This window comes from Uloborus diversus, chromosome 2 (genome assembly GCF_026930045.1).
Source record: "Uloborus diversus isolate 005 chromosome 2, Udiv.v.3.1, whole genome shotgun sequence".
NCBI classification, from domain to species: Eukaryota; Metazoa; Arthropoda; class Arachnida; order Araneae; family Uloboridae; genus Uloborus; species Uloborus diversus.
This window is the reverse complement of record NC_072732.1, coordinates 189,078,570-189,222,748: the sequence shown is the minus strand read 5'-3', so window position 1 is coordinate 189,222,748 and position 144,179 is coordinate 189,078,570. Positions and strand designations below refer to the sequence as shown.

General features: G+C 34.7%; 2 protein-coding genes across 6 annotated transcripts; both read right to left on the bottom strand.

The window, feature by feature from the left end:
* Window positions 1-40,064: 40,064 nt before the first annotated feature.
* Window positions 40,065-65,585, bottom strand: LOC129216215 (monocarboxylate transporter 9-like). 5 transcript variants are annotated; one of them, XM_054850406.1, is made up of 7 exons: window positions 65,442-65,585; window positions 54,957-55,041; window positions 51,792-51,935; window positions 49,966-50,162; window positions 46,060-46,203; window positions 42,237-43,715; window positions 40,065-40,434 (listed from the first exon to the last, which is right to left on the bottom strand). In XM_054850406.1, exons 2-7 carry the CDS (start codon window positions 54,971-54,973, stop codon window positions 40,271-40,273), a joined length of 2,145 nt encoding a protein of 714 aa, XP_054706381.1. In that variant the 5' UTR covers window positions 54,974-55,041; window positions 65,442-65,585; the 3' UTR covers window positions 40,065-40,270. The 5 variants fall into 5 exon arrangements, with proteins under 5 accessions (XP_054706381.1, XP_054706385.1, XP_054706383.1 ...); XM_054850410.1 differs by having other exon boundaries at window positions 51,792-51,902; XM_054850408.1 differs by having other exon boundaries at window positions 54,966-55,041.
* A 5,284-nt stretch (window positions 65,586-70,869) lies between these two features.
* LOC129216723 (uncharacterized) lies at window positions 70,870-108,976 on the bottom strand. Its single transcript, XM_054850940.1, has 10 exons — window positions 108,891-108,976; window positions 107,849-108,088; window positions 105,048-106,288; window positions 93,035-93,176; window positions 87,265-87,414; window positions 77,762-77,954; window positions 76,275-76,426; window positions 74,415-74,567; window positions 74,127-74,253; window positions 70,870-70,947 (listed from the first exon to the last, which is right to left on the bottom strand). Exons 1-10 carry the CDS (start codon window positions 108,974-108,976, stop codon window positions 70,870-70,872), a joined length of 2,562 nt encoding a protein of 853 aa, XP_054706915.1.
* Between the last annotated feature and the right edge of the window lie 35,203 nt (window positions 108,977-144,179).

The following is a 144,179-nucleotide window of genomic DNA, read 5'->3' as shown; positions in this document are numbered from 1 at the left end:
TTTAAATGACAAAATTGTTTATTAAAAATATAATTGTGTCAGGAGTATCTTTGTATCAAACATAAAGATTAAAAAAAAAATTGCTTACCCCATGTGTCATTAAAATATTAAGAGATATAACGAAATGTTAATAAAATTTGAGCGTATTTTTGTCCCGCACGTGACGGTGGAATGGCCCAGATACATTTGCTGTAGATATGTGCATTGCATTGGATGAAAACTGTTAATAATATCCATATGAAACACTTATCTTCGAAATTTGAAGAAAAATTCATGAAAAATGTTCATTGTTGCTTTCACGAATACATGATTGAAAGCAAAAGGCATTTTCTTACTAAACATTTTGCAAACCCACTGCATGTTGATTTTCATTCCTGGAGATAGTTTTGAGCTATGTGAGCAGATACTTTATACTTTTATCTTACTATGGGTCCATTGTTTTTGTAAAAACTACGTACACAATTTTTAGATTTTTTTTCCTACTCAGAAAGCAATGATGTGACTTCGAGTCCGAATGAAATGAAACATTTTTCCCTCATTCGATAAAATACTCTAGATTTCTACCTGTTCCTTTCCTAACTCTTGTTTGCTTAAAGCCAAGTCCTGCCCTGGGAATACCGAACATTTAAAAGCCCTAAGGGACGAAACAGGTCAAGGGCATGAAGTGTATTTTGATTACGGGTTTTCTAGAGATTTTTGATCGCCGGGGGGACTTTGCTGTTGTTTTCACAACCGTTTTCTCAAGTTTCTTTTGTACTTTTTATATCGTAATTGCTAAACCCTTGCGTGGCCCCCTGATGGAATTCAGCTGTATTAACTCGATTTGCTTCCTTGAATGGAGTTATGACAAGAAAATTTTAAGGTTTGCCGGAACTTGCCAATGTTTCCTCCTTTACTTGTCCCAAACGTCCTTTTTTTTTAACCTGATATGGGTACACGTTTTTCGTTATCTAGTGAGATAAAAAATATTCTTAGAAAGTATCATTATTGTTAACCTTTATGAACTTTGTAGTTCGGCAGAAGGATAATACGGATGTGGTGGGGGTTTTAATTGCCAATTAAGAGAAATAAATTATCATCAGAGTATTCAATTTTACAGATATATTAAAATGAAGCTCTGTTGAATCATCTACATTAGTTGTATCAAAACTCTTAGCCAAATTGCAGTTCTAGAGCTTCAATACGTCACCTTGCGGTGATTTAAGATGTTACCCGAAGAGATAAAGCGTTTAAATTTTGCACCGACATGGCAGATGTGTGATTTGACAAGTCATATTTCCCGACGGTGGTTTGGTCAAGGTTTTACCTTTTTCTGCCGCCATTAGCCATAGACTTCAGTACTCTATCAGGTCGATATCCACCAGTGCACTCATTATTTAGATTATTTAGAGTATAACGCGTTATGCATTTCATTTCTTATCAATCTTAGTAATCTGGAAATTTTGTATTTAGATAACTCTGCTTTTTAAGTTCATCTATATTGATGTTTTTCCTGAAAAAACCTAATTTTACCCCCTCTCTCTCTTTTTATTTCCTTTCACATAGTAAAGGAAGTTTTGTATTCGCGAAGTTATGTATCGTATTTGTATTTAAATTTTTCACTCAAAAATCAGTTTTAATTTTCGTTTTGCTCACCCCCAAATGAATGTTGAGTTTTTTTTCCAACCCGACCACACATGCATATCGTCGCCTCAGAGCAACAGTAAGATATATTAGTGTTATTTCTGGGATTAGATGTCTTACTGCTGCTCTGAAAGGCGACGATATATATTTTTTTACCCAAGAACGTATAGACTCCCGAAATATCCATTTTGACGATCCCCGATTTAATTACAACGAGTTTTCAAAAGACGTCCGTATATATGTATGTATGTATGTGCGTATGTATGTATGTGCGTATGTATCTCGTATAACTCAAAGGTGTGCCGTAGAAAGTTGAAATTCGGTACGTAGACTCCTATTGTTGTTTAGTTGTGCACCTCGCGTTTTGGTTGCAAAAGGGGTGTTTTACTCCTTTTAGGGGAAAAATCATTGTTTATTTCAATGCAAACTCAAGTGGTGCTAAAATTTGATTGACACTTTACGATATATCGCCAAGCTTTTGGTCGCCAAGTTTGGCGGTTTTTTTTTTCTTTTTTGAGCAATCACGATTGCTTATTGCTTTTATTTGACTGTTTTTGGCGTGCTATCATTTTATTCTCCCACCGCCACTCTCTGCATCATCACCATCGACCGGCTCCTCACGATGCTGCTCCTATAGCGAAAGAAGCCGTCTTCAGGTTGCATCCATGTCCTACACACACGCGCATACATACACAACTACACACACACGCACACATACACAAACACATACACCTACGCACACAAACACACACACCTACACACACAAACACATACACCTACACACACAAACACATACACCTACACACACATACACAAACGCATACACACATACAAACACATATACACACGCATACATACAGACACCTACACACACATACACATACCCCCCACACACACATTCATACACACAACTACCCACACACTTATGCCAGCTCACAGACACAAACACACATGCCTACACACACATACACATACCCCCACACACAAACACACACGCCTACATACACACACTCGTGATTGCGAAAAACATAATTTGAATTCAAGATGTCAAAATTCAAATTAATTTTTCTTTTTTTCCCTTTTTTTTTTCCTTTTTTTCTGGTTTTAATTTGGCCATCATTGGCGATATTAAGAGAGGAACCATTGATTCATATTAAAACTGCATATATTGGGAAATTTAATCTGTGTAATACTTTTTTTTTGCTTCGGTTCGCAGCAAACTAGGGGTGAAAATATTGAAAGTGTTATCTTGCTTACTCTAAGGCAATATTATCATTAAATTGGCGTAAAAGGAAGTCATGTGATGCACACATCAGCTCGTTAAAAATAAAATCTGCTGAAGTTAAGTCTTGAATGAACGCAAACAATTTGTAATAAGGACAATGAAAATTTGTTTTCTTAACAAATAATAAATCAGCCAGTTGACTTATTATCGTCGTCGTGGCTCGTGACAATCTAAAATATCAGACCAACAATATTTTTGAATGAATGAGAATAAAAAGGAATACTTGGTTGCTCAATAAATCAGTCACATATTATGTGCTGGCGAATTTGAGGGGAAACGTTTGAGTAAGAAAAATTCTAACGCACGAGTTTTCTGGTTTCCAGGCATCCCAGTTGAGCTTGTGAAAAAAAAGTCCGGGACGTCGGAAAAAATTGAACAAAATTGAACGAAATGGGCGAAATGAAAAATCAACTGATTATCCACACAAATTTATTGTTATGGAGTAATAAAATTAATATATAATTCAAAACATTATGTATTATGAATTAATCACTTAATTAAAATAGAATGATTGTTAACTTCAGAATTTAATAAATCCAGAAAAAAATTTAACTACACATTGGTGCAACTAATTTTAGATCATAATTTATTTAAAAGTAATAAAATTTAACTATGTGAATAAGCTATTGGGCGTGCTTGGGAAGTTACATACAAAACAAAGATTTATAGACTAAACACAGTTTACTGTTATATTTTTCGATTTTTTATTTATGTCACCCCATAGTAAAATATTAATGTACTCTGTATGTTTTTATGGATATATTAATGTCATACAAATTACTACTTTAGTAGGGTTGTGGGTACTTAGAACAGTGTATCGAAAGACACCATAATGAGCAAAGGGGTAGATCGCTTCAAAATGGCCATTAATCTTCATTGGGGACTAATAAATTGACATGGAATAGCCTAGCTGGGTTCAGAGCCTGTTGCTGATCATCACATTTGTGTTTGTATTACAAGATGTCAACATTTCCTTTATTAATATCGAGTAGTTTTTTTTACTTTTAAATATGATTTTTAATTTTTTAGGAGGCTCCAACCTTTAAAAACTTTTTATTTCTACTTTTTAATTTTATAAATGCATCTTTTTAGGAAGAATCTATGTAATTATTTATTATTTTCAAACTTCAAATTTTTAACTAAAACCTTTCAATTTACACCGAAAAAGTGAACAAAATGGACGAAATAGACAAAATGACATTTTGTCCATGACGGTTTTTTCCAGGTTTTTTCCTGCGGTTTTTTCCGGGGTGGACAAAATATTATAACCGAGGGCTTCAGTCTATAAATATCCGTCACTGAGGCGAATCTGTCTTCAAGCATGTCCTTGATGGTCAGAAACTCTCACGAGAACTCAGGAAATTCAGATTGTAGCTAAAATGAACATGTATCAAGTTCAGGTCTGATTTCGTGATCTTGTTTCCTTCACCGGCATCACAGATGTCATAAAACTATTGACCGTGGAAGCAAAGATTGTTGAAACTCATGCTCCATAAAAAAGATTTTAATGCTAAGATAAATGCAATGAAACATTAATTTTTTTATAAAGTCTCTTTTTGGTTCTTCCTATAAAGAGTGATTAGTTATTAAAGAAAGCTGAAAAGAAGGCACAAAACCGTGCTAGAGAAGACAGTTGTATAAAAAAATTCAAAAATGTGTGGCCGTTTTACAGTCGGTTTTTTAAAACCAATATTCTCAGATTTTGATAAACTTGTTGTGATTATTACATCTATGCTGGGAATAAACCATATGCTTTTTTTTTCTTTCCTGTGTCGCTGGGTGTGGTTTTTACAGCCATCAAACTTTTGAAAAATTTTCATTTTCTGTCATTCACTAAGCCTAATCTGTATGCATATGTGTATATATCTTTAATAAATAGAAATCATTCGATCTCACCGGAATTTCACATATTTGTTAATAAATGCATAAAACTATAAAAAAAATTTGAAAGTTATATTGTTTAATGTTATTTTGATAAAACATATATGAAGGACAAAGTTTTTTTTTTTTTTTTTTTTGAAAAACTATGACTTGACAAAAGTGGATTTTTCAGTAAGAAGCACAACTGTGCTGTTTAATAATGTAGAATTTAAATTAAAGCTAAAGTTATGTTTTACCATTGCGAAGAAGAAAATTCATGCTTTTTTTTGGTTGATAATGCAGTATCTACCTTTTTTAAACGTAATTTTTGAAAAATGTTACCAAAAGATTGTGCATTTAATTGTACATCAAATAAACTACATTAGGTCTAAAGCGTATTTTAAACATTCTTGTACAACTGCTAAATACTTACATTTATTTTTACCGAAACATAATTTTTGGAGAATATGCAAAGGAAGAGACACTTTGAATGAATATAACTTGTGTAACACATCTGTGTTTTGCAACTGATCTATGAAAGGTACATCTTTTGGTTTGTTATTGTCCAAAAAAAGTAATTTGTTGCAGTCATTGAGGTTTATTGAGGAGAGTTTCCAGGAAAAGCAAATTCCAAGAGATGCACTTCTCTCTGCTTCAAGTCGTGAAATATTAAACGTACTAACATTAAGCATCTTTAACTTCCATTTCTAAGACACTCTTTGTCAGAGGTAGGTGGACCGGGGCACGTTTACGCGGCTTTTTTTCAATGAATTTTCTCATTTTTATGTTTTAACTTAGGAAATTTTAGACATTGCGGTTTTACGAAGCAGTTAATGGAGTCAAAATTGGTATACTCAGTTATTGCTCAGCTTGTGTTTTTAACCTTCAAAAAACAATTTTTGAGTCCAAGTCGGTTGCGTAAACTTGCTCCGGACACGGGGCACGTTTACGCGTATTTATTTTGACACCTAACGTGGTTCTGTCAGTGTTTTGAAAATTATGTCTTACCATCGCTAAAATAAAGCAAATTTATTGCAGACTGAATAGTGTACAAACTTGAAGCTGGAGGGGCATGAAGACAGACTATATGATTGTAAGCTATAAGATTCGAATGTGTAACTCAATTAAAAAATAAATGGTAATTTTCAAAACTAAATAGCCGGATAATACTAAAAATGTTTGAGACAGTTTGGAGTGAAAAAAGTGTCAGAGGCACGTTTCAGAAAGACACAGTAAGAACGTGCGTAAATGTGCCCCGATGAAAAGGTGTAAACGTGCCCCGTCGCCAAGTTTGGATTTATTTTTGACATGCAAAAAAAATTAATAAAATTTCAGTTCATACAAATACAATTCTCAAAAAAGGATATAATTCTTCTAATTTTTTTTCTCAACAAAGTATTATATTTATTTACAATAATCTTCAAAACATTCAACACAAAATTTACTCATCTTGGTAGAAAACAGATCATTCTTTCTGCATAATGGAACGAAGCCCGACTAATGCTCAAAAATTTGTGAGAATATTTGCTAGGGAGTAGCTTCAATCTGTTATGACTGTTGGCTCTCCAGTTATTAGTTTTGAAAAAATTGCACTGCGTAAACGTGCCCCGTCTACCCTACTGTTAGGGTTTTCAAGGTGTAAAAGTGCTTTTTGACTTTTTTTTTAATTGTGTGAAATATTATTTTCAAAGAAAAATATACATAAAAGCAATAAACACCATAAAATTCAATTTAAGAAAAAAAACTATTTTTTTAACGAAATGGGTTGAGAGACGATGCTATTTTGTATTTAAATATTTAAAATACTTGAAATTTTATAAGATTGAAGGCAAGAAAACGCTCAAATCTAACATTTCAAAAATTCCAATAGCTTTCTTTTTTCCTTTTTTATTTCATTTTCGAAAAGGCTAAATACTGTCTTAAATACAAAGCGTGACATACACTTGTAGAAGCATTGAAATTATTTCTGCTCTATCAAATTATCACCAAACAGGCAGTTGCTTCGTTCAAATGTGGAAACAACTTTCACCCGTCATACCATGACGGGCGTGACTTTCCAGTTGATAATAACAATAACCATGTTTTCAGAAGAGCAGGCCAAAATTCTTTTTCACATCAAGGACTATAAAATAATAGTTATGAGTTATAATGCTTTTATCATTGTCAAAAAATATGAATACAAGAAGTATTACTTCGAAAGAGAGAGCGTTCCTCAGTATACGCATCTATTTTTTGAGTTATTAGAAATACACCAAATATTTAACTGGGGTGAAGTTACGTAATGTGCACAACAAATGTTTTATTCATTTAATGGATGTGTCACATTTTACATTTGATCATATTGACGCTTTTAAAGTAGCATCTTCTCATTTAAATAACCTATTGTAACTGAAAAAAAAATAGAATATTCAACTAGCTACGTCGCCCGGCTTTGCACGGTCCACCTGACGCGGGTTCAACAATCAGGCTTAAACCAAAAAAATGATAAAAATAATTTGAACTTTGACATCTTGAATTCAAATTATATTTTTCGCAATGACGAGTATGTGTGTGTATGTTGGCGTATTTGTGTGTGTGGGGGATATGTTTGTTTGTGTGGGGGGGGGGTATGGGTTACTGTGTGTGTATCTGTAGGCATGTGTGTTCGTGTGTGTGTGGGTAGTTGTCTGCATGTGTGTTTGTGGGGGAGGAGGGGTATGTGTATGTGTGGGTAGTTGTGTGTATGAGTAGGTGTCTGTGTATGCGTGTGTGTGTGTGTGTGTGTGTGTGTGTGTGTGTGTGTGTGTGTGTGTATGTATGTATGCATGCATGCATGCATGCGTGTAGGATATGGAGACGGTTTTCGCTAGAGAAGCAGCATCGTGAGGCGGTCGGCCGACGGTGGTGCTGCAGAGGGAGGCGGGGGGGATAAAATCATAGGACATCAAAACTGCCAAGTGAGAACAATAAGCAATCGTGATTGCTCAAAAAAAATCAGTAAAATTTTGCGGCAGATTTGGAAAAATAACCGAAAATTAAGCATTTTAAATCCCCGATTACAGGAGAAACTATTAAAACAAAATCCAGAATTTTATTTGCCCATATATGAGACAAAAAGTGGCAACAGATCTTTCGTCTCCATGATTTTTTTCACGCTATAAATTTTAATAAAAACATTGTTGCGGAAAGTTGAGATGAAGAACTGAATAATAATTTGAATGGAGGAAAGCCTTCGAAAAATAGGGATTTTATGCCGAAATCCAAGCATCATAATTAATAGTTTTTAATTAATATCTCCGCTAATTATTATCGGAGAATTATGTTAAATAGCCAAACATAAAGACGGGAAGAATATGAATCCATCGATACCTGGTTCGATGGTCAGTTCACTGTCGTTCGGGAGAAGAAATTTGGACATAGATGACTACATAGATACATAGGTACATACATAGATACATAAGCTCAGTTTTTAATTATATAAGATGAAATCGAATTTTTCAGATCATATAGATTTCACGAGAAATGTGTTGGTAAAGCCCTCCCCAAAACAAAAGTCTGGTTACGATCCTGCCTTTCACGGAAGGAAATATAGTTTAGATTTCTCAAACTAATGCACTTACTTAAATTTCAAAAAATGCTGATTCAATCACGAAGCAAAGTTTAAAGGACGCAAATATGACTTTCTTAGTTACTTTAGTCTACTGGTTCACTTGGGTACCCTGCCATTTTTCTCTTCGCGATGTTGTCTGCAGCTGTCATAATCCGACAATGTTATTCAATAAACATAGAGCATTCAGCCTTATATTATTATTTTCATTTTTCTGTAAATGTAAATGAAACTTAAGTATTAAAAAAATAATAATAAATAAAACGCAAACGATTGTTTTATCTGCAAAAGTGACAGAGAATTTAAGAGCAGTATTAAGCATTTTTCATTTGTGATTAAAAATCCTGATGTACCATACAAAATACTATAGTGTGTTATCAACACTTACTTTTGTAATATTTAACTTGTTTCACATTTGTTTGTGCGTTTAAACCCTATTGACAATAAAAAGTTTTGAAGGATATTACTTGTTAAATCTTTTGAACCACAAGCCTACTAATAACAATTACATTAACATGGGTGCCTTGTGTTATTTAATAAACATTCACCATTCAGTCTTCTTTTTTTATAATTATTTTCTTTTTACTGTAAATGTAAATAAAACTTTAACATGTAAATGTAAGTAAAGCTTAAAATAGCTTTTATGTGCATGAGTAATTGTGTACTTAATAACAGTGTTTAGTGTTTTTTTTTTTTTTTTTTAATTTAAAGGTATGTTGTACCTCATAAAATAACTAATGTATGTTAGCAAGGCTTTGAAGCAGAAAAGTTTTTTTATTTATTTTTAACTTTTATGTTTTGAGACATTTAAAAAAACTAATTATCTATTGTAATGCTTTTATTGCTTTTATAATTTTTTTAATATATGCACAACTTTCACATTCTTATCATTGAAATAAGATTGGTATGAAACCATGTTGGGATCAGCATTTGTGTGTAACTGGAGAAAGCTCTGTTTGTCAGGTGATATACGGCTTGTGTGCCATGCAGTTGCGGTTTGTCTATTCATCAAAGAATGTGTAGCATGAATATATTATAATACTAATACTATTAAAAAAATAATGAGCGACTACTTTCCTTGTTTGACAACTATTTTCAGACTATTTTTTAGTTAAGAGGCTACATATACAACTATTTTTAAGACCCTAACTCAGTGTCAACCCTGTATTAGTTTGAGAGTATGGATAACAATTTGTGGGTAACACTCAAGTTCCAAGCTATCAACCAAAGTAACTACTAGTGACACATTTTGCCTGAGAAATGCCTCTGCTTTATTAATCCTGTCAAATGCCTGAGAACGGAAAGACCACATTAGTTTACTTGCACTCATATCGGGCATAAATTTGCTGTTTTGAACTAGTTCTTAAGAGAGATGTGGTATTGAAAGGCATTTTGAATTCCAAAACATATTTCTCAATATAAATTATAACTTGAAAAGTCAAACGCAAACAAATTATTTCCGTCGCTTTAATATTTTGAAATGCAGTGATTGTAGGATAGAGAACCGTTTATAAATGCCCCGAGTGAAACTGTTTTCAATTAGAACACATTTTGGGAGCGCAGCGTGGAAAAGAAATTCGGAGTGACACGCAAGCGAAGATTAGTCACGACATTTTTCGTTTGGCTTGGCACTTTTACAGAAAAATGGTTCTAGAAATTTCTCAATTTCGAGGAAATGGGAATTACCAACCGGAGGAATACGAATATTGATGAAAGGAAATGTGTATGTAGGCATAATATCAGTCTTACTTCAGAAAGGATTCAGTTAGGTCATAAAAAATATTCGACTTATTTGGTGCACTGTTTTAACAGAAGTAATAAGAAAATTTATTACCAAAAAATTTATAAGAACGCGAAAGGGTTTTTTAACTTTCGAACTAACGATTTTTAAATGTTGCCACAACTGATTTAGAGAAATTATGCTGATTAAAATAAAATAAAAACACGGAAGTAAAACAATCTGCTGTAATTTAAAGGATAATTTTAAGAATTTCACATTCATAAGATGAACATACTATATAAATTTTAAAATGTGCAATAGAACGACGCCATTTTCTTTTCTTCTTTTTTTCTCACTTTTGTTTTTTTAATAATGCAATCGAAAGAGGGATAAATGTCTAGAATTATATGATATGTAGTCTAGTATTTTTCCCCACATCACACCACCTATTAGCGAAGCGCCTAAGGTAGGTTACCCTTAGAGCCGAAATCAAAATGGAGGGAGCAAGTCCAATCATTGGCTTAGTAATAGCTGACATAAAGATCCTAAGTCACGTTACTCAACATCGACGAATGATTGGCACGTGTTCCGTGAAACAGGCGAAAGAAATCTGATTTCTACTGATGCTTTGCTTTAAAATCAATCACGTGAGTTGGGGTCTTGGTTTCATGAATGAAAGTCCTCACTCCCCAGGGACGGATACAGGACTTCATTTCAGGGGGGGGAGGGGTCATGCTCAAGAACGTAGTCTTACGTACAAAAATTTTCTTCTACGAGCAACCCCCTCCCCCTCGTAAAAACTTTTCAAATATACAAACAGAAATCACTGAAATCATAAAAGCTCTTCAAATATGCTTCCAAAATTATCATCGAAATCATCAATAAAAATCATCTAAAAAGTTTTCTTTAAAAATAATTTTTCAGTTTTAGAATGTAAACGGAAAATTTCCGGAAACGACAGCTCAAAGTTTTCGGATCACAAAACCCGTGATTGATTCAATATTTGCATAATACTCGACACATACCCATCATAGATTATAACTTAGCATGATGCTCGACACATCCATCTTCTATGCAGAAAAATAACATCACTTTAAATAATAGTAAAACATCACTTAAAATAATAGTAAAAAATGCGACGAAAATCTAATTAAAAATTAAATGTTTCATAAATATGATGCGGACTTGATTAATTACTCACCGACATATTAATCTCTGAAGTAGAAAATTGGAGATTGACGAAGACGTCGCAGTCTCAGAGTCTGATACAGGAACTTTAGATATGTTTCCATCGGGGTTTTGGGTTCATCAGCTTTTTCAACACTCCAAAAAAAGAGACTACACTGCTTTGTCAATAAATAATTTATTTGGTGCAAAAGTTTTTACAGAACTTGAATGGCTGGAGATTTTTTTTTCTTTACTGTTTTCGCTAAGTTGACTGCAACTTCTATCCCATTTAGTTCTTGGTAAATTGTTCCGAAGTCAGTTCCGGACTTGCAGGTAAATACATGTTGTTGGCATACCCCGTTTGGCATTCCCCGGTTGTTGGAGGTAACTTTGACGGATCAAAATTTGATTGCAAGGTTTACTTTTTGGGTATTCTCAACGAGCTTCATGCAAGTCCATATCTGCTCATTCCGAAAAGTCCAAGAGTAAAATATTTCCTTCAATTAGCAGTTGGCCTTGTGAAATATTTTCTAACAAAAATGTTGATGCTTACCGTTAAGTTTCCGTTCAGGATTTTATCCTTTCAATGACTCTTATCTTTCCCAAACCATAAAAGCATGATGTTGTGTCACATCCAGTGATTGCAAGAGCAGTCAAGAGACTTCTAACTTCCCTATGTTACTGGATTAAACTGCCAATGTTGAAGCAGACTTGGCTCCTTGCCATCTATAATCTTGTAAAAAATACATTTCTTTCTTTTCTGGAGTAAGAAAGTGTCACAAATAAAGACAACGAGAAGACTTTCGACTCAGAGACAACTTTCAAGCATTTTTTAAACTTCTGAACAGTAAATTTTACTATATGTACACAAACATTATCTTCTGCTGTCAATTCTGGTATTCTTCTTTTGCCTATTGTTTGCAGCAGTCTTTTTTTTTTCTTTTTGTTTCTCGTATTTTCTAAAAAAAAAAAATCCTTTCGTGTCGTGCGTACTGTGATGTCCTCAAAATGCAAAGTACTTGAAGTTTTCTTAGATGCTCTTCGTTTTTAGTAGTTAAATGATTTGGATATCCTTCAAAGATTACAGTAACCTTTTTATCCATAATTAGAAACAATATAGTTGCAATAGTTATTCACAACTGCTCTATAAGTGGTGCTATGTGGCTATCTTACATAATAGATTAAAGCTCCTACGTTAACCACAAAAGCTAAAAAATATAATGTGGAACGTTGAAATAAATTATAATCAATGCAAGTGAATTTCACAATTTTATCGATAAGCTTGCAAAAATATCTTTTTGACAGTGTCAGCAACACTCTTAATTATCAATAAAAAAAGTATATGGAAACTTGGCCAGTTCTAATATTCCTCTTATGAATCTTAAGTTTTCAACAAGCGAAGTTCCTAACGAAAATTAGTCACATTTAAGTACACATTGCACTGCAATGTAAAAACTTTGAGTAGTTCCAATGTTTGGATCTACCCAAAAGGTATAACCAGAGATTTCTTCTAACCAAAAGATTAAAACATGTGTTACTACTTTTCTTCAACTGTCTTGAGATATTATCGAAAAATTTAGGTCTTATTTTCTAAAACCAATATAAAATACACATTTGAAATAAAAACTATTTCATAATTTGACAATTAATTTAACTAACTTGAGGGGGAGAGGCTGGTTGGAGGGCCAAAAGTGGAGGAGGACTTTTGAGATAATACTCCTCTTTGGTACAAACTACGGACAAAAATACAGCCTGCCCCTAATTTCTACCAACAGAAACATTTTATTGACTGGGGTAAGAAGAAGGTTTCTAGTGCTTCAGCAAGTTAGTGCTTACCGTCCTCTCGTGCGTTCTATGCGTAAAGTTGACTGTATAATTCTATACATGTGAGAGTGTTGTGAAGGTTTATAACAACACCCTAATTTTGTATAAGAATTTGACTCCATTATTTTATAAAAATCGACAAAACTTTATTTACATCACATATACTTCAAGAAGTCGTCATCTTTATTTTTTTCAAGACCAAATTCGTGGAACACGATCTCGTGCGTCTTTTTCACTTTTTTTAATTACGTGTTGCCATTCGGCAGTTTGTGTTAAATAGAAATAAAATAATTAAATTTAAGAATTAAAAGACATTAAAAATATGGATGAAAATATAATACTAGAGAATTATCGTTACGTGGTAATAATTTTGACTGAGAAGGGCACTTCAGTACCCCCTTCCCAGTAATGATGATAATAAATGCGTTGCCGAAAGTCACGCATTAACCACGAATGACATGTCCATGATTCTTTGGGAAGTGAACTGTTCGTCCATATTTTGTCCTATATGAAGTTTCTTCATCTTTTTTACGCATTTCTTCTTCTGGTTGGTTAACATTGTCCTTGTCAGCAGACAGAAATGCTGGTTTTAGCCTGTCTACAGACACAGTGACATTTTTGCCTTTTATCATTACTTTGAACACTTTCGCGCCGCGCTTGATGACTGCATAAGGTCCGTTGTAAGGCGGCTGAAGACTTTTCCGCACCTCATCATTTCTGATAAAAACATGGGTGCAAGTTTTTAAGTCTTGTGATACGAAAGGCTTAATATTAGAATGTGATTTTGTCGGTAAAGGAGCAAAATCGTGAAATATATCTCTTAGCTTCTGTATCATAGTTTCAGGGCTTTTTATAACCGAATGTTCATCGAAAAAATCTCCTGGAAGTCGAAGTGAAGTTCCATAAACAAGTTCGGCTGGTGAAACATTCAGATCCGTTTTAATTGCTGCACGGAATCCTAGGAGTATGGTGGGAAGAACTTCGGTCCATTTTTCATTTCGTCGAGCTTTTAAAGCGCATTTTAATGGTCGATGCCAGTTCTCAATAAGACCATTTGATTGAGGATGGTATGGTGAAGTTCTTATCTTTTCGGCACCAATGAATCGAGTTAATTGTCGAAATAGCTCAGACTCAAATTGACGACCTTGATCTGATGTAATTTTTTCTGGACAACCAAATCTTGAAATCCATTCAGACATCAACGTCTTAGCGACAGTTGGTGCTGTCATATCACAAATAGGATATGCTTCTGGCCATCGCGTTGCCCTATCAATTGAATCGTTTATTTCAGAAACCACCTAAGTGCGCTTTATTCAACTTTCGGAAAACTAAAAAAAACTGTTTTGCAGCTTAAGTATAGGTCTATTCTCATTCATATATTTTTTTACGAAATCAAAAACGTTCTATTGGGATAATCTATTTTTAATTTTTTTTTCATTAAAGTTTTTGAGTTATAATTTTTTGAAAAAATTGCACTTAGGTGGTTTCTGCAATAAATGAGTGTATCCAAAGTGATTTTTTAAAATTTATTATTGAAATTAAGTCAAACCATTAATTTTTATTTGTTTTGGTATTAAAGGTAAGTAACAGACACACTTAAGTATAAAAAAGAGTTTTTTTACTAGGCCTAAATCGAAAGATACAAGTAGACTACACGCTACAATATGTTTATATACAAAGATCTGGCCTTATTCACTTATTCAGCTTCTGGCAAGTCTTCTGGTAACTCCTTGTCAGTTGTTGGCCATTGGATGATAGTGTCATAGAAGGCTTCATATCCAACAGTGTATTCCATCAACTTTTTTATATCGTCTATCTTTTTTTTGTTGATTGGGACCTAAATCCAAAAATATCACTTTGCAAAACCCGATAAATTTTAAAATTTGTTATAGCCTACAAAAACGTTTAGCTAAAAGTAAAATATAAACGTTTAAAATAACCTTGGTAAAATAAAAGTAAACATACCTTCCCCAAAGGATAAGCTTTCTCTGTTTGTAGTTCCGGAGGGCTGGCAGTTTTTAGCAATGTGAAGGTAGATGTTGTTATTCCTCCAATGAATTCGCTTGCGACCACTTTTCCCGGAGTATCCTTGTTGTAGAAAAACTGCTTGTACTTGGACACTTTGAATGGCTGCTTATTTTCTTTGGGTACTTTCCTGCCTGATGTTTCGTCTGAATTTGGCATTTTCTTATATGATTTGGGCCACCACTTTTTGAAACTGAGAACATCGTCTGATTTAAGGTGATATACACTAAATCGGCCAGACTTACTAGCTTTTAACATTAGCTCTGCATATTCATCAAGCGTATAAATCCTGTCCATCTTTCTCAAAAGACGCTTTATACTTCCAAAATCTCGGTCACATGGGGAAAATGAGTGGCCTCGTACAGGGTAGTAGTGAGTTATGGTTTTAAACCGACCTGAGTCACAGAGGTTTAGTAAAAAACGCACAACTGTGTGATTCTTATTTTGGCCTGATGGTCCATCACAAAACATTGTGAGATGCTTCACATTAACTGGAATGTCATTGAAATAGTTCAGTAGCATTGAACATACTTCGTCTGGGCCTTTGTTTGCTTCGCCCTCATGATAAACATACAGTTTGGAAGAATTAGTTTTCAAATCGTGTAACGAAAACACATTTACCCAGAGCTGCCTCATATAAAAAACCTCCTGTACAGGTATGTGCGGCAAGGGTAAGTTTTGCATATAGTCGAAGGCTAGTGCGACCGTGTTGTCATCTTTGTTTTTGCATGCCTCATCCATAGCTTTGTAAAACTTTTTTGCTCGCCTTAAGTGTATCATTTTCTCAGCAGCTACATTTCTTTTAGCATTGTCACTCAAACCCTTGTCTTTCAGTTTGGCCGACAGTCTTTCGCAAGTTGAACACACATCAACTTGGGGTCTTCCAAAACAGTAAGCAAAGTTCTCTTTAAAGTATTTGTTGTAGAAACTATATTTTACTTTATTTTTTAGATCAGGGTTGTCTAAAATAAACATTGCATGCATTTTTGTGACATCAAGCCTAGCGTCAAGATATTTTTTAGGTTTTCCCCCATAATGGGTTTCCTTGACATCAAACTTCTCAATGTGCTGCTGTATTCTCACACAAACGTTACCTGGAAGAGCGTTTCCACTTCTAGATTTTCCCCTCATATCTACAGGGTTTTTGTGAAGGGCAGAACATTTATTTATTCTTTTGATTCTATTGTCAGAAATTCCAAACACTTTCAAGAAAACACCTCTACAAACTTGAGTAAGAACACCATTTATTTTCAAGTTATACTTGTATGAATGGGATTTTTTGTTTGGGAAGTCATCAGTAGTCACGTCAGGGTTTTCTTGAGCTTGCTCATTATTTACATTAGACCTGCGGTTTTTGCGTCTACGTTTCACAGGCATAACCTCTACTAAAGCTTGGAGGTACGTGTCTTGGGTGTTTTTATTTTCCAAAGAGTAAAATGTTTCCCATAGTTCTCTATTTATTTCATCCGTAAGTTTCAAATAACATTTCAAATTGCACTTACAGTTAACATCATTCAGCGGGGCTTTGCTGGGAACTTCTTTTCCTTTGTACGAGACGTACTGCAGTCCTTTGAGCCTAGCATTCCGAATAATGTTCCGTTTGTATTTTTCTTCTTGCACAACTCCACGCCTACGCTTGAGATTAGGTTCATCATCTGAACTATCCGACATGGCTTAAGAACTATATAATGTAATGATAAACAACAAAATAACACCTATATTTCACCGAAAACTCACGAAAACTAAACTAACTACTCAGTGTTAGGTAACCAATGAATCATACAAAACAGCGAGACACAACAATGCTGACGTCAACAAGGCCGCCAACCGTCACGAGTGAAATTTACCGCAGAAAGAACCTAAGCGACGGCGCTTGGGTTCTTTCTGGAATAAACGGATTATTTTCAAGGCTGCCAAATAGCATTGCTGACATGGAACATAGGTTATTTCTGCACTAAAAGATGTAATTACCTTTAAATTGTACAGTACTATCAAAAACACATTTTGTAATATTTTGTCGCTTAGGTGTTTCTGAAATAAATGATTCAATTACCGTTAAACAGTAATTCTTTCCTTCAGATTCTGGTAGTGGTCCTATTAGATCAATGTGTATATGGGCAAACCTAGATGTGTTAATATCAAATTTTCCTTCTTCAGTTTTAGTGTGCCTGAAAACCTTTGATCTTTGGCAGTTTAAACACTCTTTAACCCATACTTTGATATCCGTAGCCATTGAAGGCCAAACAAATCTCTGCTTAATAAGCTTAGTCGAACCTTTTATACCTGGGTGTGTTAAATTATGTAGGTTTAAAAAAACTTGTTTACGAAAACTTTTTATTAGAAAAGGTCGTGCTTTTCCTGTAGAAATATCACAAAATATTTCAGTTTTTGAATCAGGCATAGTAAGTAATTTTAATACTAAATTAGATTCCTTATTTTCTAAAGCAGATTTAAGTTCTAAGTAAGATTTTTGTTCAACACCTAACTTAGCGTAATCTAGCGAAGTAGGAAATTTAATTGTACTTATTCGAGAAAGGGCATCGGCTGCTTCATTTGAGCTACCTTGCAAATATTCAATGTCAGTTGTAAACTCAGAGATAAAGGATAACCATCTACTTTGCCTATTTGTGTAGGTATCTCGTTTCTTTTGAAAAGCAAATTTTATTGGTTTGTGATCAGTGTATATTATACATTCTTACGCCTCGATGAAATGTCGAAAATATTTTACTGATTCATAAATGGCTAATAATTCCCTATCAAAAACCGAGTATTTTAACTGAGCAGTATTCAGTTTTTTTGAAAAAAATGCTATTGGTTTCAACCTTTCTTCAGTCTGCAGACTTAAGGTTGAACCAATGGAGAAATCACTAGCATCAGTGTGTAATGCTAACTGCCCATCCTGCGAGGGATAGACCAATGCAGCGCCAATCAAACTTTGTTTAGCTTTCTCAAATGCTTCATTCAAAATTGGAGACCATTCAATAGGTGTGCTATCATTCTTTTTACATCCTCTTATTTGATCTGTTAAAGGGGTAAGCAGTCTTGCTGCATGTTTAACAAATCTTCTAAAATAATTTATTAATCCAATGAATCGTCGAAGCTCTGATATTGTTTTTGGCTTAGGATAATTTTGAATGGCTTCAACTTTTGATTTTAAAGGTTTAATTCCTTCAAAAGAAATATCATGTCCTAAAAATGATACTTCAGTTTGAGCAAAAACACTTTTGGAAATATTCACATTTAAACCATATTTGGCAAGCCTACCTAATACAATTTTCATGTGTTCTAAGTGTTCCGTTTCATTTTCGGAAAAAATTAGTATGTCGTCTAAATAAGCAACAGCGAAGTCTACATTTGAAAGTGCCTCGTTAATAAATCTTTGGAACGTATTTGCTGCACATTTTAAACCGAAATTTAAATATAAGAACTCAAAACTACCAAACGGTGTGGTAACTGCAGTTTTTTGAATATCATCTTTGAAAACTGGAATGTGAAAATATGCCCTAACAATATCGAGTTTAGAGAAAATTTTCTTGCCGTGTAAAATGTTCGTTACATCGTGTATGTGTGGCACAGGGTAACGGTCAGGCACAGTGACCGAATTTAACCTTCGATAATCACCACAAATACGGTAAGATCCATCCGCTTTTGGTACCACGTGAATAGGAGAAGCCCAAGGAGATTTTGAAGGACGGCATATTCCTTGATCCATAAGGTATTGAAATTCTTTTTTAACTTCGATTAATACCTTTGGATGTAAACGTCGGGGCTTAGAAAATAAAGGCGGTCCTTTTGTTTCTATATAATGGACAGTATCGAGACTGACTGGTTTTTTGAAATTTGGGATAGGATTCAATAACTCGGGAAAATCTTTAAATAATTCTTTGTACACCATATTATCCGAGACTAATTTAATTCCACTATATTGAGTTTTAGTTCTCTCCCTTCGTTGTCAAACCAGTGACTGAATCAATTAATCTCGACTTCTTTAAATCTACTAGTAGTGAAAAATTTTGTAAAAAATCTGCTCCTAGAATTGGGCAAGAAACATTTGCTACAACAAATGGCCACTGATATATTCTACGCAATCCCATGTTGATATTTAACACCTTGTGGTCGTACACAGCTATTTTTGAATCGTTCGCAGCATACACGTAAGTGATGGGAGTTTTTGCTTTGAATGAAAAATGGGCAGGAATGCAAGAAATATCACTGCCACTATCAACCAAAAAATTTAATCCCGTACTTTTATCCATTATGTGTAATCTACACTGTTTATGTGCTGCTATGTCAGGGTAAATATCGTTATTAGACATAGCAGCTATGGCAAGTTTTTTTGAACTGCATCATAACTGCATGGTTGGCGACATTTAAATGCTTTATCGCCGAATTTTTCATGATAAAAACAAAACTCAGATGTATTTTGATTATCTGAGGGTGTTGGAACTCGTCTACTCCTAGATTGGGACCTATATCTATGATTACTACGACCTCTTGAAAATGAACGTTTTGATACCATTTTAGTTAATTCAGAAACTCGCATGGTTAAATGCTCAATTTGATTTTGCAAATTTGATATTTGCGTCGTTCGTTCACTATGTTTTAGTGTTTCTGAAATTTTGCAAACTGATGGCTCCATTTTTATTTCATGAATTTTATCAGCTAAAATGGACAGTTCAGTCAACTCTGAAGTTGATGCTGATAAAATGGCTTGAATATGTGTTGGCAAACGCTCTAACCAAATGGTTTTTAAAAATTCGTCAGTAATTGAATTTCGTGAAAGTTCTTTCATTTGCCGAAGTAAAACAGATGGTTTTTTATCACCTAATGTAAGTTCACACAAAAGTTTCCGTATTTGGCTTGATTGTGAATCGGAAAACTCTTTAACTAATCTATCTTTTAAAGCTTGATATTTATTTCCCTCTGGAGGAGCTATAATTAAATCCGAAACAGCGCTAAGTGTATCTGCGTCAATGGCGGATAACAAGTAGTTATACTTCGTCTCATCATTTGTTATACGTGAAACATTGAAACTAGCCTCCACTTGAATAAACCAAACTGTTATATTACTTTTCCATAGTGGAGGTAATCTGGTTGCAACTCTCAAAACTGAGTCACTTTGTACAGTATTATTGGTGAATTCAACATTATCTAAACTTTCTACCGACATTTTAAAATTTAACTGAGAATTTACAAGTAAAATAAACAAATGCAATTAAATTAAAACAAAGAAAAATTAGTCAAAGATAAAATTTATCTTTACACGAAAATAAAATTTAGGCCAGAGCATTTCCCTTCAAGTGAATGACTTTAAGTGAAGAGCATACCATAGAATAAAGCATTGTCCGTCTTCTTTTCTTTTCCTTTTTTTCTTGTCCAAAACGTGGGTCACCACTGAGAGTGTTGTGAAGGTTTATAACAACACCCTAATTTTGTATAAGAATTTGACTCCATTATTTTATAAAAATCGACAAACTTTATTTACATCACATATACTTCAAGAAGTCGTCATCTTTATTTTTTTCAAGACCAAATTCGTGGAACACGATCTCGTGCGTCTTTTTCACTTTTTTTAATTACGTGTTGCCATTCGGCAGTTTGTGTTAAATAGAAATAAAATAATTAAATTTAAGAATTAAAAGACATTAAAAATATGGATGAAAATATAATACTAGAGAATTATCATTACGTGGTAATAATTTTGACTGAGAAGGGCACTTCACATGTTTATATCTTTGGAAAACTTGAACGCTGCTCCAAAAACTACGCTTCATGTTTTTTTTTTCTTTTACAAATTATAAATATTAAACGTGAAAAGCATCCAATACTACATCTTTGAAAAAGAAAATGAAGAAAAATGACGTAATTGCTCAAATTACACAAAACGTATTAATTGTATAAAACATTTAAAGGTTATTTCTTATTTATCATGCTTTAAGTATCCAAAATATGTTCAGTTTGAGAAATTTGAATAATATTTAACGGAGACATAGGCGTTTGTTTAAAAACCTATAATTTATACTTAAGAGTGGCTAGGGGGGGGGGACTCAAGGGGGAGAGGCGGGAACTTTTGGGAAAATACTACCCTCCATGGGTACTAACAAACTGCCAAAAATTCAACTTGTACCTAATTTGTTCCAACATATACCCTTTATTGACTGGGGTACTATAAGAGGTAAAACAGAAAAACATGAGAAAATTCAGATTTTTTTTTCTATTTTTCTTTTAAATATCTGGCTTAAACCGACCGAGTTCAAAGAAATAGCATACATTTTACGGTTGTATATTTCACTCACGTGACTCAAAATTCATAAAACAAACATATCTGACATCAATGTCTCGTTAAAGTAGAGAGTTATAAACCATCTTGATTGCTAGGAATCAAAATGCCACATCTCTACAGAAAAAAGAATTTTATTAAGAGTCGCATCAACACTTACGAAGGAACGGCATTAACTTATTTTTCCAAAAAAAGTTTCAAACATGGTCCGTATAGCGTCGTGTTCTCATAGGCTACGTCTGTCTGTATATTGAGGGCCCACAGAGGCGGCGATTGGGACTGAAAAGTGGGGGGGGGGACAGAAAAAAACGACAACTAAAAGCCATGGTATTTTTTTCGGCAGCAAAAAAATAAAAGGAGAAAAAGAGGAAAAAAAAAGTAAAAAAAATTTCTAATGCTGGTTTTTAGAGCATATGAGTGGTAATTGATGCTAATTTAACAGCTTAACCTACGTTTTTCTTAAGATTTTGATGAATTATGTACACAATAACGTTCCCCCAAAAAAATACTTAGATATGATTTAGACTTGAATATTTACTTGAAAGTACTTTGAGATGTCACAAATATTTGGTAATAATTTCATTTAGCAAGTACGGCCGGCTTGTTTAAGTACAGCAAGTGATTTACTAATATCTAAACAATCTATACTAATATTATAAAGAGAGAGGGCGGTTTTTTGTGTGTTTATATGTTCGAGGTAATCTCTGGAACCACTGCACCTATTTGAAAAGTTCCTTCACTATATGAAAGGTGCTTTCTTATTGAGTAACATAGGCTATAATTCGAAAGAAATCCCATAAATAGTTCTTTTTTTATTCCAATTTAGGCCCAAATTTCACGTAAATTACCTATTATTGGCTATTAAAGGGGTGAGAAAATTACTTGCACATATTAATATTCCGTATCGTTGAAAAGGATAGAATGTGCAGCGTTCTAAACAATTTGTTTCAATGCTCTAACTTAATTACGGCGGTACTAATTCGCGTTTTTAGCACGAACTTTTTTAGGCTTAGAATTTAGGCCCTACTTTCTTCATTAAACCAATCAATAAAAAGTGAAAGAATTGTCCCATAGTTTTCTTTTTGACACCATTGGAAAAAACGACATTTATTACTCCAGATCTCTTTCGAACAAAGGTCGAAAAAACTAGCTTCTATCTTTAAAGGAAAAAAAGTTACAAGCGTTTTTAAATCAATTTCGAAATATGTCATTTTGATTCAAGTTGTTAGCCATTTAATTTTCGCGTTTCTACTGTTACGCTTTTTGCATCCATTGTTTATTTTCTTATTTTGTATTTAATTTTTCAAACTTATTTTATTTCATGTTTCCATGGTTACGCTTTTAAAATCCATCTTTCGCATTTTAATTTCTTAAAAGTATTTTAATATCTGTCGTCATTGTTTGGAAGGGTAATTTTGCATGGTGTTTTTTTTTCCTTTTATTTAAGCCTGATTGTTGAATATATGTCACTTGACACAATTTTTATTCTCAAGGTAGACCGGGCAAAGCCGGGCAATGCAGCTTTTAATATTTAAAGATTTGAAAGCTACTGTTAATGTGATTTCATACCTTTTTGTTTGTTTGGTGAAACATTTATTATTGCTAAAAAAAAAACATCCGCTTCAATCTCAAAAGAGCTGGGTTCGGGTAGCGTGGTCGCTTGGCGCGTTAGGCGCTGAGCAGGTTCAATCTAGGATTATTGTTTTAAGGCAACCGTTAATGCAATTCATTGTTTTGGCTTTGGCGACTTTATTTGAAAGAAAAGGAACTTTTGGTTTGTTTTTATCCGAATGAAATATACGACATTTTTTTTTTCTGACGACGATTTTTGAATGTTCCACGGGATGTTTTTTTTTTTTTTTTTCGTTAGACGGATCGATTATGATAGCGTGGTTGCTGGGCAAGTTTTGCGATAAACAATAGAGTTGTGGAATTATTTTTACATATAAAAGATATTATTTGATGTTTTTTTTTTTTTTTGTTTCGTTTATTGGGCGGAAATATTTTAAATTGCAGTAAAAACCGCTTCACTCGCTAAATAGAGTTTTAAAGCAACTGTAAATCTAATTTAATGATTGGACGAAAAGTTTTAAATTTCAAAGAAACTTAAATAGGTTTTTTCTTTTTTTTTTGAAAAGGTGTGTACGCATTTTATACAGAAAAACGATCATTGTACATTAGAGGGGGAGAGGGCGTCAATTTTTTTTATTCAACGGACTTCCATTAAATTTTTAGCACGGGCATCGCTGTGCGGGTACTGCTAGTAAATACATAAACTAAAAGTTATTGCTTGTACTAAATAATGTTTCGTAAACAGATAAATAATTATGATAATTATGATCTGAAAATTTTGACAATTCGGCTTTTCTTTTAATATAATTTCTAGTTTTGATTCCCAAATTGGAAAATAAAATAAATAAATAAACCATACCCCCCCCCCCCCCCTGAATCGCCGCCGCTGAGGACGCAGAATCCAATACTTTGAATGCACGTACTATTTTTAAACGTTCGAAATTTTCCCGTTTTGGAGATAATACGCGAGCTGAAGAATGTAACGAATAGTAGTGGCGCCATCTGTACTATGAATAATAAGTTTCCAAACGAATTACACTTTTCTTTATGCAATTTTTATTTTTCCCATGCAGAATATTTTTCTTTGTATAGAGGATACTAAATAAAAATGTTAAAAAATTTTGGTTTAAACCAATAAAAGAGCATTTATATCAAAATTAAATATTACATTTCCTTTTTAAAGCAATGCTTTGAAACTTTAGATAGTGTTTTGGTGCGCTGTGCCCTTGTTGCTACGCACGTGAGTATGCCTTAATCGGACCCTGATTATGGTATGTTTCAATGTCTGGGAATGTAATATATTTTATTAACGAGGAAATGAGTGAAAATACTTTTGGAGTTTTGGAGAAAATCAATTAGAATGTTATAAAAAGTTAAAGACATACAAATAACCATGGAACAAGCTGTAGTGGCGCCATCTGTAGGATGAATGAAGAAATTTCATTTTTTTATGGGATGTGTTATGCGGTTCTTTCTATGCAGAATATTTTCCTTTGTCTGCTTAAGTAAACCCCCAAACTAGGGATGCACGATACACCGATTTATCAGCAATAATCGATAATCGCCCATAATAGGCCGATGTTCGCCGAATAAAAAGCGTTTTCATCAAAATTAAGTAATATGCCCAGAACAAGAAATTATGCTGTTTGAGTCAATTAACAATTTCAGTTTTTTTTTTTTCCGTTGCATCAAAAGATAAAACATGAGGTAACAAAACCAAAAAAGACTAATATGCATTGTATATGAATAAGATTTATCATTATAAATCAGAATGTTAAAAAGGTTATTTATTAATTTTAAAATATATTTATTGAATTAATTCGTTTATATACTTATTTTGTAATAACAAAGCATAAAATGTTTACTAATATGCGATATGTGTGTCTATTAGTTCTCCCTCCTAATATATCAAAGGAACCTCAGGAGAACTTTTTTCTATGCATAAAAAATTGCAAGGTGAGAGACACTTTTATCTTTTTCGGTGCACCTCACAAAAACTGTTTTAATACACTCCGGGTGACGGCGGCACCTCGTAAAAGGAAAGTATTACGAAAAACCATTTGTAGTTACATATGGATTATTATAGATGGTAGGTAGGGGTTGCAATACCGGACCGAAAGTTCAATACCGGTATTCCGTAATTTTAAAACGTGCTACCGGAATACCGGTATTAGTATCGGTATTTGAAATTATTTAAAACAAAATGCTTGAAAACGTAGTGTTTCGAAGCCACATTTCATAATTTTGTACAAAAATTGTATTATTTATTACACTGTATTGTAAAAAAATATATAATGAAGGAACAAATGTTGTAAAATAAAATAATAGTTTAAAATACTATAAAAACACGCTTTAGTAGCAAAATGAACTAAAAAGTTTAAAATATACTTTGGATGACAAGTATATAAAGTAATTGACCAAACACTTAATTTTACTGTAATAGAAAAAAAAGCGTTGGGGGTTGCCTATTTATATTTTTAGATGGAAAACAAGTGGAAGAAATTTATGACAACTGATAAGAAGCCCACCACGCTTTTTCTTTATTAAAGTAAAATTGAATGTTTGGTCAATTACTTTATATACTTGTCATCCAAAGATTATTTTTAACTTTTTAGTTAATTTTGCTACAAAAGCGTGTTTTTTTAGTTTTTTAAACTAAATTTAAATTTAGTTTAAATTAAGTCAAAATTTAAAAGTATACTAGAATTTAAAAAGTATACTAGCTATGTCGCCCGGTTTTCCACGGTCCACCTCGAAAAATAAAGGTAAATCAAGTGACGCGTGTTCAACAATCATGCTTGAACAAAAAAAAAAAAAAAAAATCTAAAATTTTGCGGCAGATTTCGGAAAAATAACCAAAAAGTAAACACTTTAAATCCTCCGATTACACTGTTAAAAAAATTTCCTGAAAATAACGGAGAAAGTACCGGCAGCAAAGTTGCCGTAAATATTACGTTTACGTTCAATGACTTTCCGTGATTTAACAGAAGTTCCATTTCTTATTTCTCCGTAGTTGTAGTTTTCCGTTTATAAATTTCTCGTACTGAACGAAAATTCCATTTCTTATTTTTCCGTTCATTTACGATCTTTCTGTGTTTTAACAGAATTTACGTTCCTTATTTTTTCATTGCGATATTTTTTCCATTTCTCACTTTCCCGTATTTAAGTAAAAAGATTTTATTTTCAAAAAATATTTAAAGAGTTATGTCAAGTATTGACTTTTCGTTTCATTAAAAATTTAGTTCTTTAAAATGATATATAATACAGATATAGTTAACTGTTCTAAAATTATTACTTTTTTTTATTTGCATTTGTTACTCAAAGATTTTTTAAATTAACATCTGGAGAAAGAACTTACCTAACATACCGAGCATCCATTTGCTGACCAAAACTTTTTATATCAACTTCAGATGAGTCAAATTAATCAAATAGTACTAGCAGAAAAATTGATGGATTTGAATTGGACACCAATTATCCCTGCTGATACTGTTCGATATTCCCTTCGTCGTACATTGTCTGGGGTGGCATGGAAAAACATACATGAAAAATATGATATTTTTATTCGCAGAATATGTCAAATAAAATGCTATTAAAAACAGGTTGACGTTATCAAATAATAATATACCTGATAGAGAGTATCGCATATCTATTGTGTTTAAAAACAGAATCATTGACATGCACGTGAAGAATTTTTGGTTCCAGGTGCTACATCCCCCCCCCCCCAATGATATCCAAATTTTTCACTCATTGGAATCGCAACATAGATTTTTAGTACATAATCATTATTACTTAAGCATATATCAATATCAATCAGTTCGTTTTACCCGCACTGTTTTTCCAAGAAACTTGCAATAATCTCAAACAAGTTGTCGGATAAGATCTTAATAAATTAAATTAAGTACTTATTGTTGCCAAAACTTTCATTGCATATATCAAAGATCAACAATACACCTTTATTTAGAAATTTAAAATAGTTACTTTCAGTATTCCAAACTGTGAAGTGAATCCCCCCCCCCAAAAAAAAAACTGAGTGATTTTTCCTATCTTGCTCGCACACCACGATAATCTCCGGTATAGATACGAAATGGCATTTAGTGTATTAACTTTCAAGAATGCGTAAGAGCAATAAAAAATAACTCTATAATAGTTGTATAAATTCTAAATAAACTATCAGCGGAATTCTCTCAAATGCATATTAACAAGGAAAATACATTAGTATATTAACATGTACAAAGATATTCAACAACACTTACATATGACCAGCGGTGCTAAATGCATCTGGATACAGTTAATCCAATAGGCTTTATTTTAAATTGATAACACGAGATCCTTAAACTGTTCTCACTGCTAGAGCACACAATATGACTAACGAATAGAATTGTTCAAAGTATTGAGCAAAATATTAAAACCACAAAAATATTCTAATACTGACTCAGTAAAACCCACATCAAATCACCAGGGCGATCACAACACATCTGCCAGTCTAAAAATGGCGCGAACATTTTTCCAAACCTACAAAGCTCAAAGGCGTATAAACAATTTCGACATACGAGTATATTACTCTCCAGACATGAAAAAGAAAGCTATCTATTTTGTCTACAGCATCTGAGTTGTTATTCTAAATATGCTTTTAATTAGCAAAATGTAGCAGTGCGATAAATAAGCACTATCAATAAACGATGTTTATCATGACTTGAAGACTAATCGGAGCAAAGTACAGCACAGCGGCAACCCTAGAAATGGAAAAATTCCGTTTTCGTGGGGATGTTTACGTTTTTGTAAGGAAAAAATACATTTTGAAGCATTACAGAAATATTCTGTTAAAATCAGTCAGAAAACTACCTGAATTTTCAGTTTTTTTTTAACAGTGTACAGGAGAAGCCTTTAAAACAAAACTCAGAATTTTATTTGCTCATATTCGAGACAAAAAATGGCTACAGATCTTTCGTCTAAATGATTTTTTTAACGCTAAAAATTTTAATAAAAGCATTGTTGCGGAAAGTTGAGATAAAGCACTGAATAATAATTTGAATGGAGGAAAACCTTCGAAAAATAGGTATTTTATGTAGAAATCTAAGTGTCACAATGAATAGTTTTTAAGTGATATCTCCGCAAATTAATATCGGAGGTATATGTTGAATAGCAAAACATAAAGACGGGAAGATTACGAATTCATCGATATCTGGTTCGATGGTCAGTTCACTGTCGTTCGGGAGAAGAAACTTGTACATAGATGCATAGGTACATACATAGATACATACGCTCAGTTTTTAATTATATAAGATGGATAAATTAATTGACCTAAGCCCCCTATATATACGAGCCGACGTATCAGCTTAAGATCGGCCATTTTGGATCCGAGCGCATGTTTTGGTGGTTGTTTTTTCTAGTAAGTTATCGCGTTAGGTGATTTTTCACTGTGAGCAATTATTGGCGGCACGTGAATTGTTCATTGAGTAAAATATTATTTTTGGCCAATATGGCAAAACCCAAAACTTTGCTCTGGTAACCCTAGCTCCGCAACAATGAAAAATCAGATCCAAAATAGTTGAACTTAAGCTGATGCGTCGACCTGTTTATAGAGGATGTCACCCTTAAAATGGACCAATAGCTAATTCCTAAACCGTTAGAGATAAGCGTATTGTTCCATTTTGAAAATAATCTTTAAATTGCGCAAAGACTCGAAATTCATGAAATTTTTGTCAAAAAATCAAATTTTGAAAAAGTTACAAAATTTAACTTTTTAAACAGTCCCGCAGTCCTAGCGATGATATTTATTAAAACATTTCGGACACACTAACATTTACAACTAAAAAAAATCACTCTTCTACGACCAAAATTGACCAAGTTATGAAATTTTCAAAAAGGGTCATTCCGATGAACATGGTACATTTCAGTTTTCAAAACTTTTTTTTTTCAAAGTCATCTAATCCAACAAAAATTAATGTCAAATAATGGTAAAAGGTAACGTTGTTTTGTCTTACTTTACTGTTTAGCACAAAGGTATTTATTTATCTTATGGTAAAAGGGTTTAATTTATCTGAACTATAAAAATTAAATAGCTCAACTTGGTATTAATATCCAATTTTCTCAGTTCTTTTATCAGAAACGAAAGATTTTGTCCACTCTGTTACACATTTAAAAACAACAACAAATTCAAAATTTGCAATTATTTTTTGATTTTTTTTGTTTAATATAAACAAATGGAACATATCTTTCATACAAATTCTTAGAATGTCATTGTAAAAGGAACATTTTAGTTTTATTGCTAATTATCTAACTCAAAAATACAAAATTTTAAAAAATCATTTGCAAAAGTTAGATTATTTTATGAAACAAACTTGAAAAAAGATTGAAGTTGGATTATTCTAGTTAGTAATTGTGTAGTTCTATGCAAATTAACCTTTAAATTAAACATTAAAAAAAATTACAATCAAATCAGTTAAAATATTCCTGTAACAGAGTGGACACTATTATTGAAGATAGAAGTAATCTCTATGTTTAAGCAGAGAAAATAGATAGACAATGTTTCATTTTTTAAAATTTTGTATTTAATTCAATTTTTCTCTAAATTTGTTAAGCTAAGCTTTTTGAAAAACATCAATAGCATATGGGACTTGTTTACTATTTCCATAAATATTGTCCACTCGATTACACAAGAAGTGTAACAGAATGGACATGTAACAGAGTGGACAAATAAGTAGTTAAATTTTTTTTTCTAAACCTACATAAAGTAACAGTTAAAATAGTGATACAAATGCAAAAAACAACTCAAAAATTACTACTTTATATGTAATTTAGATTTTTTTTTTTTTTTAAATTTTGATTAGTAAAATTAATGTAACATAGTGGACATTTTGTTACTCAAATTCACTATCAGAGACAAAGAATGAATCATACCTTTCTTGTGTTGACTGTTGAATTCACTATGGTTAGCTAAACATAAAGTTTTTACCATCTGGTCATCTCAAAAGTATTGCTAGTTTTTTGTAAAATTATTTTTTATTCTTTAGCGACTGTAACAGAGTAGACATTTCGAATTTTGCAAACTGTAGGGACAATTGTAAATTCCCTGCACTTTCATTAAAAAAATATTTTTCTAAAAAAATTTTATTATTTAAATTGTTACAATAAAGGTGTTGCAATATAATTGGATTTTTTTTTTTTTTTTTTTTTGTTATTGCATCTAAGCAATTACTTAAATCACTTTTTAACTGTCACTGTTTTGAAGCTGGGCATCAAGATTTTGCCTTTTTGACTGACATAATTTTTTTAAAAAAATACTTAAATCAAAATATTAAAAACAAAAAAAACCCTCATGATACAAAATTGCATGAAGAATAAAAAACAAATATGATTAATTCATATTAACTATCAAATTTTCTGTAAAAAATCCAAAAGTGCCGGACATGAAATGTACCATTTTCGTCGGCTAGACCCAAAATCACTATTTTTGAAGATATTATGACGTCAGCGAGTGAGCTCTTAAGGGCACGTATGCGAATTGACAAAGTGTATTAATAGGTTTAAATTAATTTTGATTCTTGTCATTAGGAATTCTTATTTTTTTATTAGTAAGCATTATCAATGATTGAAAATGTTTTTCAGGGACTATTTATTAGCTCAAAGATCTATTTTTGATTAAAAGGATTTTTTAAAAATCTTTATTTGTTTGTCATTTTGTTTCAATAATATCGAATTTCCATATGAGAATTTGATTTAAATAAAAGTGTTGAATCTCAAATTTATGCAAAAGGTTATCACCTGCATTTCAAGTTACTGTGTTCTGATAAAAGAAAAAAAAAGTATAGTGGCTCCCAAAAGTGTTCGTACATCTACGACTTTCAATGAAATAGGGTCCTATCCATTGGTTAGAATTAATATTTCGGAATAGGTATTTAATTATGAGATGTATGATCAATTTTCAACAAAACAACATGAAATTTTTGAAAAAAATATTAAAACTTTTTTTTTTTAATCAAAAACCAAAAAGTTCCGGAAATTTTATGTCACAAAAGTCTTCGTACACTTTATAAAATGACTATATATTATTGAAGAACAATAAGTTTTTATTTAGTAGAATATCACACAGTATTCATAACACCTTTCAAACGTCCTGGGAATAGATTTCATTCTTTCTTCTTTCCTTTTTTTGCGTAATTTCTGAGTAGGTGTTCAACCACACTTCGAGTCTCATTGTTTCTAGCTCTATTTTCGTTTCAAAGACGAATTTTCGTAATTCATCCCACAGATATCTCTAAATATGTTACATTAAGTTCAAGACTGGAGATTAAATGCGTTTTTTCTAAATTTTAGGACCATTTTTGAGACACTAGACGCAAACGTTGAAAACCGTGTGCTTCTTATCGTTCTCTTGATAAAAAAAAACAAAGTTCTTTCCAATAATCAAATTTTTGGCTGATAGTTTAAAATTGGTTTTTTAAATATTTAAATGAACGCCATGATTCATTATTTCATCAAAAAATTCCAAACTACCAAGTCCTGATGCTGTTATGCACTCTTACGCAAGAACGCCTTCACCGTCCTGATTAATTGGTTCAACTAAGCTCTTAAGATTAAGTTCCAAATTTTTTCTTCCATTTACAATTATACAAAAATTTAACCAAAAATGTTGAATTCATTTTCATCTGTAAGTAGGACGTAATTTCAAAACGTTTTGAGCTTATTTATCATTGATTTTGCGACGAAAAGCATAAGCTTTCTGTTTTTCGCACGACCAAGAAAATTTCTGCGGGAAGAGGTCCCATTTAATCCAGCTAATCAGAGAACTTGGCGAACAATTTTAGGCGAAAATTAAATGTGAAATTTTTTATTTAACTTTTCAGAATCTTTTACAGCACTCAAATGTGCCTTTTTTATAATTTTTTTAACTGTAAATCTCCGATCACGCTTTGTCAACTTTGCCGGTTGACCTTTTCTTACCTTGTTTTCGGTCCGATTCTTTTCTTGAAAGCATTTTATCAAGCACTTTACTATAGAATGGAATAAAAAAACTAATTCAAATTTCGAATGGTGTTTGTGGTTTTTCAAGTATACCAGTCATTTTAAAGTAATAAGCACAGTATTAAGGAATAAATAAACAAAAAAATAAAGCCGAATGACTTTTAAGGGTCAACACAGTGCAAAAATAATAAAAAAAAACGACACATGATAGCTTTAATCATGAATTTATTCGAAAATATTTGAGTGTAAGGTGACTTTTGTGGCATGTTATTTCTCTGTGTCTTCATTTTTTGACCCATTTCAAAAAGAAGATCCATCAATATTTTTAAAAGAATGCAGGTTTTTATTTAGAATGACATAGGAATGAAGTGAAAAAAAAAAAGTACTTCTAATTCGAATTCAGTTTTGCGTTATTTTGGTTTTACTAAAAAATTTCAAAGTGTACGAACACTTTTGGGAGCCACTGTATGTTTAAAAGAAAGGGAAAATCGTAAAAATTTGAATTATTTAGAACTTCTGTTATGGTATTTCAGACGGCAGACGAAATTTTGTAGTACTTAATTTTTTTTTTTTTTTTTTTTTTTTTTTTTTTTTTAATTGTTGTAACGGAAGTTTCCGGCCAAGAAAGAAAAAAAAGTTGTGCACACGATATAAGCGGTGGCTTGAATCTTTCGTTACAATTTAAATTCTTTTTCTGAAACAATACTAGACTTTAAGTGCTCTTAAACTTAAATATTCTCTTTAGTCTTGTTTTCATTATTCTTTTTAAAAAACTGATTTGCTGGCTTGCCGTGTTTCATAAATTAATTGACGGGTGCGAATTTTTTTCTCATTTCCATTTCGTTTGTAGAAACAGGAAACTCAACAAGTAGGGTTCGATCGCAATTCGTGGTTGCGAGGAACATAATTTGAATTGAAGATGTTAAAAAAAAAAATCATTTAAAATATCTTGAATTTAAATTATGTTTTTCGCAATCACGAATTGCGAAAGCCTATTCGTTGAGTTTCTTGTTTCCACAAATGGAATGGAATAGAAATGACTAAGAAATTTGCACCCGTTATAAAATTTTTACATAATTTTCTAGGATAGGTAATATAACGTGTATCTGTAAAAAAGTAGTGATTAGGATGCGGTGATCAAGATTTTATGGTCGATACACTTATCATAAAGATTATTTATAGCATATACCGTCATGTATTTTTATTTCTAATCAATCTTAAATTATGGGAATTAGTAATCTCAAAATTTTGTATGAAGATGAAGTTTTGCTGCTTAAGTTCATCTACATAGGTGGTTTTTTCTGAAAAACGTAAATTTACACACAGAAACCTTTTTTCTTTTTTTTTTTTAATGTAAAGTCTGCCTGTGTTCAGCCCTGAAAAAGATATGAATAAAATAAAACCACACATCATTTGTAACTATGACGACGGCATTTTTTCTTCCTAAATAAATATTAAAAACAACCGTCGTCATGGCAATCTGAAAAATCAGAGCAACATCAAATTTGGTCAAATGAGTATAATAAACAATTCGTGATTGCCTAAAAAATCCCCTGACATTAAACATAAACATGTTTTGAAACAAAAAAAAAAGTCCATTTACTTAACGATATTCGGGGGATGGAAATTAGAGGTTCTTAAAACAAAACGACAAACCACTTCGATACCCCCCCCACCCCTCTTTTTAAAAATAAAAACTTTGAACTTATAAATAGCACTTGCTTAATCTTTTCAACCGTTAATATTGCCCCTTGATAACAAGAACCAAAATGAATTTAAACCTATAAACACACTTTGTCAATTCACATACATCCCCTTAAGAGCTATCTCGCTGACGTCATAAAATCTCCGAAAATCTTGATTTTTCAAAACTTCATAACTCAGTCAATTTTGGTCGTAGAAAAGTGTTTTTTTTTTTTTGGTTGTAAATGTTAGTGTGTCCTGAATGTTTTACTGAATATCATTGCTAGGACTGGGGGACTGTATACAAAGTTAAATCTTGTAACTTTTTCAAAATTTGATTTTTTGATAAAAATTTCATGAATTTCGAGTCTTTGCGCAATTTAAAGAATTTTTCAAAATGGAACTATTCGCTTATCTCTAATGGTTTAGAAATTAGCTATTGGTTCACTTTAAGGGTGGACACCCTGTATAGCGGCTCCAGGTTGACCGTTCAAAGCACAAAACGTCGTTACATTGAGTATAATGGATACTATTTTGAATAAATATCAGTTTTGAAACATATTACCACGCTTATTTTATTTTGTCTCTAAAAGGTTCGTTTTTATTTTTAAAACACAGGGTACATTCCTTTGCTTCTCACTACCTCAATAATTGTAAGCTACAAGAGCAAAAAAAAAAAAAAACTTTTTTTTTTCCATAAGAATCAATGTAAGAAATTTCAAATAATAAAGTGGAAAACGGAAATAAACTTAAAAAGTTTTTTTTTTTAAATTCAACTGAATGTGATTATTAAATTTCAAGTAATAAAACATAAATTAGAATCAACTTAGAACGTTTTTAATAAGCAAGTGAACAGTGGGAATTATTTTAATGTTTTAAAAATCAAATTTTTTTTCTGAAAATTGCAATCGATTTTTTAAAACTCTTTTATCAATTCTCATTTTATTATTTGTTTAAAAAGTTCCAATATGATTCTCAGTTCCCAATTTGCATTTAAAATTTTATAATTAGAGTATCAGTTTCAGAAGATTTACTTTTGCTTTTATTAATAATGATTCAGTGAGACAATATGTCAGTTTAGAACAAGCACTGAAATTTCTAATTGTTTGCCATATGAAACTAAAATCCGGTCACAACTCCATATTCATCCCAAAAAGCCATTTGCAGATTGGTTTCGGTAAGAAGAATCCTTACGTTGAAAGAACTCATTTCCCCCCGAGAAGGTCAGAACGAACGGGGATCTTTACTGGCGATGAATTGAGTTCAATTTTCTCAAAGTCAGGACAGTTTTTGCAGGAACATTTAAGATACAGGGTGTTTCAAAAAGCATGACCCAATTTTAAATGCGTATATGATGAAAACTATTGAAAATAGACACTTTAGATTAATTTTATATTACATGGATAATAATAAAGTTTTTTAACATACAAAATTAAAGGTGCTCAATATGTCCATTTTTGGATGCACGGCATATGTCTACACGGTAGTGAAATTCGTCCCAAACTTTTGCAAGCATGTCTGCATCGACTACTTCCGCTGCTTACAAACAACCTGTGTCTTTGAACTGTTCTTAGGGTGGGCCGAAATAAGCCAAAAAAAATTTTTTTTCGAAATCAATTTTTGGATAGCGCGCAAAAGTTACGTAGTGAGCTAGTTAGCACTCACAAAAAATTTATTGAATATTAAAAAATATCTAGCCGGCGCTATTTGACACTGAAAAAACGAAAAAAAGAGAGAAAAATGAATTTTTGTCGAAATTTTTTTTAAAAACTAAATTTCAAATATTTTGCTGGAATTCACCGAAAATATTATATAATGAGCCAGTTCGAACCCATAAAATGTCATCATCAAAAATTGGAGAAAAATGAAAAAATATTGAATTTCTTTAAAAACCAATGTGAAAATTATTTTTCAAAATTAAATCATAGAAATTAATTAAATAGCACTAATAATCATAGTAATTATTATCACGCAATAGTATCATAAATTTTCTAGAATTACATACAGAGATAATAAAATTTTGAAAAAGAAATCTTCAAATTTGATTTATAATACCTCATGCATAATGAATATTATTTTTTGGAATAATATTGCCCCTTGTTATCAAAAATGGAAGTTCTTTCCTAGCTTGAAGTTTGGTACGAATATATCCTTCTCGTGTAGTTTTCAACAGGGACTTTTATTGTAGTTTCGGTTATTAGTTTCACACAACGTTCCACAGCTTGCGTGTGACAGGGAAATTTCTCGAAAGTGAACTCTGTAGGCTGTTCTTTGCACATTTCTTTCAATTGTTGGTCTTTTAGATGCATTGTAAGAGGTGGCTCTGTTACAACACAGTTTGCCCAATCAACTAATTCAACATAATCAACGGCTTCAAAATTGAGTTTAGGACGCTTACAAAATCGTACACCATCCGAGCTCTTCGTCTTCTTATTTCTAGAGTTCAGAATGCGCCTAACAGCTAATTCCCGAATGTATTTTCTTGAGTCAAACAACCCTGTCAACAGTAGCTGTTCAGGGTGAGTAAAATATGCATTATTTGAGAGAACTTTTAAAATTATCTCCTTAACGTTGTCTGAAAACTGCCTTGCAAGAGAAATCATTTTCCATAAATATTGGGCACCATAAGTACTGGCAGTTCGGTTTCATTTTTATTTCAAACCACATTGGAGCATAAACTAAGATAACATACTCTACTAGCATTGTAAGATTTTCTGATGGAGTTGGAGTGCCTATATACAAGCGTATAACAAACAGTTTGCAGTTGTCAGCCATCACGCATGACTGAGTTTGCCTGGGTTACTGTCAGCCACGCTAGAAGGACAACTACCATCTTTTATGGCAAGACAGATTCTATACAAATGTTGTTGTTCAGTATTTAAATTTTTTATATCTTCTATGTCCAAAACCAGAAGATTGCAGTCAATTTTATCAAATTTGACCACCGGATTTTTTTCACAATCTCTAAGATGTTGTCCGTAGCTCCAGAATATGAATGTGGCCCCTTTGTGCAACCGTCCAATACCAGAATAAGATGCCTCAGTGGCAACTCATTAGTATGCAGCAGACATATGTTCCACTGTAAAGGTCTTTTGAGATATGTCTCAAGTAAACAAATTACTCCACCTTTCCATCCCGTATTTACATTTGTTCCGTCGCATCCAATAACCGATAAGTTAAGTAAGCTCATATTATACTTTTTTTGCAAAGCCTCTAATACCTTGCGAAATTTCTTTTGCACTTTCACCAACTGTTAGTGATAACTGACCGATGTACTTGCTACCTGGTTCTTCTATCAGTGCTACATGTGCTTCAGATGCTAATTTTTGATGGCCAATTGTCTTTTGAAGACATTTGGCCATCAAAAATGTCCAAAGATGGACATTGGACACAAGAGAGAACCCCTTTAATTGCTTAACTCCCAGCTGTGGAGGTGTAGAATAACAGCATTTCCTGTCAGGGGGTTTCGTCTCTTAAGTAGGTCGTCAAGTCGAGAGGAAGAATATTTGAAAAAGAATATTTGCTTGAGAAAAAGAATATTTGCGTTTAATTCATTGGTCAGTTTAAAGGACTTCAGAGGATTCACATTTTTTTAATACTCAAGGGCTCTATTTGTCAAACATATATAAAATAGTTATAAAATAATCTTAGGAATAATAGAAGCAGTTGAGCGCCGTTTATTATCCAGGAGAAACAATTGGAACCGAAGATTAAAAAATTAGCATCTTATGTAACTATTTTTTATTTGACTGTGTGCATTTTTAAAAATTGGCATACAAATGTCGCATAAAATTGATTGAATTTTCATTGTTTTTTCTAAGTAACGTATTGCGTAACATTTCAGTATTTACTTATTTCAAAACTACTTTAATTTTTTTTTTTTTTTTTTCATTTTTCCCATGTTTTAGTCTTAAAGGAGCGTAGCTAAATATTCTACGAAATGTATAAAAGTCTTTGTTGATTTCAACTAATTCTCTGACAGATACTTCTAATGTTTGCTGAAACTAGCTTCAAACTTTTACTTTTGACCCCCCCCCCCCCTTTTGAAAAAAAAAGTGCATTTCTGAACTTTTTTTCAGTTTTTCAAGGTCAAATAGCGCCGGCTAAATATTAAACAAATTTAGCGAAATTTTTTATGGGTAATAACGGGCCCATATAGCAACTTTTCTGCACTATCCAAAAACAGATTTCCAAAAAAAGTTTTTTCGGCCCACCCTACTTCATACCATTTTCTAAATGCTCTTCGGGACAGGAGGTTCAACACCAGGGGAATCTCGACGAAAATCATGCTAAACAGTTGTTGTGGTTTCGCACTTCGTGAAACGTAGAACACAATACGATTTTTGTCGTGCAATCGCTATTTTCACAAACACTGAAATGGCGGGCGAAGAAAGAGAGCACTACCTGTCGGACACCCCATGAAATTCGAGATTTTCCCCCATTCTAACGATACTTTTATCTAATGAAACGGATGAAAATCTGAATAGTCATGAGATTTTTGAAATCGGGTCTTTATTTTTGAAACACCCTGTACTGCAAATACAGTCCTTTTTTTTTTTTTTTTTTTTTGAAGGTCCGATCAGTTCCGAAATTAAAATTATTTTACGTGGAATATTTGGAGATATTATGTATATACACCCAAAAATTTTTACAAAACGAGCGGAAATTATTTATAAAAAGAGTGCGAGGGTAGTATCTTCAAGTGACGACAGGGGTATCACGATGGGAAGTCACTGTGTACTCCCAAAAATTTTCTTATTCGGGAAATTTTTTCGGAAGTGGGCAAAATTATCATCACTTGGTTTATTTTGGATTCGTTTAAAGATAATGTTTTGGGTTATTTTCTACGTGAGATTTTTTTCATGCAGTTCCTATCCACCTCATAAAAACAGGCTTGGGTGTACTTTGAAACACTTTTCGTTGCGTGGCACAAGCTTTTCCAGTCGTCGCCATGGAAAGTAAGGGGTGTCCCAGAATTAACGCAAGATTTGAATTTGCCGCCATTTTTGCAGTAAATTGTTGGCAACCCTGAAAAAAGAACAATTTGGCTGCAGAGAGTTTAGGGTTATTAAAAACGGAGCGTTATACGATACACACACACACAATAACGCGTTTTCATTGTTGAACAGTTATTTCAAGAATAATGAAAGTTGAGGCTGGTCCAGCAGTTACTGTTTTTGGCGCTCAATATCGCAACATGGTAATGCACGAGCGGTGTGGACTTGTTGACATAGACCTTTTGACTTCAAATAACCCTATAAGAAGAAATCTAATGATGTTAAATCACACGATCTAGGGTGCCAAGTCTGATTACCGAAACGAGAGAGTACACGACCAGGAAATACATTATGCAGTAATTGAATTGTTTCACTCACTGTATTGTAGCATAACACTCCATTTTTACTAACAGTAAACTCTCAGCTGTCAAATAGTTCTTTTTTAGTGGCTGCCAACAATTTACGGCAAAATGTTGGCGAATTCAAATCTTGCTTTCATTTTGGGACACTATTTGTTTAGCTTTCACAATTAATGCTTAAACGTTTCCTTAAAGCGTTTTGAAATGGCTGTCACAACGTTAACAACCATTTCAAAACGCTAATGAAGCGAACTTTGGTACGTGGGGCAGTTCTTTTACGCTAGCCTCAGCCAAACTTTCATCCTCCAAGTCAAGTGTGGACTGTGATCCAGAGAGCATGATGCATCGTGAACAATTGTGCGACCTTTCTTCAAAATTTCAACGATATTTCTACGCTTTCCTGTTACCTCAAGAAAGTTTTATAATACACATTACGAATTCATCGTTGACTTTCTGCTGTTCACGCTACGTGGGTGATTCTACTGAGTAGTGTATTTTGTCCGTTGTCCACGAGAAGTCACTTGACTCCTCCTTCGTCACGTGGTATCCGAAGATTCTTTTTTGCTGTTTTCGGCTGAAGGTATATTCGGATGATAGCATTTTGTTGAAAAAGCAGGGAATTATTAAAATGTAAGAATAACTAAAATGACAACAGACAAGCGAAGCAATTGATGTAAAGGACACTAAAACTTTTTTCCAAATTAAAATGCACGCCCAAGTTGAGAATGTCTGGTTGTCTCATTTAGAAGCGCGTGAATTGTTTACCGATCACCCCCGCTTAAAATGGAACTCCGCGTTCGAGGAAGCGGGGCGAAGTGCCTTCTCGTGAAAAACGGACTATATTTACAGTGGCACTTTATTTGTACATTTGGAACTGACAACTGCGACCGGAAGCTTATACTTTAGACATTGCGCGTGCGCAACATATCTGCAAGCCGGGCGATCTTGATTTTCGCGGTAGTTTTTCTTTCGCTAACTTTTGGACCTTTGCAAAAAAATAGCCTTCATGTACACTCTAATTCCAACTCCAACGAAATAAATATCACTGCAAGCTATGAAATCCTGTCCTGATGGGTTCAGAAAGAAAAGCAATGAAGCAAATTTCAATAGTAGATGTAATAAAAATTGGCAAAGAAAATTTTAGGTTTATTAACAACACTTTGGACAGCGAAATTAAAAGTTGACAGTAAATGTTGATCAAATAATTCGGAGAAAAGAATCCGTGATACGTTGAGACAAATTCCCACGTCTTGAAGCAGTTTATGAATATCTGGGAGTATTCTTGCGTTTTGCTGAAATTAATCTGTTGCAGTAATGTTACACACTCATTTCTTCCTTGGATAAATGAATCCGTCGTAAGGCGAACTCTCTGGAGGCAGGAATTTAATAAACAGCGGCTCTAGGATCCACATGAATCCCACCCCACAACAAATGGCGCCATTCAAATAAAACATCTGATCGTACGATCCAAGATGATCTCTGAAGTATCCTGCAAAAAGAAAAAAAAAGTACATAAATAAAAATAGGAGCAATTATTAGCGAAGTTTGAAATATAAATACACTGGTTGAAAACATTGAATTCCTCGTAACTTATGCAAAGCAGAAGATGAATATGAATGATTTGTGCACTATTTTAAAACTTTTGCGTCTTACGATTTGTCCTAACTGTTTAAAGTAAGATTTGCTTCTTATCTGTCATTAGTGGAGGTAGTATGTATTTCAATTCAGAGAATACTCCATTTGGAATAGCGAGAAAAAATTCAGCCTCTTTCACCATTGTCACGTGACAGATCTTCACTTGTTTTCTCCTTGGCGCGATAGTTCATTAGCAATCATTGGTTAAATTATGCCAACTGAAACTGGGCATAACATTTCTCTCCAAAAACAGCGACAAATGGCGTTCTAGCTCCCTTGAATTTCGGGAGAATGTCATGCGACACTCAACCAAAATCCTTTCTCATGTTGACGCCAGGTGTTGCTTGGCTCCTGGTCTGATCAAAAAACAGAGTTGTATTCAAAGTTCCATCCAACTGATTAAACCACGTATAGGGACCCTGGAGTGTAATGTAATGCTATGTTTATTAAGTTACTGCTGTAAGTATCTTCTGCTCAGAAAAAAAGTCTGTACAGAAATAATCAATCATCTTACAAAAAAAAAAAAAAAAAATCTCCTGCTCAAAACTAATTGTTTGTGTTTTAAGATTTGAGAATAAAATCGAAATCAAATTGATAACTGTTTTATTCAAATTTAAAAAATATTTTTGAGTTATTATGTGACACAACGTGATTAAGATGGTTGTAGGACCTAAGTAAGACCTAGGTAAGAAAATGACACTTTGTCCAAATTCGACTTTGCAATGTGAATAATACACTCACAAGTAAATTATAGTTTATAGCAAATGTTAGAAACATTGCTTTAGGATGCTCCGGACTAGAAGCGTGGAGAGCGATGGATTGAATTCCATCGCTTGTAGTCACCACGGCCAACAACGCAGGCCGTTGGCAGGACTCGTCTTTTATTTTTATCGGAAAGCTTCAATGAAATGGGATTTTACGGTAAAAAGTACTGGCGAAATGGATGCCAAAACTTTTAACTATAAATTCCCATTAAATGTTTTGACGGTGCACCTAAGCCTTTATTTCCAAGAATTTTAAAGTCAACATTTGAAGATTCAAGTTTTTATAATACATTAGCGTGTTCAAACAGTAACAACAAAAAAGCTTGTTTATCGCAATATTTTTAGCATAATAACTTACAATGTATTACAATTGGTTATGGGATTCATTCAGAGTTCTAAATTGAAACTTCTTTTAAAGATATTTTTAAATTGCTTATTTCATCAAAACATCTTGATTTTAGGTCCTTTTTGTTTGAAGAATTGTTAGAAAAATATCCTAGTAACAATAAATAAAAGTTTAAAAAGAGTATGATAATGTTGCTATTATTACCTAATAGCAACACTTACTATTTCTGTTACTTTTAATTACCTCTTAGAGGTAATTAAAAGTAACCGAAAAAGTGCTCAAAATCGACGGGAGTTAAGTATTAATTATCTAGTCAACTAACAGTTAAAATAAGTTCAATGAAAATTGTTTTAAGTATTGACATTTTCTATTATGAAAAAACAGAATTTTATAAATTGAAATTAAAAAAAAATAATACTTGTTCATTCTTTAAGATATAAAACAATGTTTAAAATATCAATAAAGCAGAAACAACATGCATGGAAGTTTAGATATTTTAGCAAATTTTTGAAACGGATTATGGGAAAAATATTTTTAAATCCCTACCTATGAATGCTGGTAACGCCAATCCGAGGAATCCAGAAAGGAAGTTTATAAAACCCATGGCAATTACTTTCTCGTGACTTTTCATGTACTTCGAGACCAAAAGGGGATGGTGGACGAACAGAGAACCGTTCAAAATGCCGAATAACAAGATCGCCATCATCATAGTCGCCCGGGAATCAGTGTGGGGTAACGAAGCCGTGCTGCCCCCCAACAGCATCATCATCACCAGCATGTACCTGGGAAGACTCAAGCATCCGGTGTCCGTGATCCACCCCAAGCACAACCTTCCCAAAAAATCACCGATGGATAACAGAGCTATCATGTATTTGCCGTCAGCTTGGGGCAAACCTTTGTCCATAGCAAAGTCAACAACCACCGTAACCAAAGGGATGAAGGTCAGCATGAAGACACCACGGCATAGACATATCAGCAGAAATATGGGGTTGGCATGTAATTTTAGAGCTGTCATCAGGTAACCCTGTAGAGCTTCTGGATCTCCTTTATTTATGTTCTTCTTTTTCCTGCTGAGGTACCTCTTCATGGGGTACTTCCCTTCTTCGGAGTCGTAACATTCAAAGCTTACGGAACTGTCGCCGGAAGATTCGAATATATCTTTGTTGCTCAGGACTTCGTTGAGTTTCTTCAGCTCTTGGAGTACTCTGAGGATTTGCGATTGATTTTCTTCCTGAAAATACGAATTGAATCTCAAGTCGTCTTTTGCACACAGCTCTTTTAGTTTATTCTTAATAAACTGCTTTCTTGGGGTTTCGTAAAATTTCTTCGAGCCACGCTTACTGGACAGACGTTTCTTGACAAGATCCAAACTGGAATAACTGCTGTTGTTCTGCAAATTATCTTGGGTGTTTTCTGCACTAGATTCAGTCAAAGACGAGGAACGGGGCAACGATCTTTGCCGATTTTCTGCAGCAGCATACACTTCTTCCAACTCATCCAGCATACGAATTTTGTCCACAAGCAGCAGTGTGTTTTCTCTGCTGTCTTTAGAAAATGCTTTTTCGAGTGGATCTAAAGACAGAAGCCTCAACACAAAGCCATTATTTTCACGTAATACACAAAAATTAATGCTTTCTTCAGTACTAGGTTTCGTGTTTTTCAAGCCAGTCTCCGGATCTTTTACACCGCTAACGTCAATTGTATTGGATGCAACAGTCGTTTCCAGCGATCCATACTTTGTTTTTGCAGCGGTTTGGTCTGTCGTATCATCCTTTTCATTTATGTCGGGCTTGGGTTCACCAAGGAGCATGGAGGCCGGTATCACGTTGAGGATGATTCCACCCATGACTAGAAAAGTTCCAGTTATTCCATAAAGAGACATCAGAAGTTCTATTACTGCTGGAAAGAGGAAAGCTCCGACGCATCCCCCGGAGAATGCAAGACCACCTGCTGTAGCTCGATGCTTATCAAAATGCTGATCTATTGAAACTTGATTCAAAGTCGTAGTAAATGCAGTGCTGATACCTGTATGTAAAAAAAATGTAAACGCTGAGTAAAATAAGAGTAAAATATTGGTAAAAGAATGCACATTGCAAAAAATATTCTCAAGAAAAAATTTCTTTTTTTTTAAATGAAAGATTTATAAACATTTATTTTTGCAAGCAATGAATTATCGATTTCAGAAAAATTTCATGCCATAAAAATATTTATATGCGTTAGACAAAATTATACTTTTAATTGTGATTACAATTTAGGTTAAAATGAGAGCAAAAATGCAATTCTTACGTTGAATAATTTTACTTGCGTAGTCGAACTGATTCTTACAGATTCCTTATACAATGTAACACTGAAAATGATTGCAATCTCAGTACAAATTATCGTTTAACTGAGAAAATACTCTAGTTGCAAACCACACATCACTCACCACCGACATAAGTGACAGATCTAAAAATATTTTAAAAACCATATGGAGTAACGGCACCAGTCAATACTCAATTTTGAAAAAAATGTCCGATCCCCAGTAACAGACACCGAAAAATCTGATAAAACCCAGCAACAGACAGGATGAGGAAAGGATGAGTAATAGACCGAATTTTCTTTTTTTCTTCAAAATGTGCAAAAGTTCTTTATTTTTAGAATTAATGTCTTATTAAATTCAAATAAAAATGAAACACCAGCTGACCTCGGAACCTTCTACCACTGCCTTGTAAGTGTACCAACTGTCTCATAAAATTCACTCCGAAAACACTAGATAGTTACACCATATTCATGTGTAGCAGCAACATCAGTTTTACCCGTCTAAAATACATATTATTTAAATCCAAACTTTCGACTGTCAGTTACTGGACCCTTACCAGTTACTGGTGCCGTTACCCTAATAGTAAAATTTATTCGCCACATAATTTAAAACAGCCTTTTTTTCAATTTGACTGCAGTTAATATCATTAAAATCATGGTAAATTTCAATAATTTGGCTTCGTGAAAGCTAAAATTTCAACACTTTAAAAAAATATTGTTAATGCTGACATACAAAGAAACGTATATAGGTTATAGTGTGACTCTGATCAGTTGAGGTATAACCTTGATAATGTTTACCTCTTTTTTATGGAGTTCAAGTTATAGAGGAACGTGTTATTGGAGCGTTTTTGAATTGGAAAAATTTAGTAATACTGCGAAAGTAACGTAACTCAACTCAGCGCAAATTACCCTTCCTTATCACCCGCAAAAGAGGCACACATTGTCAAAGTCATATAGCTCAATAGGTTTTGCTATACTCAGAAACAAGAAGGAAATTTGAAAATATTTTTAACGGCCTTGCTTATGCACTAAAATTATTTATAAGTATTATTTTATTTGTCAACAAATAAAAAAACGGCAATAAATTAAAGTTTTGAATCAATAAGTTTTCTTTGATCGTCTTCCAGCAATAAATTAACAGCTACCAATCGCTTGAAAGATTTAGAACTGTACTTAATTTTTTTTATGAAAAAGAGTTAAAATTCTAGATCTATATAACTTGGAATTTCGAAACAATTCCATCATACGAAAAACAAAGTGTGTATCGTAAAGACACACAATAGAAGTGAAATTTTATCTTCTCTCTCTCTCTCTCTCTCTTTTAACACTCTGAACTGTCATTTTGCCCGCACGTTTTCTCTTACGCCACGCTTTTATTATTTCTGCGTCTGAAGGCATATTCACAGAAATATTGCATAATTTGATGAAGAAAATGGATTATAAGCAGCGAGAAAACTAAACAACACTCGAAATTCGTTCTTTAAATCTTGCTAGAACAATGAAAAATAATAGTAATTATAAGCAATAAATACCTTTGTGCCGAGGAATGACAGGCAATATCCAACGTTGTTTATGTGTTACTTGTATTTAATCTGTTTATTAGTGCGGAACAACGTTGGACATTTCCTGTTAATAGTAAATATAGTTAATTTGCTGACATAGTTAACAAACTAATTTAAAGACTGAGTTTAAGCAATGTAGATTACGCTTTTAAACTGATCACTTGTCTGAAATCAAAGAAATCTTTGAAAGTCTGCATTATTTGAAAAGTTGTTCCTAAAATCCACAAACGCATACTTGCATAAGTTTAGCCTTGAAATTTATTTGTTCAGTTATCAAAACTAACCTTATAACTACTATTATTTTTCATTGTTACAATTAAAAAATAACTACTTCACTTGAAACATACCAAAAGCTTATGGATCAAAATTTCAAACCTTCGTAAAAAAAGGTTGACTTCAAAAGAAAAAAGAACAAAATCGTTTTTTTTTTTTCATTTGAAAGAAATAATGTAGATGTGCTGGTAAGTTTTCAACACAAAAACTGAAAGAAATAGGTCAGAAATACTCACCAAAAAACAACCCCCACATAATGGTAATCCAAAGCATATCTGCTATGAAGAAGCAAGTAATAGCACTGACAGCGCCGATGATGCCTCCAACTAGAGTAACCACACGTACACCATACTTCTGACCTAAAACTCCGGCTAAAGGACCTGTAAAAGGAATAATTTCTATTAACTCACATGGAAGTGTTAAAATTGTAGTGGTGTGCGTCGAAAATTTAACAATTTGAGCTGAGCTTTCATTTGGTTCCGCATTAGTTCCTCTATTCAAGTACACCAATTTCCCCAAAAAATACTAAATATATTGGCCACGAGGAGCTTTGAAACATTGCCCACTATCCTGAACTACTGTCGTCAAAGGTGAGAAAGAAAGCGATGAACGTCAGTTTCCATGCCGCTGATACGACCCATTCTTTCAGCCCCTTGCATGTATTAGACATCACCATCATAATTGACTCGATAGTCCGTTGTGAACCTTGGCCTTCTTTAGTTGATCCCGCCGAGATGTCCTCCTCTTTGCCGTTGACCTCTAGTTGTTGGCTTTAATGATATCAAAATCAGTGTCGACACAGTCCACCCATCTCTTTTTTGGTCTACCCCTTGGTCAAGGGCGCCCATATGGGGGGTGGGGCAAGTGGTGGCTCAAGTCCCCCCCCCCCTCCTTCGGAACTTAGAACTTCCTTGCTTTTAGTACTTTTTTTTTGCAAAAATGTAAAAACATTTCTTCTCCAGCCGTTAATGAATAAGTTATTAAAAATGTCAAATTTTGATAACTCTAATCTGCATTGAAATTAGTTTCCATGGGGAAAATATCCTACTAAACCATGGGGAAAATATCTGAGCCTCCCCCCCCCCTTTTATAATTTTGCATATGGACGCCCTTGACCTTGGTCGCTGTCCAAATCAGACTGCATTGAAGACCTTCAACGCAGCTCTATTATTCTTCATTCTCAAAAGATGACTAGTCCAACGTAGTCTGTTTAGTTTGGTAAATTTTAAAATATCAATGTCTCTAAAAAGTTTATAAAGCTCAAAATTGTATCTCCGTCCCCAATTTCCACTGTCATTGATACCACCAAAAATAGTTCGTAGCTCTTCTTTCGAAGATTGTCAACATTTTCTCTTCCCTTGCTGTTAATGACCATGTTTTAGAAGCATATGTTAAAACTGGTCTCATGCGAATTTTGTTAAGTAGAATTTTTGTACTTCTTCTAATTGGGTGGGATTTTAACTGGATTCTAAGGACCAAAAAAGCAGCGATTGGCAGCAAACATTCTCTCTCGTCCTGTATTAGACATTCTTTCAGAATTTAATCGGACTCTCGTGTGAGAATGAATCCTTTAAAGTTTCTGTAGATCATGTCATGTAAGAAATTATATGCTCCACGCGATTACATTGCGTAACACTTGACAGGGATCCCAAGATTAATAACTTGGGATCTCCATAATTGCGTAATGGGAATTTCCGCGATTGCCTACTGCGCAGATACATGAGAGCGCTTGGGTTATATGGCTATAGACAGTCATGAAGGCATGACTGGAAAAAACCTCCTGACCGAATAGCGGGATAACTTTATGGCTTATCTTTTGACCAATTTTCGGGAAAAAGGGCAAATTGGCTGCCCATCATGTATACTGTGTCAGTGAGTAGAAAAATAAATTATTTTGTGTGTGTTGTGAACATGGTCTCTTCAATTCGCTCCCTCTCCAAAAGTTGATTTATGAAAAATGTGAAAAAGAAGAAGTGGCGAAAATCCTCTTCATGTCACGAGTAACTTGTGATAAAAGTTGATTCATGGTTAAAAAAAGTATCTATCTTTAAATACAAATCCTGTTCTTAAACTTTAAATGCTTGCTGTTTTTTTTTTTTTTTTTTTTTTTAGTAACTGTTTTTACAAAACCCTCATTTATCTGAAACTTATGACTTTCACTACTCTTAAATTACGACCATAACGTGTATCAACTGCTAAGAAGGTAAATATCATGTAACTGAAGTATATGTGCTATGAATGTCCAATTAATATATATTGCACATTCTTGTGTCTTGAAAATCAAACCCATATAATAGACACACATTATCTCAGCCAATCCAATTCAGCCGACTACAGCCAGGCCATACTTCAGCCATTCCAATTAACATATATTGCACATTCTTGTGTCTTGAAAATCAAACCCATATAATAGACACACATTATCTCAGCCAATCCAATTCAGCCGACTACTTTCTGAAGCGATTGTATACGAAGGAGTCCGAAGTGGTCGTACCCCGATCGATTTTCAACATCATGTAAGTTGCGATTTAATGTTTGTTATACACAGGAGTCTTAGGAATCATAACATCGGTAGAACACCTTCACGCACGTAGCATAACACAGCTGAATTCTGCGCCATATTCTAGTACATGTCTTGCAAAATTTTGGAGATTCGGAGATGTTTTGCCCGAAAATATCTGCAAGAATGTGTACATCCATGTGTTCTACCGATGTTAAAGAATCATAAACAACACCTGAACACATCGGAGGTTAATGACTCTGAAGGTAACTGCGTATCACAAACATTCAACCATAACTGGAATAATGTTGAAAATATTTTTGTTAGTCGCCAGTTTTTTAGTTACCTCGTGTTGAATAAAGACCGCTAATTTTTATCTTTGCTCTATTTTTTTTTAAACTAAAATCTGCAATTTTCCTTTTTTTCAGTTTGAAAGACCACTTTTAATACGAAGGATTTATTCGTTTCAACTGCTCCTTGAAAGGCTTGCTTACATATGAAAGTAGCTTTTTGTAACTGCTTAGCTTGATGCTTGCTTTACAACCAGCGAGCATCAACCGTCTGGTAAGTCACAATTTATCGATTTCTTCCTTGTTCTTCTTCTTATTATTTAATGTGAGGTAGTTTCTTTACAATTCAGTTCAAATTCAGGAAGACTTTCGGGTATTAGGCATCGATGTTCGAGAAGTACACATTTTACTTTTTCAAAATCATTTTTAAGATTTTTTATTTAATCCACGCTACTTATTTTCCCCATTTACGGTTTATTCTTCTTCTTCTTCTTATTATTTTTTTTTGTCTTACATAAAAAATAAATGTAAGGAAGACTTTCGGGTATTAGGAATCGATGTTCGAGCAGTACACCTTTTACTTTTTAAAAATCATTAAGATTTTTTATTTTATCCACACTACTTATTTTTCGCATCATTTACGTTTTCTTCAAATTCTTTTTTACTGTCTTACATAAAAAATAAATGTAACTACAAAGAAATAAATACAATGGGCAATGTCAACTAATCCCATTATGAAAAGCTAGTATTTTTTAAAAATACGATCAAAAATAAATCAATTGCTAGATAAATTTCATAATCTAAAAGCATGCTATAAACCACGTCATGAACTAGTTACATCACCATTAACCAAATATGTTTTACCTGCTTATTAATTACAATTTGTTATATATGTGCTGATAATTTATATAAATAAAAATGCTATTTCTTTAGTTTTTACACATTCTCTTACTCCGCAGAGTTTTACGGTAGTTTTAAAGCTGCAGAGATTATCAACGTTTAAAAATGACTCCCTTAAACGACTAACTCTTATAAATTCAGAGTAATTTTTCTTAGAAGATTCGGGAAAATGTATATATACTACTATGTGCTACTGTGATAGAATCAGAGCCGTGCACGGGGGGGGGGGGACCTGTTGCCCCGGGCCTGAGTCTGAAGAGGACCCAATATTTTTCAAACTAGGCGTGAAATACAGGGGTAAACAACATGGAAGGGAGCCTGGAAAAGTCATTTAGGACGGGCCCCCCAAATTTCCTTTTACACGCATGTATAGAATCAGATTTAGCACTAAATCGTCCTGCTTCTAAAAGAAGCAGCAATATCAACAGCACAAAAAGAAATTCGAAAACTACCAAAGAGATTCCTGGCCGCCTGTTGTATGCTGAAGGGCATAGATGCAGACTTCCTGCCGATGTGGAAAATGTTCATGAAGTCCACGTAGAGGACGCCAGACATTCTTCCGAGGCCAACGATGATGAAACAGACGGAGAAATTAGCAATGGCCACCACCCAGGACCACACACTGTCGGTTCCGTGGAGGCGGCACCTCCTGCAAAAAAGGAAAAAGATGTTAAAAAAAATTACTCATCTGCAAATAATAACAGCAATATAATAATAATCTTTTTTATTAAAAACTGAGCGTATGTACCTATGTATGCAACTATGTATGTCCAAGTTTCTTCTCCCGAGCGACCGTGAACTGACCAGCGAACCAGGTATCGATGGATTCGTAATCTTTTTGTCTTCATGTTTGGCTATTTAACATAATACTCTGATAATAATTAGCGGAGATACTAATTACAAACTATATATTAATTATGACACTTAGATTTCGACATATAGTCCCTATTTTTCGAAGGATTTCCTCCATTCAAATTATTATATTCAGTGCTTCATCTCAACTTTCTGCAGCAGTACTTTAATTAAAATTTATAGCGTGAAGAAAATCATTGAGACAAAGATCTGTTGCCAGTTTTCGTCTCGAATATGAACAAGTAAAACTTCTTTTGTTTTGGTTGCTTTTCCTGTAATCGGGGGATTTAAAATGTTTACTTTTTGATTATTTTTCCGCAATCTGCCGCAAAATTTTACTGATTTTTTTTTTTTTTTTTTTCAAGCCTGAGTGTTGAACACGCATCACTTGACATAACTTTTATTTTCAAAGTAGACCGAGCAAAGCCGGGCGACGCAGATCGTAATAATAATAATAATAGAGTCGAACTCGCTTTCAACGAGCCCTGATGTAACGAGAACCCGAATTTAGTGAGGAAATCAGGAATACCTGGTTGGTATAAAATGTTTAGTCTGTAGGAGCGTAACTCGCTTTTAGCGAGCAAACCCCACTTAAAGCGAGCGATGTTTTTGCGATTCATAAAATTTCTATTGACCTTGAGCTCATCTTATCCTTTTTTGGTACATTTTCGTTAACATTCGAAAGTTAACCAAAGTTAGTGGTGAATCATAAATCCTGAGAGGAAGCGATGAAAGCATCCCTTTTTTTAAAGTGTGAAGTAGAGAAATATTTAAATATTACATATGAGGCAGTGAAAAAAGTAAAGGGACGTAAGTGAACATTTTCAAATTTTGAGTAAAACACGTTTAACGATAAGGTCCTGGGTAGGCTTTCATTGATTTATTTTTCTAAATCATGCTGTACTGCAGCATGATCCAAGGCTACTAGTACTATCGCTTACCCCAAGGCAGAGGAGAGGTGTCCCAATACTATTTGAACTGGTTATCTCCAAATTTTTAATTTTGTCACTTATATCCCTTTGCTTCTCACTGTTTCATAGGTGTGTAGAAAAATATTCCTCAAAAACAATGACGTAAGAAAGAGACATCCAGACAGTTCAAGGCAAAGTAACCAACTTCTTTGAACACTGATTAAAAAGAAGAAAAAAAGCAATTGTGGTGTATTTTTATGATCGCTTTTTTACGTACTCGCTTTTTACGAGCACTCGGTTATAACGAGTAAATATTGCGATCCTTGTGCGCACGTTATAAGCAAGTTTGACAGTAATAATAAAAACGAAAAAAAAAAAAGAGTCAGCACAATTAAGTACAATTTCATTTACTGTGTTATTGCATTGTATGATATCAATTATCTAGCCTTAAAACCTGAACAAAAATGCGCGAGGAATGAAATTGTAGAAACATTTAAAATATGAAAACAGTTCACCTTCTTCTTGGCGATGGACTAGGTGGCTCCATCAAAGGTTTATCTTCCGATGTTTCATGGAGGGCGGCTTGTCTTGCTGGCCCCATCGTCCTGTTGAGGTTTTGCCTTATTCTATCGATTGAAGCAGATCTCTTGTGGGCAAGACTGAAAAGAAAAAAAAAGGAAGCGTCATTTGCTATGTAAGCATACAGATATCTTAGGTCCGTAACTAAACTTTTGTTTCGGGAAGGGTTTAATCAAACACATTTCTGGAGAAATCTATCTCATTCGTATACTCAAGTGGTTTTTATATACAAGGGTAATGCAAATATGGGGTGCTGGTTTAAGGGCATTAACATCAGCAAGTATAAAAGATGACGTGTCTCAGGTCCGTAAACAGAGTTTTGTTTCGAGAAGGGTTTAATCAAATACATTTCTCGAGAAATCTATCTCATTCGTATACTCCACTGTTTTTTGTATACAAGGGTAATGCTAATATGGGGTGCTGCTTTAAGGGCATTAACATCAGCAAGTATAAAAGATGACGTGTCCCAGGGTCGTAAACAGACTTTTCTTTCGGAAGGGGTTTTACCAAACACATTTTTTAAAACATTTATATGGTCTATCATATTTGGTTTCATGTGTATTTTATTGATTTTTTTTACAATAAATTATCTAAATGAAGGAAGGGGATGTTCTTACAAAATGCCATATTGTTATATAGTAAATAAATTTCTCAATAACTACCATAAACTACCATAAACAAAAAATGAGTTTGTACAATTTTTCAATCATACTAATATTATTCACAAATAAAATTGAAATAATAATGATAACAACAATATTACTTTTTGTCATCAAAATATGAATAAATAAATAAATAAAATAAATAAATAATGGAAAGCATTTCTTTGGATGAAAAATTTCGGAGGGAGTTTGAACCTTATAAACCACCCCTTTGCGTACAGCCCTGACGTGTCTATTGTATGAAAAAAAAATTGATCTGCGTACTCATGTACGCGCGTTCGCAGAACTACTTTCTAAATTCATATTTTTTGACAAGTACAGAATGTGTTAAATATTGAATTAATTACTTTCAAATTAAAGAACTTCAATGTTTTTCATGTCCTCAGGTATTCAAAATTTGAACGAAAACGCTCTATTCTTTTGTAAGAAATTATTTCTCAATAACCAATTCAACAATTAAAATTAGCCAAAGTGGTAAAGCATTTAAATTTTGCGCGGACTATATTGGACAGGTCGTATTCTACGTAAGTGGTTTTACCTCTACTTTCAGCAATCATATAGCCTCCTATACTTTATTTGAATTTCAACAACCTTAAAAGCTTTTATCTCGTTGCAAAATGATTAATGAACTGTAAATCTCAAACTTCATTCCAAATTCCGAAAGTAAATTTTTTTTTGTACCAATGACTAAAAAAAATCGTCTTATTGAAGGAAAGGTACAATGGTTAAAGTGGAGATTCAGACAATTCAATCTTCAATTATTGTCTATTTTAGGTACCTTTCTACTATTTTGTGCACAAAAAAATAAACCTGTTTGTTCACTTCTATTTTCCCGTACGTTGTTTTAAAATAATGCATTTGAGGGGATTTTTTAAAAAGATATCGGGTCCTGCTCCCAATGCATTTAATTTATGGAGCTGCCTTTGAAATTTGATTTATATGTAATTTAAAATAGACGCATTCTTCATTTAAATTTCGACATCATTTAAGTTCGACTTCGACACTTCCACTCAGGGGGCTTTCCGATGGGAGGTCACTGAAGGTCAATGTGACCTCCGAAAAACTTTTTATTCGGTAAATTTTATCTGACGATTGGCAGATGTAGAGAATGTATTGCAACATTGCATTTTTTAATTATTCCTTTTACGTATTTTCAAACAATGCCAAATAGCCTTTCTAAATAACTCTAGATTGTGCGTATATGCTCGTGTATTGTTATTTGGTGAAATTTGGAGCTCAGCGAATTGAGAATTTCGCTCTACTAATAACTTGATTTCGGGGTGCCCCTGTTTCTATTACTGAGCAAGGGTTCCCACCCCCAAGGGCGATAGGAGCCCTCAACGAAAATGTAACCCCCATAAAAAGAAAGTCCCCCCCTCCAAATGAGACCAAAACCCTCCTATATTACGCCTCTTCCCTAAAATGTTCTATGGCGCAGTGTGCGCCATTTACCTGTCTGTTGGGCATCCCTGTATTGAATGTGCCAAAAATGCATGAATTTATCAACTTTCCGCTTTACATATGCGATAAAGAATAATTTACACGTAATAAACAAACCTTATGTGTGTAACATTCCATTAATTTTGATTACTTTTTTCATATTCCGGTCACCGGACATTGTTGAGTTTTTTCGATCTCAACCTTGAGTACCTACGAGAAAACTTCATTCACTTCACGTTCTCTTACGTAATCGGCATTAGAGATGCTTTGAAGGACGTCGGCGAGCTTGAAAAACAAACTTGCTGCTCCTAAAACTTGTTTCAGAAAAATAGAATAGAAAAAGTATTTGAAATTGAATCTTCTGGAGAAGAGAGGTTTTTTAATTTTATATGGAGAAAAGAACGCGACCAATGGATACTCTTCGAAAGCAGCTGAAGAGCCTACCCCACAAGTTGTCCCGGTGGTACTCAAGTGGTGGGGATGTGAGCATTCTTAGGGAGGCATTGAATAATAGAATAACACAATCCATACATTTTGAGCCACAACACAGAAAAAAAATGCTAACAGAAAAAATTGGCTTATGACGCGTGAATTAATTTTTCAACGTGTATTATGGCAAATTTGCGACTTTGTTGGTAGTAATATAATTACACTGAGAACTATGATGATGAAAATGCAAACCACAGGTATGTGTGTAGTGTAGACATATCACTAAAAAAAAAAGCTGAAAATGACATAGGACCAAACAAATGGTATATATCGGTCCTATGTCATTTTCAGCTTTATTTTCAGTGATACAACCATACTAAAACCTGCCTGTAGTTTGCATCTTTATCATCATAGTTCTCAGCGTTGCCATTTACTTCTAGAAGAGCCTCAAATTTACGATATTTACGTTGAAAAGTTAATTCAAGAGTCAAAAGCAAATTTTTTATGTTTGCTTTTGTTCTGACACCACTTTCCCCTATATCTACAAGAAAATAAGTAAAATGAGCATACCATCCGTACCATTTCATTGTGCTCTATCAGCATAAATCAAGAGAATGAGAGTGCTCCTTTCTTCTCATTTCATCTCTTCCAAGTTCTGAAAGAATGGAAATAAATGTTTTTAAATAGAGATAAAAATTACGAACTTAAAAATGCAAAACAATAAAAATAAAATAAAGTATCTATATTTTGTACAAAAACAGTTGTACAAAAATCTAAAAGGTGCTTAAGCCAGGGGTTTCCAAAGTTTTCCAAGTCATGGCACCGTTTGAAGATAGAAAATTTTCTAACGGCATCCCTGTCATTACATTATCTCTTAGACAGAGAGAAAGAGAGAGATCAACATCTTGTTTTTTTCTTTCTTTTCCTTTTCCTTTTGCTGTTTGGTTTTGTGAAAAAATCCGAGAAAGTACGTAGAAATACGATTCCCACACCTCGTTTGCTTATTGAAAGCAAAAAACTGAATTTTGCGCACTGAGCAAGTATAATTGCTTCATTCTGCAAAAAAATAAATAAATAATTAAAGATTTAAAAAGGCAGAAAAATGTAGGTATGTAAACGAATAAAGGTGCACAAACAAACATTATAAGAGCAAACAAGCTAGCTTACAAGCTGCTTCTTCCTCAGTGGGTGAGAGCAGCATACCCTAAGCAGAGACTCACAGGTTTCGGAACGAGTTGCGAGTCAGCAAGTAAACCAGCAATATCATTATAAACCAATGGTTGTAGTAGATACAAAACTAATAGTTGTCTTTTTTTCAAATTGTATTATTAATTGTTTTAAAGAACATTTGTTCTATATTTACAACAACTTTTGCATTATACTTTAACAAATTAGTTTTGTATCTATTGCAACCTTTGGTTTATAATGATATTGCTGGTTTACTTGCTGACTCGCGACGCTTTCCGAAACCTGTGAGTCTCTGCGTAGGGTATGCTGCCCCCCCCCCCCCCACTGACGAAGAAGCAGATTGTTTGTTCTTATAATGTTTGTTTGTTTGTGATCCTTTATTCGTTTACATACCTACACTTTTTTGCCTTTTTAAATCTTAAATATTTGATATAATTCTAAGTGCTGCAGTTTGCGCCTTGTTTATATTGATCTTTCGTTCAATTCAAGTTCTATAAATAAATAATTAAATATATAACAAAATAAAATAAAATAAAAATTACAGGATGCCTGTGACTCGAGTGGTTTATGTGTGTGTGTTTGAATCCAGATATACCTTAGTACTCAAACTTAAATATCTGGTGATAGTCACTTATACTGAATTCTAAAAATATTAAAAAGCTCTTTTTAAAACCTTTTCGGAATCAACCTTAATTTCTAAATTATTGAACGATATGTAAGTAGGGGAATGTGGGGCAAAATGAAACGGTTAAGATGACTGAGTTTTTTCAAAATGAACAAATCGGATATTTGTTTTAAAAATCACAGTACATAAAGAAAGAACATTATATTTTATAATAAAACTTGCGTTGAAACAATATTTTTAATTTTTGGCAGTAAATTTGAGTCTTCAAACAAAGGTGGAAAATTTTCATTTTTCCCCCATGAGGCAAAGTGAAAAATAAAATATTTTTCTAATGAAATATTTTCTATTTGATTATAAAATAAAGTTTTGATCAAAAGAATCATGCAATAAAAGGTTGAATGCAAAAATGAAAATATCATGAAACAAAAAATGAATAATTAAATGAATGAATCAATTAATATATGAAGAAAAATAAATGAGCGAGTAAAAGAATGAATGAATAAGAAAATAAGTGAATGAATGACTAAATAAGTGAATTGCTAAATGAATGAATGTGAATGATTTATTTTATAAATGAAAACATAAGTGGTTTATATTAAATGATTGAGTGAGTAAATGAAACAAACTATTTCATTTTGCCCCATCCACTTTGCCCAGCATGTATTTGACTAATTGTATAATTTATTTAAAATACAAATAAGCTCAATATTAACTAAATTTTTGCTGCATTGAATATTAGAAGGTCTCAATTCATATTTGAAATGTTAATAACATGTACTTTATAATTTTATGGTTCCAAAAATAATTTTTGACTTACAACAAAATATTACAACATGAATATCAATTTAACAAAGTTGCCTGTGTTACCAAATGCTTTAATCTTCGGCGGTATTTTTTTCTTGAGTGGAATAGACTACATATGATACAACATAGTTAACATAATACCAGATAGGTGGAGCTAAAAGCAGAGTTAATATTTCACCATTTCCCCTACTAGAAAAAATATGAGTCAAGATTTATTCTTGGTGACTAACTTACTTCCATCGAGCTAGAGACTCTTTTGAAGTCTCTAACAAATAGAGAAATGGGGAAACTCTCTTTTGTTATTTTTTTTTATCAGAGCAAAATATTTGAACAGGGTGATATTGTAAACTTGTTTGTTGAATTAACAAAAAAAAATCATACCATGAAAACTTTGCGGCACCCGTCGCCCTCCTTGCGTCTTTCACTTCGGTAGCCCCTGGTTTAAGCTATTCTCAAAAAATCCTTGCCTGAGTTTTCATTCGCATGTTTAACAAAACTGAATCTTTTGATTAAACGCACCAATTTAAAACGCCAACTAAATTCAACCACCAACTGGTTCGCTTAGCAGTTGTTATTATTATCCACAAATATTCTTCCATGGTGTGCATCTAGCACACAAGGTTGAAAGTTGATTACTGTCGAAATTTCTAAAGAAAACTCGTTTAAAATTAAACCTTACAATGCACAATAAGATTTGTTTGCTTTTTATGAGCCATTAAGTGGCGTCAGCTGTCTGACAATAATAATTTCATTAGGAACCTTAGACCCCTGAAGATATAAACGTTGCTAAATTGGCAGTCTTTGTGTAAGAAAAATCGCTTGAATGTTTAGTACAGTTTTGAGTACCAATTTTTACGTCTAAATGAATCTTGTTTTTATTTTCACAAGATTGAATTCTTCCAATTTTTAACTAAACTTCCTCGTATTGCAGGTAGGGAGGGAGAACGCCGTAATATTTCATTCATTGTTTGAAAAATAATGCAAATTTAATGTAAACTGATTTCAAACCATCTTTCTAAAAAAGATAATATCTGTTTTTTGATTGAAGTATGGCATAAATAATTTAGATTGATTTTTTTTCTAAGCCTCACAAAAATTTCCTCAACCATGACATCTACTCTATAAAAAGGTGCGTTCCTCTCTTTTTACTCTTATTTTTAATTACAACACTATGCTCAATGCATAACTATAGTAATAAAAGAGTTTAAATATATATTATTATATAGTAATAAAAGAGTTTCATTTTAAAACTAGTATGTTGTGGCTATCACGAAACTTTCTTCTTTATTTTTCTTTTCTTTTTTTTTCTGATCCCTTTTCTGATCCCCATGCTTGACGAGGAAGCAATATTCCCAACAAAACAAAATTACACATGCAAAAACTTAATGACCATCCCAATGTCTGAATTTTTGCAAAAGCAAAGCAAAGAGCGAAAATTGAAAGTTATTTTAAAAGCCTTGCTTGAATTAATTACAAATATTTTATTTGTTAACAAACATAAGATGGCAACAGTTAAACATTTTAAATCATTGAGATAATATTTCCGATCATTAACATACAATTAAAATCACGAGAAATACGCAGACGACAATCTATTACGATTTATCATTCTTATTGTTGCATTAATAAAGCTATTTTTATTCGCAAAAAGAAAAAAAAATCAACACCTCTTAGAGCGATTGGCGTCAAAATTGAACCAGAGTCTCTTTACATATGGATTCACATATACTCCAAATTTCAACCATAACGTAGCATTACTTCTTGAGATAGAGCACTCACAATGGAAAAAAAGAACGGGTGATTGCGCTACCCCCTTTTTAGCTGTTGACACCAAAATAAAATCAGCTCTTATACCCACTAAGGGCTACTTGCCGATAAATTTTTCTTTCATTCCGTTCATTATTTCTTGAGATACAGCAGTCAAAATTGACGACAAAAAACGTTCGATAGCTCAACCCCCGTTTGAGTTATTGACACCAAAATTGAATCAGCACCTGTTCCTGTTAATGGCAACACATGGATCAAATTTTGTTTGATTCCGCCAGTTACTTCCTGAGGAATAGCAAGCACGCGTAACTCAAAAAACGTCCCATTGCTCCACCCCCCTTGGAGGAATTCGCGCCAAAAACCAATGGGCACAAGTTCGCATAGGGGCACATATGTGTACAAATTTCGTTCGGTTTCATGCGTTAGTTTTTGCTGTTGAGCGGCCACAAAAAAACTGGTCTCACACACACACATACACACACACAGAGACAGACATTTTCCAAAAATAGTCGAAATGGACTCAGCACACCTCAAAACGTTCGAATCCTTCGAAATTCGAAAATTTGCACGAATCCAATACTTTCTTCTATATCTTACTACTATTATATATGCGAAAGTTTGTCTGTATGGATGTATGGATGTTTGTTACTCCTTCACGCAAAAACTACTGAATGGATTTTGATGAAACTTTACAATAATATAGCTTATGCATCAGAATAACACATATGGTAGTTTTCGTCCCATTATGGGGTGCAAAACCCCCTTAGGGGGGCAATAAAACACAATTTTCGTATAAATTCTCTAATATGGGGATGAAAAAATACTTGCATATATTAACATTATATGTCCATCGAAAGCTCTGATTTTTCTGCTGAAGGTGGCACCTGTTCGAAATTTCTAAGTAGAATAAAAAACGAGTTATGAGCTTTTTAGTTCCATGTTCGAAGGCTTTCCTTAACTCAATACAATATTTAGTGTATCATCTCAACTCCCTGTCGATAACGACTATTGTTGTATTGTTGACTATCTTTGCTTTTCGTGACTGATTAAGGCCTTTCTCAAGTCAAATCTTGAAGTAAGATTTTTGCACAAGATTGGCAAATAATACATGGATTTGGCTGATTTTTTTTCCATTTTAATGCATTTTTGAGGCAATTAATTGCTTTTTTTTATTTATTTGTATTGACTGGGTGTTTAATCGATCAGCTGGAATCTATCCAAACTTTTTTTGTGGAATCATTTCAATAGCTAAGGCATTTGGCATTTTTTTCAACTGTCGCTGTTTTTGAAGCTAAAGACTACGCAATACTGTTTCTCGGTTTTCACCATGTAACCAAATATCGCCATTTCTTTAATATTTCTTTCTTTAAATTTGTTAACACGTAAAATAATTCGCCAACTAATTCGCAAATTCATAAACAGCGCAAAAACTTCCATTACTTTGTCTTTGCACACAATTTCAAACAATTGCCAAATTTTTGCTGCTTATTGGAAACATTTCGGGTAGCATCATTGTTGACCCTATTTTGGGACGATTTCTACGGTAAGAAGTTACACATTATACAATAATTTAGATTGCCTTTATAGCGCTGGATATTATGTATTTGATGGAGATCGGGATTATAAGGGAACTGTTTCACTTTATTTAAGAATAGTTGACCTCACTCGAATTGGATTTTTTTGGAATTACCCAAACAGACTTCTTTACAACTCCTGAACGTTTTCGTGATTTATTTTTTGTGATTTTTGGGTTTCTTCTCATATTTGCCAACATTTCATTTACTCCCTTTCCCCCTAATTTTCAGTTTCAATCATACCTTTTGATACATTTAAGGGGGCAGGCAATTTGAAATGTCGGCGAAACTAGAGACAAACAATGTTTTGGTAACTATTTGACCTCTGCCTGTAATGACCATTAACTTGAATCAATTGAAAAAAAACTACATCAACGTGAGCGAAGCCGCGGGCAAAAGCTAGTATTAGATATAGAAGAAAGTAAAAAGGAAAAAATAAAAAAATTTAAAATCGTGTAATACGACACAGAATCACGAATGGAGTTGTTTTCAGTCAAAAGTACTATTTTAAGTCACTGAAATTGATAGAATGAGCAAAAAAAAAACATGGAACCAGAAAATACTTTCATTTTCCCAACACTTATTTTTTAATTATTTTTTTTAAATGTCCGATTTTTCAAACAAGGCGTGGTCTTTATGACGTCTCAAATGATGCACTTTTGTGCATCTGTCTACCGCGTTTCCACGTTATGATAATCAAGAAGCGAATTAAATATTGCGCTCTGCGCTTGCTATCAACCATATCGTTGCCAGTACACACGAGTAAAGATGCGAATTATTTTGCTCTGCGAATGGCAACACTGAATGGCATTTCATCATTTGTGGTGTCATCGGCAGAACCGTAAACAATAAAAGCGCACCGACTACAGTAAATTTTTAAAAATATTATACTTAGTCAAATTATTTAAAAAATGATCAGGTGCTATGTTTTTAAGCTTGATCTTTCGAAAAAAAATCCTTTAAAATCTTTGGAAACTACCCCATTGCAGACGGGTTTCGGAGGTTACAATATTAATTCGAAAACAATGCAAAAAATTAGCTCATGGATGAGAAGAAATCCAATAAAGCGCCTTTTCATGCATATACTTTTTTGTTCTTTGGATTGGAACAAACTTTTGTTGCAGAAGTGAAACATTTGCTAGTTGCTCGTATTTCTATTTGTGGTATTTTAACTTGTAAAATAATCTTAAAAATCTTAAAATAACTTATCGCACATAACCATTTGACTTGTGATGGAGTATTTTCCTTGCTTCTGCTTAAGGTATCTCTTTTTCTTGATTAATATTACAGCTAAAGAAATATATAAAGTAATTATTCTTTCCATGTTACATGTTGCCAACAAGCTGAGGCTTAGAAGGAATTAAACTCTTACCTAGCCTCGAGTCTACTCTCACATACATTCTTAATGATAACTAATTAACTAAATTAAAATATATTTATTAGCATTTATTAATGTTATTTGTATGACACAAATACATCTCTGTTTAGGAACAAGAGCAACCAATGTCAAAATATCACTCGAGCAAAAATGGTTGCAATGTTTCTCAACTACTTTCTAACTCCTTTTAACTTTTACTAAAGCCCTGAATAGTAGAATGAGTAGCGATACGTCCGCCATCTTGGGGCTAAACGATGCTTTCTTCCAATGTCTGCTATGGTAAAGTATTGTGTTTTGCTTCTTAATTGTGGTTTCTTATTCATTTCACTAGAAAGTCATCCGTCATGGTATAACGGGTGAAAATCATTTCTACATTTGAATGAAGCAATTGCCTGTTTGATGATCTTTTGATAGTTGAAATTTTAACCCTAACACCAGTGGATTAACCCTAAATTTCAGTGGATAGCGTATATTCGCATCTCCAGAGCTCGAATACACTACCCTTGCGGTGATTAACAGTACTAACGAAAAAGGTAAAACATTCCATTCCACATGTTTTCTTTGGGGTAAATTACTGGCTTTAGATAGTTTGTGACATAATGTAATTTCAGAAGAATAGAAACGAAACCTTCCCACAATCACGATGAAAAATTACTGTCATTCACTAAGACTCAAAGTAAGTTATAAGTTACGGCATTTGTTTGTTTTACCTTTTTCATCCGCCATTAGACAGTGGCAAAAGCGCCCCCTATAGTTTACTGGAGTTACGAACATACACCTAAATATTTTTTAATTTGGATAAGTATTTTTGTGGTACATGTGGGGCTATAGGAGCAACGTTTTATAAAAACTAAATTTCAACACTCAATTTTTTTTTTGGTCCTAAGTACACAGAGCTAGTTCAAACTTTCAGGCGCAAGTCGGTACGGGTTGCCGTTGTTAAAACAGTAAATGTCATGTAATTTCTCCATTAAATGATTAAATATAAAACCCATTGTTAACGAAGATTCGTTGTCTTACAACAGTAATCATAATGAAAATTTTGAATCAAGGCTTCTCCGGAGTAAACTCCGGAGTTTAAAGTCATTTAAACATTTGGAAACTACTTTTTGCACACTTAGGGAAACATAGTAAAGAGCTTTTTATGTGTGTGTGTGTGTGTGTGTGTGTACTATTTAATTAAATAAAGTGCACAGTTTTTTTAGTGATCTTTGTTTTTGTTAGTTCATATTTTTGAAATTCTTCAAATTTTTATATTTTTCAATTCGTATTTTCGTTTCTAAATGAATACTCGTTCCTTCTTTATACTTATTGCTGTTTTACTTTTATGGGTAAGGAAGAAGCTCGATTTTTAACCACGTCGAACCGGTGTGTTTTGAGTTCTTTCAGTTAAAACAGGAAACGAAAGAAAGTAGCGATTGTTTCTCACAATTATTACTGACCCAGGCAACGCTGGGTATTTTTGCTAGTAAGGCATAAATGTTACAGCTTAATTTCATGAGCAATGAAAAGCAGTACTGTCTGACCATGGATTGTATGGAAAGGCAAACAGGTGGAAATGGACGCACCTATTGTCTTTTAGGGGTGTCCGCTTTTGTGGATGTATGTTTGACTCTAAATTAAATAGAGTCTCATTCAAATGAGCGGAACATGCGCATCAAATCATTACTTTCGCCCCTCATTCAAATAGACTCGTCTTAACTGGATGATTGCCGATTCCATACAATTCGTGGTTGAACATTAGTGTTTCAAATATTTATTTTATTAAAATAACTAGTGATACCCACACGGCTTTGCCCGTAATAAAAAATTAAAAGCTCTTTTGGTTCGCCTGTATATTTACAAATAATGTATGGTAAATTTCGTCGCCAATTGGCTTGTGAACCATGTTACGGTTCGACATTATGATAATTTCGTAATTTACTCGACCGCCTTACGAGAATTTTGTTCTTAAAATTGGAATAGAAAAGGAACCACATCGAATTTTCGAAAAATCGCTTCGATGTGCACACCTCCGTGCTACTAACTAATTCTGTGCCAAATTTCATGCAAATCGGCCGAACGGTCAAGCTGCTATGCGCGTCACAGGGATCCTGACAGACAGACAGAGATCCGGACAGAGAGAGATAATGACAGAGAGAGAGAGACTTTCAGCTTTATTATTAGTAAAGAGGAATGAGTTGTAAAGACTACTGAAATAGTTTACATTTTATTTAGAAAGTGTTTGAACACATTGTGCACGGACGATGTCGACGGATTTGGGGGGATCATGACCCATATGGCTGTCCCCTCTATCCGGCTCTGGTTACTATAAAGGGGATATTTCCTAAACAAGAATTACCTCTAGATTAGGAATATGGGTCTGCGGTGTTAGAAAGCTTGCAATTTCGTTTGAATAGCAAGTGAAGGCCGAAAAACTTCACCATTCATCAATTTTACTCTCACTTCCTCATAATTTAAATAAATTATTATCTTCATGAAAATCTTCCTTTTCCTCTTTCTTTTTGGATGGTTTTAATGATATTCAACGTAATTTTCTTTTGTTGACTTAATTGAAAGAACTTAATTTTCTTTTAACACATTAAAAGAAAATTATTATTTTTGTAAGTAAAATTAATTTTTTACTTACAAAAATATTAATTTTTTTCCTTTTATTTAAAAACTTTCCTTTTCTCTTCATAGTTTAAATTACATCATCACAAATTTCTGTACTCTATTAGGTTTTTATATTTATCTACATATTTTTTTAAAGATTCAGTTAAGCAAAACATAAAGAAAAATCACAGTGTTATGTATCTGTAACATATATTTCTCATTAATGTTTTCTCTGATGAAATACAACTTTTTTAAGCTGATTTTTCGCACTTCTGGAGCTATTCTGTGGTTTTCACGTAAAGTAATAGCTGATATTTTCCATCAATTATTTTGCGAAAAAACTGAAGCACATTTTTGTGAAAGTTTTATTTTTAAAATGTAACTGAACTGACCCCCTATCCTTCTGGACTCTGTGTTTGAGCACATCCTCTAATTTTCAAAACCCGGGGTCACAGCACCTAGATCTTTATGGTTGTACATTTAACAGTTTGTACACAGAGGCCGGAGTGCCCCAACAGGAGGTCACCGACTTCCCAAAAACATATCCTTATTCACCTAATTTTGTCTTATGATTCGACTAATTGGAGACAGTATTGCAACACTTATTTATTTAAAAATAATGATCCTATTGTCTCTTTTAATTAGATTTTGGTTCACATACAATGTGCGTACTTGTGTGTTATCATTCGGCAAAACTCGAAAATTTCCCCGCTCCCTCTGAAAAATTTAAATTTGGGGTTCCCCTGTAAAGAAGTGGTCTTGATACAATTTTGTTTATTTAAACAGATTTTTTGCCTGTAAAAAAAAAAAAAAAACTTTCCTGATTTTACAGAAATACAATAATCTCTTAAAACGTTCAGTACTCCGCTTTCTGGTTGTAGAGTATCTTATTTCCTGGAGCACAAGGCTGTCTCCTTGTCAATGTGGTTGCGAGGACTAACCCCCCTCCCCCCCCATATAACTAATTTAACTTATACTACTCCGATTCTAAGACGAGCCCCCTCAATGGCTGAGCTCCTAATTTCTGACTAGGCTGATATGACCACTCGTCGGCTCTGCTTATTTCTCGCTCAGAACAACTGTGAAATATTCACTAAAAGAAAAACACAAAATGAAAAACATACCTGTAAACTGAATTCTTCAGTTGGATCCATATTTATAGCATTCCTAAGCAATTGACAAACACGCTGTATTCAAACCACCTGAGCATGTATTACTTCATTTTACGTATTACATTAAGTAAGCCAGTCCCGCCATCTGCAGAGAGCTCTTTCCGATAACGAGGGAGGACTTCGGGAGGAGGGGAGAGGAGGAGTAATAGAATATCCAAAATGACCGGTTCCAAGCGACCTTCAAATTTTCGAACCTACGGTCTTTTAACACACATGATGCACGCTCTTTTTGATTTGCGTCTCGTACTCGAAACGAATCTAATGAAGCAGATATCCTTGGGAAAAAAATGTATCTTTGCATCAAGGTCATGGTTTTCTTTTCCAACTTAAGTCAACTTTCAAACTGAAGTCGATATTTTTTATGCTACGTTTCGCAACCTAATACGATTTATGATTCGTTAAACCCTTGCGTAACCTTCAAAGTTAAAAAAAAAGTTGTTTTAAACTTTACGTGAGAGTAGCTTACAAGATAATACACACTTTTTAGATAGAAATTTGCAGAAATTCATTCTTTTCATAAAGCTGAGAGGTTTTCAATAGTAACACTGTATACAGTCCCGTTGTGAGCGTCAGGGGAAAAACCAATAGGGCCACAGGCGCACGAAAAGCCCACAGCATGCAATTATTCTAATCCGGTAAATTACTCGATTTACAATTAATTATCTCATAGTAATACTCTGGAGTGACATGAGGACAAACTGTGCTGTCTGCACAATGAGGACCATCTTAATGATGCTGGAAGAAATCTCAAAAGTATTTTGGTATCTTAATGCATAAAATCATTTATAATTTCTGAAATACGTAACTTACGAACTTAATTCTTATCACATACTCATCGAGAAAAAGAGCATATGTTACAAATTGTGCACCACTTTCCTATATAGCAAGGGTGAAATTTTCCCCCTCCCTCCCCCCAAAAAAGGTGAAGCATATAACAGAAAGTCGAGGAATTTTCTGGCATCATTTGGAAAGTCATAACAAAGCTTTCCGTGAGGAAATCCCTTGGATTCTTATTTTTTTTTCAAGTGCAGTCGAACTCCACTTATAACAAGCACGAAGGGACCGAGAAATTGAAAAAATCATTAAAATTATTACATAATCGCTTCACTTATTTTCAATATGTCTGCAGTGCCAAAAAAGTTGGTAAATTCCTTTGAAACGTCTTATTGCCTTTTTCTTCCCTCATTGATGTCTTTAGAGGAATATTCATTGATCAAAACATTGTCGTTTTCACCTCTGACTTCGAAAAACGTTTAGAGCTTTTCTGCATATCATAAGACATTGAGGAGTTGATGGTAGTTCAGTTTCGAATTCTTCACAGTTTCAAGTATTTCGAAAGTGATAACATTGACGTCCACAAATTATGAAATTTTTCAATGCTTCTCTAATTACAAATAATAATATTTTTCTGAAAATGCCGTCATCACTTTGTTTTAAGGATTTAAGACTTATCATTTTGCTCGAACTCAATAGAAATTTTATAAATCACAAAAAGATTACTCGCATTAAGCGGGGTTTGCTCGTTTAAAGAATTTTTCTCCCATAGACTTAACATTGTATCAATCAAATGTTTCTATTTCGTCATTAAAACCGAGCTCTCGTTAAATCAGAGATCGTTATAAGTAAATTTGACTGTATCACACTTTTTTTGGCTAATTTTACTGAACTACGAATCCCAAGTGTGATTCTACTGAGCCGCTAGAGGCAGACCTCAAATTCAGACCAGACGTTCTTGTACGCAAATATCTGCTAGGGGTAACTTACTGAACTACCAAATAATGTACAAAATTATATTGATTATGCTAGAGTTTAACTGTGACGAATGTTTGATTAGTATCGTGTTACTCTACCCTCCATTGAAAAAACGTATTGGCTTTCAATTTTGCCAATACATTTGTTTCTCATTTTTCAAAAATATTTTTTTTCTAAAAGAGCATGATCAAAAACATAGGGAAAGTAACCTTTTTTCATAGTTTTGATTCATTTTCTTGTTAAAAAAAAACTATATTTAGCCGTTGTTTTTATTTTTGTTTTTGCTATTTTTCTGCTGACGTCACAAGTGAGTAAATCACTAAAGTTACCAGAATAAAGTTTCAGGACATAGCCAAACTTCGCTAAATGAATATTTTATTTAACTAAGAATTCTCGTTCTGCAAATAAATTGCTCGCGATGAAAAAATTATCAAAAGGCGATATCTTGCCAGAAAAGACAACCACGCACTCCGATTCAAGATGACTTTCATCACTTGTGACGTCACACGATGAAATACTTAGATTTTAAAGTCAGACATTAAAAAAAAAATTAATTAAAAATTAAATGTTAGGAAAATAAAAGTATTTTTTGGTGTCTATGTTTTTTTTTTTTTTTTTTTGCTTATTCTACTAATTTCGGTCACTAAAAGTAGTACTTTTGACGGAAGGAAATAACCCCATTGCATGCCATTTTAGTTTAACATATTTTCTGGTGAAGCAAGTATATTTTCTGTAGTCACTTTACCTGTAGTTTACTAGATCTTTCATGAATATCACAATCAATTTTTGCATTACAGACAATTAAGGTAAATGTACCGAAAATGGGTCAATTAAAGAACATTGTTTATCGCCAAAAAAGGTAGACGCGGCCCATAATAGGTACATAAACCTCAAAAATTATTTCTTTTGATGCTTTCATGTAGGAAGCAGTCATTTTAGTGTGTGGTAGTCTTTCGAAGCTTTAGACTTATTTTAATAATAATGAATGATCATGTTGTAGTAAACAAATTGTTTAAACTTAAAATCACATGAAAAATACATATAGACGAAGCATATTGGTTCAATTGAAAAATACATTAATTAATTTTTTTTATTGCAATGCACAAGATTTTATCACTTATATGAAATTAAAAAAAATAATGATTGAAAAGAAATTATTCAGTTTGATGCTCAGAAATGTTATAAAATTTACAAAGTTGTGAAACAAAATGTTGCAGTTTGCAAATTTTGACTTGTTTTTATCAATCACAAGAAGCAAAAATACTGATAGTAAAACCAGTTTGATGATTATAACCAAAATATTCAGCTCATGGTTTATTCGCCAGTTCGGTCGGTGATATCAAAAAAACAGGACATGGTTCTGTTTCTACGCCCTATATTAAGAAAAGAGAAGAAAATAAAACAAATTTATAAAATAAATTGATAAATTTTAAAATTGCTGGTGAAAGAAGCAAACTTTACAATAGATTTTAAATTAAAATCTCAATTTATCTGTGAGCATAGTTTAGGGGTACTCGCTACACCAATAGGATCTACTACACTACTCAGAAAAACTACATTTTTTCTATAGTGAACTACAACTTCTTTTATGGTATGAATTCGGCTGTCGCATTTTAATTTACTGTCTGGTTCAAATATCTGTACAAATGATGGTGAAGATTGAAAGAAAAAAATAACAAAAAAATAGTTGCTGCTAATAAGATACTGCAACAACTTCTTTTTTTTTTTTTTTTTTTTGCAATATAACAATTGCAAACTTCTTTTGAAATATTTGATTTTGTTAAGTGTTTAAAGCTCTTTAATTTCGTATAAGAATTCTTACATCGAGAGTTACGGAGCAAAATATGTTGTACAAACTACAGAAAAAATGTGGCGGCTACAGCATACTTTCACTACTTATTGTTCGCGATGACCGACTACTGATTTTGGTCAAGTCTCAGACCCAGTTGTCAAGATTCCTTGTGCAAAACTTGATTTTACGGATATTTTTTTACACACATACAGGGTGTTCGTAAAATAAAAAAAAGGTGGGGTTTCAAACGAATATGTTTCTACAAGAAAAGTATTTCTACAAAAACGATTTTTTTTTTAAATACTGAAATCATTCTGAAGATTTTCTGTGTTCTTTTCCCTTTATCAGCGTTTCTTAATTTGTTTCGTAAATGGAACATTTTTGAATGCAAACTTTTTTTTTTTTTTGTCGAACACCTGTTTATTCCTCAACGGTAAAGTTTGAATGCTCACATTTTCGAAATGGTTTGTTTTGAATAAAAAGATCTTTTTTTGTTTAAAAAATTATTTTTTGTCTTAAAAAAAGAATAATTTCAAAACTAACAAAAAATGTTCTCCAAAAACCTACAACTCGTTTCAAACAAGATTTCAAAGTTTTATTAATCTGAGTGGTAAGGTAGGGTAACGACCCCAGTAATTGGCACTTTAAGAGTTTAATCTTAAACTTACCACTGTTTACATTACTTACAAAAAAAAATATTCAATTGCAAATATTTTTGTATCAAAGAATACACATCTGTGCATCTATTTAGTTCACTAAATGGAAAAATATTTAAATTGATATTTTAATTGTATATATAGAGCTACCAAAATCACCAGTAATTGGCACCTGATACCCCAGTGTATGACACCTTGTGATCCCGTAATTAGACCATGTTATTAGAAATGGAAAATCACTTTTTTTTTCACTTTTAGATTACATGCAAAATTTATCATCATCAGAAACATAGTTAATGTTATTTTAAAGTAGGTAATTTTGCATAAATTAATGTTAAAGAACACACCTTGATGTTGAAAAAGTATTTTAGAGAAATAAAAATAAATTTGGAGTGTTGCATGGAAAAAAAATATCGAGATTATTGCTGCTTCATTAGTTGATATGCAGTTTTTATTTTACGAATTATAACTGTTTCCACAGAAAAAGGAATATTAAACCGATACTTCTAAGGGACATAAAAAAATGAAAAAATTCTTTACTGTCGTAATATCTGACTGATGGCCAAACATATTTGTTTTTTATTGCTTCTCCTAAAAATTTAATAGTATACTCTGTAGGATTCAAATCAATAGTAGAACCCATTTATTATAGTTGTTGTAAAATTATCAGAAATCAACTAGCAAAACTGAAGCACGACTAAATGGCATCCACCATTACTTCAAAAACCCAAAAACGGACAAAAATATACTTCTACCCACTCAAAGTAACGTCTTTCAACTGAACAAAATTTTTGACCAGAGCCGTAACCAGACTTTTGTTTCGGAGGGCACCAAACAAAAACATTTATATGGTCTATTATATCTGGTTTCATGTGCATTCTATTGATTTTTGTTACAATAGATTATCCAAATGGAAGGAGGGGATGTTCTTACAAAACGCCAATCTTGTTACATAATAAATGAATTTCTCAATAACTACCATAAACACACAATGAGTTTGTACAATTTTTCAATCATACTAATTTCATTTCACAAATAAAATTTAAATAATAATAACTACAACAATATTATTTTTGTCACTAAAAATTAATTAATTAATTAATTAATTAATGGAAAGCATTTCTTTGGATGAAAAATTTCGGAGGGGGTTTGAACTAGGGTTTCCAATTCCGCGCCGAATTCATTCCCGCTGGATTTCGGGATTGTAAGGAGCTAATCCCGCGGGTTTCCGGGATCCCGCGTGGTTGACATTATTATTCTAAAAATCAAATTTTTATTTCAAATAGAACTAGTATGTTGTGGCCATTACGAAACTTTCTTCTATATTTTTCTTTTTTTTTTTTTCTGATCCCTCCCCATGCTTGACGAGAAAGCAATATTCCCAACAAAAACAAAATTACACATGCAAAAACTTGACGACCATCTCAATGTCTGAATTATTACAAAAACAAAGCAAAGAGCGAAAATTGAAAGTTATTTTAAAAGCCTTGCTTGAATTAATTACAAATATTTTATTTGTTAACAAACATAAAATGGCAACAGTTAAAACTTTAAATCATTGAGACAATATTTCCGATCATTTCCATACAATTAAAATAACGAGAAATACGCAGACGACAATCTATTACGATTTATCTTTCTTATTGTTGCATTAATAAAGCTATTTTTATTCGAAAAAAAAATCAACACCTCTTGGAGCGATTGACGTCAAAATTGAACCAAAGCCCGTTTACATATGGATTCACATATATTCCAAATTTCAACCAGAACGTAGCATTATTTCTTGAGATAGGGCACTCACAATGGAAAAAAAGAACGGGCGATTGCGCTACCCCCTTTTTAGCTGTTGACACCAAAATAAAATCAGCTCTTATACCCACTAAGGGCTACTTGCCGATAAATTTTTCTTTCATTCTGTTCATTATTTCTTGAGATACAGCAGTCACAATTGACGACAAAAAACGTTCTATAGCTCAACCCCCGTTTGAGTTATTGACACCAAAATTCATTCAGCACCTGTTCCTGTTAATGGCAACATATGGACCAAATTTTGTTTGATTCCGCCAGTTACTTCCTGAGACGTGACTCCCTGACGTTACACACACACATACACACAGACAGACAGACATTTTCCAAAAATAGTCAAAATGGACTCAGCACACCTCAAAACGTTCGAATCCGTCAAAATTCGAAATTCGAAAATTTGTACGAATCCAATACTTTCTTCTATATATTAGATATAGAAGAAAGTAAAAAGTTATGCTTCTTTGGAAGGCCTCCTTCTATTACTTGAATTAATGGCCGTGCCTTGAATTCCGTTCAGCAATAGTAAAGCACTACAAAGTCATATCTTAATTAGCAGTTATCGTTTGGTAAGCAAAAGTGTGCCGCTCGTATGGGAAGGGAAAGGATTTTTGCTCTAAAATAATGCGCTTGATAAAAACATGTGCTGTGGCTCCACTGCAGTTAATTTTACGGAAATTAAAAAGTTGTGAAAATTTAGAAAAAGATCCGAATTAACTTCATCACCTTCTAAAATACATTTTTTTTTTTTGTGCTGGGTTTTTGCTCAAGAACTGCAAATTTCAGATAAACACGTTGTCTGTTGGATATGTGTTTTGCTGTATCGAATTTAACTTGCATTACATTTGTTGCTCCTAAACACTGTTCATTCTATCAGTGAATTTGATTCACTGCAACAAGAGGCGAATACTGCTTTGATTTCACCATTTCACTAAGTCGCAGTCTCAGTAAAAGCGTTTGGATAACTTTGCAAATTTTACCTCAGACTTTAAAGAGGAATTCAAAAAAATGAGCAGCTCATGCAAGTCATCCTGTGTTTCATACAAGTTTCTGTCGTTCCTTTTAAAATCGTGCCGAATATATAAATAATGTCAGATATTTCTTTGCTTTCTTCTTATGAGTGCACTTTTTGTAATTTAAAAGTTTTGAGTGCATTACTAAAGCTTACAGAAGTGCTCCAATATTGCATTCAGACTTCTCCAGCGGGTTTTGGACTATGTAATACATCTCCTCTATTTTTTTCTAAAACGTAATTTAATGGATTTTGAGTTTTAATGATGGTTTTTCAAAATGCTTATAAGTTTTACGCATTTTCTCAATTACTAAACGTCTGAAAATTGAAACCTCGAATGAGAATACCAATTCCTTCTCAAAAAAATCTGCTCTATTTCTATTGTGTTCTTAAATGGTAAATCCATCGTTGGTCATATGAGGCACACGTTTTTTCTTGCTCTTCTTGATGATATACGTGGAAGAACTTAAGCTTCATATTATGCTTGTGAAAACAGTCGTTTTATAAACGGCAAAAGCTGGAAAACGTTTGAATAGAAAAAAATTTGCGGGATCTGAAATTCCGCGGGACTGAGAGCAAAATCCCGCGGGATTAATCTCGGTAAATATCCTACGAGGTCCCGCCGGATTCGGGATCGAGATTTCGGGATTGGAAACCCTAGTTTGAACCCTATAAACCACTCCCTTGCATACGGCCCTGCAGATCAAAATGTACAATATAATTTAAGTCCGATTTTAATGGATTGATGTACATGCTTCCCTTAAGCCAGAGAAGAAGCTTTCGAAACAAAAATGGCTGATTTGACACAAACCACAATTTTTTCTCTTTCCCATGCAATGCTACCATTTAGTCATATGAATTGAAGTTGTAATCTTTAAAGTAAACGTACGTTCAGTTGGTATATAGCCTTCTACTTTTAGAAGATTGGATACAAATCTTATTTTAGGACATTTTTGTTGGAAGTGCCAATCACTGGTGACCTGCCAATTACTGGGGTTGTTACTCTACCTATTTTTACTACAGCAGATACACCCTTAATATGGTAGATACACACTTAATATAAGGCTTTATGGATGAAGTTACAATCTCAGATGAGGTTCAACCCGTAATCCGTTGTGATATTTAATTTTTGCGACACATAAGTTGAGAACATAAATTTAGTTGCAAATAATAAAAGGGCCAACAAGGAATTTCGTGACAATTGAGAACATTAAATTTATTAAATTACTCGAGAACATGACGGAATAGTAAATTTAAGTTTCTGGTGTAGGAATTATCAAGTGACACTTGATTGTATTTCAGAGCTGCTATAATTAAAGGCCTTACATTCACAATAAATGGCTTTTTTATTCTCATTGTTATTTTATCAGCTGTTCATTCAGTAAATACGGAAAAAGGCTTCACACAAACTTTATTTTTTAAGTAACTGATTTGAACGCTTTGAAATGAAACAGAAAGAAAGAAAAGTTTTGCGGAACTATTGAGTCATTTCCATGGAACTCTGTGGTTCCGCGGAACACGATTTAAGAAATTCTTGCCTATATGTTCCGTCTGACGGATTGATATCCATATTAGATATTTGGCCATAAAAAAAATAATAAATAAAATCATTTGTTACATACTTTCGATTTTATCAAATCAAGAGTTTTTGCCAAATTCTGTAACGTATTCATGTCTAGATAATGATCTTTTAATTTATTAAATTCTTTATTCTTCATCAACACTCCAAACATACGTCTTCCACAATATCTGGAAAATATTAAAACCCTTTGCATAAATTACAATATTTAGTAGATTTTTGCGCAGTTCATAAATATCACATCAGTACCTATAACATTTTAGAGCTACATACACTGTTTCAGTTATTAAGTTCTAAAACTTTAGTAGTTGATTAGATGTAACTAATTTACCTAGTGAGGGCTGAACTGTCCAATACAAAAATAGCTGCCGCTCTGAGCATGTGGCTCGCTATGTAGCCAGTTAAACTAATTTCTGGTCCCATTTTTTCGGTTAAGTAGAAAAGGAACTGAGCTGCGGTTTCTTTGGCAGTCCGATTTGCATGTCTGAAAAACAAATCATGATTGGGCAATTGTATTTCAATAAAAGTATCAAGTGATCCACAAGATATCTTAAGCAGAGTCCAAATGTATTAGATCCTTGTTCGTCGCATGACCTTCATGAAGGACATGGGTTTTACTTCTTAAAATCCATTTAAATTTTGAAGATTTCCAGAAGCATAATGAATATGATGTTTTTTGGCGCAATGACGGATGTATCTTATGAGATACGATTGCTACTGAGCAAATAGTATTGAATTTTGTTCCTGGAAATCTTCAAGATTTAACTGCAATGTATTAATGTAGAGACCAGGTTCTTTACTTAGTGCATGCAACGAAGCAAGGAAATAACATTTTGTAATCTGTTGAGAGAAAAACTGATACGTCTGTTACCATGGAATTGTCTGGTTGTTGTAAAATGGAAAAAAAAGATTTCTGAAAGAGCAATTTTAGCAAAATTTTTTAGAGCACACCTGAGCTATTTGGTTGTTTCCCATTTTTCAGAAACATTTTTTTTTTCTGAAAGAGCGTGGTCAAAACGCAGAATTACTTTTCCCACCCTTAAATTTGACTTATTTTCTCTCTTAAAAAAAAAAAAAAAAAAAATCTTAAACAACATTCAACCATTGTTTACATTTTTGCTGCTGAAGTCACAAGTGAGTAAATCGCTTGGGTTACCAGAATAGTTTCAGGATACAGCCAAACTTTCCTAAATGAATAGTGAAAACAATTATCGTTCCGCTGATAAACTGCTCGCGGTGAAAAAATCATTAAAAGTCAATATCTTGCCAGAATAGGCAACCACTCGCTTTGATTCAAGATGACTTTCAGCACTTGTGACGTCACACGATGAAACATTTTTGTTTTAAAATCAGACATTTAAAACATTTAATTAAAAAATAAATGTTGGGAAAATAAAAATATTTTCTTTGTCTATGTCTTTTTTTTACTTATTCTATTAATTTTAGTGACTGAAGAAAACAACCCCTTCCAATCGTAATTAACTAACAGTCACAGAAGGGAAAATGGCCTTGCTCTTCAATGACAGAATTAAAAAAAAAAAAAAATCCTGAGCAGTTTTCATAATGACTCAAAAGGACAAAAAACATTTCTGGGTCGGAAAGGACAATTTAAGTATTCCTGTAGTTTTCAATTCTTCCAACAAAATGACACAACAACGCAGAAAGGTTGAAGACACACCCGTGCATATGGATCCGGCAAGATCATGGGCGCCCATATGCGAAATTTTAAGCGGGGGGGGGGGGGTTCCCCCATGGTTTAGCAGGATATTTTCCCCATAGAAACAGATTTCAGTACATGTTACAGTTGTTAAAGTTTGACATTTTTAATAAATTGATCATTAATGGCTTTAGAAGAAATGATTTTACATTTTTGCAAAGAAAAAAGTACTAAAAGCAAGAAAGTTCTAATTTCTAAAGGGAGGGGGGCTTGAGCCCCCACTTGCCCACCTATATGGGCGCTCATGGACAAGACCATTTTTTTACCTTTAGTTCATGTTGCTACAAAAGCGTGTTAAAATATAAGCTTTTGTAGAAGCTTTGTTGCTAAAATTAATGTGAAAAAAAAATAATGAAATAATACTTTAACGAAACTAAAAAGTTTCGTCAAGTATCATTTCATTTAATTTTTAATTTTACATTAATTCTTGTTGTGAGACGCAATTAGACATAATCAAAAAAGTTCAAGGCTTACTTGCACCCCTCGTTTGCCAAAGCTAGAGCAGCTTTCTGAGGAGATACCGAGTTCGCTATCCGGAACAAGCTTATGATGACAAGACGGAAAAGGGCGGCAGAAGTTCGATTGCCAGATTTCGAGAGGAGGGCCTGGATAATCACCTTCAGTTTCTGGAAAAGAAATACAACGAAACCTCGATTTTACGTTTCTCAAGAGGCTGAGTTAAAAAACGTAAAATGCGGGAAATACGTAGAAAGCAAAAATCAAATCGAAAAATAAAATGCCGGTAATAAAGATTGTTCTTTCAAAAGGTAGGGGAACGTGGGGCACCTTAGGACACTTTTTAGATGATGATTTTTAGAATTTTTATTTTTAAACTAATTTTAGCTGAACATGCAATTTAGGTATTTTTGCTTCAATTAAAATTTATTCTACTCCATTATTTCATCAAATAAAATTTTCATTAAAAATTAAAAATTCATTACAACGTCCCAGCCTGCCCCACTAGGTGGAATGCCTTGGGTCACCTGCAGTAATCCTAATAATTGTCATCTTAAGTAATTGAAACGTTATTACTAAGAACATTTTCTGCTGCTTTTTCAAGAGCAGACGCATCAACAGCAGGGAACTTCCTATTAATCTTTTCTAGATCTCACTATTTCTGTTATTTTAATATTGTAATACTTTAACCTAGAAAGAAAAATCAATTTTCTGTATAATAGTAGCCATTTTCTAAATTTTAGTTCATTTAAGGTCATCAGATTTATTAAGTGCAATGAAATAGCCTTTTTCTGTAGTGTACACTGGTGGAGCAGCTCGGGACAGTTTCCCAACCTGCCCCACCTCTGTGTTCCAACCTGCCCCACTTATATTATTATTGTATATGTCGAGAAGAAACCACTTTCAGAAGACTGTGGAATGCATTTGTTTCCATAGATTAAAATAAAACGACGTGGGTTAGCTTTGAAAAAGTGCAAAAGAAAATAATGTTGTTAATTTCAGTACTTTATTTTTAAATTAGGAAAATTCCCCCTTTAAAACGAGACAGCAGTTTTTGCATACCAGTCTATCCAAACAATCTCATCTACAAAACTGCTGTTGTGGAAATGGTTTTCATTCATCTAAGAACTCGATACGTACCACATGTGCATTGTGCAAACGTTTCGCATAAAAGGATGGCAGCAAAAGTGTGGTGTAGTTCTGATAACTTGAGCAACGACCATGACAATATTTTCTCCTTTTTCTTCGGGTAATAAGGAAGGGTAGACTGAGATGGGCGCATAGACCTTGAACTGTCATGCCACTGCGTTTGGTTTGGAATAAGGAAGGATAATTGGTGCTGAGTTGGAACTGAGTTAAATTCGTTGTAGTTTTGTAGAAGTATTCCAAATTAAATCCCCTATCCGCGCCAATAACCAGTCCCCTTTTCACTGAACTCCACAAGAAGAGGTAAACGTTATCAAGGCCATAGCTCAACTTACCAGAGCCATATTCTGTACACTTACCGATTCCCAGCATTTTCCCATTCTGGCATACACGTGTCCAGCGGTGAGAATTGCTTTTCCGGCAACAGACTGACGAAAGCTCTTAATTTCAGCACAAATGGCCACCACAATTTTGCCTCCACTGTCGCTGATAAGCTCCGGGTGGTGCATGGCGAGGACGATGAGAGTCGTCATGGCATCTTCTATGTCCTTCCTGTAAACAAATAAGGAAGGAGTAGAAACTCTTTTATCCGCACCCGCGTAATCTGAAGGTCCATTAATACGAACGTCGTTGAGATAAAAATATTGTAACGGATTCGGTGCGACTTCCACTTTCTTGAAATGAAGACACAGTTCTTGATAAAAACACAGGAAATTTATTTACACTATGTACAGGAAAGATCTTCAACAACTGCTAAATTATTCATCAGCAATTAAGCAATTATCACACAACACCGTAAACTCAACGTTTACACACGTATTTACTTCCAAATACGAAAACAACACAGCGAAATGCCTCGCTATAAACAGAGCAAATACACACGCTCAGTTCGAAATCCTCAATCGAAACTAAACTGTTTATCCATCGCCAACGGCTTAAATACACCGAAAAGAAATTTCTCAAATATTCCACACGCTTCTCGAAATGCGTTGACCGTTATCAAATTTTATCAATGAACAAAAAGGGAATAGGGGTCGTATATTTTAGCCATATGAAAAAGGGGTTGTATATTCATTACGGGAAACTATTTACAGGTTACGTTACTACAATAATTACTATTTACAGGATTTGTAACATTGCCCCCTTCCCAAGGACTGCACGTCCCGGGCAGTACAATCCCCAGAAAGGGTGCCAAACTTCTATCACATGTTCACAAATATACACATTAATTAATAACTAACAGATACAGAAAACACAATAATAACAAGAAATATTACTAAACATTAAAAGCAAAAATTATCTACAACTTTTATGTTATCAACCATGGTTGTTTACGTAATACTCATGAACTATGGCCATAGTATGGGGCTAACCGATCATAATGTACAACCCTAGGTTTTGCATTAGGTGATTTTTGGATCCTCACTACGACGTCATTTAGTCGGTTAAGGACTTTGTAGGGTCCATCCCAATGCGACTGCAATTTGGGTGACAGACCTTTCCGTCGGATGGGATTCCATAACCAAACCTTGTCGCCTTCGTTGAATTTATGTCCAGTAGACCTTGTGTCATATCGGGTCTTCATCTTCTCCGCCGCGATGTTGATTCGCTCTCGTGCGAAGTTATGAACGTCTTCCAACCGGGCCTGGAGATCCTGGATGTACTCCTCAGGCGATGCAGGCGCATCCGGAGGACGACCGAAGACGAGATCACAAGGTAGCCGAAGCTCTCGTCCGAAGAGCATCTGAGATGGGGCAAATCCAGTAGTCTCGTGGACAGCACTGCGGTAGGCCAGCAGGAACAAAGGCAGCTTCTTGTCCCAATCCTGTTGATTTCTGGAGACCATAAGTGAGAGATTGTTCAGGATTGTGCGGTTAAATCTCTCCACCATGCCGTCCGATTGTGGGTGTAGTGGTGTTGTCCTAGTTTTCTCAATTCCGAGAATTTGACATAGGCCCTTAAACACAGCAGAGATGAAATTCCTCCCTTGATCGGAATGAATCTGCAAAGGTGTTCCATATCTCGAGATCCAGTGTTGGACTAGAGTCTCTGCTACGGTGGTAGCTTCTTGATCTGGAATGGGATATGCTTCCGGCCATTTGGTGAAGTAGTCGATGGAAACAAGAATGTATTTGTTCCCATCAGCAGTTCTTGGTAGAGGACCCAGGATGTCGATCCCAATTCGTTCGAAAGGAGCTCCAACGTTGTACAGATGTAGCTTCCCTCTGCTTCTCTTCTTCGGTCCTTTACGAGCAGCACAGGCGTCACAAGAATGGCACCACTTCTCCACGTCATCCTTCGCCTTGCTCCAGAAGAAGCGCTCCCGAACTTTATTGAGGGTTTTCAAGACACCAAAATGTCCTCCAGTCGCACTGCTATGTATTTCTTTCAGAACATCTGAAATCCTTGATCGGGGAAGTAGTAACTGCCACCTAGATGTTTTGCCGTCGTCAGATTCCCATTTCCGGTGTAGCACGCCGTTCCGTAAATGGAGTGAGTTCCATAAAGCCCAGTATCTTTTTGTTGCAGGACTGAAGATGGAAACGTCCTGCCAGCTAGGGCGTCGACTGTCACTTTCCATGAACTCTAAAATTGGTTTTATGTCGGGATCTTCAAGTTGATCTCTTCGAACTTGGTCATCACTCCATGGATCAGGTTCTGATGATGTTGGAGTCACTGTCACCTGATAGGCAGTAGGGCTAGTCGTTCCATACTGTTTCTCGATTCGGGAACAATAGTGGCAGTTCTCAGGACAGGGTCTCCTGGATAAAGCGTCAGCATTACCGTGAGATAACCCTTTTCGATGCTTGATCTCCATGTCATATTCCTGGAGCCGCTGTATCCATCTGGCTATCTGACCTTCCGGATTTTTGAAGTTCAAAAGCCAAGTTATCGAGGCATGATCTGTCCGAAGCAGAAATTTTCGGCCGTAGAGGTAATGATGGAAGTGTTCTACAGCTTTCACTATGGCCAGTAACTCCTTTCTGGTGACGCAGTAATTTCGCTCCGACTTTGATAAGCATTTGCTCCAATAAGCGATGACATGTTCATTTCCGTCAATTTCTTGGGATAAAACAGCTCCGATGCCCTCGTTGCTCGCATCAGTGTCCAGGATGAAGGATTTTTCAGGCTGAGGATAGGCGAGGATAGGCGTTGATGTTAAAGCCTCCTTCAGTCGTAGAAATGCATCTTCGCATTCTTTGGACCATTCAAACTTTTGCTTGCTCTCCGTCATCTTATGCAAAGGTCTTGCAATGTTGGAAAAACCCTTTACAAACTTCCTGTAGTACGTGCAGAGCCCCAGGAAACTTCGCAGCTGATGGATGTTTTCGGGACGACTCCAACTCCTGACCGCAGATACCTTTTCTGGATCGGTTTGTACACCTTCAGAAGAGATGATGTGACCAAGGTAGTTCACTTCCCGGCGGAACAAATTACATTTGGACGGGCTTAACTTCAGATTAGCTTCCTTAAGCCTTTGCAGCACCTTCCTAAGATTTGCCAGATGTTCTTCGAAACTGCGTCCCACGATGATGATATCGTCTAAGTAGACCAGACAGGATTCGTAGGAAAGTCCTCTTAACACTGTCTCCATAAGACGCTCGAACGTAGCTGGTGCATTGCAGAGGCCGAAGGGCATCACTTTAAACTGCCATAAGCCTTGTCCAGTTGTAAACGCTGTCTTCTCTCGGTCATCAGGGTGTATCTCAACCTGCCAGTAGCCGCTCTTCAAGTCCAGGGTCGAAAACCACTTGTGTCCGGAAAGAGTGTCCAAGGTGTCGTCTATCCGTGGAAGAGGGTAACTGTCTTTCTTGGTGATTTCATTCAGTCGTCGGTAATCGACACAAAATCTGGTGGAGCCATCTTTCTTTCGGACCAAGACGATGGGAGAGGCCCAAGGACTGGATGAGGGTTCGATTACATCATTCTCCTTCATCTCTTTCAGGAGGGTTTCAACCTCTTCCTTCTTAGCGAACGGTAGTCGTCTTGGATGCTGTTTAATAGGGGGGTGTTCTCCAGTGTAAATCCTATGCTGCGTTAAATTCGTACGGCCAACATCCTCCGATGTAGATGAAAACAGATGCTTGAAGTCGTCCACCAATTGTTCCGCAGCAGTTCTTTGATCCTTCGATAAGGGTGCACTCCCAATTAACTTCGATGTCAAGGACTCAGAAGACACAGTCTCGGGGGAATTGATTCTTCTAATGATGCAGTTTACTGGAGTACAAGTTGCTAACACTTCACCTTTCCGAATATTCCTTGGCCTTTCACTCACGTTGGCGACTCTTACAGGAATTACATCCTTGGAAAGGTCCACAAGCGTAGATGCTACCAGCACTCCTTTTAGGTTATTGCTTAGGTTAGGGTATTCAATGAGTCCAAATCGAAAACTATTGCTTTCTTCAAGGGAGCCAGGTATTAATGATTCTGACCTTGAGGGAATCGATAAATCTGTTTGAGCTATTATTTGATGAGCGGATTTTACATCACTTTCTGCAGGGAAAACGGCTATGTCTTCTCTCATCGAGTGCAGCTCATTAGTCTTGAAGTCGAGAGTGAAGTCATATTTCTTCAAAAAGTCCAATCCGAGAATGAAGGGGTCCGTGATGTTAGCGACGAATGCCGTATGATGGTAGGTGGCATTCCCAAACACTATTTCCAAGTCCACTTTACCGTCAATCTCGATCTTGTCACCTGTCACAGTCTGGAGACTTACGCGTGGCGATGTCCACAGCAGTTTCAATCCAAATTCACGAGCCACATCTGTCCTAATGATTGTCACATTGGCTCCAGTGTCAACAATCAGTCTGCAGGGGTTCCCATTTACATGTGCGTAAATGAAAAGTCCATCACTGCCACTACTAGAAGAGGAAATCTGCAGAGCTTTAGTGGTGGTGATTTCCTTCCCTCGCGTAGTTTGGCGAGCCGGACAACTCCTTCGCAGGTGTCCTTCACTACCGCATTTCCAGCACTTCTGCTCTTGTTTCTTTTGGGCTGTTATGCTGCTCAGATGTCTTGTCAAGTCACCGAGTTGTCTCTCAAGTTCAGCGAGGTGGGACGACCTGGAATCAGACTCATCAGCTTCCTGAGTCCGGATTAGATGGCGATCCACACGGGTTGCTTCTTGGGCGGCCTCGTATCTCATCGCATACACAACGGCAGAATTCAGGTCTTTGACATCCGCCATCCGTAGAGCTTTCTGGATTTCCGGATCTCGAACCCCGTCGATGTAGTAGTTGAGTGCCAGGTTGTCTCGAACATCCGCAGGACAGTCACAAAAAGCAAGATGAGACAATCTCTCGACGTCCGCCGCTAGCTCTTGCAGGGTTTCCCCGGTTTTCTGGAAACGGGACTTCAACTGGAGTCGGCTGAAATCTTTCTGGCACTTCTCACCGAAGCGAAGCTCCAACGCAGATGTGAGGGCGGCGAAATCCAGGCGCTGGCTGTCCGGAAGGGTCTGAAGAATGTCCGCTGCGTCACCTCTCAGGGATGCTGCAAGGTGGCAGGCCTTGGTAGCAGAGTCCCATTCGTTCGCTTCCGCCACTATCATGAATTGAGTTTTGTAAACCTGCCACGAAGTTTTCCCATCATATGTGGCAAGTTTAATGGACGGTCGAGCAACTGATGTGGGAGCGCCAAACTGTACAGAGCTGCTTTCCGCGGTCGCCAATCTCCTTTCCAGGTCTTTAAAGATGTTTTCTTTAAGTTGATGAAATTTTCTATCTTCTTCTTCTAATTTATTTTCTACAGCATTGAATCGGCTTTCAACGGTATCAAATTTTTCTTCAATAGCATCAACTCGATGCTCTATGTCATTAAATTTATTTTCCATCACAGTCTTTACCGAAATAAGGTCGTTTTTAATTTCCTCTTGGTTAGACGCTAAGTCCTTTTTCAGCACCGTTAAATCGCTTTTTAACTGGTCTTGATTTGCCAACATACTTGCAGTCAGATCACTTTTTAATTGTTCTTGATTAGCCGCCATATCATTTTTTAATTGTTCTTGATTAGCCGCCATATCATTTTTTTAATTGTTCTTGATTAGCCGCCATATCATTTTTTAATTGTTCTTGATTTGCAGTAAAACTTGCAGTCAAATCACTTTTTAATTGGTCTTGATTAGCCGCCAATTCATTTTTAACAGAGTTGATTGCATCAAGAAGTTGTTTTAATTGTTCATCCATTGCGCGAGTAATCACCATAAAAATAAAGTCCAAATTTAAAAAGTCTTTATGAAAAAATGTCCAAAGTCACACTTACTGCAAGAAAGTCCCGAAGTAGCCCCACGTTGGGCGCCAAATTGTACCGGATTCGGTGCGACTTCCACTTTCTTGAAATGAAGACACAGTTCTTGATAAAAACACAGGAAATTTATTTACACTATGTACAGGAAAGATCTTCAACAACTGCTAAATTATTCATCAGCAATTAAGCAATTATCACACAACACCGTAAACTCAACGTTTACACACGTATTTACTTCCAAATACGAAAACAACACAGCGAAATGCCTCGCTATAAACAGAGCAAATACACACGCTCAGTTCGAAATCCTCAATCGAAACTAAACTGTTTATCCATCGCCAACGGCTTAAATACACCGAAAAGAAATTTCTCAAATATTCCACACGCTTCTCGAAATGCGTTGACCGTTATCAAATTTTATCAATGAACAAAAAGGGAATAGGGGTCGTATATTTTAGCCATATGAAAAAGGGGTTGTATATTCATTACGGGAAACTATTTACAGGTTACGTTACTACAATAATTACTATTTACAGGATTTGTAACAATATATATACTGTCAATAAAATTAATAATATCGTATTACGAGACTTGGCAGCCGAACACGCACTTCATCATGCGTTCAGAGTAAAATAAGCGACTTCTTTTAATTTTAAAATTTTGGTTGCTTAGCAGATTATGCACAGCACAGTGATACAGTACTGTTCTGCGTTGTATGTTAATTAATATATATTTTGTATTGTAATGCTCCTTTGTTCTTTATTTACTTTTACTTAAATAAACACAACACTTCTGACCAATTTTAAGCACTTCTTAGCTGTTCATATGTACCGGATAGGTTAGAAGCACAACATGTTCTGTAATCCGAACAATTTGATACCCCATACCCTCCTCGGTCTCCATTTGTTGGGACTGAAGAGGTTCCACTGTTCTTTGGTAATACCAAGTTTTTTTGAAAATACCTTTACATACTAGGGGGTACCGCCCTCCGTTCACTATCACTCACCAATCCCCGGGATCTGTCTGGAAAGTCCATTCAGAGCACTTTTGCGATCCGAACTCACCGTTCTCGTTCACCACATATCAGCTGACTACGCTTGCCATGGAATTGGCAAGCAACCAGTTAAGACGATTCTATATGAATAAGGGAGGGAAAAAAAATATACTATGCTCGTGATTCTTTTTTTTTTTCCAGTGTGACTCTTGTTAATTAAGAGGCAACAGCAAACTTGTTTGCAACGACAAACTGGCATTTCTGAAAAGTAATAGATGTGTCCATTTCTGCCTGTAAGCCGGATGCTTGCCTTAACGTCTCATCAATGACCAGACTGTATTTACTACATTATTATAGCATGCTCATAACATCAATATATTCTGGTAATGTCCGTATTTAAGAGGCGAGTTTTTAGGGTTAAACCCACTCCGAAAAATTTCAAAACTATTACAAAAATTTCTATTATACGTTTTTGCTAAAAAATTTACTATCACTGTTTTGTTCATTTTCTTTTTCACTTTCGTTTAAAATTATATTATTATTATTATTGACGAGTTTTACAAATTCACTTCTTTATCTGCAGTGTTTATTTTTACCGTAGTCACTGTGAACATCTTTTCTTACAAAACCGTACTTTCATAAAGATTTTATGTACATGACGCTAACAAAAACATCAAAATTCTTTAAATTTGAAAGTGCCAAACGATCGAATGCACGTACATGAGTGCCGACACCTTTTCTTCCTCCTTTGATTTATTAAGAAGACATCATATATTCCACAGGGCAACGTTTTGTAAAGCTCGCAACATTTTTTCTTTATTTAAAAGACACGTCTTTTTTTTTTTTTTTCTTAGTGATGCCTTTAAAGTAGCATCTCCTCATTTAAAAAACCTATTGTAACCAAAACCAATAGAATATATGAATAAAATCGAGTTTTATTGATCATATAGATATTATGGGAATTGTGTTGTAAAGCCCTCCCCGAAACAAACGTCTGGTGCGGCCCTGATTCTGGGCACTAATGTTTTTTGACTTTGCTAATCTTACTAAAGTAAAACTATAAGGGTTGCCCAAATGAAAAGTAGACAGGTTGAATAAAAATAATACTTTTAATGTAAATCAAAAGAAATCACCGTGGACGTTGAAGCACAGGTCCCAGCTTTGCAGTATCAGGTCGATGCCTCCACTGTAGGAAGACCGGGGTTGATTCCTGAGGAAGTCTTGCACGGCCTCCTTCAATCCATCTTCCGAATGGAAAAGTTTCCCTTGTAATGCTCTATTAAGTAGCCTCAGATATGAAAGTCACAGGTTGACAAGTTCCAACTCAACGGGGGTGCTCCAAAACTTCCCAACGAAAAATGTGTTTAGTGTCGTCTGGGTTTCCTGGGATGATTCTCTGTATGATATTGTGAACCGTTCTTTTTACTCAGGTTGAGTTCGTCATTGATTTCATGGGTCTCTTAATCTTTCGTAGCTCGGATCGTTTCATTAACGAAGGCAACGGAATCATTGGTGATCGCGATGTTTGCTGGGCCCGTTCTCGGCAGATCTGATATCGTTTGCCCCTCTTATCCGTACTACCGCGCTTTCCGATCTGGACGCATCCATGGACAGCACGACTTTCCTTTTGTACAATTTACTCTACTTCAAATAGGTTCAACCGCTGAATAGCATTTGAAATGCATACCTCATACCACTCTTTATACACTTGCGCAGTGACGCTCTAATTGAACCAATGAACCATTCATTCTGATGTTTTTGCACTTGTCCACTTTTCATTTGGGCAACCCTTATATAAAAGACCAAAATGTGGCTACAGTTTTAAAATTTCAAGTAACAAAATCTTTCCTACCACTAGTTGCTTACTTTAACTTCAATGATTTTGGTGAATTAATGCAGAGAAAAAAATTATAAAACAGTGATACTTCTGCTTTGTTTTAATCAACTGAAATCTATGAAGCCTTTGCTCGAAGTTTTTACCGTCAATTTGGAAATTCATTCCTAATTTTTTACTTTATAAAATTTTAACGATTTCATTGGCTGCTTTGGCACTATCATAAGATTCAGCGAGAAATTAAATTTATTTTTTGAAACAGCATTTGTATATATATTCAGTAAAATGTAATTGAAGTCTGCAATTTTTTTTTCTCTGCCAAAACAGTGTCTAAGCAGGGAAAACAACCAGTGAGTTAAACATAAAGCCAGAGGCAGGGGGCAGGGAGTCAAACTGCCTTGCTCTGAGAGAATGCAGTTCTCTGGCAGTTTAATAGTAATGTCTAATATTCTTTAAACGGGACAAAAATTGTCGAATTTGGTTTTTACATAATAAACTGAAATTTTCAGTCACCTCAAAAATGTCTTGATTCAGCAATGGGAGAAACGTTCTGAATTTTTGTTGCAATTATACTTTTGGAATGCAAGAATATTTTAAGTTGTGAAAGATGAAAAAAAAGTTACAGTAACACACATTGTTATTTATACTTATGTGCGTCTTTGTCAAGTCTTGGAGAATTTTAAGTTTATTCATTAGTTTATTACTATGCCAATTATTTTTTATTATTATGCCGATTTATTTTAATTGTTATTTTGGAGCTGTAATGTGTTGAAAAGGATTTTTTATACCAGTTCTTTCCGTCCAAATCTTCTAATGCCTTCTTCATAGCAATTTCTGCGACTTCAGTACTTTGATAAGGCTGCAGAATTTTTATTTCCTCTTCGAATTTTTCAGCCCAAGAGCATGTGCCTGCTTTAGAAGCGTACTCTAGGTCTCTTCTATGAAAAAGAAAATGGAATAAAAGAAATAAAAAGCACTAACTTTAGTGAGAAACACACTCAAATCTGTTTTTTTGCGGTCTTTTCTAAAGCGATTTTTTTTTCTTTTGTGTGATTTTTTTCCGGCTGTACATGAAAATTTCAATCACATTGGGACTCTAGTGACGAAATTATTTATAAAACGAGTATGTATCTTCAAGTGACGACAGGGACATCCAGATGGAAGGTGTCTGTGACCTCCCAAAAATGTCTCTATTCTGGAAATTTTGTCTGACAATTCGGCAAAATTATCGCCACATGGTTCATTTTGATTTCGTTTAAAGATGCAATTCCTAGTTATTCCGTAAGTTTGTGAGTTATTTTCTACGCGAGACTTGTTTTATGTGGTCTCTATTCACCGCATAAAAACGAGTTTGAGTGTACTACTGTTTCATTTTTTTCCATGAATATGTAAATTTTGTTTTCTTTCCTTTTCTTTTTAATTAATGGTAGTGTATTTTTCGGACGCTTAAAAATGTATTTTGCTTAAAATATAGTTCTTTGCAATACATTGGACTCTCCCTAATCTGAACACTCATGGGTCCGAAAAAAAGTTTGATGACTATGGGGGTGTTCATTATAGGGAAAGACTTGATAATGTATGTATAGTTATTCTACTGTGTTTAAAGGTCTATGTACAGTACTTTGCCTAGTGAGCTATACCAGTTACTAAAATAGAGGTGATGGATTTTAGATTGGTGGCTAGTGCTATCTAATGAATTATCTCTATCGTGTCTAATTCATCTCAGTAGGACCTAAACTCTTTCATTCATCTTTTACTTTAAAAAGTTTAACACAGCATTCAACAAAAAAATATTACAATTTAGCTTTCGATATAACACCTGGAAAAAAATGTAATTAATTTTTGCGTTGTGCATTCCCAGTAAATTATGCGCTGTAATGAAATTTTTTAATCAAAAATGTTTTTCAGTGATTCTCAGCTGAATATCGCTTGAAGGTAATCGAACTTTAAAGTTCTTTAATACTACTTGATACAAAGCTCATGTTCTTGAAATATAGCTCAGTGACAGAAAAATTAAGCTCATATTGCTCAGATGAATGATTTTCTGATGCAGTAATATGTAGGAAAAGAATTTCTCTTCTTCCCCTTAGTGCCCTTTGATCACTGATAAAATTCTGAATGTATTTTATTCTTTCCAATTTGATTCATAGAAATTCTCGAGTACTGATTGTGAACATGTTCAGTATATAGAGAGGTAGTAATTGAACGGGGATTAAAAATAGCGTTCATAATACTGGAGTGTTCATATTATAGTACAGAGACGAAGGCCTATGTTTAGTCTATGGAGTTTCGCCGGGATTGTCAAAATGTGTTCAGATTATCGGGGTGCTCACATTAGAGAGTGTTCAGATAGAGAGAATCCACTGTATTCTTCTTGTTACATTTTCTGCTTTAAAACTATGGGGTCTTGCCAATTCACTTATTTATTTTTTTTTTTCAATCACAGGGTCCGGCATATCAACCTCCCGTATTTGTAGAGGGCGCTGTGTGAACTGTGGTAAGGATAAGGCTGCGGACGTAGTATCGTTCGATAGCAGTATACGTCCCTTTTTCTGGGATTACAATGGCGATGCGCCGTGATCATCATAGTGTGTTGTCGAGGCGTATATTCGTAACTGTCGTTCGGTGGTCACTGGTCAGCGGGCATTTTTCATTCGGCTCCTACTTGGCCGATATGATCCTGTTCCTGATAGAAAACTATTTACGTTTGGGTGTCAAGTTATAGAGACACTAGCTGTCCCGGCCACACGTTGCTGTAGCTAAGGTTCTTGTTATATTTTATTGTAGTAAATTATTTAAGGGGCAAGTTTTACTCATTCCTCCAATTTGAATAGTGATTTGGTGAGCATATTCAATTTGTGGATTGTAACTGAAAGCTGATCTTCGACTGTGAGCTAAAATGTGGTTACGCACTCCAGTCGCTGATATTCATTGCCTTTCCCTGTGTGACATATTTCGCTGTAGACGCTCAGGCCTGTTTGCGAAGCGCGTGCCTGCGAGGTTCTAGCATTTTGTCCGGCAAGTCTCAAGGACCGTTCAGCGCTAGACTCCCTCGCGCGAGCTCTTGAGGTTCTGGCATTTTTATCAGCAAGACGTTGCGAACGTTCAATGCTCGATTCTAAAACTCTCGATTGTGAAGCATACTGCCGTTGACTTGCAAGACAAAAAATACAAAAATAGCTCTATCTGCAAAATTGTTTTTTTCATCACAGTTAAAATAAAATTTCCTACATTTTAGTACAAAAAATTTTTATCTGGCGCAATTGGTTCGGGGTCTGTTGGGTAAAAAGCACTAAAAATCACATAAAACATTATATAACTTTTTTAAACTAAGTGTTTTTGAAATAAAATATACCCTATTATAATTCCTGATAATGCAGCTTTCTAATGGTGGAAAAATGGTTCAAATCGGTCTAGTAGTTTTAGAGCCTATACGATACAAACACACAAACAAATCTTTCCTCTTTGTAATAGTAGTATAGATTATTGCTACAATGAAAACTCATCCACTCAGGAGTCTCCAAAGCGTTTGGCACTTAAACATGCAGCTGTCTTGCAATTGTCTGATAAGAGCGTGAGAAAATCCTGCTAAGTGCATCTTCACAATTTGAATAGTTTTTCTAGTCAAGCAAAATCATGTCGGTCAATTTGGAACTAAATGCGAAATGTTTACTGAATAGTACTCACAAGCCTCCATTATGAATGTACTCCCCTCCACGACACACGAATGTAGGGGAATGTGGGGCAAAGTGAAATAGTTAAGATGACTGAGCTTTTTTAAAGTGAACAAATTGGAAATTTGTTTTGAAAATTACAGTACATAAAGAAAGAACATTGTATTTTATAATACAGCATTATTTTATTTTTTGCAATAAAACAAAAAAAATTGAATTTTTTTTTTTTTGGCAAAGTGAAAAGTGAAATATTTTTCGTATGCGAAATATTTTTTATTCCATTGTGAAAAATATTGTTGAACAAATTAGTGAACAAATAAAATGATACTTGAATAAATGAAAAGATAATGAAACAATAAACGAATAAATAAATTAACTAATTAATAAATGAGGGGGAAAATGAGTGGATAAAATAGAGAATGAATGAAGTAATAAGTGAATTATTAAATGAAGAAATGCAAATAAATTAGATAATAAATGGAAAAGTAAGTAATTTAGTAAATGATTGAATGAGTAAACGAAATGAACTAATTTTGCTTTGCCCCATCCACTTTGCCCCGTATGCACTAATTATGAAAAATATAAAAATACAAACAAGCTAAATATTAACTTAATAAATGTTACACCGAACACCAGAAGATCCCAATTAATATTTAAAATGTTTGAAAAAATCATTTCATATTATAAAAAATAATTTTGACATACAATAAAATATCAACAATTTGAGTATCAATTTTTGAAAATCGCTTGTATTGTCATATTTTTTGTTTTTCAGAGGTAATTTTTCTTGACTGGAATAGACTACATGTGTTACTACGTGGTTAAAAGTAAGTGGCGCTAAAAGCGGAGTAAATATTTCGCCATTTCGCTTTGCCCCACATTCCTCTACTCCCCTCCACAGAGCACGACGATGCTCACCACGTCAAGCCTTTGAGACTATTGTTAATTAACGTGGTGCAATTTCTTTGGAGTTGGGGGTTTTGCTTATGTATAAATGTTGGTTTTCCTCCATGAAAGAAAATTCCATATAATTATCTGGTAATTCATGAGCATGATACCACTCTCTTATATAAGAAAATATTTCAAATTATTTTGAATGTGGGACATTCACAATATAATGTCAATGTTAACATTAAATAATTATTGATAGCTGTTTTACATCCTGAAAGCAAAATTATCAGAAACGAAAAAACTCCCTAATGGAAAAGCAAGTACGCAAGTGAAAACACCAACTGATGAACTAAGAGACCAATGAAACATGTTTTCTGAAAAACTAAAACAATATATGTAAGGAGGTGAGAAGCCAAGATATGTATGTGGATAAATTCAAGTTTTGCGTAAAACGCGTTTAAAGATGAAGTCCTAGGTAGGCTTTCATTGAAAATGTTTTCTAAATCATGCTGTTTTGAGGCACCTACCAGAGCTACTAGTACCATCTCTTGCCCCAATACAGGTTATTTGTACAGGTTAGCTCCAATTTTTTTATTTTGCTACTTCCCTTTGCTTCTCACTGCCACCTATGCATTTCCATGCTGACACAATTTTTTCAGTGCTATTTTATAGGTTGTAATCAGTAAAACTTACTTCCATTGGCAACCATTCCATTTAGATGAATCTTTTTTCACGTCATCTTCTCTCTTGATTGCTTTCAAATCTTCCGTTTTCTCTTTATCTCCTTTTTTACTGATGGATTTAACTTTTGAAATGTTCGACTTTATATGCTTTTGTAATTTTTTCGCAATTGTATTCGAACTCTGCGCAAAAAAAGTCTCGAGCATTATTAAAAGCATGCATGAGTTCATACAGAAGTAGTAATAAATATTTGCTTCATAAAATACAATGAAAACACTTCGGTGAACCATACAACTTGGCTTTATGTTAAGAAGAATAAGCATAGTAAATAATGGTTAAAATAAAATAAGTAAAATCTAATGGCTTTTTTTTTTTGGATGGCGTAATTTATTTCAACCTATCACAGTTAATTTACTTTGCAACATAGAACATCAAATTTTAATTGTGTACTAATAATTTCAATTTGTAATTTAATTAATCTAGAGTGTTTTGCTAGAAGTTTTACTTCTAGTTTTTATTTTTGAGAACAATATTTTGTCGCTATTCTATTATTAAGTTTGCAAGAAATTTTCGATGCGTTTGTTATACAATTCAAATGAAAACATTCGTGCCATGGCATTGTGAAATTTGAAAGCTATGGCGTTATTTTTCCAAGTGAGTAAATTCTATTTATAGAATGTATAAAAATTTTGCAATGAAGTAGTTACTTCGAAATCATGGTTCGAGATTATAAATTGTTTTATAAGAGTGCCGTGGAAAAAAAAAACTAGTTTTCTGAAAAAAAAAGACATGCTCTATTAATTTGATTCCATTAGTATAATCAAACATGTTATTTTCCATACGTTTCATACACTTTATTTTTAAATCTTTCAAATGCTAAATGTATTTTCAAAAGAAACGGTTTTGTCCCAAAACGGTCGCAAAATAGTCTTAGGCAGAGAAGTTTATTGTTACTTCTCTGAAACATTGCATCCATGGATTTGAGCAACTATTTATTAACATATTATATGTTTTATGCATGGCACATCAAGAACTTGCTGTGGACGATGAAGATGGCGATAACTTTAGAGTAACCTTAATGGAATTTTGCGACGAGCTTACATTGCTCATAACTACATTTATAAAAAAGAAGAAAAATGTATTTACTTTTTTCACTGTTGCTGTTTTAACTTCTACCTCAGTTGCTGAGTTAATATCATTTTCGCTTTCAATCTGGAAAGAACTCCTTCTTACAGGTACTGGAGTTCTTGGCAACTCTCTGCCTTTGGGCACAAAAGCTGTCTCTTGTTGATCATTGTAAATGGACTCAGACATCTCGCTGGCAAGGGTAACTCTTCCTTCTGCGTCGTCATCTGTTTCATTCATTTCAGGCGTTACAAACTCCTTCTCCGTTTCTTTTATTTGAGTGGACTCATTGTCGTCTGACTCAATCCTCTCCCCGGCTGCTGAAAGTTCTGGAATCGAATGATTTTCGAAATCACCAAAGATATCATTCTCTTCTAAGTTATTTGCGCTTTCCTCCATGGAGTTTGATCTATGAGTTGCAGAGTTATGTTTCACTGCAGATTTAATCGTGAACCTCGAATGTTGTGGCTTAGATTTGTTTTTTGTTGGCAGTGACTCGATGGTAGTTTTTGTAATTCCACCGATATTTCCCGCAGTGTTTCCAGTTATTGCTTCATCTCCCCGTACATCCGAAAGTGTTTCGAGCCTAATATCTTCTTCATCACCTCTGTCTTGGGTGCATTCCGCGATTTGGGATTCCTCTGCAATCGTGCGAATACTGCTAGGATCGGATGAAATCTGTGACAGTGGCAGGAACTTACATGAATTATTCACCTAAATGCGAAAAGAAAACAAGTACGAAGATAATCATCAGTTCTAAATATTACTTTGTAAAAAAAATCGCAAATTTTTTCAAATGCATATTTTAGTGATAGTAAAGTTTTATTCGCATACTTTATTTTCTACATCATCTACGATAATGTATGCATACATTATCGTAATATAATCTTCCTACAAAACTAAAAAGAGAATTTCTTGAATGTCGTTTGGCAGCACTTTTCGGACTGTTTACTTACAGCCCTTACTGTGAGCGCTGCGGTTAGTAATTGCGCAAGCGCAATAACTAACCGCAGCGTTAGCTACTGCGCAAGTTATTCCTTCGCCATTTATGAAAGGCAATAATACTGATGCGCTTTTCGTCTGTGAAACAGAGTCGAGAAAAGATAATGACCTAATTTTGAACTGTAGTATCCTCTAGTGAAGACATACAGAAGTCGCTGAACAAAAAGAAGAAAAAAACGCATAAAGAACAAAAATTTCAGCAAGGGTATCATTATCACTCTATGCTTCCACCTCCGTTAATGTACTGAAGACTCCTTGTGGAGAAAAAAATTCTTTTTTCTCAGATCCTAGTCTAGTGATTGGTACAATGGTAACTAGGTTGGTCTCTTCCCTATGCTGATTTGTTGGAAAGTAATGTTTAATTCAAGACTGTCAATGTTTTTACTTCGTGGTTCCATTTTAGGCAAACATAAAATATATAGTTTGAAGAAGTCATCCTTTTATATATAACAGCCGATGATTGAGTCACCTGTGTGTTTCAACAATGAAACTCGCGCCACGGCATGATAATTTGATAATATGTGTTGGTAATGTTTAACATGCAGGGAAAGGCTTTATTGTGACAAGACTGAACTCGATCCGGTAACTTAAATGTTTTACTGGTAAGACTGTGTCATTTCAGGGGAACGGAGAAAAGAAATGCTATCTACTGGAGTTTAGGGTTAATCCACTGGAGAAACTACTCTATTCTCTATTTCGGGTTGGCGTTAAACTCGATCACAGAACCAACGAAGAACGCCCACTTCCAGAGCTCGGCTTGTAACCGGGACTTCGACGGTTTAAAACTAGATTTCCTTCCCATCATTCCTTTGTGAGTAAACAAAATGGACGACGGCTGTTTCGATTATTTTGAGCGATTTGCAAATGCTAGAAACTATTGATAAACATTCGCTATAAACATTCTTGATGTCAGAGAAACAAAGATTAATTTCAAAATTTAATCAGAATTAACATTCGTTATAGGTGTTATCAAAAAGTACGGCCGAAAACATTAATGCAACTCTCAACAGAATGGTGTAAAAAAATCATTTTTTTTTCCATATCACTGTAGCGCGGAAAAGTTGCGATTGGTAAGAAAATATATTTTTTCTTTTTTTTTCTTTGAAATCTGATTTCTTTCTGCCGCACCGTTTCTTCGTTTTTTAAACTTTCGCCTCAATTAACAACAAAAACGTTACAAAAGAATACTGCATGAAAAAATAACTATTTGGGGGGGGATAGGTGCCCCTTTTGAGAGAATATCTTAGAACACTTTCGTCCATTACAAACTATCCTTTATCAAATGATTTCTGAAAAATTTAAAGTAACACGAAAACTTATTTTTTTTTTTTTAATGCAGCATTGCTCAACCTTAAAATGCTGGTCAAACAATTTTTAAACCGCTAATAGTTTTTTAAACAAATTCTTCCCTGAATTATAGTCATATAACGTCACAATGGAGCTTTAATAATTGCTAAAATTTTGTTTTAAATTTGTGAAAAATTTGACAAAATAGCACTTGCCATTATTTTTATGAGTTTGGGGAAATGAAAAATGGTCTGTAAGCAAAATAATCAGGAGTACTCATCCCGGCTGGGGGAGGAGGGGGGGGGGAATCATAGCGATCATAGCGCAGAATATGCCATGAAATTTTTCGGGGGGAGGGGGGTTCAAGGAATAATTTCTTCTTTTTTTAGAGGGGTCATCCAATTTGGGGGGCCTTTGTAGTGTTCGGGAAAGAGGGGTGTGCCCTTGCTCTTTGGGAGGGGGGGGGCACCCCTGGAAAAATCACTTTTCTTAAACAGTAGTACCTGTTGCAACTTTTTTACTCAGATCAACTATTGAAGTAGCAAGGTATCTTGTCCAATTGAGAGACGACGAATTACATAAATCATTCCCAGACAGAAAATGACAGAATGGAGCTGAATGTTCCTCAAAATTTCAATGCGCAACACAATAATATCTAAACGAATATAAAATTATCTTTGTTTCAAATAATTATAAATGAAACGGTTCATGAGATTTTTAATTGCAGATGAAATTACTATTACTAGCTTCATGAACACATTAATGTGGAAAAATATTCTCAATGAATGAAGTAACATTTGATTTTATGCTAGGAAATGTAAATATAGAAGCAATTAGAATGTGACTTTGTTTTTGCGTACAAACACGCATATAATTACAAGATAGGGGATGAGAAAGAGCTTTGGAAAACAAGTGATTGTAAAAATTAAGGTGTGAATGATAACAAGGAATTTTTACATGGGCGTCCATATGCAAAATTTTAAGGGGGGGGGGGCTCAGATATTTTCCACATGTTTTAGCAGGATATTTTCCCGTGGAAACCGATTTCAGTACAGATTAGAGTGAATAAAATTTGACATTTTTACTCATTCAATAATGACTGGAAAAGAAATTTTTTTACATTTTAGCAAAGAAAAAAAGTACTAAAAGCAAGGAAGTTCTAATTTCTACGGGGGGGGGGGGCTTCAGTCTCAACTTGCCCTCCCCCCTCCCCATATGCGTGCCCTTGAATTTTTGGATGATAAAAAATATAAAATTATTTGTTCAACTCTTAAAAAGGAATAGATTGTTGAAAAAATAAGTTCTTCACATGGAAAACTATAAACTAATGCAGGGCAAAATGCAGTTTATGAATTTGTTCTGTGTCGTTTGTATTAATAAGTTTATGGATTTTAAAGACAATAAATGTTAACAAATGCTTTACGAAATGGAACAGATAAAGGGGGGAGGGGATCGGGTTCTAAAGCCAAATACATTGTAACAAGTTTTTAATAATATTGTAAATTATTTTTCTTTTCTATGTTTTTAATTCTTTTCTTTCTTTCTTTCTTTCAAATGCATACACAACATAGTAGAAAATATTAAGCTCCTATATTATTCAAAAATGTTTACTTCACACACAAGAAAAAAAAAACATTTATGACTGACAGATTTTCAACATTAAAAAGAGACTAATATATTAATCAGTAGCATATCTAGAGGGGGGGGGGGGGACAACGGCACAATATTACGCTTGGACTGGGCACGTTACATATGCGTCTAGGGCAAATTTTACATAGAATTTATTCGTAATTAAACTCGTTTTTTAATTATTCGTAATTAAACTCGTTTTTTAATTATAACTATGGTTACAACGCCAAAATAAAAATAAGTTGATGTTTCTAAAAAAACACGAACTTAATATTTACATAAAACAACTTTTGAAAGAGGGGGGGGGGATTTCGTAAATTACAGCCCGGCCCAGATGAAACCCTTGCCAAGAACGTGACTATATTATTGAATTAGTTTTTATTTCTTCTTGATTAATAACAAGATGAAAAAAAAAAAAAAACAATTAATAACAAGATGAAATAACTTTTTAAGCTTCTTTCCAGAAACTTAAAAAAAAATGCATTGATGTCTTTAAATTTCAAATTGAGTCTAATAAAAAATAATTGCATAAACTATAGATCCATTTTGCACTCCCAATTCTTATTATATGTCAATCATTCTTCAGCGCGCGAATGTACTACCACGTGGAATGCAGTCAGGTAGAAAATGTCACGTGAGTCACTCTACCCAATGGTAACAGCCGTTTCATTTCTACTTCAGTTAAAACCAGGGCTGCGGAGTCGGAATGAAACTGACCGACTCCGACTCCGACCCCGACTCCGACTCCTGGATTTTTGAAACGCCCGACTCCGACTCCGACTCCAACTCCGACTCCGACTCCAAAATTATTTTTTTTTTGAATTGTATTTTTTCAACTCCCTCTCACCCTTCAGGGGAAGGGGGACAACCTCTAAACAAAGATTGAAATATTGATTCCTCTTAGTAACAATTTCGTATTTTGTTTTTTATTGTAAACCCAAGACGCATACGACGTTAGAAATTCAATTAAAAAATCAAATTTTCCAATAGTTACGATTAAAAAGTGAGATGACTTAAAAATCCCTTTTAAAAAAAATTGAAAAGGATTCTTTGTAATTTGCCCCCCTTTAATGTTTAACAAATAGATATTGATCAAATCGTGTGTTTTTAATTTTTGAAAGCTGTAACTTGAGAGAAAAAAAAGCTTTTTTTCTAAATCCAAGTTCTTGAGAGGGGGTGGTTTGCTCCGGATGACACTCATCTGATAGACGACACCCAAAGTTAATTTCAGAGTTTATAAAAAATATAAATACTTTAATTCTGAAAATTTTCGCGAATGTATTTTAAATTATATTTCATCAATAAAATTTCAACGAAAATAGGGCACATATACGCCAGGAGCTAATTTTACACAAAATGCGGCGGTATACAAATTTGTACGAATAGATTTTACCGTACTTATTTCTTCTTCACTACATTTTCAATTTATTGGCTGCTTTAGAATTAACCTTAATGTGAAGATTTTAAGATTAACTGCAATTATTGAGTGTTGTAATCAAGAAATCATTTACACTTATTTTGTTCCATACTTTTTAGTGAGAACCAAGCTTATAGAAATAGTCTTAATAAAGAAAAAAAAAACATTATATTATTTCATTGGATCTTTTGGATTGGTGCTTTCGCGCCAGAACTTATTTGAATTTGCCGTTTACCCTCAAAAGTGTCCAACTGAGCTACGGGCCTCGACTTACTAAATTGTTACGTTCCCTTTACTATTTTATAACTGAGATTGAACAAAACACTACATTTCTATTTTTATTTGAAAGTGATTACTTGAAATTGTTAGGCAACAAAATCGTTTGCTGACAGTTGCTATTAGTTAAGTTAAAAAGCAAGCAAACTAGGGGACGGCTACAGAAAATTCGGTAAGCACTCAAGCTAGCTGATTGCCATAATGGCAATTATTTTTTCATTAGTATTTTTTTATACATGTAATCGAAACAATTGGTAGTCAGTTTTTAAAAAATGCAAGGAGAGTCAGTGAAAAGGAAAGAAAAAAATAAACCCGGAGTCGGAGTCGGAGTCGGCATGTTTTCTAACAACTCCGACTCCGACTCCTTAACCCCAAAATAAGTCCGACTCCGACTCTTTGACTCCGACTCCGACTCCACAGCCCTGGTTAAAACTCGGCTCCGATAATTCGTGCTTGAAATGACTTGAAGAATAAGCCAGTTCACCGTTGGCGACGAATTTGTTCCTAAATGTCGGCTTTAGGCCCAAAACATGTTTTCGTTAGTATTTTTTTTTCTGTGCGGAGCTTACAAACTGGTCTCGAAGTGGAACTTCTTCTCCCTTTATCTATATTCTTTGTACGCACCGCGTTCGAAACTAGTTTTTCCTTACTTCTCGATTTTGGGGAGCCGAGTTTCATCTCCGTGCTGTGACGGTATGGAGAATAGGGCCGTAAGGGTTATAATTTCAACTATCAAAGTATCGCCAAAACAGGCAATGACTTCGTTCAAATGTAGAAGCAATTTTCACCCGTCATACCTTGACGGGCGACTTTCTAGTAGTGATGTTCCGGATATCATATCCGTATCCGTATCCGCGGACAGCCGAGGGAAAATAAAGATCTGTATCCGTATCCGTATCCGTTAGTTTTTTGACGGAAATTAAAAGGATCATTTCTATTCTAAAAAAAATTAAATATTTGAATAAAAGACTCTTAAATTCCGTTTAAATTAGGTTTTATTCCCTGTTTAAATCATAAGGTATCATGTCTGAAGCCAATTTGTACCCCCCCCCCCCGTTGCAAGAAGGAAGGGGAAACAAGTTTTAAAAGTGTGTATCAGTGTCTTTTTGTGGCACCGTAGCTCCTAATAAAAAAATTTTGAAAAAAAAAATAGAACCGACTTCAAAATTGCTCTAAAAAGTGAAAAATAATTTTATTCTTTAAACACCATCGATAATACTTTTAAACATAATTTTTGAAGTTGGCGCAAAAACGATCGATAAAATCATTCACAGCCATAACTCAACTACAAGTATAAATTTAACCACGTCCAGTTTCTTCAATACCACATGCATTACGCATTGATGACAGCATATTTGAGTAACGATATAAATGTTTCGTTCCTGAGTTTGGATGATTTTTTAATAAAAATATGAACGAAGCATGGTTACAATGGATTTAACTTTTTGTTTTTGCGCCAACTTCAAAAATTATGTTTAAAAGTATTATCGATGGTGTTTAAAGAATAAAATTATTTTTCACTTTTTAGAGCAATTTTGAAGTCGGTTCTATTTTTTTTCAAAATTTTTTTATTTCATTCTTTTTAGTGTAAATGTAGATATTTCAGTAAAAGTAAGAAGTTACCTAGTAAAACGTGCGGCTCTATATCACTGTATTGCTTTAGAAAAGCCTTTATTCAAAATTATCATTACAATTACTATTAATGTTACAGTTATATGGCACCAAACTTTTATAACAATGAGTTTCATATTGCCGCGTAGATGAAGATAGCGAAGACAATGTGAAAGCCAAATAAAGCGAATACTCGTTAGTCTCAACTCGAGATCTTTATTCAGAACCACGAATGAACGTTACATCTCCTTATAAACAACTTGAAAAAGTGCTGGAACTTTCCAGACTTGAAAAGATACAGAAATTAATAGAACATTCGAGAAAATTCGGGAAACAGTAGAAACGAAATTTTAGTAAAATTCACTTTGTCCTACTCGGGATTTGAACCCGGGTTGCTCGTGTGTGAGACGAGAGTTCTACCACTGAGCCACCGTTACCCACGGATGAAAAGTGCGAACCTCGCTACAATATCATTTTAATCATTTAATAGGGAAATTTACTGTTTTTTGCCCATAACTTTTTTTCTAAAGAACAAATATGGTCAAACAAAGTAATGGGACCTAAGTTGAGCCATCCTCTATCCATTAAAAAAAGAATCATCAAAATCGGTTCACTAGGTGAGACGCTATGAGTGGACAAACAAAAAAAAAAAAAAAACATACATACGGTATGAACTGATAACCGCCTCCTTTTTGAAGTCGGTTAAAAAGATGAACGGATTTTGATAGTTCATTTTTGGTTCAAAAGGTGACTTGATCGAAAGTGTTCTTAGCTTGACCTCGTGTTTGTAGATTTTTAATTACCGGAGATATTAATTAAAAACCGATTTAACATTTTTTACAATTATGGTAGTAAAAATTTACCCGTACGTTAAAAATGTTGGCCCTGATTAAAATAACGAAGTTTTCTGCGTCTGATGTTTATTTGAAACTTCCAACTTATGTACAATAGGAGCTGTAATCTTGTTAAGTAAGTTTTAAATGCAATTTTAAACCTTTATACGCGTGATAGGTAGCGATTTCATAGTCGGAAGATAATGAGAAAAAGCTCAATGATTTAAAATTTTTACCTGCTATCAGTTCATATTTGTTAACAAATGTGTGTTCTGACCCGCGAAATTCATCTTAATATGAGGTCGGCTCTCTGGGACATGTTTTGTTTTTTTAATTTTTAATTTAATATTAGTTTTTGTTATTGATTTGGGGTTTCTGTTATTCCTCATTTTTTTTCTCGGCATCCTTTGAAAAAAATGAGATTAAATTCTCTATTTACTGTTTGTAAAGGTGTTCCCGGCTCTGTATTTCGTCGGTCGCAGAAGTTCAGCGGAATGGGTCAGCGCTGCATTTATGCTGAAATAAAATGGGAAAAAATATTTCTAGCCTGTCCAGTAGCAGCTTTACACTCTTGCTCCTGTATTCTACATCTACCGAGTAAGCTAGAAATAATTTTTCACATTCCATCTAAGCATTAATGCAGCGCTGATCCATTCCTTCCAACTCTCCCTCAATTTTAACGGAGATTTCTTTAAAGAGTAAATCATAGTCTTGATTATATTTTTGCCGCAGTTGACATTTTTTGAAGAAACTACCATTATTCTGACGGGAATACCTTCCGTAACATATTTTACACTTGGATAGTTGAATTGCGTTAAAAAAATGAGATCCGTATCCGTATCCGCGGATCTTGACACTAATGATCCGTATCCGCGGATCTACTTTTTTAACGATCCGACATATCACTACTTTCTAGCTATAAAATAAAAACTTACCATGTGTTTCGAATTCAACTTCTGTTTGCCCGGTATTTTAGGTTCTTGCTGGGTAACAGTTATATTTTTTGGCGTTTTCTCCAATACTTTTGTATCCTTTTTAGCAGTTTTATCTAGCATTACACAATGAGTTCCTGGCAATTCTCCAGTATTTTTGGAAAAGTTTCGAGTCACTGTGCCTTCAGCGTTTGCAGAAACCACGCTACTTGCCTAAAAATGAATACTTTTGTGTAAGTTTTCATGCATTTATTGCTTGGAATTTTCTTTTACATTGCTTCATAAGTTATATCCTATGATTTATGCCTTCCTGTGAATTCTGTAAGATTTTAAATTATGACTTTGGATAATGATTTGTGAAACTTTCATCTTTAAAAAATAATCAATTACAACTTTGTTGCGTCATCAATATGAAAACTCATCTAACTGAAATTTAACACCGGCTAAATACAATCAAACTCGCTTATAACTATTCTTGCTTCAAAGATAATCTAAATATACCGAAAAAAAAAACCTAAATATTTGGTTAATACAATGTTACGGCTATGGGGAAATAAATCGCCGAGAAAAAACTGGTTGAAGCGAACCATATTTTTGTGATTCATAAAATTTCAATTTTATTAAAGCTAATTTTATTTTTCTGGGACCTAAGCATAAACGAACTGATGTGTGCATCACATGACTTCCTTTTACACCAATTTAATGGTATTTCCCCATTATTGGAAAATTTAGTGTGATTCAATAGTTAACTTTCTAAATATCCCCAACAGTGGCCAATTTGAAACCAGATTTTTAAAAAAAATCGACAAATTTGTCGCAAAAGACTGGCGATATATCGCCAAGTGTCCGCCAAATTATAACACCACTTGAGTTTGCATCGAAATTAACAATGATTTTACCCCAAAAAGGTGTGAAACAATCCCTTTGGATCATCCGAATGCAACCAAAAAGGGAGTCGCACAACTAGACTCCACTAGGAGTCTACGTACCAAATTTCAACTTTCTAGGACATACCGTTCTTGAGTTATGCGACATACATACGCATATCTGACTTGCGCACATACAAACATACATACGTACATACGGACGTCACGAGAAAAGTCGTTGTAGTTAACTCGAGGAATGTCAAAATGGATATTTCGGGTGTCTATACGTTCTTAGGCACTTATCCACGTGTGGCGCAGTCGGAAAAAAAAAAAAAAAAAAAAAAAAAAAAACTCAACATTAATTGGGGGGTGAACAAAATGGAAATTAAGGCCGAATTTTGAGTAAATTTTTTTTTTGCGAATACAATACCTCCTTTTTTGTAAAAGGAAGTAAAAAATCTCGTAATTTTAGGAAAAATTACCATTTATTCTGATATTACTGAGAAACAAAGAAGACACGATTTTAATCGAAGCTTAACAATGGTAAATCACGCAACGTTTCAGTTGGAATGGGGTCGTTTCCATTTTTCAAATAATTTAAGTTTAGTATTTTTAAAAAATTACTTAAATCAGTGATCTTTCATTGTTTACATTTCTTGCCGATGACATCACAAATGATGAAATGTCATTCTGTGTTGCCATTCAAAGTGCAAAATATTTAATTCGCATCTTTACTCACGTGTATTGGCAACGATATGGTTGATAACAAGCGTAGAGCTCATTTTTAATTCGCTTCTTGATTATCATAACGTGGAATCGCAGTACAAAGATGCGCCAAAGAGCATCATTTGTGACGTCATAAAGACCACGTCTTGTTTGAAAAATCGGACATTTTACAAATTTAATTAAAAAATAACTGTTTGGAAAATGAAAGAATTTTCTGGGTCTATGTTTTTTTTTTTTTTTTTTGCTTATTCTATCAATTTCAGTGACTAAAAGTACTACTTTTGACTGGAGGAAACAACCCCATTGGTTATTCCAAAGCTAATTTCACTTTCAACGGATAAACCTAATCAACGGTTTTTAACAGAAATCTTCCAACAGTTTACTGGTGACTTAAAGATCACTAGATCCTGTCGATGGTTAGGCTTGCATGTATTAATAGTTACTTTAAAGAAACAAAATTGTCATAGAGAAAAAAAAATCACCTTTTCGTAGTTCATTGGTTTGTGGTTTAGTCCCTCTTCTTCCTCGCTTTCCGTCTCATATCGATATTCTGGACTGATATCGGTATCTAAAAGTAACTCCTCCGATGTACACGAACCCGATTTTCTCCTTGGTGTACTAGTAACTATTCTCCGGGACTTGATTTCAAAATGAGATTCTGAAGCAGCTGTAGAAGGCGCATTAATGTGTTCGAGACATTCCTTTGCACCAGTAGTCTCTTGGGAGCTTCCGAAAGTATTAATTCTACATTTTGAATGAAAAATGCAAGTACTTATTATTTTATCATTAAACTTGAACTTAATTTTTTTTGAAAGATTCAATGCATATTTTCATGGTAACTGAAAGTGGTTTTACTTCGTGATTTTCTGGGCCTAAATAAACTTACTGAATTGCCATGTTTAAAAAAAACCAATCAAACAATATTTAGACATAACTTTAAGTATCATTTTTAAATAGAATAATTTTATGAATCATCATAAAAATTGCATACAGCTTACACGTTTTAAATTAAAAAAAATGATGGTAAGATATTCGAAGAAATATTAAATTTAAAAAAAGAGAGAGAGAGAGATTTGTTTCTTGGCGATCAAAAATTGTTTTGTTTGGAAAGATGGTATACGACATGGTACACGTCTAATTGTACATTCGAAATTTTGTTTTTTCATATTAAAGTACATTAATACGTTATTTTTCAAGATCTTTAACGATACATAGAACTATTTTATGTTTTTTCTAAATGTCCGAATTAATTAGGCAGAAAACTCCAAAATAATCAGCATTGGTATTGCCGAATCCAATTTTGAGAGATCAAAACGGTAGAAATACGAAAAAACGTTTAAAAATACCAAGTTAATTTCAACAAGCTTCATAAATTGCTGTCGGGCTCTTTAGGAGTTTTGCAAAGGTTCCACTTACCTGCTTTGTTTTTGTGAAAGAATTGGTGGTAATATCTGTTTCGTTTGAAAAAGTTTGCAACGACTTGAACTGGGTTCTTTTGCGAGTTTTGCGCAAGGTAAGGTTTTCTTATCTGCATCGCTTCTTTCACTTGTGTATGTCGCTATGCTGTGTGTACTACGAAGCCATATATTTTCCGTTCCGTATGCCAATATACTTTGCGTACTTCGAGGCCAAACATTGGATCCCTGCGTTGTTGTGGGCGTGTCAGGCACCTCTTGCTCAGACACAAGAGTTGTAGAAGTGCTTGCCGACTCATACTGCCTTGACAATGCGGATTCCGATGTCTCATCTTCAGAATAAAGTTCTGACTCATCAAGATATTCTTGGTCATTTTCTTCCACCAGACCAAGAAGCTTCAGTGTTTCACTTTTCAAGTGGCAGTTAGTGGAAAGGATCCGGATAGCCTCAACTTTGATACCGAAGACTGGGCACTTCTTCATTATGATCCAAAGTTCTTTCATGCACGTCACGCTTGCAGCCTGGATTTTTGCATCTGGATCTTCTAACATATACCCGATCGCGTTGCAGAGGGAAACCATGTCCAATTCATAGTAGGGAAGGCACTCCAATTTTGAAGCGATGAAACGAAGGGCAGCCTCCTTCTGAAGCGGGTTCCTTGTATTTAATAACTCCCAGATGACTGTCATAGGATGAATGTTACGCATTAACTTCTGGAGCAGCCTATCGGCTCTAGTTTGGATCTTGATATTCCGAGAGATGAGTCCTTTTCTCAGCATTCCAACAATAGAACGTAGATCAGATGCTAGATGGAAACTCATCCTGTTTATAACTTCTTTCAAAATATCGTAACTGTTCATTTGAATGAGCCTATTTTGATCGGACAGCAAGCAACTTATAAACTTTAACAGGTCTAGCAGGTGGCATTCCAAATTCGCATCAGTCCAATAGGAACGTTTTATCGCTAACGTGAAGCCGCTTACAGCCGACGCTCTTTCGCATTCTCTGGTCATTCCGATTCGATCCAAATACCGATGTTCCGCTATTCCGAAATCCGCACGAAGTCCGAGATCGTTTCGTTTTGCTTGGTATGTGGCAACTACAGTGGTGCAATCTGGTGAGACTAACGAGAGAAACTGGTCACATTCCTCGTGCTCTACCAGAGTCTTATAAACTTCTTTAGATTCGGGATGAATGCGATTCAAAAGCGTGAAAAATCTGTCGCTGCATACCATTTCATGTATTCGCTTTATTGCTCGAAATGCAGTGAGAACCAAAATGGGCGACATTTTCCTTTCTAACTCTTTGGCAACGTCATTGAGTATGGAAAAATACAGATCATCTCCAATGTCCTGATCGAAAATAATGGACAAACCTAAGTAGCAAGTTATTCTTATTGTGCTGTCATCACTTCCTATTCCGTAGTATAAAAAATCTTCTACGAACCTGAAACAATACGAAGACACTTTATAACTGATTTAGTTTTCCTGAACAAATCAATAGTTTGATAAAAGCATTTAAAAACAGAAGTCTAAAACCTAATGGTAACAAAACTGCAGTCACATATATCAAAGTTCCAATCAAGTCATTTTAAATAGAAAAAAATTAGCTTATACCGAGGCGTGCAAGAATAAACATGTCATGACAAAGAAAAATTATACATTTGTATTCCGAATTACTAAAACTGTTGGATGAAAGTACAAACTGTTAGTAATGATCATGTACAATAAAGTTTGTATCTCTGGGAGAATTATTTAAACTCTCAATAGTTGTTTAACCTAAAAGTGTCGATTAAAAAAAAAAGTTCGGTTCTTGTCTTTGGTTGTCTTTTGATATGAAGATGTGTTTTAATCATCGAAATTATGTTTTTGTGTTGTGTGGTTACTATAGAGCATGTTACTATAGAGCATGCCTTGCAGTTTCAATATTCCTTGCTATTGAAGAAACTGATCTTAAAGGAACATTGATGATAGTCTAAATCTAAATTGTTCAAAGATTTCAAAATTTCTGGATGCCTCCAAGCGACGTTTGGAAGCGTTTTTAAGTGCTTTGGTTTGAGGGCAGAAATCAGGAATGTGGTCTACAAAAGAAAATGACGAGCAGATCAAGGCAAGGTTTTCCAAAAAGAATGTTACTGTAGTTCAGACAAATAGCAAAATATGGACTCATTCTGACTTGAATTTTGATGTTTCAACAATAAAAAGAGGTGATGATACATTATTTGCCCCGTGGAACTTTCAAAACATTTTTTTGAGTGCTTTAAATAATCGTTCATTTGCACCACAATTTTCGCATTGGGTATTTCAAAAATGCTATTGGGTGGTGAAAGCTTTTTTTTCTCTTTTTTCGATGCTTTAAGCAGTATGTAGGTGACCTGACGAGCAGCAGTTCCGTAATCGCTTCCAGATTCCGATTGTTAAACGTAGTGTATGAAGCGGTATGGTATAGAGGGCTGTATTTATTTGCTCTCAGTAGCCTTCTTGGGTAATATAGATCATAAGAATTTTTTTAGTACATGAAAAGCATACACAATTTCCTATACAAAAATACACCATACTCGTATCAAGGAACCAGGAAAAGATCCAACGGTGCAGTGAAATCGTGTTTTACAGAGAAAAAAAAATCACGGTTTGTATGCAATCATCGGGTCTAAATCCAGTCTAATGCGAAAATTATTTTTCAACACGAGCAACTGAATAGAGTAAGCTATTTGTACCCAAGTTCTACCAATGAGTGTAATCCGTGTCTAGCAAATGAAATGTCAATCAAGACTAAAGGATAACGGTATGCTGCTAGATATTATAATGCAAGTATGGATTATTCTTTTTATTCCCTCTTTGCTGTGAACATACTTACGTCCGACATTTTTGAGCTGGTAAACTTCGATCAATTATTGTAAAAACTATTTCCTACTTCAAGTATACTCTTCATTTCTAAGGTACTGCTGATTTCACTGAAAGAGGAGCAAAAAAAAAAAAAAAAGTAATTCGTTTGTGGATTTCTTACTTTTTGAGGTCTTCTGTATGACGAAAGTACGCTCGCAAAAAGTGCAATGCTTTCAGCTTCATTTCTTTCCCTTCTTCGGCACCTAATCGACGAATGACTTTGGGCATGACAGGGTTCAACAAGTAGTCGGTTTTGCTGCCAAGTCTTGGTACAGTGCAGCACATCAGTTCTAGGGTCAGATAGCGCACTCTTACGCTTGAGCTTGTTAAGTGACTATCCAGAAATCTGACTACATTGGAACTAATATAAAACACAAATAGTAATAATAATAATAATCATCATAGTAATAATATTGATGATGATTACGTTGATAATAATAATGGTGATACTAATGATAATAATGATAATAATGATGATCATAATAATAATGACAATGATGATCATAATAATAATGACAATGATGATCCTAATAATAATGACAATGATAGTAATAATGATGATGATGTTAATGATAATAATGAGGATGATGATGATGATGATGGTGATAATAATGATAATGATTATGATAATGAAAATAATAACTGATAAGTATTTTTGTCTGTATGCAAACCGTTGATTTTCTGGAGGAAAAAAATTTGAACTAGATGACTCGCTCCGGTAGTATGAGGCTGTGCGACGTAAAGGGATGCAAGAGGATGCTTTAAAGTTTTGAACAAAATACGTTTAAAGTTCAGATCCTAGTAAGGATATCATTGAAACTTTTTTCGAAATCATGCTGTATTTATAGCAGCACCTACCAGCGTTACCAGTTCTATATCTTGCCCCAAAACAAATGAGAGCTTCTTCTTATCAATTCATCATATCAAATTGTTCGAAAGCGTTGTAGCACTTTTTACTAAAAGAAATATACTTAAATGATCATTCCTTTCAGTTTAAATTGTTACCATTCTTATGCTTACAAAAAAATCATTGGACGGCATTTTTTTTTTTTTTATAATTTCAGAACTAGGCGCTTGGGTGATTTCTGGGAGAGAAAAAAAAAACGGTTAAACTCCGAACGCGTTTTAAAGGAAGATCAGAAGACGAAGAAGAAGAAACGTACCGGCAGAGCTTTCTTTCTTCAAACTCCCAACGCATTTTCTTGCTCAGAATCGTCTTCGACAATCTTCTGAGCCTCATGAGCGTCATTTCGTCCCCTCTGACACTGGAAGACAATTGGCCTCTCTCGCTGTGTCGTTCCTGAAAAGCAGAACCCCTTTTTGACACAGTGCTCCTGAGATTCCCCTGTGCCTGTCACGCAGTGACTTACCTGATGAGAGTCCCTCCAGAAAGCTTTATAGTACCAATCCTCCGTTTTTGGTTACAGGAAATGTTTCGATACAGCCTTGCTTAAAGTATTTGCTTGAAATATACCGACGGCCCGATTCTGACATCCAGACACTACAATATTGCTCTTTTTATTGACTCATCAGCCTGGAGTAGTCGATAACCGAGTTGCAGGAAGAGGTTCTTTCACTGAATCTGAGATAACCAACGAACTAATAGCTAAAATAAATTAAACAACCCCAGCGAGCGTCCGCAAACAATGGAAATGTTCACCTCGTAAATTAAAGTAAAAGTTTAGGTAATAAGCAGTAAGTTACCGCCCTAAAGCTAGGGCCGTGGTAGTCTGATTATTTCTTGAATTTAACTATCTTCTTAAATTTGTTTATCGGGAAATGTTTTTTTGAACGATTGTATACTCAGACCAGAATTATTTAAAACCGAAACTGAGAAAAAATATAATGCTTTTATCGGCTAAAATTGTCAGACTCACTCCCGCTTTGACCACTTGCCAGAATGAAGGGAGAAGCAAAAATCTCTTAAAGAAAAACTAATTATCAGTGATTCCAGAGGAAGAAAAAAGGGAGAAAGCTCATGCTTTATTAATATCTCCGCAAATTAAAATCTCACCGTTATCCCACCTAACTAAACATGTAGCCTGGAAAATTACGAACCTATCGATACTTGGTTCGATGCTCAGTTTTCTGTCGTTCACTGGGAGTAGCGATGACGCAGATAGATAGTTACATACAAAGATACACTCTGCTTTTAATATCCAAGATTCTAATGGACTTGCTACGTCAGTTTTTTTTTTTTTTTTTGGTACTTACGTATTAACATCACCGCAGCAGAAGCGCTAATGCGCCGATAGAGAGCTATCATTTGGCGCATTTGATGTTCGCATCAGAGTTGCCAGATTTAAGAACAGTAAATACGGGACAGGCTTCTATAGGAGTGAAAGGGGGAGGGGGGATATTTTTGAGGTTGAGAGCAATTACTACACTGTAAAAAATCTCGGAAAACTCTCTGAATATACAAAAAAGTTTTCCGTAATACACAGATTCGTACGCCCTCCGCAGTTTTCTGCTATAATCAGAAACGTTTCCCGTTTAGCAAGAAAGTAAGAGTCGACGCATGCGCAGATTACACGGCAATTTTATAGTCCAGCAGCAAATCTAAACTGAAACTTTCGAAAGCACGCAATGAAAACAAGTGCTGACTCGTGTATGCGAAGTAACACTCATCAAGGGGATTAGTAGAAGTTTTGTTCCTCGCATGAATTCACTGAAGATAATTTTAAAGTCTTATATTTTCTTGCTTATGTATCGTCATGAGATTGAATTTGAAGCTATGTCACTTATTTTTAAGTACGAAGTGCAAATTCTCGACGCATGCTCGCGGAAGGAATACAAACTGAAATTAAAAACCAAATAACTGCCTAGAGGACGCCATGTAAATTCATTGCGTCGCATAACTTGTGTAGGTAATTTACTTTTTTTCTTGGATACTTTTCTTCTTTCTACTAAATGGGTAATTTTTGTTGGCAGAATTTTATTCTGTCATAAAAATCACCTTTTTGGTGACCAAAGCCTGCAAAAGACCACCACCGACGAATAGGTAAGTCGCTTTGCAACTCTATTACTTTAAAGAGATTTAGTTCATATAAAAAAATTTAAATAAGTGTTATTGTGTACTTTGTTTTTATGTGTCAATCTCAGTTAATATTTGACTGAACATTTATGTATCAAGCATTATGAATTAAATGTTATAATATGCAAATTGTCAGGTTTGATAGTTCGTCTTTAAGGTTGCATGTTTTCATTCTCTTGTAAACAGTGTAGCTAGATTGTATGAAGTAAAAAAAAAAAAAACTATCTCTTGTAATTAGGAACATAGTGCTTCAGTATTATCTAAATGACGATATCTCTTTAAATATTTGCATTAGCGAAACGCTTTAAATTAGTTAAATGTGTATTAATTTATTTAACAAATAAATACATGTATGTATTTAAAAGTGTCTTCATTTTTTTTCGTTTTACGAGCCTCAATTTTACCAAAAGCAAAAAAAAGACTTAATAAAATAATTTTGTATTTTTACACCATATTAAAGTATTTGACTTATAATTCATATGATACTTTGATTTATAATGTATATGATACTTTGATTTATAATGTATATGATGTTGCTTTTTCGAGGGGGGGGGGGGGTGCTTCATAGCACTTTATGGGTGCACCATCACTCTTATGGTGGGGGGGGGGGGTATTCTCGTATATATGAAATGGAATAATCATGTAATAGAGTTCAATGTTTTAATAAATAAAATATATAATGCATTTTGCGCACACTGTAAAAATAAAATCAGTAACCTATTTTGAATAAGTATTTATATTTGTGATGAGCTGGAAAAGGGCAAGAACAGAAGAATAAACCCGAATGGTTCCAGCAGGGGGACTTGGTGTCATATTTAAATTCATCAATTTCTCTGTTGGTACTGTAACGGATTCGGTGCGACTTCCGCTTTCTTGAAATGAAAACACAGTTCTTGATAAAAACACAGGAAATTTATTTACACTATGTACAGGAAAGATCTTCAACAACTGCGAAATTATTCATCAGCAATTAAGCAATTAGCACACAACACCGTAAACTCAACGTTTACACACGTATTTACTTCCAAATACGAAAACAACACAGCGAAATGCCTCGCTATAAACAGAGCTAATACACACTCAGCGCAAATTCTCAATCGAAACTAACTGTTTATCCATCGCTAACGGCTTAAATACACCGAAAAGAAATTTCTCAAATATTCCACACGCTTCTGTAAAGTAGTAGACCGTTATCAATGAAAAGAAAGAAAATAGGGGTCGTATACTTTAGCCGAATGAAAAAAGGGATTGTATATTCATTACGGGAAACTATTTACAGGTTACGTTCCTACAATAATTACTATTTACAGAATTTGTAACATTGCCCCCTTCCCAAGGACTGCACGTCCCGGGCAGTACAATCCCCAGAAAGGGTGCCAAACTTCTATCACAAGTTTACAAATATACACATTAATTAATAACTAACAGATACAGAAAACACAATAATAACAAGAAATATTACTAAACATTAAAAGCAAAAATTATCTACAACTTTTATGTTATCAACCATGGTTGTTTACGTAATACTCATGAACTATGGCCATAGTATGGGGCTAACCGATCATAATGTACAACCCTAGGTTTTGCATTAGGTGATTTTTGGATCCTCACTACGACGTCATTTAGTCGGTTAACGACTTTGTAGGGTCCATCCCAATGCGACTGCAATTTGGGTGAAAGACCTTTCCGTCGGATGGGATTCCATAACCAAACCTTGTCGCCTTCGTTGAATTCATGTCCAGTAGACCTTGTGTCGTATCGGGTCTTCATCTTCTCCGCCGCGATGTTGATTCGCTCTCGTGCGAAGTTATGAACGTCTTCCAACCGGGCCTGGAGATCCTGGATGTACTCCTCAGGCGATAAAGGCGCATCCGGAGGACGACCGAAGACGAGATCACAAGGTAGCCGAAGCTCTCGTCCGAAGAGCATCTGAGATGGGGCATATCCGGTAGTCTCGTGGACAGCACTGCGGTAGGCCAGCAGGAACAAAGGTAGCTTCTTGTCCCAATCCTGTTGATTTCTGGAGACCATAAGTGAGAGATTATTTAGGATTGTGCGGATAAATCTCTCCACCATGCCGTCCGATTGTGGGTGTAGTGGTGTTGTCCTAGTTTTCTCAATTCCGAAAATTTGACATAGGCCCTTAAACACAGCAGAGATGAAATTCCTCCCTTGATCGGAATGAATCTGCAAAGGTGTTCCGTATCTCGAGATCCAATGCTGGACTAGAGTCTCTGCTACGGTAGTAGCCTCTTGATCTGGAATGGGATACGCTTCGGGCCATTTCGTGAAATAGTCGATGGAAACAAGAACGTATTTGTTCCCATCAGCAGTTCTTGGTAGAGGACCCAGGATGTCGATCCCAATTCGTTCGAAAGGAGCTCCAACGTTGTACAGATGTAGCTTCCCTCTGCTTCTCTTCTTCGGTCCTTTACGAGCAGCACAGGCGCCACAAGAATGGCACCACTTCTCCACGTCATCCTTCGCCTTGCTCCAGAAGAAGCGCTCCCGAACTTTATTAAGGGTTTTCAAGACACCAAAATGTCCTCCAGTCGCACTACTATGTATTTCTTTCAGAACATCTGAAATCCTTGATCGGGGAAGTAGTAACTGCCACCTAGATGTTTTGCCGTCGTCAGATTCCCATTTTCGGTGCAGTACGCCGTTCCGTAAATGGAGTGAGTTCCATAAAGCCCAGTATCTTTTTGTTGCTGGACTGAAGATGGAAACGTCCTGCCAGCTAGGGCGTCGACTGTCACTTTCCATGAACTCCAAAATTGGTTTTATGTCGGGGTCTTCAAGTTGATCTTTTCGAACTTGGTCATCACTCCATGGATCAGGTTCTGATGATGTTGGAGTCACTGTCACCTGATAGACGGTAGGGCTAGTCGTTCCATACTGTTTCTCGATTCGGGAACAATAGTGGCAGTTCTCAGGACAGGGTCTCCTTGATAAAGCGTCAGCATTACCGTGAGATAACCCTTTTCGATGCTTGATCTCCATGTCATATTCCTGGAGCCGCTGTATCCATCTGGCTATCTGGCCTTCTGGATTCTTGAAGTTCAAAAGCCAAGTTAACGAGGCATGATCTGTCCGAAGCAGAAATTTTCGGCCGTAGAGGTAATGATGGAAGTGTTCTACAGCTTTCACTATGGCCAGTAACTCCTTTCTGGTGACGCAGTAATTTCGCTCCGACTTTGATAAGCATTTGCTCCAGTAAGCGATGACATGTTCATTTCCGTCAATTTCTTGGGATAAAACAGCTCCAATTCCCTCGTTGCTCGCATCAGTGTCCAGGATGAAGGATTTTTCAGGCTGAGGATAGGCGAGGATAGGCGTTGATGTTAAAGCCTCCTTCAGTCGTAGAAATGCATCTTCGCATTCTTTGGACCATTCAAACTTTTGCTTGCTCTCCGTCAGCTTATGCAAAGGTCGTGCAATGTTGGAAAAACCCTTCACAAACTTCCTGTAGTACGTGCAGAGCCCCAGGAAACTTCGCAACTGATGGATGTTTTCGGGACGACTCCAACTCCTGACCGCAGATACCTTCTCTGGATCGGTTTGTACACCCTCAGAAGAGATGATATGACCAAGGTAGTTCACTTCCCGGCGGAACAAGTTACATTTGGACGGGCTTAACTTCAGATTGGCTTCCTTAAGCTTTTGCAGCACCTTCCTAAGATTTGCCAGATGTTCTTCGAAGCTGCGTCCCACGATGATGATATCGTCTAAGTAGACCAGACAGGATTCGTAAGAGAGTCCTCTTAACACTGTCTCCATAAGACGCTCGAACGTAGCTGGTGCATTGCAGAGGCCGAAGGGCATCACTTTAAACTGCCATAAGCCTTGTCCAGTTGTAAACGCTGTCTTCTCTCGGTCCTCAGGGTGTATCTCAACCTGCCAGTAGCCGCTCTTCAAGTCCAGGGTCGAAAACCACTTGTGTCCGGAAAGAGTGTCCAAGGTGTCGTCTATCCGTGGAAGAGGGTAACTGTCTTTCTTGGTGATTTCATTCAGTCGTCTGTAATCGACACAAAATCTGGTGGAGCCATCTTTCTTTCGGACCAAGACGATGGGAGAGGCCCAAGGACTGGATGAAGGTTCGATTACATCATTCTCCTTCATCTCTTTCAGAAGGGTTTCAACCTCTTCCTTCTTAGCGAACGGTAGTCGTCTTGGATGCTGTTTAATAGGGGAGTGTTCTCCAGTGTAAATCCTATGCTGCGTTAAATTCGTACGGCCAACATCCTCCGATGTAGATGAAAACAGATGCTTGAAGACGTCCACCAATTGTTCCGCAGCAGTTCTTTGATCCTTCGATAAGGGTGCACTCCCAATTAACTTCGATGTCAAGGACTCAGAAGACACAGTCTCGGGGGAATTGATTCTTCTAATGATGCAGTTTACGGGAGTACAAGTTGCTAACACTTCGCCTTTCCGGATATTCCTTGGCCTTTCACTCACGTTGGCGACTCTCACAGGAATTACATCCTTAGAAAGGTCCACAAGCGTAGATGCTACCAGTACTCCTTTTAGGCTATTGCTTAGGTTAGGGTATTCAATGAGTCCAAATCGAAAACTATTGCTTTCTTCAAGGGAGCCAGGTATTAATGATTCTGACCTTGAGGGAATCGATAAATCTGTTGGGCTATTATTTGATGAGCGGATTTTACATCACTTTCTGCAGGGAAAACGGCTATGTCTTCTCTCATCGAGTGCAGCTCATTAGTCTTGAAGTCGAGAGTGAAGTCATATTTCTTCAAAAAGTCCAATCCGAGAATGAAGGGGTCCGTGATATTAGCGACGAATGCCGTATGATGGTAGGTGGCATTCCCAAACACTATTTCCAAGTCCACTTTACCGTCAATCTCGATCTTGTCACCTGTCACAGTCTGGAGACTTACGCGTGGCGATGTCCACAGCAGTTTCAATCCAAATTCACGAGCCACATCTGTCCTAATGATTGTCACATTGGCTCCAGTGTCGACAATCAGTCTGCAGGGGTTCCCATTTACATGTGCGTAAATGAAAAGTCCATCACTGCCACTACTAGAAGAGGAAATCTGCAGAGCTTTAGTGGTGGTGATTTCCTTCCCTCGCATAGCTTGGCGAGCCGGACAACTCCTGCGCAGGTGTCCTTCACTACCGCATTTCCAGCACTTCTGCTCTTGTTTCTTTTGGGCTGTTATGCTGCTCAAATGTCTTGTCAAGTCACCGAGTTGTCTCTCAAGTTCAGCGAGGTGGGACGACCTGGAATCAGACTCATCAGCTTCCTGAGTCCGGATTAGATGGCGATCCACACGGGTTGCTTCTTGGGCGGCCTCGTATCTCATCGCATACACAACGGCAGAATTCAGGTCTTTGACATCCGCCATCCGTAGAGCTTTCTGGATTTCCGGATCTCGAACCCCGTCGATGTAGTAGTTGAGTGCCAGGTTGTCTCGAACATCCGCAGGGCAGTCGTAAAAAGCAAGATGAGACAGTCTCTCGATGTCCGACGCAAGCTCTTGCAGGGTTTCCCCGGTTTTCTGGAAACGGGACTTCAACTGGAGTCGGCTGAAATCTTTCTGGCACTTCTCACCGAAGCGAAGCTCCAACGCAGATGTGAGGGCGGCGAAATCCAGGCGCTGGCCGTCCGGAAGGGTCTGAAGAATGTCCGCTGCATCACCTCTCAGGGATGCTGCAAGATGGCAGGCCTTGGTAGCAGAGTCCCATCCGTTCGCTTCCGCCACTATCATGAACTGAGTTTTGTAAACCTGCCACGAAGTTTTCCCATCAAAGGTGGCAAGTTTAATGGACGGTCGAGCAACCGATGTGGGAGCGCCAAACTGTACAGAGCTGCTTTCCGCGGTCGCCAATCTCCTTTCCAGGTCTTTAAAGATGTCTTCTTTAAGTTGATGAAATTTTCTATCTTCTTCTTCCAGTTTATTTTCTACAGCATTGCATCGGCCTTCAACGGAACTTAATTTTTCTTCAAATTTCTCTTCGATTTTATTTTCCACTGCGATGAATCGGCCTTCAACTGCCTCAAACTTTCCTTCAATAGCATCAACTCGATGCTCTATCTCATTAAATTTATTTTCCATCACAGTCTTTACCGAAGTAAGATCGTTTTTAATTTCCTCTTGGTTAGAAACTAGGTCATTTTTCAGCACCGTTAAATCACTTTTCAATTGGTTTTGATTAGCCGCCATATCATTCTTTAATTGTTCTTGATTAGCTGCCATATCATTTTTTAATTGTTCTTGATTAGCTGCCATATCATTTTTTAATTGTTCTTGATTAGCTGTAAAACTTGCAGTCAAGTCACTTTTTAATTGTTCTTGATTAGCTGTAAAACTTGCAGTCAAGTCACTTTTTAATTGTTCTTGATTAGTAGCCATATCACTCTTCACAGAGGTGATTGCGTCAAGAAGTTGTTTTATCTCTCTGGCGGTTTGACATACGAGCGGAATTTCACCTGGAAAAGGTCACCTTGGGAACATGGCTATCTGCTCGAAATGGTCAATACTTTTTATCTTGAAATTCCCTCCCCCTTTCGGAAGGAGATAAAAAGCACTTAATCCCTTTTGACCAGGACGTGCTGTCAAAGCTCAACCCCTTTCTTTTCAACGCGTGTCGCAGGGAAGAGTGGAACTCCTCCAGACATGCTGCCAAGGTCCGTCCCGCCCATTTCTCCCCTCAACACGTGTAGCAAACGAGTTGAATTCCTTTCAGCCAGTCGTGTTTTACTAATCACAACTTTCTGTAATATTTATGAAGTAATAATCTAGATTTTAAATCTCTGGAATTGCTATCTCCTACTACTGCTCTAAATTACTATTCACATATTTTATTATTGAATTTAACTACTCATATTCATCATTTATAAAACAATATTTGGAACAAGTTATTTCAATATGAAATAGCTAAATGCATTTAGTTATGATTGTAATGTTTTGCATAACCTGAAATGATACGTAATAATAAAAAGCAATAAAGGAATTCCCTCCCCCCTTCCGCGCAACAGCAATTCGTTGTTTTTCTTTTAACGCTGGGGGAAAAAAGCACTGCAAATTTATACATCTATGCATACTTTTTACATACTATGTTTGTATATGTATATTTTTTTCTTTATTTGTGCATTTTTATGTTTCGAATCTCGCCATATTTGAGACTAAGTGATCGTAATAGCGGTATACCTAGACTTGCCTTATTTCCGAAATGTTCAACCCCCCCCCCCCCCCACTACCGTGGGTATTTCAAAAGATACACACCCCGGCTGGTTTTCAGAGTGTTTTAGAAGGTAGTTTATTCTCAATGCTATGGATAAATGATTACTAATTATCAGCCTAAACCAGGAATAATAAATGATACATGACGCAAGCAGATACATTTAAACAATTTATTTTGTTAATCTTTTGAAGTTACTTCAGCAAGAAATGAGGAATTGAATTTTGAACAATATTTACTTGTTTATTGCATTGGCTAGGACTTTTTTAAAAAGTCTTTTTTGTTTTAAATCTTTTTATAAAATTCCTTACAAACAAATCCGATAGTAATTTTATAGCTCATAAATTACAAATCTGTACCTCAGAGCTAAACTAACGTGATTCGCATACGCTACTTTACAGGAGAGAAAAAAATATGTCATGTGAGTGCAATTTTCGAAAATATGTAAAATATCCGATATTTTCAATCAACGCAAACTAATGTCTTCAAAATAGTAAATGCATCCTCAAATCACTCTTTATTTATCATTATAATGTGCAGACTTAAAATTAAGGTTTCTTTAATTATTCATATCTAATATTCCATTTTACATTTTAGTCAATTTTAATAGAGTTAATATAGCGTTAGCTGTTCTACTCATTTGTCTTCTGTTAGCTACTTTTACACAGTTATATGATTCAGAAAAAAACAATATGCAACAGTCAGGGGCACAGTCATAAGACATTTTCTTTTGTTCCAACCAATGGTTAACATTTAATTAGGTACTTTTAATATGCATTAAAATTGTTACATTACTAATAATTTTATGAATAAAAAAAATACATTATTTTGTTATATTAATGTGTATTAATACATCATAAAACTATAGTGCATAACTTTTTAGGTATTTTTAATAATAAATGAGCTATATTACTATGATTAATATAATTTTTATACTGAAAATACCGTAGTTGGAAAAATAAATATCGAAAATATCAAAATATCATGATATTTTCAGAACAAATATCGGATATATATCGGCGAACCCTAGCAGTAATAAACAGAAAATTCAAATTTTTGGACTTACGTCAGTCTGGCTACGAGGTACAGAAATAAAAAATTTATTATTTTAAATAATCCTTCACGGTTAATTATTTTTATATTTTTTTGGTCATCTGTAATGAAACTTATATTTTACCGAGACGTGAAGTAAACTGGCCGGGACACTGGATTTTTGAATGAAAATCGGGACTGTCTAGAATCCCGTTTGAAAATCGGAAAACAAATACTAAATCCAACATTCACTGAATTATGGCGTATTTAACAAAGCTATTATTAAAGAAACACTGACAATCACATGGGATCTAGTATGGGGCGCCTCGATGAGAGGCTCAGAAGGACAGTGTAACCTCCCCAAAAAAATTCTCATTTGAAAAATGTGGAAACACTATTGCAACATTGAGATTCTTCTTTCAAATTTTAAAAAATGTTTTTAATGATGCATAATGTTGCTTCTCATTAGATGTTATGTAAGTATGATATAATGTGCATGCTCATGTTTATCATTTGGAAAAAGTAGAACTTCATTCGAAAATTTGAGAATCCACCTCTCCCCCCCCCCCTCTCATTTTATTTCGGAGTGCCCCTGCTAGTAGTTAAGACCTAAGTGACCGAACTAGGTATCAAATCAAAGTTATGAAAACACAATTAAAGCAAAAAATAGTAAACAACGAAATACTTTTAAATTATAGTGGTAAAAAAAAAAAGTCGCAGCAAAAAAGTTGTTAAAATAATTTTACGAATTTTCATCCCCGTAAAAGGTTTATTAATTAGTATGAAGCATGAATTATGATGATTTTTCTATAAAAATCAAGGTTTTATAATTATTTTTGCTTAAGTTGTTCCAAGGAATTGAAAGATCATATGACTTGTATCAAGCAATCGCACAGATTAAATAGTGATTTGAGATAAATATCAGGCTTTGGGCAAATTGAGATCAATGAAAATTCTGGATTTGTTGCTTAATAAAGTACAAATAGTTAAGCTCTGCTGAAGTTTTATTTTAATTATAAAACGGTTTAAACCTTTATTTATTTTTCTCTATTTATTATTATTCCTTTTTTTACATAAAAGAATAGTTATAAATTCTCAACCATTTCCCCATTTCCATCTTCCTACAAAATACTGTAGATCTTAAGCAACTCCATAGAAATCTCCTTTACTAAGAGTCAGGTCCCATTCTTCTGAATTTCTTCCCCCTCTCTATGAAAAAAATTCCGAGGCTCTTTATTTTTTATTGAAAAGAAAAAGCTACAAACGATTCAATTTTTGATTTTTTTTTTTTTTTTTTTTTTTTTTGAAAACTATTTATTTTCATACACTTTTCCATTTTTAATAACAATAAAAAAAATATTATTATTGTTCTTTGCTAACAACTGAAGTTTTTTTTTTTTTTTTGTATAAATGTTAACACAATAGCTGCCTGGTGTTGTGCAAAATTTTTGCTCTTACTATATATTGTTTATTTAGTTTTTTTTTTTACTTATACAGAATTGAAATTGTATGCTAAGAGATAAATGTTTGTTTTTCTTTGTGATTAAAATAATTATAAGCTGAAGTATTAGACAGAATCGGTGAATTTAAAATGTTTCTGATATTAATGATTGAAATTTGCGACCAAAACCCAAGGCCAATCAGTTAGAGTAAATAAATTTGAAAAAAATATCCCTTTTTTTTATATTTTTTATAATGTGTTTTGAGTACAACATCTGCCTAAATGTGCGTAAAACGCGACGTAAGTGCACATAAAAGTTGAAAATTGATCTTTTACGTGTACTCTTTGGTTTTTTTTTTTACAGCATTGTGATTTTATAACAGTTAAAGTTCCTAAATTATATGTTAGTAGCGAATAAAGCCGTAGCTATAAATTTATTTCCAAAAGGATACTTAGTTTGTTTTCGTTCAATTTGAAATCTCACGGCTTTTATTTATTAATTTATTTGAAATGTAATTGAATGTCATTGTCGTCGATTAAATTATGTTGCATCCATTTACAGCACAATCATTAATTAAATGTAAATTTTAAGCTTAGAAGAAAGAGAAGTGGATATTTCATTCTTGGAATCAAGTTTTGCTTTTAGCAGATGCTTACAATAAATAGCAAGGAGGTTTGCTTAGAAATCTTTGCGTTGATAAGAAGGATGCACTGAACCTTGAAACCCCAACCTGATGAAAGGGTATTGTTTGCATGTGTGAATACAGAAGGTTGGCCCCTGCGCTCCGGGGTGCCGCTCTCAGGAGAGGGGAAAGGAAACGCAGGATTCTACGCCTTGGACCGTTTGACAACGAAAATTTAGTGTCAGAAAAATACGTGTAAAACGCTAGCGACGTGATCTTGCTACGGCGTGATAAGACGTGCAAAACCGCCGGTAAGTTAATTGTTCATCCATTGCGCGAGTAATCACCATAAAAAATAAAGTCCTAATTCAAAAAAAGTCTTTATTAAAAAAAATGTCCAAAGTCACACTTACTCCAAGAAAGTCCAGAAGAAGTCCCACCAGGGTGCTTATTCCAAGCTCGAAATTCACCTTGCGAGATTAGTTCTGATCGTCTCACTAGATGGCGCTTTAAGGAAAATCGCAGTCTCGCAGTATAAATCTCGCAAGTTCGTATTCTAAGCTCCAAAAGAAGGGGAAAAAGTGACTTTTCGCGCCTTTACTTGCGAGCGAAATCTCGACTGCCGCGAAGTAGGTGAGATTGTGCGATTTTTTGTGATACAATTATGGGAGTTTGTTTTTCTGAAAGGTATTGGATCGAGGAAAACGAATTTGGATGATGCCAATTTTGGAAATGGTTCAGGAAGGGGGAGGGGGGGGGGTTAAAAACTGCCCCCCGGGGGGGGGCAAGTGGTTTTCTATTCAATTTGTGATACAATTGCGGGAGTAAGTTTTCTGACAGGTATTTATTGGCAGGAGGATAACAAATAAGGAATTAGGATTTTGCCGGCGCCGAAAATGGTGAAGGGGGCAAGGGGGGGTCGTAACTGTACAGGGGGAGTGGTTTTCCGTTCCATTTTTCGTGCCGCAAAAAACGGGAGTTAGTTTTCCGCTTGCCAATACATTTCAGAAAAAACTAATTTGAATGTTGCGAACACCGAACATGGTGCAGAGGGGGGGGGGGGTGCAAATGGTTTTTAGTGGAATTTTTTTGATAAAATTACGGGAGTTAGTTTTTCTGAAAGGTATTGGCACGAGGAAAACGAATTAGGATATTGCCAACCCTGAAAATGGTGCAGGGAAAAGGGGGGGGGGGGCATATAATTGCACTGAGGGGCAAGTGGTTTTCCGTTCAATTTTTGTGACACTAAAACGGGAGTTTTGCAAAAACATTTTGCCAGGGAAGAAGGGGTGGGGGGGGGGGGGGGGGGCAAAGTGGTTTTCGGCGAAATTTTCGTAATAAAACTACGGGAGTTGGTTTTTCTAAAAGGAATGGTATTGGTACGAAGAAAACGAATTAGGATGGGGCCAACCCCAAAAATGGTGCAGGGGGGGTAGAGAGGGGGGGGGAGAGTTATAACTGCAAACATAAAATAGGTATATATGCAACATTTCTCGCTTTACAAATTTTCAATGCTTAAAAGACTTAAACCCACTTTCACAACATTATAATACACAAATATCCGAATTAAATTGCAGACCACGTGTTTTGGAGACATTAAGAGCTCCTTTTTCAATGCAAAAGATGTCAGTTTATGAATAAAAATGCATTCTCGACTATGGTTGTTTATTTCCCTGGATTTCATTTTCTTTTAAACCAAATCCATCACTTAGGAAATACGTTGGGCGGGGGGGGGGGGGGGATCGGGGACTTCCATTTTCAAGAAATAATGCATTTGAAAAAAATTAAGGAGCGATGAATTTTTCTACTCCCCTTTATTGGTTTTGACCGCTTGACGGCCTGCACAAATGGCGTCTAGGGCAAATTATATAAAAAGCGTTCATAATTTTTATTTGTCTTTTGTACATTATCCCACTTAAAATTTAGTTGTTTCACAAAAGTACTATTTGTTTCTGAAAATTGTATGAATTTGAAGTTTACACAGAATATACAATCCCCCTTTTTTTGCGTTTAAGGGGGGGGGCGGTGACATTACAAATTACCGCCCCGTCTGTCACCCATGCTCGGTACACCACTGACGAATGTAATTTTTTTTCTGTCTTCTTTTGCTGTAAAATCCTCCTCCCCCTTTTTTCCCCTAAATTCTTTATTTGTTACCTACTGTCATTATTCAATTTCAATTGAATTTAATTTTGTAAGAATTTTTTTTTTTCTTTATTGAAATTTGATATTGATTAAACTAATTACAAAAAAGTACAAAGCCTGGTAATTTCTGGGAAATTGTTTCCAAAATTTGATTTTCCATTTCGCCCCCGATTGCTCCTTTTTTCATTTCTTCTTCAATTTAGAATCTTTCCTTTGGGTTGAACGTTTAAAGTTCTTTATCAGCTGAAGTGAAACGATGATTAAAAAATATTACTCCCTTTATGAATATTTTTCAATATACATTTACAGAAGCAGAGTATTTATTCATTTTAAAACTGCTCTTATAACCAAGATTGCTGTTTTGGACTTTTTAATCTTGAAGATAAAGATGAAATTATGTAATCATAGTTACAAGTTGCTTGTTTTGAAAAGGAAATCTGAAAAAGTACTGTTTTGAAGATATCTTAAGATTGGGTCTTGGAAAACAATACCTAGAAAAAATGGATAAATAAATAAGGAATAATGAAGAAATAAAAACTTTTTATTTAAGCATATGCTTATTAAATTATAATTTTAAAGAAAAAGAGAAAAGAACTGGAATATGTCTTTGATACTGAGATTGTTGCTATAATTACAAGTTACAACTGAGCGGGGGAAAGGTTGGTTTTTACATTACCAATCCTAATATGGAAGATTGTATACTCTGTTATGACTGCTCTCATCCCCAAAAGCTCAATTAGCCCAACAAACCTTTTACATGTTGCAGGGGTGCCCCTCCCCCCCAAATATCGCAAAGACTCCCCCCCTACAAAAGCAAGAGCCCCCCCCCCCAATAAAACAAATTACCACTCAAAACACCACCACCATCCCCTAAAAATTTCAATAGCGCAGTCAGCGCCATAACCTACCCCCCCCCCCCCCCTGCATTTTAGTGTTTTATATTCAATTTGAATTACCAGATTTTTTCATCAAGACCTTTTGGATGCAGCTAAACCTTTCGCATTCGACACGAGACACGACAACAACATAATATACAATCCCCGATTACGGACTCTTAATATTTCTTCGTCTGCATTTATGACAGTTAGGATTTTTTTTTTTTTTTTTTTGATATCATGATTTTTTCTAAAGTTATTATTATTATCATATATTTGGATTATAGTTTCTCGGGAAAAATATATTTCATACAAGACGTTCTTACTATTATAGATGGTTTTATATTATAAATCAACAAAATGTACGGTTATTTTTTTCTCATATATGTATTGGCTTTTTTCCCCTCTTCAATTTTTGTTTTTAGACACTGTAATACTGAAATACTCGTATGCATAAAATATGACTTACCTTTAGCCCTCGGCTCATTTTTCCTTTGTGTACTATTTTGTAAAATTTTCGGTGAATTTATTTTTATGAATTCTGGATTTGCTTCTAGAAAATCTAAAATTATTTCGATGTGATTCTTTGCAACGTAAAACGTATTCTTTGAAGTATGAGCCATTAGCGTGCCAATCGTCAAAATTCGCCCCTTATCTTGCACGGATGGAGCAAAACAAAAAGTATCTGCGCCTAAAGACCATTGGTTGGAAGAAATCACGTGCCTCCTCCCCTCCCCCCCGCGCCGCTAAAACCGGCGAAAAACTCTTCCTCCCCCATCGCGGCTGGAACTTGGACTCGTCGCCACATCGTGATAAGAATTTTTTTTATCTCAGAATTCCACTTTGCGAGATTTCTCGTCACGTGATCGGCTCTGACGTAACGTTTCGAACTCGAAGGTAGAAAATGCTTGGAATGACCTCCCAGGGGCGCCAAATTGTAACCGGATTCGGTGCGACTTCCGCTTTCTTGAAATGAAAACACAGTTCTTGATAAAAACACAGGAAATTTATTTACACTATGTACAGGAAAGATCTTCAACAACTGCGAAATTATTCATCAGCAATTAAGCAATTAGCAGACAACACCGTAAACTCAACGTTTACACACGTATTTACTTCCAAATACGAAAACAACACAGCGAAATGCCTCGCTATAAACAGAGCTAATACACACTCAGCGCAAATTCTCAATCGAAACTAACTGTTTATCCATCGCTAACGGCTTAAATACACCGAAAAGAAATTTCTCAAATATTCCACACGCTTCTGTAAAGTAGTAGACCGTTATCAATGAAAAGAAAGAAAATAGGGGTCGTATACTTTAGCCGAATGAAAAAAGGGGTTGTATATTCATTACGGGAAACTATTTACAGGTTACGTTCCTACAATAATTACTATTTACATAATTTGTAACAGTACTTTTCGGTACACTTTGTTCGTCAGAGAAATTGATTTGAGGTGAACGAATTCCGGAACGCGAAGGGTAGGTAAGTCCTGTCAAATTTTATCCGAAGATAAAAGCTATCAAGTTTGATACAAGATATGTTTCTAAGTTCTGCATTAAAAATACAATATGTTGATAGTTTTGTCTTGAAAATATTGAGAGAAAAACTGAAGTTTAAGATTGTTTAACAAACAATCCCCACTTTTCAGAAGGTACCCCCCACTCCAATTCCCCGACGATTTTGTGATTAGGAGTGAAACTAGTAGATTATCTCATAATTTTTCAAAAATTTATAACTGTGCATATGTTATGCTGTTAACCATGCTATTTGTCATTAGAAATTCCAAAAAAAAAAATCCACGAATGATTCTAAAATTGCTTGTATTATTGCTCTTATATATGAAAGAATTGAAACTGATATGGTATGCAATACTATAGTAAAGAATTATATTTTAGAAAAAATCACGGAAAAAGGATTCCGAAATTCTCGGAAACGTTTTTGAAAATTGTTTGAAGAATTCCGAAATACTCGGAAACGTTTTCGAAACTTTCATGAACCACAGCTGCACAGAATACTCAGAAACATTTCTGGAAATTACGGAAAGAGGATTCCGAAATACTCAGAAACGTTTCTGAAAATTACGGAAAGAGGATTCCGAAATACTCAGACACGTTTCTGGACATTACAGAAAGAGGATTCCGAAATACTCAGACACGTTTCCGGACATTACAGAAAGAGAATTCCGAAATACTCAGAAACGTTTTCGAAAATTTCATGAACCGCAGCTGCACGATATACTCAGAAACGTTTCCGAATTTTTTTTACAGTGTAGTTATCTCTAAAGGGTGATAAACAACCATGTTTTAATAGCTTTTGGAATATTCCTCTCTGTATTTTTATGGGTGAGTACCTTTTTGGAGGAACTCTAACTCGATTTTTCTACCTTCACCCACTCATCCCGAAACACAGCTAATCGTTTTTTCGGCGGATCACTTTCCGACGTAGAACATCTATTCATGTTAAACCTGAAAAATTAAATCGCAACAAAGCATTAAACTTTACAAGATGTCGCCTAGCAAGGTATAAAAATGGTTTTCATTGCGATTGATGACGCATGCGCATAGATATATTTGCTACATTAGTCAATGAACAAAGAGGAAGCAACCATTCGGCTCCTCATGGTCTGCCGCCAAAACAAAAACATGGTGACAGGAAAAAACGTCCCCAACAAAACGTCCCCGGAAATAACGTGCCCGGATAAAATGTCCCCGGAAAAAACGTCCCCTGGGAAAAATCGTCCCTTAGGAAAAAACGTCCCTGAGAGATGAGAAAGCGTCTCGAGCAAACAAAATTGAGATGCAAAGTGCTTTACCATTTCCACTGACGAATTGAATCTTGTGCTGTATTTGTATGAATACTTTGTTTAAAGATATTTAACTGGCATCAATGCGCATGAAATAGTGTCACGTGAAAAAACATTGCATCAAATAAATGAAAACGTATCATTCGTTTATTATTTTTTTATAGGCAGAAGTTAACGTCACGAGCAAATAGTACAAATATTAAAACGTCGCTATTAAAAAACTGGTAGCTACTAATGTTTAAGACTCAAACTTTTAGTATATATACTTTGAATATCTAAATATTGAATGTTACTGGTGGCTACTTGACAGAATATTAAAATTAGTATTGGTTTTTATGAAAGCTAAATAAAGCCGCTATAACATTGGTGGAATAAATTCTGTCTTGGTCATGTGATAAAAAGTAAGAAACCACGTAACTCCGAGTTCGTGTAATTCGGGGTAGTGTTTGTCGGTGTATTTCTTTATTACACAATTAGAAACTTTTACAGGAGAAAAAAAAGCATCAATTTCATTTTCCTCTGTAGTGATGCTGTTTTTGCGATTATTTTTATTAATAAAAATTTATTATTTAAATTTGTTTCTTAAAAGTTGTATTTAAGCTTATTTTTTATCAATAGCTAATTGTACTATGTTACTTTTTTAACTTCCGACACACAATGGAAGGGGATTATACTCGACGTTAAATCCCGGTTATCACAAATTTGCCATTTCAACTGCGCTTGTGCACGGACTTCGCTTTTTGGGCTTTCTGTTTTAAGATTTCGTGTTGCTTGTTTATATTTAGGTTGTGCTAGAGTCCCAACAAATTAATGAATACGATTAGAGTATTTTCACAGCGATTTCGGGATACATTATATGAAACTAGGGATATGAATAACTGATAATCTTTATAAAGAAAAGATAAAAATGACACTTCAATATTTATTGGTTTGGAAATATTTATTTAACGTAAACGTAAAACACGTTATGTACTTCAAAAATGATCGGAATATTACAAATATCCGTCTTTTGCGGATATTTTACGTTAGGCGTAAACAGCTTAGTATTATACATTTTATTTAGGTTGAGGGTTCCGCTTTGTATTGGAAGTGATGCTGCAGATGGAGTACGCTCTTCTGAGGTTAAAAATTTGGCCCTGAAAAGGGCCTTTGTTTGATAGAAAAATCAGGCTCCGAATCCATTAATAATTAAGACGCAAAACTCAATCTTTACCGAGGCGTAAAAACTAAATCAAAGACAGCTTTGTAATTTCTAATTTTTATCTGTTCTTATCTCATATTAACAAATTTAAATGTTTTTCATTAGTTTGAGCAAGAGTTTCGAAATCAGCCAAGTCCGCGCGCAAGCGCAGTTGAAATGGCAAATTTGTGATAACCGGGATTTAACGTCGAGTGGGGATTATAAGTTTGACTTCTCTGTGTATCTGAGTATTTGTGTGTCTGTCTGTGGCACTCCCGAGCCTAAACGGATGGACCGATTTTGAAGAAAAAAAATTGTTCGAAAGGAAAGTTGATCGAGAGTGTTCTTAGCTAGGTTGCATCTTTGCTAGGTCGCATCTTTGGATGACATTAATTAACGAAGATATTAATTAATCGGTTTTTTCGTGATTTTTGCAGCAAAAACATAGTTAAAAATTAAAAATTTAACACCAAAATAAAGAGACTTTTTTCCGCGTGCGGTAGAATGTGTTTGGAACTTCCATGTTTCATAGAATTCGAATTATAACGTTTCTTCAAAGCAGATTTCAAAAACGGCTAAACCTTTATTCCCGCGATTGATAACGAATTCATTGTTGGCCGACAAGGAAATTAAAAGCAATGATTTAAAATTTTTATCTGTTGCCAGTTTCTATTTAATAGCAAATAAAATACTTGACACTGATTTTTAATAATATAAGGCTTTTAAAAGGATTTTCAATTTTCCCTCTTGATTCTACAGTTGCGACTCAGTCGGGGGTTTTTAAAATTTTTAATTTTACTGTTGCTTGTTGTAACTCAATAAGTTTGATTTTGTACGACTCGAGTTTCACACAAATGCGTAGTAAATTGAAAAATCGTTAATTGATTAAAATAATTTCGTAAACGTTGAAACATATGTTAAAAACACATTATCTATCTTTCTCTGACTTCTATAATTATTATTTATTATAAACATTATTACTTATAGATAGGTTTTGTAGACGTTCCGGTTTGACCTGGACAGTCCCGGACGGTTTACTTCACGTCTCGGTAAAAGATAAGTTTAATTAGAGATGGCCAAAGAAGTCTAAATATGATTAATCATTTCTGCACCTCAGAACCAGACTGACGTAAGTTGAAAAATTAAGATTTCCTGTTTATTACAGCATTGTATGTAGAACCGCAGTTTACATGCAAACGTAATTCAAAAAAAAAAAAGCATCCTCTGTAATTACTTAACAGCGTTAAAAAAGCACGCTTCCGATTCTTTGTCTGCGTCAGACAAGTGATTTTCCAATCTCCTGTAAAGTAGCTATTCTGTGACTTACGTTAGTCTGGCTTTGAGGTACAGATTTTTACATTGACTTGTAAAAAATAATATCGGATTAGCTCGTGATGATTTTGGCAACTGGATCAAAAACAAATAATAGAATTTTTTAAAAAATACTGAGCACTTTTCATAATGCACTCAAAAGGACAAAAAAAACTTTTCTGGGTCAGCAAGAACAATTTAAGTATTCCTGTAGTTTTCAATCATTCCAAGAAACTGACACTGAAAACGAAGAAAAGTGCGGCTCAAGTCATGTAGAGAAATCCTTATCATTATCTAGCTTTCAACCATAAATTTGAGTGTTGAAACATGCATATTTTTCTTAATGGGAAAGTTTGCTTAGAAACTCTTTGAGCCACACTTTTCTTCGTTTTTTGGGATCATATCCTTGGAATTTTTGAAAACTACAGAATTACTTAAAGTGTCCTTTTGACCCAGAAAACTTATTTTACCTCTGAGTGCATTAGGAAAGGTGCTTAGTATTTTTTAAAAAAATCTGTTCTTTTATTTTTTTTAGTGTAAATGTACTTTAGAAATAAAATAATGTTACCATCACGAAACTTCACCTTATTTTTTCATTTAAATGCTTCATACTAAAAGAAAGAAAAACCTATATGCGTGCCTGAAACTTTAAGCAATTGGCACTAAAAACTAATTCATGTTCCTCTCTGGGATTTATTTGTGTGCTAACTCATTTAAATATTAAAGATTTTCCAAACTAATTTATGTCCCACAACATACAAGTTAGCCCCGTGATCGATCATTGGCGTAGGTGAGGATAAAAATCCTACGAGAGCAATGACAGTTTACATTTAATGCTTTCTTCAGAGAAGCCTTGATTAAAATTTTCATTATTATTACAATTATAGTACTGTTGCAAGGCAATAAAATTTGTAACAATGGGTTTTATATTCAAACGTTTAATGCGGAAATTACATGAATTTAGTGTTTTTCATTTTAACCGAAATAATAATTTTTTTTTAGAATATTAATTTTTCAGCGTTAAGTTGTACCTGAATATTAAGCAAATCATTTAGTGAAATCTCGAAGTCTCTAAGTGGTCTTTTTGTTTAGATATAAGCAAAAGTAGGCCTCAGATTACTCCGAGACAATGAGGCCAAGTATAATAAAAGTGCTTAAAAAAAGTCTTTCTAAAAAAAAGTATTAACCAATGCAAGGAACTGTTCAAATTTTTATTCCTCATTCAAAGTGTTTCTTCTTACTAAAGTAACGTAAAAATATTAAAATGTAGGAAATTAAATGTTTAAATGTAGCTGCTTGCGTCCTGTGTTATTTATTACCCCTGCCTTTAGGCTCATAATTTGTAATCATTTATTCATAGCATTCAAAATGAACTAACTTCTAAACACTCTAAAAACCAAACAGGGATGTGTACATAGGGCGCTCATATGCTAATTCCTCAGATATTTTCCATATTTTCCCCATGGTTTAGCAGAATATTTTGCCCCTTGGATTTATTAGGATACTTTCCCTATGGAAACCGATTTCAGTACTGATTCGAGTTATTGAAATTTGACATTTAAAAAACTTATTCATTAATAGCTGGAGAAGAAATGTTTTTAGTTTTGCAAAGAAAAGAGTACTAAAAATAAAGAAGTTCGAATTTCTAAGAGGGAGGGACTTGATCCCCCACTTGCTCCCCCCCCCCCCATTTGGGTGCTCATGGGTGTGTACCTTTTTGAATACTCGCTACGCTGGCGGGAGCATTCCGGTGTCCCGGTTGAACATTTCAGAAACCTGGCAAGCCTACGTATAAATAAAATGCATTGAAAAATATTTATGTGTAAATTAGTAATTATTGCGTTGCTCGTACTATGATTTGTATTTATTAGTATTAGTTTAGTTAATTGTTAATTGCTTATTATAACAAGTATGGACATGTTATTTCAAGCGGGGCATTTAACCTGATGTGGTGGGGCGAACTGTCTGACTGTCAAGGTAATATGCCTCAAAGCTTCAATTCGGCTTAGAAGGGACGTGATCGCCTGACTTGCTCTATATTGATATTTTTGGGGATGCATTGGCTCCATTGTTCATCACTTCTTGATATAGTGAAAAACAATGAGAACGGTGCGCCTCCCGAAATTAAATATATACATTGATGCTATGTTATAAACATTCTGGAGTTCATTTTAATCTGAATTACATCTGTGAATGTACGTTGATAAATACTGGAGGGCTGTTCATTAACGATCTGCGCTACGACTCTGACTTTGCAAAACGAGGGGATGCTTCCAATATCTTTGTTTATTTCGTTTTATTACAATTCAGATTTTTTCTGACATGGGGCTTATAGACGTGAGTCCTATGCGCATTTTGTGCCAAAAAGTAAGTGGAGAAATTGTAAAAACATTCCCCTAGAGAGCATGGGTGGTTTTGGAGAGCATGGGTGGTGGTGGAGAGCATTTTGATGGTTTAAAAAATATTTCAAGGGGGAATACCCCCGTGAATCTCCAAACTTGCTCCAAATGCTCATGTATCGAACTTTGCAGAAGGCTTCAGAAGAGTGTAAATGGATAACATAATGCTCTCCTCCCCTCCAAATAAAAATATATCTAAAACTGTCGAAAAATGAAAAAAAAAAAAAAATGGTGGCAGCCATTGCGAAAAGGTGGCGCGAGACTGGGAAAATTTGTGGCTTAATTTGGATTCGGCGGGTATTTTTACATAATAATCAGCAAGAATTATGTGAGAAGCATTTTCAAAGTTTTTTTTTTTTTTTTGCTTCACACTGTGATAAGAGTAGGCGGATTAATGGCAGCCCTTTCACTGCTCACAAAAAAGATCATATTAATTATGGCTTTCGTTGCAGACGCCGTCTTCCATATCATTGATTTCTCGGAGTCATGTTTGCCAAAATTCGGTCAAGTTGAATTTCTAATTAAAAATACCAAGTGCGAGATAACACACCTATACGTTCCCTTGTAAAGAAAAATGCGTCAAGGGAGAAACTGTCACACTTCACATGTAAGCAGTATCTTACTAATATTATATATGCGAAAGTTTGTCTGTATGGATGTATGGATGGATGTATGGATGTTTGTTACTCTTTCACGCAAAAACTACTGAACGGATTTTGATGAAACTTTACAATAATATAGCTTATGCATCAGAATAACACATAGGGTAGTTTTCGTCCCGTTATGTGGGGCAAAACCCCCTTAGGGGGGCAATAAAACACAATTTTTGTATAAATTCTCTAATATTGGGATGAAAAAATACTTGCACATATTTACATTATATGTCCATCGAAAGCTCTGATTTTGCTGCTGAAGATGGCACCTGTTCGAAATTTCTAAGTAGAATAAAAAACGAGTTATGAGCTTTTTAGATCCATGTTCGAAGGCTTTCCTCAACTCAATACAGTATTTAGTGTATCATCTCAACTCCCTGTAGATAGCGACAATTGTTGTATTGTTGACTTTCTTTGCTTTTCGTGATTGTTCAAGGCTTTTCTCAAGTCAAATCTTGAAGTAAGATTTTTGCACAAGATTGGCAAATAATACATGATTTGGCTGATGATTTTCCATTTAAACGGAACTTTAATGTAATTAATGGTTTTATTATTATTTATGCTAATTGAACACTTACTCATTATCCAAACAACCAGCAGATCGCCAAAATTTTTTCAGAAAGATTTCCGTAGCTGATGCATTTGGCAGTTTTTTCAACGTTGCTGTTTTTGAAGTCGAAGACTACGTCATAATGTTTCTCAGCTTTCACCATGTAAACAAAATATCGCCAATCAAAGAATTTTCAAAAGACTTTTTTTACTGTGTTAAATAATCCAACAACTAAATTAGGCAAATCCATAAACAGCACAAAAACTTCCATTAATTTTACTTTTTGCACAACTTCAAACAATCACCAAATTTTATTACTTATTTTGGTAACATTTCGGATGAAACTGTTTAGCGCCATTTTATGGTGACCAAAAATATCTCAGCATCTGGCGACGATATCTCTGTAACGAAAATTAATATCATATCGTTTTACAAAGTAAGGAAAGAATGGGGGAGCATCATCGAAGGTACCTCGAAACGACTTTCGCAAATTCGGTAAAATCGCACCAAGAGCCACAATGATTGAAATTTCCCGAAATAACTAAAGCAAGTAAAAGGGGATTACGAGCGCAGCTACTTTTTTTTAATCACTTCGTACTTAATTAGCCATACAGAGAAGGTTTTAGACTCCATGTTAAAAAAAAGTATCAACAGATTAATCTTTTTAAACATGAGAAGATTAATTTCATGTTTTTTAAATTTGTATATGCTTAAATATAGTGCTTTCGTTTCTAAATCAATACTACTTTGTTCTTTATACTTATTGCTATTTTAGTTTTATGAGTAAGGAAGAAACTCGATTTTTAATCACGTCAAAAAGATGTGTTTTAATTTTTTTTACTTAAAACAAAAAACAAAAGCAAGTAACGATTTTTTCTAATAATTATTACTGACCCAGGCAACGCCGGGTATTTTTGCTAGTTATTAATAATACATAAATGCCTAGTAGTTTTTCTTATTCGTGCCGTTTGTTTCGCTATGAAGTTTATAATTATTTTTCTTAAATAATGAGTTTTATCATTTGAATATATAGGAATACAATTTTATACACTATTTTGTTAAGTAATTTTAACCTCTGAGACGTGAAATGCATTTTGAAAGCGTTTATTTAAGTGTTAGCAAGTTACTCTTAATTTTGGCGATATTTTCCCTCAATTCAGAATATTCTTCTTTTTTTACTTTTAAAGTAAAAAAAAATATTGAAACTTTAAAAGTTCTGAAACTGTAAAAATGCATAGTTTTCCGAATAATTCAAATATCCCATTAATGATGACAACACAATTAATTATGCTTTGACGCTATTTAGGAAATTTTAAACACCAAACTCGTTTTGAAACATTTCTGCCTTTATTTGATTTCGTAAACGTTAAAGTCATTTTACATTTCCACAAATATTAACTATGCACTTTCCACTGCAAGACCATGTAGAATACAGAAATGAAAGTGTGTCGTCAAATGCAACGAAGAGCGCTGTCACAAGTCTTCTTTTGGCGATAAAAATGTAGTTTTCAAAGCAGCGCATGCGCACTCGACGTCAGTTTCTTATTTTCCTCTGCACAGTTTCCGTAGTAGGGATGCAGCAAAGAATTAAAATTTGAAATTCACTTTTAGTGATAGGGATAAGAAAAAAAATTCCCCGTAAAAAATTCGAAATTTAGTTTTAATAGAAGTTTCAAGAAAACCACACATGAAATTAAAAAGGATTTTAGTAACGCCATCTATTAGTTAGCTGGCTAACTAGTGCCGTCCTATTGTAGAGAATCGGAGCAATTCACAAAGGCAGTGATGTACGTCTCTTGTTAACTAACTACTTAATAGATGGCGCCACTAAAACCCTTTCTCAATTCAATATGTTCAACCAAATGCTGCTAAAATTTTAATCGATTGCATCAGGGCTGCGGAGTCGGAAGGAAAATGGCCGACTCCGACCCCGACTCCGACTCCTGGATTTTGAAACGACCGACTCCAACTCCGACTCCGTATTTATTTTATATTTTTAATTTTATTTTTTCAACTCCCTCTCTCCCTTCAGGGGAAGGGGAGAAACCTCTAAAAAGAGATTTAAATATGAATTCCTTTTTATGAAAATTTCGCATTTTGTTTTTTATTGTAAACCTAAGACGCATACAACGTTAGAAATTCAATTTAAAAATCAAATTTTCCAATAGTTACGAGTTAAAAAGTGAGATGACTTAAAAATCCCTTTTAAAAAATTTGAAAAGGATTATCTGTAATTTGCGCCCCCCCCCCCCTTAATGTTTAACAAATTGATATTGATCAAATCGTGTGCTTTCAATTTTTGAAAGCTGTAACTTAAGAGAAAAAAAGCTTTTTTTCTAATTCCCAGTTCTTGAGAGGGCGTGGTTGCCCCGGGTGACACCCATCTGGTAGATGACACCACAAGTTAATTTCAGAGTTTATAAAAAAATACAAATATTTTAATTCTGAAAATTTTCGCGAATATATTTTAAATTATATTTCATCAATAAAATTTCAGCGAAAATAGGGCACATATACGTCAGGAGCTAATTTTACCCAAAATACGGGGGTATACAAATTTATACGAATAGCTTTTACTATACCTATATTTCTTCTTCGCTAAATTTTTAATTTAAATTTTATTGGCTGCTTTAAAATTAACCTTAATATGAAGATTTTAAGATTAACTGCTATTATTGAGTTTTGTAATCAAGAAATCATTTACACTTATTTTGTTCCATACTTTTTAGTGAGAACCAAGCTTATAGAAAGAGTCTTAAAAAGGAAAAAAAAAAAAACATGAGATTATTTCATCGGATCTTTTGGATTCGTGCTTTCGCGGCATAACTTTTTTGAATTTGCCGATCACCCTTAAACGTTTTAACCTTAGCTACGGGCCTCGACTTACTAATTTGTTACATTTCTTTTACTATTTTATAACTGAGATCGAACAAAACACTGTATTTCTATTTTTATTTGAAAGTGATTAATTGAAAGTGTTAGGCAACAAAATCGTTTGCTGACACTTGCTATTAGTTAAGTTCAAAAGCAAGCAAACTAGGGGACGGCTACAGAAAGTTCGGTAAGCACTCAAGCTAGCTGATTGCCATAACGGCTGTTATTGTATCACATTAGTATCTTTTTATACATGTAATCGAACCAATTGGTAGTCAGTTTTTAAAAAATGCAAGAAGAATCAGTGAAAAGGAAAGAAAATTAGAAGCCTGGAGTCGGAGTCGGAGTCGGCATGTCTTTGAACAACTCCGACTCCTTTACCCCAAAATCTATCCGACTCCGACTCTTCGACTCCGACTCCGACTCCGACTCCACAGCCCTGGATTGCATAAAATGATAAAAAACTTAGCATCTCTATTTTGTTTACACGGGATGTTTTTCCACAGGGGGCGTTTTTTACAGGGGACGTTTTTCCCAGGGGACCCTTCTTCTGGGGACTTTTTTTCCGGGGACGTTATTTCCGGGGACGTTTTGCTGGACAACCCAAATCAAAAAGAAAACAATTTTTGCGTTTGCTGCCGCATGTTTTTTTTTTTTTTTTCTTGTTTTATTGCTCTATATTTTACATATTTTGTTTCACTTTTTTTCCCTTTAAAATAATGTCTTATTTCGTAAAATATTGTTATAAGCTAGAATACGGGACTTCAGCCGTCTTGTATGGAAGTTCCCCGGGACGCGGGACGATTTTTCAAAATACCGTTCACTGTCCCTTAAAATCAGGGACGTCTGGCAACCCTGGTTCTCATGCTCACCCATTTATCTTTCAGATTCCTTGTTGCCTTGTTTTGGCAACAAGGAAAAAAACCACCAAATATTATAAACTAGCTGCGTTACCCGGCTTTGAAAATAAAAATTGTGTTAAGTGACTTATATTCAACAATCATGATTAAATAAAAGAAAAAAAAACATCAAGAAAAATTTCCTCTCCAAACAATGACGACAGATGTTAAAATACTTTTAAGAAATTAAAATAAAATGAGAAAAATTAATTTAAAAAGCGTAACTATGGGAACACAAAATAAAATAAGCTTAAGAATTGAAAATGAGAAAGATGGAAGTAAACAATGGATTCAAAAAGCGTTACCGGAGAAACGCAAAATAAAATGGTTAAAAATTTGAATAGAAAATAAATTTTAGAACTTCTTTTAATTCGCTTGTATTTTTTTTTTTTTCTAATGGAGATAGAGGGGGAAAGTTTCGACCGTAGGTCGAATTAGATCTGGAGTAAAAAAAAAAAGTAAAATCTGTGACCTACTTCCCCCAATTAATTCTAATTTGAATTCCGAAACTTTGAATTCAAATTATGTTTTTCGCAATCACGAGTTGCGACAAGACCCTACTGATTAGAGTTATTGTTTCTAGAAACGGCTCCCCCCCCAAGCATGTCCCTCCTCCTGGGTGGTTGCGTGTGTATAGTTGTGTGTGTAGGCTTACGTGTGTGCACGTAGGCGTGTGTAACTGTGTAAAGGCGTGCGCACGTAGGGGGAGTGTGTATGAGCATGCGTGTGTCATGGACGCCACCGCCCAGCAAAAGTGGATTCCGGTGGACAGTGCTCAGGACCAGCCGCGCCGCCGCCGGTGGACAGTGGTGCTGCAGCCCTGGTCCAAGCTTAAAAAGGAACCGTAACGTCAAGGACAGTCAAATGAAAGCAATAAGTAATCGTGATTGCTCAAAAAAAAAAATAAATAAATAAATAAAAAAAATTAATTTGAATTTTTACATCTTGAATTCAAATTATGTTTTTCGCAATCACAAGTGTGTGTATGTAGGCGTGTGTGTTTGTGTGGGGGGGGGGTATGTGTATGTGTGTGTAGGCATTTGTGTTTGTCTGTGTGCTGGCATAAGTGTGTGGGTAGTTGTGTATATGAATGTGTGTATGTGTGTGGGGGGGGGGGGGTATGTGTATGTGTGTGTAGGCATATGTGTTTTTGTCAGTGTGCAGGCATGAATGTGTGGGTGCGTGTGTAAGTGTAGCTGCGTATGTATGCGCGAGTGTGTAGGACATGGATGCAACCTGGAGACGGCTTTCTCTATATTAGCAGCATCGTGAGGAGCCGGTCGACGGTGACAGGGTGCGGAGGGTGGCGGTGAGAAAATAAAAAGATAGGACATCAAAACAGTCAAATGAGAACAATAAGCAATCGTGATTGCTCAAAAAAAACTCTTTTAATAGTGTCAAAAAGAAAACTATGGGAAAATTCCTTCACTTTTCATTGATAAATTTATTGAAGAAAGTAGTGCCTAAATTTCAGCTAAGCCGAAACAAATTCGAGCTAAAAACGTAAATAACTCCCGCCGTAGTTAAGTTAGATCATTGAAACAAATTGCGTAGAACGCGGAAAAATCTGTTCTTTTTAACGATATATAATATTTATATGTGCAAGTAATTTTTCACCCCCATATTCAGGAATTTATGTGAAAATTGGACCTAAATTTGAATAAAAAGAGAACTATTCATCGAATTGTTTTCGAACTGGTCTGTAAACCTTTTTAGGACTTAAAAGAACAAATTGTGAAAATTTCAGCGAAATTGGCAGGGTAGATCTCGAGTTTTGCGAGTTCAAATACACAGACGCTATCGCTAAATCTGTAGCTGCGGTAGCGTTAATACGTAACTACCCTTATTTCTTTTTCTATCATGGAATATTTTACACTTCAATAGACAAACTTAATACGCCACTTTATTTGGCGATTTTTTTTTCTTTTTAAGGTGATTTTAAATCTTATGAACAAATAAGCCATAAATTAATGACAGATTTGTTTTTTTTTTTCTTAAAATTGAAAATCAAATTCTGAATTTTAGTTTGCAACTTTGATGAATTTTAAGAAATAGATGAGCTTTTCGTTTGGCAAAACATTTCGAGCACATTGCCAATGTAGTATAGCTTCAATATAATCGACGAGTTGGCTGGATTTTTGAGCAATCACGATTGCTTATTGTTCTCACTTGACCATCTTTGATGTTGTGGTTCCTTTTTCAGATTGGACCAGGCGCGTCTGCAGCACCGGCGCGGCTCCTCTGGTCCTGGGCACTGTCCCCCGTAATCCGCGTCCCATCTCCTACACAAGCATGCTCATACGCATAAACACTCGCGCACGACTTTACACACATACTCAGCCTACGTGCACACACAAAAACCTACACACATACACACTCAACTATACACACGTAGTCTCCCAGGAGGAGGGATATGCTTGGGGGGGGGGGGGTGAGCCGTTTCTAGAGACAATAATGAATAGTGTTTTGTTGCAACTCGTAATTGCAAAAAACATAATTTCAATTCAAAGTTTCAGAATTCAAATTAGAGTTGATTGGGGGAAGTGAGTCACAGTTTTTTTTTTTTTTTTGCAACTTTTTTCGTTGATAACTCGCCTAGTGAGATTGTTGTCTTGTGTTTTGATTGTTCTTGACAGTTTCTGTTGCCATTCAAAATGAAGGGTTTTTTTTAGTTTTTGCCGTCAAAAAATATCGTCTTATCGAAAAGTCGCAGAACCTGGGATTATACTAAAGCTGTTCCGCAAGTGTTACATAACATAAGTATCCGCCTGAAGGATAAAACGAGCGATTAAATGGTATGAAAACTTCCGATAAAATGTAAAATTATCCATCAGCTAAATTAAACAAAATTAAATGCTCTATTAAATGTAATATAGTCCTCTAAACAAGTGTCATGCAGTTCAAAGAAATTGGAAATTCTAATGGGGTTGTTTCCTTCAGTCAAAAGTACTAATTTTAGTCACTGAAATTGATAGAATATGACAAAAAAATAACATGGACCCAGAAAATACATTCATTTTCCCAACAGTTATTTTTTTAATTAATTTTTTAAAATGTCCGATTTTTCAAACAAGGAGGGATCTTGACGACGTCACAAATGATGCATTTTGGCGCATCTTTCTACCGCATTTCCACGTTATGATAATCAAGAAGCGAATTAAATATTTTGCTCTGTGAATGGCAACACTGAATGGCATTTCATCATTTGTGATGTCATCAACAGAAACGTAAACAATGAATGCGCACCGATTAACGTAATTTTTTAAAAATATTAATATATATTTAAAAAATGGTCAGATCCTATATGTTTTTAAGCATGCTCTTTCAGAAAAAAATGCTTTTTAAATTTTGTAAACTACCCCATTACAAGGGATTTTTCGATAATTGGGAATCTGGCGATCTTTCTTCATTGGCGTCAATTTTTGGCTCCAACGCCTGCGCCAGAGGTCTTTGCAAATCAAAACAAAGAGATCGGAAACATCTAGTCACATAAGGTTACTATAAATCAGCAGGGTTACCAAAATAAAACTATTTACGCCAAAAATGAGACGACCGCGCCAAATTCCCAATTATAGAAATATCCCCCCAATACAGAATGCAAAATGAGGAGCAAAAAGCATGGCGGTGCCGTAAGCGATATTTTTCTGTTTTCGCAAAAGTAGACAGTAACAAGTCACCAAGTGCCAATGCACATTTATTTTACAAATCTCTTATCCCCGACTTAAAAGTTAAATACATAACAACTCACCGAAGAGCTTGACACGTTTTCAGCCATTTCTCTACTTGATAATAATTCTTGTTCCACGGTTGACACGCCTAGAGTAAAAATGAAACTCGTTTCTGATAATAATGCATCTTTGAAATCTTTTCGTAATTAAAACACTCATCTCTTTCGTTGTTTAACTTGCCAAATCTAGAAGAAAAATGCAAAAAGAGGTCGTCAAACTACCAAAGGCTTAACATGATTTTAACACAAGACAACCTGTTTCCAAACATTTTCTTGCCTTGAGTTTACTGGAAAGCATTATGTGATACCTTGAAATCTTATATAATTAAAAACTGAGCGTATATGTACCTACACTGGCTCCCAAAAGTGTTCGTACACCTACGACTTTCAATGAAATATGACTCTATCCATTAGTTAGAATTAATATTTCGGAATAGGTATTTAATTATAAGATCTATGATCATTTTTCAACAAAACTACATGAAATTTTTTTAAAAAATATTAAAACCTAATTTTTTAAAAATCAAAAACCAAAAAGTGCCGGAAATTTTTTCTCACAAAAGTCTTCGTACACTTTAAAAAATGTCTATATATTATTGAATAATCTAACTTTTTATTAAGTTATTATTTAGTAGAATATCATGCAGTATCAACAACACCTTTTAAACGTCTGGGAATAGATTTCATTCTTTTTTCTTTCTTTTTTTTGCGTAACTTCTGAGTAAGTGCTCAACTACACTTCGAGTCTTACTGTTTCTAGCTCTATTTTCGTTTCAAAGCCGTATTTTCGTAATCTAGCCTCCAGATATCTCTAAATATGTTACACTAGCAAAAATACCCGGCGTTGCCTGGGTCAGTAATAATTATTAGAAAAAATCGTTACTTGCTTTTGTTTTCTGTTTTAAGTGAAAGAATTTAAAACACATCTTTTTGACGTGATTAAAAATCGAGTTTCTTCCTTACCCATAAAACTAAAATAGCAATAAGTATAAAGAACAAAGTAGTATTGATTTAGAAACGAAAGCACTATATTTAAGCATATACAAATTTAAAAAACATGAAATTAATCTTCTCATGTTTAAAAAGATTAATCTGTTGATACTTTTTTTTAACATGGAGTCTAAAACCTTCTCTGTATGGCTAATGAAGTACGAAGTGATTAAAAAAAAGTAGCTGTGCTCGTAATCCCCTTATACTTGCTTTAGTTATTTCGGGAAATTTCAATCATTGTGGCTCTTGGTGCGATTTTACCGAATTTGCGAAAGTCGTTTCGGGGTACCTTCGATGATGCTCCCCCATTCTTTCCTTACTTTGTAAAACGACATGATATTAATTTTCGTTACAGAGATATCGTCGCCAGATGCTGAGATATTTTTGGTCACCATAAAATGGCGCTAAACAGTTTCATCCGAAATGTTACTAAAATAAGTAATAAAATTAGGTGATTGTTTGAAATTGTGCAAAAAGGAAAATTAATGGAAGTTTTTGTGCTGTTTATGGATTTGCCTAATTTAGTTGCTAGATTATTTAACACAGTAAAAAAAGTCTTTTGAAAATTCTTTGATTGGCGATATTTTGTTTACATGGTGAAAGCTCAGAAACATTATGACGTAGTCTTCGGCTTCAAAAACCAGCAACGTTGAAAAAACTGCCATCAGCTACGGAAATCTTTCTGCAAAAATTTTGGCGATCTGCTGGTTGTTTGGATAATGAGTAAGTGTTCAATCAGCATAAATAATAATAAAAACCATTAATTACATTAAAGTTCCGTTTAAATGGAAAATCATCAACCAAATTATGTATTATTTGCCAATCTTGTGCAAAAATCTTTTTTCAAGATTTGACTTGAGAAAAGCCTTGAACAATCACGAAAAGCAAAGAAAGTCAACAATACAACAATTGTCGCTATCGACAGGGAGTTGAGATGATACACTAAATACTGTATTGAGTTGAGGAAAGCCTTCGAACATGGATCTAAAAAGCTCATAACTCGTTTTTTATTCTACTTAGAAATTTCGAACAGGTGCCATCTTCAGCAGAAAAATCAGAGCTTTCGATGGACATATAATGTAAATATGTGCAAGTATTTTTTCATCCCAATATTAGAGAATTTATACAAAAATTGTGTTTTATTGCCCCCTTAAGGGGGTTTTGCCCCCATAACGGGACGAAAACTACCCTATGTGTTATTCTGATGCATAAGCTATATTATTGTAAAGTTTCATCAAAATCCGTTCAGTAGTTTTTGCGTGAAAGAGTAACAAACATCCATCCAAACATCCATACAGACAAACTTTCGCATATATAATATAGTAAGATAGTAAGATTAAGTTTAAATCTGGAGATTGAAGGGATATTTTCTAAACTTTAGGACAATTTTTGAGGCACTAGACGCAAACGTTGAAAACCGTGTGCTTCTTATCGTTATCTTGATAAAAAAACAAAGTTGTTTCCAAGAACCAAATTTTTGGCTAAGAGTTTAAAATTGGTTTTTAAGATATTTAAATAAACAGTATTATTCATTATTTCATCAAAAAAATCCAAACTATCAAGTCCTGATGCTGATATGCACCCTCACACTAGAACACCTTCGCAGTCCTGATTAACTGGTCAAACTCAGTTCTTAAGATTAAATTCCTAATATTTTCTTCTATTCACAATTATACAACAATTTAACCAAAAATGTTGAATTTTTCTTCATCTGTAAGTAAGACGTAATGCCAAAACATTTTGAACTTATTTATCATTGATTTTGCGACGGAAAACGTTAAGCTTTCTGTTTTTCGCACGACCAAGAAAATTTCTGCGGGAAGAGGTCCCGTTTAATCTAGCTAATCAGAGAATTTGGCGAACAATTTTAGGTGAAAATTAAATGTAAAAAGTTTCATTTAACTCTGCAGAAACCTTTACAGCACTCAAATGTGTATTTTTCATAATTTTTTTAACTCTAAATCTCCGATCACGCTTTGTCAACTTTACCGGTTGACCTTTTCTTACCTTGTTTTTGGACCAGTTCTTATATTTGAAGCATTTTATCTAGCACTTTACTACAGAATGGAATAAATTAACTAATTTAGAGACATTTCAAACCAATTTACCACTACTGCGAGGAAAAAATTCAAATTTCGAATGGTGTTTGCGGTTTTTTACGAATACCAACCATTTTAAAGTAATAAGCACAATATCTTACTACTATTATATATATGCGAAAGTTTGTCTGTATGGATGTATGGATGTCTGGATGTATGGATGTTTGTTACTCTTTCACGCAAATCTTACTACTATTATATATGCAAAAGTTTGTCTGTATGGATGTATGGATGTATAGATGTTTGGATGTATGGATGTATGGATGTTTGTTACTCTTTCACGCAAAAACTACTGAACGGATTTTGATGAAACTTTACCATAATATAGCTTATGCATCAGAATAACCCATAGGGTAGTTTTCGTCCCGTTATGGGGGGCAAAACCCCCCTTAGGGGAGCAATAAAATACAATTTTCGTATAAATTCTCTAATATAGGGATGAAAAAATACTTGCACATATTTACATTATATGTCCATCGAAAGCTCTGATTTTTCTGCTGAAGATGGCACTTATTCGAAATTTCTAAGTAGAATAAAAAACGAGTTATGAGCTTTTTAGTTCCATGTTCGAAGGCTTTCCTAAACTCAATACAGTATTTAGTG

Bases quoted from the DNA above. Each gene is read 5' to 3' on its own strand.
- LOC129216723 (XM_054850940.1), bottom strand. From the start codon at position 108,976: ATGACGCTCATGAGGCTCAGAAGATTGTCGAAGACGATTCTGAGCAAG. The intron at 74,254-74,414 runs GTAAATTAGTTA...AATATTTTCCAG, and splicing joins GACAGTTCAGCCCTCACTAG to ATATTGTGGAAGACGTATGT. The intron at 70,948-74,126 runs GTATGTAACAAA...TTTGATTTTTAG, and splicing joins TTGATTTGATAAAATCGAAA to AATAATAATGTCAACCACGC.
- LOC129216215 (XM_054850406.1), bottom strand. The intron at 46,204-49,965 runs GTAGTTTTCGAA...TTCCTTTTACAG, and splicing joins GGCGGCCAGGAATCTCTTTG to GTCCTTTAGCCGGAGTTTTA. The intron at 43,716-46,059 runs GTGAGTATTTCT...TTTTACATACAG, and splicing joins TATGTGGGGGTTGTTTTTTG to GTATCAGCACTGCATTTACT.